The following is a 144,179-nucleotide window of genomic DNA, read 5'->3' as shown; positions in this document are numbered from 1 at the left end:
TCTCCATTTTCCAGCATTATCACCAAAATGGATGGGGGTAATTACGAGATGTGGGCCATGCAAGTAAAAAGAACCTTGATCGCTCATGAGAAGGAACATCTTATATTGGAGCCCGAGCCCGTACAGAAGGTAGGAAAATATACTACTTGGTTTAAAGATAATTCGTTGGTTATGGTATGGATTGTTGGTACTCTTACTCAAGACATTGCAAATGAAGTCCTGCATAAGGAAAGTGCAAAGGATATGTGGGATTCCCTTGCAGCCACCTATTCACAAGCAAGGAATGAAACAATAATTATGCAGCTTCATCATGATATTCATCACATGCGCCAAGATGGTCGACCTCTTCATACTTATTATTCTTGTCTCAAGTCCATGTTTGAGAGACTAAATAACTACTTTCCTGCATGTAAGTGTGAACAACAAAAGGCATACAGAGATATGCTTATGGTCGGAGTATTTTTGTCTGGATTAGACTCTGTTTATGAATCAGCAAAGAATCAGATGCTCACTAGTCCCTCGATTCCTCCTATTGATGAAGCTTATAGTAGGCTAAGCAGAATTCCAATCCCTTCATCGACTGTTCTTGATACCACTTCTGCTATGCTTGCTACTCGTGGCAGAGGTGGGTCCCTCTTTGCCAGAGGACGAGGATACCGTGGCCGTGGCAATACCCCTTCGCGCCCAGTATGTCAGTTTTGTCATCGCATTGGTCACACTGTGGATAAGTGTTGGCAGAAACATGGTCGTCCAGCTGTTGCCAATCAGACTGTATTTACTGATTCTCCAGAGCAGCCTAATACTCAGCATACTGTTTCCTCCAGTGAGTTACGTGCAGATGATATTATCTCTCAGTTGAGAAACTTGACTGGAGATAGACCTCAACAAGCTCCTGATCCGACCACCTCTACTATCACTACTGCTGCCAGTGCATCTTCATCTGGTATGTATTCTGACACTACAGATTGGCTCATTGATTCGGGTGCATCGACACATCTCTGTGGAGACAAGGCACAGTTTACTTCTTATGTCCCTACTCCACCTGGTCGCTCGGTTATTCTAGCAGATGGCAAATATTCTCCAGTTGTTGGACTTGGAGAGGTCCAACTTACTTCATCATTACCGTTGCAACATGTTCTTCATGCACCAGAATTCCCACATAGCCTACTATCTATCAGTCAGATTACCAGAGATTTAAACTGTCGTGCGATATTTGACTCCTCTTCTCTTGTGTTTCAGGATATACTGACGGGCAGGGTGATTGGCAGTGGTCGTGAACAGGGAGGTCTTTACAGGCTAGTGCATCCCTTTCCCTTTGCTGGGTCTACCTCTGCAGGGTCGTCCTCATCCTCGGCTTATACTTGGCATTTACGTTTTGGACATCTATTGTTTCAAAAACTGCTGCATGTTCTTCCTCAGCTGTCTCCTAAGTCTTCTTTTCAATGCGAGTCTTGTCAGTTGGGAAAACACCATCGGTCATCCTTTCCTCCGCGGCCCAGTAGAAGTAGCCATTCTGTGTTTGAGTTACTTCATTTTGATGTTTGGGGTCCGAGTCGTACACCTGATCTTCAAGGTCATCGATATTATCTTGTTGCTGTCGATGACCATAGTCGTGTTAGTTGGGTTTTTCTTATGAAGCATAAATCTGAAGTGGGTCATGTAATCAAAAATTTTATCAATGAAATTCTGACTCAGTTTGATACTTGTGTCAAAATTGTGCGCTCTGACAATGCTCTTGAGTTCTGTGCTTCCTCTTTAGAACAATTTTTCAGGGATAAGGGTATCATCCACCAAACCTCTTGTGCCTATACCTCCCAACAAAATGAGGTTGCTGAACGGAAACACCGTCATATTCTTGATGTTGCCAGAACCATTATCATACATAGCCATGTTCCCCATTCTTACTGGGGAGATGCTGTTCTCACAGCATGCTATCTTATTAATCGAATGCCGTCATCTGTGTTGGGAGACCTTATTCCTATCTCTGTCCTCTTTCCTGACAGAGACTTGTTTTCTGTTCCACCTTGTGTTTTTGGATGTGTTGCCTTTGTTCAGTTGCTTGGTCCTGGGCGAGATAAGTTGTCTCCTCGGGCCATCAAAACGATCTTTGTTGGTTATTCCCGCACTCAAAAGGGATATCGATGTTATGATCCTTCTAATCGTCGGTATTATGTGAGTGCTGATGTTACATTCTTTGAATCAACCTCTTTCTTCTCCTCAAATGGAACTCAATTAAGGGCGCCTGAATTGAATGATGAAGTCCATTTTCCTCTACCTCTCATGAGTTGTCCAAAACCAGTTGATCCACGCTTTGGGGCTGTCTACCAACGTCGTACTAAACCTGTTGCGCCTGTTCACTGTGCACCTGTGCCTTCACCCAGCACGCCCAAGGTAATTCCTGACACAAACTCAGCTGACAATTTTTTATGTAATGATGACATAGGAGAATGTCACGAGCATGTTCATGCTCCTAATGAACTTGATATGCCCATTGCTCAAAGGAAAGGCAAACGCAGTTGCACTTTGCATCCTATCTCTGGTCATTTATCCATGGATAGACTCACTCCTATGTACCGACAGTTTGTCAAGGGGCTGTCGGCTATTGCTCTTCCACAGAATCCCATGGATGCTCTCTCTGATCCCAAATGGGCCGCAGCTATGCAAGAAGAGATGGATGCTCTTCAGTCTAGAGGCACTTGGACACTTGTTACTCCTTCAGCTGATGCAGCCATTGTTGGTTGCAGATGGGTCTTTACTATCAAATACAGCGCGGATGGCAGCATTGACAGATATAAGGCTCGTCTGGTTGCAAAAGGTTATACTCAAACTTACGGGGTTGATTATTATGATACCTTCTCTCCTGTGGCACGACATGCTTCTTTACGGATTCTCCTTGCTGTGGCTGTCAGCAAGAATTGGTCCCTATCACAGCTTGATGTCAAAAATGCCTTTCTCTATGGTGACTTACATGAAGAAGTGTATATGCAGCAACCACCAGGGTTTGTTGCTGAGGGGGAGTGTCAGAAAGTGTGCAGATTGCGAAAGGCAATTTATGGTATGAAACAGAGTCCTCGAGCTTGGTTTCAGAAATTGTCAGAGAATATTGAGAATGAGGGCTTTAGACGTTCTTCGGCTGACCATTCCCTCTTTGTCAAGAAGACTTCTACAGGTACGGTGATAGTTCTTGTCTATGTTGATGATATCATTGTTACAGGGGATGATGATAAGGGGATTTCCAACATCAAGGATGTCCTTGGACAACACTTTGTCACCAAGGACCTTGGTGAACTACGTTATTTCCTCGGTATTGAGTTTGCCAGAAATCAAAAGGGCCTTATCATGTGCCAGAGGAAATACGTTACTGATGTTTTGCAAGAGACAGGGATGCTGGGGTGTCGACCTGCATCCACGCCTATGGATATCAATACCCGCTTGTATGATGATGATACTGAAGATGTTGATGCGAGACAGTATAGAGGGATTGTTGGGAAGCTCCTATACATCACTGTTACTCGACCTGACATTGCCTATGCTGTTAACAGAGTGAGTCAATTTATGGATAAGCCCAAGAAAGTTCATTGGGATGCTGCTATGATGATTCTTAGGTATCTAAAGAATTCACCAGGAACGAGACTCTTTTTTCAGAATGGTACCTCACTCACTATATCTGTGTATGTTGATGCCGACTATGTAGGATGCCCCTCGGACAGAAAATCCACTACTGGATTTTGTGTGTTTATTGGATCCAACTTGGTTACATGGAAGAGTAAGAAGCAAACTGTGGTTGCCAGATCAAGTGCAGAATCTGAATATAGAGCTATGGCTCAGGGTACTGCTGAAGTTATGTGGGTTAGATCCCTGATGTTGGATCTTACTGTCGAAGTGCCTCTTCCTATGCAACTGTTATGTGATAACAAAGCTGCACTGTTTATTGTTAATAATCCGGCTTTTCATGAAAGAACCAAGCATGTTGAAGTAGATTGTCACTATACCAGAGACATGATTCAAAAGGGGTTTGTAAGTACCTCACACATTTCAACTACAGGGCAAACGGCTGATATCTTTACTAAGGCTCTTGCAAGGGGACCATTCCAAAGCTGCTGTTCCAAGTTGAGCCTATTTGACATATACGCTCCAACTTGAGGGGGAGTGTTAAGATGTGTTTATATTCAGTTTTAGGTTTAAGAGGGTACTTTTGAAATAACTTTTCCTTTAGATGGTTCTCTTGTAACTTCTCTCTCTCCTCTAGTCTATATAAAGAGGAGTTAGGGCAGATTTCGAGGTTAATCAATATTATTCTTTCTAATCTTATCATTTATGAAAGCAAAAAACCATCAAGTTAGCCTCTAAAAACTCTCAATTAACCATGTCATATGCTTTTGACAGGTAACTTTTGATAGCAAAATTACTACTCATATTCTTATTCATGGCAACAGTAATCACATGAGCCATTAAGTAACATTATTGAATGCTTCTCCCAGACAAAAAGACTCCCAGATTTTCTGAAATCAAAGGATCTAGAATTCCTTTCATTCTTAAAATCACTCTAGAGATGAACTTAAGAACACTATTTCTAAAGAAAGAGGAATATAATCAGATATGTGTTTTGTATAATCTCTTTTTGGGATCAACACCAGGTGATTCTAGCCTAATTTTTTAATCCTTTTGCCCATAACAAAAAAAATCTCAATGGCAGCATAGATATCTTCTTTAACTAGATGCCAGTGTTTTGAAAAAACTAGTTAGGAAATCTATCTGGACTAGAAGAACTGCCCAAACGGGATTCGTTTAATGGCCCAAAAAAAATCTCATCATCAATTTTCGGTTGGAACAACAGGAGATTATCTTCATCAGTCACCAAATTTTCTGGCAAAATATCAATTGGAAAGGAGCTAGAAGAGGCATAGAGGAATATCTCCTAAAATGGTTAGCATAGGCAAAATTATGGATCTAGCATCTTCAAAGGTCCCCTCATCTATCTCAAACTTACTGATTTGTTTCTTGCCAGTTCTACCATGAGTTTGAGTATTAGACAACCTCTAGCATCATTGGACCAAATACTATGAATGATAGTTTTGTAGTCAAATTCAATTCCCAATACTTAAAGTGCCGAAAAGTTACCATGCCCATTGATCACCACTATTGTTGCAGGATTAATGCACAAAAATAAGTGCAACATGGTTTGAGGACGTTCTAGCTTTCACATAAAGGCTATCAACCCCCTACATATAATCATGCCAGAAGCTGCTCACAAAGTATTTGTCAATCTTTCTTTGAGCAAGAGCATGAGCATGAGCATGTTGGTGATTTGACCAAGTTAAAGGGTCTTTCTCATTTTAATTTCTCTTAGACCAAAAAAATGAATAAAAGTGTTGAAAGCTAAACATGCATGTAAAGAACAAGCTCTACCAGATTTTTCTGAACTATCTTGAACAAAATTGGGATCTCCCATAATTAGAACATTATTCTTGTTTGCTAGAATTTCAACCAAAAAAACCAATTGGCTCCTTCTGAGTCTGAAATAAGTATGCAAGTAGGTGTCGTAACATTAAAAACTTGACCTGAATTGATATTTCTAAAGCTGAAGTCCATCAAATATTGATTACATCTACAACTTAAGAGGAGAAAATCTTTTTTCTTCCATCCAAGTGAAATTCTTGCCCAGTTGCCCTCTACTGCTATGTTAGAATCAAAATTAAACTCTTGGTATTGATTACAGAATCTAACCAACCTCTCTTGAATTAACATGGTATCTAGTAAGGAGGAAGAGATCCAGACACTGATTATTGATCAAGCGAAAGCTGTCTTTATGAGCAATAGCACTTGTGAGACCTCTCACATTACAGCATATGACCTTCATGAAGAAAGGGGTTTAGCTGTGCCTCCTCCCAGATCAAGATTTTGTTATAGGATATTCTCTTTATTTTGCAAATCAAATCAACATAGTTTCACCGTTCACATTATCCTAACTTGCTTTGGGTTCAAGTATGAATTTACCTCCTTAGCTTCCTTTTGAGTGACCAAGGAGTCATGTTTCATTCCTTTCTTCTTGAACAAACTAACCTCTTTGCACTTAAGGATTCACTTTTACAACTAGTTTCATTAGACTTTTTCTCATTCTTGTTTGGTGGTATCTTGGTATCAGGCATTCCTAAATTACCTTAATTTCCTAAATTACATTGCTCTATTTTCATATGAGATCCTAGTGGGGTGTCCTGAGCAGCAATCTAATCCACATTATAAACTTCATGGAGAGGAATTGTCTGTACTTCCATATGATTAGCCTTGAAACCCATCAAGTCTTCAGTCAGATAGACATCTTGCATGGTTTTGGAAGAGGAAACTTGTTGGACTAAAGCTTGAGCAAATGGGTTGAGCGTTTCTTTATTATGGTCTTCAATTGGAGGATCTACATTTACATCTACATTATCTTCACCAAGAATAACAAAGGAGTTATTATGTCTTCCTAATCCCATCTCTTGTCATCTGTTAGGTACCGGCTTCCTTTTTGGAAGCTTGACCTAGGACCACCAATCAATTGTAGCTTCCATAGAAATAGAAGAGCTCAACTGATTAGGGCATGATGCCCCACGATCCACATCGAGTACAGAACCAATTCATTCTAGCGATTGTTCAATTGCAAGGTACCATCCATAAGGCAGATTGATAAAATGAGAACAAAATTTAAGGGGATAGAAATCAAGATTTGAGCATAACCATATAGAGAGCACAAATCGAGCATACAGCATCTACAAATAGGCCAACCATCATCTTTGCAATCCCAGTAAAAAATTTTTGGCTCCAAACATGCATCGATAGCTCTGGCAGTTGGATCCATAGTGAAACACAAGAAGTTGCTTCAATCTTAAAGGGTTTGCCTAGCTCCCATTTTCCAGACACCAAGAACTTCCTACATAGTCAACATCTACCTGGAGATAAAACTTCTTCCAAATCAACTTTTGATCCCATGCAAATGAGGAATAGGCCTTTCTATAAGACTATAAACTTGACTGACTTCATTGTTACCTAGAATGTTTGCAACTTCTGAAACACCACCACATAGTCAATCTTCACACTCAGGTTACCACCTGAGAAGGTAGGAATGGCCACCCATTTGAAAGGCTGGGCCAAACGCTCATGGGTCTCCATAGGAATGACAAAAGCCTTCTTGCCATTGACCTCATAAATGGCTAAATCAGGAACCTCCATCTGATCTTCCCAGTCTTGTGAGGAAATGTCACCTGTCTGATTCCTAAGAATGATGGTTCTCCTGAAATTTTCCTCCTACGTCACCATTAATGGTCGGATGATCTTGACCAATTTTTCTGATAGAAAAATCCCTTGTATCGGCACCATGATCACCAAGATCTGTAGCAGCCCAGAAGGTTTTCACCAAACCCCCACTAGAATATTCAAGGAACATAGTTTTCTTGTGATTCAAACACCACCAAAACTTGGCTTTGGAGGCAAAACCTGGTTTTAGGGGTGTCATCCAAACAAACCCTTATGGTTTTAACAAAAATTCTTTGAATCTCTGGTACCACCTAGGTGCTTTCTTCAATTCTTGTGCATGTAAATGTGTGATTTAAGTTTATTTCTTTTTTTTTGTTGGGATGTTAGAATAGGTTTTAAATGGGATGTACGTTTCAATTAGTGTTAAGGTCAGTCTTTAGTCTTTAATATTGTTCTTGTTCAAGGTCTTACAAGTTTGGGTATAATCATGTCTTAGGAGGGTCAACTTGTCAAGTCCTCAAATATGATACAAGAAAACAATAAAAAGGGGCAAAGAACCTGACTTGATAACGAACCAGTTACATGTATGTTTTGAAAATGAACTTTAAATACTTGCTGGTTCGATGCTACTGTTAGGTTTTAGAGATCCTTAAGAGTTGATCACAATGGTTTTCAGACATAATCACATGGGTAAATGCTGCAAAAATCAACATCTTTAAAGATTAGATAAGATTTTAAATTGTAGAACATTAGTACTTTTTCACTGATTATTGTATGAATTTTATGAAGCTTTTTTGGGAAAAAATTATATCATTCTCTTCATCCACATATCTTTTAAGTGGCAATCAAGTTTTAGCTCATAAGTTGATTAGGTCTTGTTTTTAACCACTTTTTTGAAAATCTATTTCCTGCAAAACCCAATTTAGGATAGAACATATTCAGATTTTACCCTGTCTACATCTTGTAGTATCTTTTTTTTTTTTGAAACTACAAATAAGTTTTGAATTCCACAAAAATGATTTGCTTCCCTATCATGTTATGCATGTAATGACATACATATTTGGATAAAACTAGCCCTTGTGAACACTCTTTTCTTGAGAAACCATCTTGAATGCTTATGCCAATGTACATCAAGGACATTTTGGGGATTTCACTTGGGATAAAGTCTAAGTGATGTAAGTTGAGACATATATTTCAATGTGCAATGAGTTTAAAGATGAGCAGGTTTTGTGTTAAGCTTCCTAACAAGGGACTATGTATCATTGGCTAGTTGAATGAAAGATCTTCTCACCTATAAGCACAAAAGTGAAAATCTAAAAAAAAAAAAAATTATAAAATTACCAATAAAATGTGGGAACATGTCTTCTCATGTTAACAACAAAACACGAAAAGCCTCCTCGGTTTACAGTCTTCATGAACACATCCTATGCGGGATTAGGCCCCAACCTTTAATGATAAGGAATAGTATATGCAAAACAAAATTAGTCTGATAACCAAACCAAAGTCAAAAACTAAAAACACTGAAACACCCTATGCCCTAAGGCATCTTTACAGTTTGCGTGACTCCTGTAAGGGGTTCCAATCCCCATTTACAGAAAACCATTCCTTCTATTCTCCCTTACCCTCAAGAACTGTAAGCAAATGACAGACTTCTTTGGCAGTGCATTCCCCACCACTGCTAACTCCAAACCATACCTTGAATGTAGAGGAAACCTAACGCAAAGCTCATTGCCCAGCTGGAACCTCCAAGTATCATTGTTCATTTGAATGCAAACCTTCCCCTGAACATTAAGCTGCAGCTCAGGCAGTTGAAGGCATCTACAAAGGACTTTCTCTAATCTCCCTTCAGCTTCCCCTACCATTCCACAATGCCAAAATGACATTCTCTGCCTGCCAGCCTAGTTAGACCTGCTAAGCCTAACAAGTTATGTTTTTTCCACCCCACCACATGAACGGGCAGCAACCTCCCCATCCATACTCCAATCACCCCAAATAATTTTTGTTACTAGCCAAGTCTTAATGGCTGAGTGATTGCTATCCTGCCAATCAAGCTTAAGGAACTGTTGCTGACAAATCGACCAAGCTTCAGAAGAACTATTGGAAACATTAGTGTTGCCACTGTGTTTGGCTACATTCCTGAGCTTCCAAAGGAACCATATGCAAATGTAGAACACATTTTTCTAGATTTACATAGATCCCTATTTTTAACTCCCCCTCCCCCTGATAAGCTTTTCCTTCACACTTCCCCTAAACCGAAGCTTTACTCCAAAATAGGAGCCAAACTTTGACCATAACTTTAGATAATTAAGGCACTTAAAGAAAATGTGGTCCATTGATTCCTCCTCTTTTTGACATAACCAGCATCGAGAAGCCAAGGATAGCCCAAGACGCTTTTGCCTATCATTAGTGGGAGCCTCTTCTCGTAGCCAATGTGAGGGTTCATAATGTGCGAGGCAGGCAATGACTAATCCACAAGCCAAATCACCATGTCTATGTAGTTCCCTTCAATCGAATGACATCTCAGATCATAGAACGATTGAGATCTTGAGCCGGTCCTTGCTTCCAAGTCAAGCAATCTGGCTTGTTATGCATCACCAAGTTACGCCTGTCATGAAGGATGTAATTTCCAGCCAGTGATTGAAGAGCAGCAGGGGCATTAGCCACAATGGAAGCAACCAAGCTCGAAAGCCACCTTTGCACAAAGTAGAAATCTTCAACAAAGATACACTCCACCAATGGCCAATCAAACCAGCAATCAGTCAAAACTTGACTGATTTCCATCTCCTAGCTCCCACTAAACCTTAGGCTCATTCAACTTCCAAGCACCAACTATAGCCTTCCAGCCGGCAGACAGCTTTCTAGACCTTGAATTCATCCACATCCCTCTTCGACAAAGGTACTTGCGTCTAATAAATTCAGCCCAAACAAAGTGTTATGATAGAGCTTTGCAGGCTAGGAAACTTAAGATTGCCAAATTCATTTTCTTAAGTATCCTTATCCCAATTGCCCCTTCTAGCTTAAGGCGGCAGATGTTGCTCCACTCAAGTAGATGAGCCCTATGGGTTTGATCAACTCCCCCCCACAAAAAGTGCGTACACAGCTTCTCTATATGCCTCACCATCTTATCTAGCTGCGTCCAAAACGTACTCCAATATTGTGTAACTCCTTCTATAACATGCTTGATTAAACTTGCCCAACCTGCAAAGGGCAAAACCCTCTATTTCCAAGAGAGGCCAGCTTACTTTGAATTTTCAGGACTAATTCATGCCCTTGGCTTTCCAATAAGAGTCCCACTTGGAGAGGCAATCCAAGGTGTCTGGTTGGGATGTTCCTAACCTAACGCTGCATCGTCACAGCAATTCTCCTTAGCTCTTGATCCTGAAGGTTGAAGCCAATGATGCCACTCTTGTCCCATTAACTTGGAAACCTGCACCATTTGTGAAACCAGCCACCATATTCCACAATTTGGTGATATTTATTTTTGTACCTGCAACAAATAACAAAATGTCATCTACATAAAAAATGGAGCTGGAGGTCACCAAGTTCTCTCTCCTCGTGGGCACTTTCAACACATGCCCTAGAAGATTAGCCTCCAAACTCCAAGACAGCATCTCTGTTACTATGATAAAGAGGTAGGGGAGAGAGGATCCCCTTGTCTTAACCCTCTCTTGGGCATTAGCCACTATCCTTCCCATCCATTGATAAGCATGGCAGTAGAACTGATGAGACACAAGTGATGATCTTCTCCATCCAAGTCTCTGCAAACCCCAAATGCCTCAAGGCATTGTGAAGGAAGGCCCAATTCACATGGTCATAGGCCTTGCTAAGATGAATTTTAAGGCAAGCAGATTTCGCCTGCTAAGATGAATCTTAAGGCAAGCAGACTTCGCTTTATGAGTGCTCAGATCATGGACAATCTCTCTAGCCAACAAGGAATTGTCCTAGATGCATAGAGTAGAGAGGAACGCATTCTGATTTTTAGAGATAATGCAAGAGAGAATGGGCTGCATGTGCTTGGCAATAATCCGACTGATAAACTTATAGATGTTGTTACATAGGGAAATAGGCCGATAATTAGAAATGGATGACTCTCCAGGCCTTTTGGGAATGAGCAAGATATGAGTACGATTGATTCTTTTGACAATCTTCCATGTGTTAATGAAATCACAAATAGCCATACTAATGTCATCCTTCACCAACGACCAATAGTCTTGAAAGAAAGCATCAGGAAACTCATCTGGACCCGACGCCAAGTCCCTATCAGACTGAAGTACTGCCCAATCTAACTTTGAGTCTTCAATCCATCCCAACAACCCCAAGTTTTCTTCTTGCAAGACCAAAGGTCCATTAGGTAGTGCATGAGACATGTCATAAGCTATCACACTGATAGCCTCAGGATCCCACATCACAAGGATTCTCGCCCATAAACTGTCACATTGATTGTTGGAAATGATCTTCTAACTACGAAATTTGAAAGCATACTTCACCATGTTTACCTATGAGAGGTTAGTGTCAATCATCATGGACACTTATGGCTTGTGCTCCACCAGGTACTAAGTTAAATCCCAATCTGCAGAAGGCCCAGCTAGCCCTCTGACATTTCATGTGAGCATGTGCATCATCACTCTTGGAAGTTCAAGGTTTTGGCTGACAAGGTGTCCCCCTCCAACCAACGGCTATTTGCTTTCTCTCAACCCAAACCTTCCTTACAACTAGGAGTGCCTCTGACCATCATAACCACATCCTTATCCTCATCTGCCATGGGAATGCCTCTTATGAGGTCCAGCACAGAGGCGACATATAACACTCTAATATCATACACAACAAAACATGAAAAGGAAATAGATGTAGAGTATTTATATATATATTTTTTTGTGTATAGCGAAAGTAGAACAATCACACACCTGCATAGTTGGTGTAGGCCCGATTTGTCTATTGCATATAGATAACTTTGCTGCATAATTAGCCATTGCATAATCTATCCTAACAGTTAATGTTGCTAAGGAAAAACACCTATTAATAAAAACATTACTTTATTCGTATGTTGAAGAGCCATGGCTCTCAAGTCTTAGTCTCAAACACCATAAAGTTGTAGAAGTATGTACAAACAAAAGTGCACAGAGAAAATGTATATGGCATTGTCGCATTACTTCCCAGCAATCCCCCATCCTTTCAGCTGCTTGATCAACAAGCATCATCTATTATATAGTGAGAACCTAATGGAAGCAGATTGTCACAGCATCAACATAACCGTTGAGTACAATGAAAATCATAACAAGGTCTCTGATATATCATTTGAGTGTAGAGTTTATGTATTGTATTGACTATTAAAATAAGAATGAGTAAGCATCATCACTAGAGACAAGCTCACCCCAGTACTGGTGATAGTACTCAAATTGTAATTCAAAGGTTCACTAAGCTTGGCTTGCCGATTTCTTCAGCATCCTAGCAAATCAAACTCAATCTGAGTCACACAAAAGCCAATCACGTTGGTGACAATAGAGAAAGCAGATAAATGAACGAATAGATAAACAAATAAGCAGACAATTCAGAATCTCATGAATTTTTATGATGCATACACACGCACCTGCCTGAGTAGGATCACATGATGTCACCCAGCTCATCGGTGTATTTAGGGTGGACCATTGCAGGACTCATGGTCTCAAACACTAAATCGTTGGGAATATTGGCATAGTTTGGGGTAACCATTATCCTGAGTCACATTTCATTGAGTTCAACTATGTTACTGCAGTAACTGCATCCCACTGCTGCCTCACATCGGGGATAGGCTTCGATAAGTAGCCCTGGGAAGAAGCACTTTATACATCAATCCCTGCATTCATGGAAGGTTCTCACACAGGTCCCCAGACCCCTATGCCACCCAACCTAGCCCCTTTTATGTTTTACAGTTAGGTTTGATTCTTTATAGTCGCAACATGTGCCAATCTTGAGCTTTCATTTCCAGTATACTGGGCCATACTCAGACTTTTTCCTCATACCAACAACCCGAATACCGATCCTGGACTTTCATGTTTGGTATACTGGGCAGCTTTCGGACTTTCTCTTGAACCATCAGCCTAGAAATATAAAACCAGCCCTAGGCCATTGCCACATCATAATGATAACTCAGGCCATGAGCAAGCATTACATAAAGTAAATAAATAACCATCACCCTTAGTCAATTCAATGCATGAGCATACTTTCACATCTATCATCACTACTCAGCTTTCATTATCAATTACACTCATCTCATAACCAAAGCACAGGTTTATCATTAAACAATTCACTCTGGAAACTTAATATTGAGCCTATATCATCAACACAGTTCAAGTTTCTCATTTGAGTGTTGCAACTATTTCTAAAATTAGATACAACTAAATAACATGCATGTACGCAAGAACATGTATTCAAAGAATAAAACTGAACTTAATTAACTTAAGTCATAAACTTGCAGAGTAGTTCAAGCCTGCTAAATCTCAACTTTGCTAGTCTAAGCACTCTGTAAACTACATGATTAATCTAATTATGTATTATTAACACTAAATCTAAACTAAAATTTTGTGTGGTCAATCGCTCACCCTGCTTCATCTCAACTATGGGTATGGCTAAGGCAGTCTAACTGAGGTTGGATCGTAGATGACCATGATTTACTATTAAATCTTAACTAAAACTTTGTCTGGTCAAGCACTCGCCCTGCTTCATCTCGACTATGGGTACAGCTAAGGCAGTCTAACCGAGGATGGATCGTAGCTGACCAAGATTTACTATTAATCAAGGCCGATTAAGGGTAGTTGGGTCTCGTGGCCTAGCCTAGCCAATTCTCAAGTTTCACGACACATCAAACCGATATGTGGTTCGATGCGAATTTCGATGCAGCCTAGACATTAAGCCACACGAACACTGTTGGCATAGTCTGTTTGTTGCTCATTTTGCTACATGCAAAATGAGGGGATTCAAGGTTTCTAACAAAAATGTGGTAGCATCTCATCTACCGATCTAATTGTTCTAGATTCCGATCCATTGAAATCGTGAAGAATAGCTACAGAATGCAGCCTAAAAGAAGCAATTAAAATCTCTATGATAAAAAATCTAAAATTTTACATGTAATCTAAAAAACTGTAATAACTTTCATTGTACATAATATTTTGGTAAAATCTCTGCTCCAAACAATTACAATGCGCGAGAGGAAAGATTCGGCAAAGTTTTATCACTCACTGACAATTTCTCTCCCCTATTTTCTCTATCTTCCCTTTCTTTCTCTCTCTCTACTTTCTCTCTCCTCTCTCCTTTCTCTCTCTTTCTCCTCTTCTCCCTCTCTCTCTTCTCTCTCTTTCTCCTCTTCTTTATTTTTCTCCTCTCTTCCCTCTTTCTCTTCTTTTCCTCCTCTCCTCCCTCTTTCTCCTCTCCTCTCTTCCTCTTTTCTCTCTTCCTTTTCTCTCTCATGTTGGATCCCAAGGGGGGTGGCAACCCTAATTATAGCCAAAATTTATTATTCTTTTATTGCTTATTATATTCTATTTTATATTATTCTATCTTGAGGAGGGTTTAGAAAAACAATAATATATTCTAGGAGCTTTGTTTAATTAATTGGATTTAAATGATTGGTTTTAGTTCCAGTTTAGCTTAGTATCTAAACTTAAAAGCTCTAATCCGCCATTAATTAGGTGCTTAAGCTCTTAAACTATCATTAGCTAAAACTTAATCATAATTACCATAATTTAATCTTAATTAGCCAATAAATCTACGTTGATCATGGCTAAAAATGACAAATTTGTCACTGACCAATTCATAAACTGTTTCTAATGCCAAGAAGCTGGATCTTACAATTCTCACCCCCTTAAGGAAATTTCATCCTCGAAATTTCTTGTGTATATGAAAAAAAAAATAGTTGGGGATAGTGTTTCTACATATTGCCTTTTAACTCCCAAGTATCGTCAGTAGCTCTATGGTGCTACCATCCTACCTTTATTACTGGTATCCTTGTTGTTCTCAATACCCGTTCATGTTCATCAACTATGCGAATTGGTCATTCTATATAAGTCAAATCTTCTCAAAGTTCTAAATCCTGGTAGTTGATAACATGGCTGGGATCTAGTACATACTTTTGCCTATAGTAATCTGCTTTCTATGACAGTCAATGATCGCATCATGCTCACTCATCCAGTCCATACTTAGGATTATATCAAATCCTTCTATATCAATGATTATCAGGTTTGCATGAAGTATTTCCTAAAATTTATATCCCACTACCAGACAAATACTGTGTACAACAATCATGAAATCCAATAGTACTAGACACTCTAAATTCATATGGTGCATGCAGTGTTGGCATATTTAAACATAGTGACAAAGGACTAGATATAAAGAAATGGGAGGCTCCCAAATCAAATAAAACATGTGCCAAGAATGAGTGTATAAGTAGGGTACCTTCAGCAAGCTCTAGATTCTGAAGGCTCTCGGTCGTTGTGGCATACACCCATCCTGATACTTCCTTGGTTAGAAGTCTATGTGTGTGGCTGAGCAGGTCGGGTCTGAGGGTGCCCTTTTGGAGGAAATCTTTGTTTCTTTGGACATTCTCTAATAAAATGTCCTTATTCACCACAATTTAAACATGCCCTTGTAAGCATAGGACCTAATCTTCCAGGGTGTAGTCAGTGGCAAGATGACAGCCTTCTGTATTAGGCATGTTTGGGAAAAAAGTTCTACGAACAGGAGTTGGTGGAAAAAGGCCCGTGTTGAGGCACAAAAGGTTTCATACTTGGGGCTTGAGGTGATGATTCAAACCCATAAAACTTTCTTTTTTCTTGTAGTTGAATTTGACTTAGAGTCTCTTGTTTCTGAGTCACTTTCTCAATTGCTTGTGTTAGGTCTACAAGACTTGTTCCCACCATTCTTAATCTCAAACTATCAATCAATCGCCTGATAAGTTTTTTTAGTTTGGCCTTGTCAGTAGTGTCTGCATTCAGGCAGTATTTTTTCAGATGATATAACTCACATATATACTCTTCAAGAGTTATGCCACACTGAGCTAGATTAAGAAATTGTTGCATCTACCTTTCCTTGATGTGATGAGGAATATATATTTTTGTGAAATTCTATCTAACTCATTCCCAAGTTATTGCCTGACTTTCAAATTTTATCTGTTTAATAGTTTTCCACTAGTTTTTGGGATCTGCGCCAAGCAATGTAGGTGCCAAACGTGGGTTTGAGGTTAGTCGGTACATCCGTCAATTCGAAAGCTTCTTCGATTTCATCTAGCTACCCTTTGGCATCCATTGTGTCTATGCCTCCTATAAATTTCAGTGGATTCAAGTTCATGAATTGCTTGTGTTGGTCGTCATTAACTGTTTGTTGTACCACAGTTGGCTCTAATGGTGAAGCCAAATCTACCAACTGGGCGCTTGCTTGGGCCAAGGTCCGCATAGACCCAGAAATTGTCCGTAGAATTTTCATGAGATCAACATGGTCTCCTGGCTAATGGCCGTTGTCTCTTTCCTAACCACCACCAATTCCTGCAGCATCTTGCCAAGACCTTTGTTTAGTATAATGAGACATTCTTTTGTGAATTAAGGCTTTACTCTCTGTAATGCACAAATTTAAGACCTTTGTTTAGTATAATGAGACATTCTTTCGTGAATTAAGGCTTTACTCTCTGTAATGCACAAATTTTTTATTTCTTAATTAGATAAATTTTCAACTTTTTTATTTAAAGTAATACATAATGAATTTCCGAGTAATGTAACAACTTTTATCTGGCACTCACCAACCCAAAGATGTTGTGATCGGTGGCTGATCTGAGAGAAGAATGGGGTTGCTCTGATACCATTAAATGTAACACTCCATTGTCATACACAACAAACACAAAAAGGAAACAGATGCAGAGTATTTTTTTTTTTTTGTGTGTGGAAGTTGAATAGTCACATGCCTACGTAGTTTGTGTAGGCCAAATTTGTCTATTGTGTACAGATAACTTGCCTCTGTAATTAGCGCACGGTACAATCTATTCTAAAAGTTAATATTGCTAAGGAAAACACTTATTAATAAAAACATTACTTTATACATATATTGGAGAGCCACGACTCTCAAGTCTTAGTCTCAAACACCATAAAGATGTACAAGTATGTACAAACAAAAGTGCATAGAGAAAATGTATATGACATTGTCGCATTACTTCCGAGTAATCCCCCATCCTTTCAATTACCCGATCAATGAGCATTATATGTTCTTTAGTGAGAACCTAATGAAGGCAGATAGTCATAGCATCAACATAACCACTGAGCACAATGAAAACCATAACAAGATCTCTGATATATCATTTAAGTGTAGAGTTTACGTATTATATTGACTGTTAAAATAAGAATAAGTGAGTATCATCACTTGAACCAAGCTCACTCTAGTACCGGTGATGGTACTCAAATTGTAATTCAAAGGTTCACAATGTTTGGCTTGTTGATTTCTTTGGCATCCCAATGAATCAAACTTAATATGAGTCACACAAAAACCAATCACATCGGTGACAATAAAGAAAGCATATAAATGAATGAATAAATAAACAAATAGACAAATAATTCAGAATCTCATGAATTTTTATGATGCAGAAAACATGAACTCATCTGAGTAAGATCACATGATGCCACCCAGGTCGTCAGTAATTCAGTATATTTAGGGTGGACCATTGTGTAGCTTATGGTCCCAAACACTGAGTCACTGGGAATATTGGCATAGTTTGCCGTAACCATTGTCGTGACTCTCATTTTGTTGAGGTCAACTGCGTTACTACAATAACCCTAAACCCTAAACCCTAAACCCTAAACTCTTTATAGTCACAACATGTGCCAATCTTGGACTTTTCACTGAAATGTACTTGAACTTTCCCATACCATCAACCTACCCGCTCTCAGGCTTTCCTTTATACCAACAACCCAGAAATATAAAACTGGCCCTAGGCTGCCCACGTCATAATGATAGCTTAGACCATGAGCAAGCATTACGTAAAGTAAATAAACAACCATCATGTTCAGTCAATTCAATGCATGAGCATACTTTCACATATATCATCATTACCTGGCTTTCATTATCAATTACGCTCATCTCAGAGCTAAAGCATAGGTTTATCATTATCAAGCATGTATCATCAGCATGTATTTCCAAAATTAGATACAACTAAATAACATGCATGTATGCAAGAACATGTATTAAAAAATAAAACTGAACTTAATTAACTTAAGTCGTAAACTTGCAACTTAGTTCAAGCCTGCAAAATCTCAACTTTGCAAGTCTAAGCACTTTGTAAACTGCATGATTAATATAATTATGTATTATTAACATGAAATCTTAACTAAAACTCTGTGTGGTCAATCGCTCGCCCAGCTTCATCTTGACTATGGGTATGGCTAAGGTAGTCTAACCAAAGATGGATCGTAGCTGACCAAGATTTACTATTAATCAAGGCCGATTAAGGTTAGCTGGGTCCCACAGCCTAGCCTAGCCCACTGTCAAATTTCACGATACATCAAACTAGTGTGTGGTTCGACACGAATTTCAATGAGGCCCAGACATTAAGCCACACGAATATTGTTGGCATAGTCTGTTTGTTGCTCATATGTTCTATATGCAAAACGAGGGGGTTCAAGGTTTCTAACAAAAATTTGGTAGCATCTCATCTATCGATCTAATTTTCCTAGATTCCAATTTGTCAGAAGAGTGAAGAATAGCTAGGGAGCACAGCCTAAAAGAAGCAACTAAAATCTCTATGATAAAAAATCAAAGATTTTACATAAAAAACTACAATAGCTTTAATTGTACATGATACTTTGGCAAAATCTTTGCTGATTACAATGCACGATAGGAAAGATTCGGCAAAGTTTTTTCGCCGATTGACAATTTCTCTCCCCCTATTTTCTCTATCTATTGTTTCTTTCTCTCTCCTCTCTTTCCTTTCTCTCTCTTCTCTGTCATTCTCCTTATCTCTCTCTTGCTCCTCTTCTCCCTTTTTCTCCTCTCTTCCCTTTTCCTCTTCCTTTCTCTCTTCCACCTCTTCTCCCTCTTTCTTTTCTCCTCTCTTTCTCTTCTCTCTCTTCATTTTCTCTCTCATGTTGGACCCAAAGGGGGTGGCAACCCTAATTATAGAAAAAAATTATTGTTCTTTTATTACTTATTATATTCTATTTTATATTATACTATCTTGGGGGGGTTTAGAAAAACAATGATATATTTTGAGAAGGTTTGTTCAATTAATTATATGTAAATGATTTGTTTCAATTATGGTTTAGCTTAGTATCTAATCTTATGATCTTAGCTTAAGAACTATAATGTGCCATTAATTGGGAGATTAAGATCTTAAACTATCATTAGATAAACTTAATCATAATTACCATAATTTAGTCTCGATTAGCCAATTACTAACTGTAATCACCCCAAATTTTTTCAAAAGACTACGCACTTTTATCCAAACACAAAACGCCATTTTTGGATCCAAATTAGATCCAAAACCCAAGTTCAGATCCAAATCGAGCATTTCAAACCCAAAATTCGAATCGCATTCAAAACGACAAAATTTGAGCATCGCGCGTGCATGAAAACTCATTTCTCATGCCAAAACATGTTTAAACTCAAGTCGCACGCTCAAACGAGTCGACAACCGATTAAACCAAAATCGGATTTGGAGCGAGTTTGGAGTCGCTCAAAATGGAGTTGACCACCCTTTTATAACAAAAAATTTATTTTATATGCCTTTTAGATAAATCAAACAAAGAAAAAAATGAATTTTTATACTTTTACTTGAAAAAACTTTTTACATTTTAAATAAAAAATATATTATGCTTCCTAAATAAATAGCATTTTTTTTATATTTTAATGAATTTCGTTTTTTTTTAAAAAAAAAAGGATTGCGTGTCCGCAACGCACAGTCGCGCGACCGCACGACGCGCTCGGGCGATCGCTTAGTGTCATGCGCTACAGCGACCGCATCACGTGGTCGCTGCAGTGATCGTTGCAGCACCTCTGCACGCTGCCGTGCGCGGTCTCCAAGCACAGGGCGATGTTGCGCCTAGCGCGTAACAGTGCCCAAGTAGGGGCCTGCTATTGCAGGCCCCCTTTCTTTTCCTTGCAAAAAACAGCCCCTTAGGGGGTGGATTTGATTTCTTTGGGTGGGCAATAGGCCTGCCCACACCTCAAATGGGTGTTTGCAGGGCTAGTGGCCAATCCCACTTAGTCAAAGCCTATTTTTTTAAAAAAAAAATTGAAAATAATTCAAAATTCTTTGAAATTCGGATGAAAATGAGGTGAGATTCAAAAAAATTCAAATTTTAGGTTTTGGCTCCAAAATTCTCTATAAATACCATCCACTTCCCCCTCTTGGGCAAGAGTGGCCCTTGGGAGAAACCCTAGAGTATTCTCACTTGAAGACTTAGGGTTTCTCTTGAGCTCTCTCTCTCTCCTTCTTCCTCTTTCCATTTCTATCTAACTTGGAGCTAGCTACAACTCTTCAAGAGAGTACCAAAGATCCCTTGGAGGACTCACCTTCATCATCTTGGAGCTTCATTCAAGGTGAGTTCAAGTTTATTTCAAGTATGATTGTTCATTTTCCCTAATTCATTTCCTCATTTTGAGGTACGTAATCATCATCCCTCTCATTTCTCTCCTATTTTATTTCCTCTCTTCCTCTTCTCCCTTGGCCAAAAGAGATAGTTCTCAACTCTATTTTAGAACCAAGAGGCTATGCTCAAGTGTACCGAAAGCATGAGAAGATGAGATGATCTTTCATTTTCATGTTTAAGTCATGTTATCTCATTTCTTAAATACATTCTTGTTATTCTTTTGCTTCCTTCTATCTTTCTCTCTTTTTCATTTCCTCATAACCATAAGAGATAGCTCTCAACTCTATTTTAGAGCCAAGAGGCTATGCTCAAGTGCACCGAGAACATGAGAATATGAGATAATATTTCATTTCATTGTTGAATCATGTTCTATTTCTTTCCTTGAATATTGCTTATATATTATCCATGCGTAGTTGCTTGATTTTTCATTTATATTTTGCTTCTCTCATTTTCTCTCTTCCTCACTTTCCCATGGCCATAGGAGGTAGCTTTCACTCTCTAGAGTCAAGAGGCTATGCTCGAGTGCACCGGAAACATGAGAAGATGAGATTTCTTTTCATAGTTGAACCATACTCTCCCTCTTAGTTGAATCTCTCTACCTTTTTTTCCTTCCTTGAATATTGTCTACATATTATCCATGCAAAGTTGCTTGGTTTTCTATTTATATGTGAATGTATGGCGAGAATGAGAGTATGGTTTGAGAATCTTTACATTTATATTAATTTTTGAGGTTGAAACTTGTTCAACCCTGGGAAAACCCTCACGAAATATGTATATTTTAATATGCATTTGCATGTCATTTTACTCGTTAGTTTCTTTTTAATCATCTGATTAGGAACCCTAATGAGCACCTTATCGTGTGGTTTGAGCTTCTTCCATACCCAATGGTGGAAGAAACATATTTCCTTGCAACCAATGGAATAACAATATTCTATGTTTATATAAATCATATTTTTCAAAATATTTTCGAAAGAAACCTTCTAATATGGCTTTGGAGACTTAGCTTAGACTATTGCATGAGTCCAAGTTCCCCTCCGGCCTATATCAAACTTGAAGTCAGATGTTTTAACTTATCTTTAGGCTCATTAAGACATACAGGTATATACATGTTATATACATATATATGCACATGATGATTTTTATCATTCTTTCTCTATGTTCACATATTTCATTTTACAAATTTCTGTATCAATATGAATGCATATATGAATCTCCTACTTTCTCTCTCTAAAATCTTTTTCTCTTTTCAAGTCAAATGCTTTCATCTACAAATTTCTTATATATATATATATATATATATATATATATATATATATATATATATATATATATATATATATATATATATATATCCATTTCTTTTCCTTTAAAAGTTTCTCTTTTCAAACTAAGGAAGTTTTTATGATCTTCCATATATGTATATGTGATAGTATATACACATGTATGTGCATCTTCCTTATCTTCATCCATTTCTCTCTTTCTTTTGAAAGTTCCATTTTTCTTCTCTACTTAAATTCAAACCTCATTTTCATAAACTTACGTTTATGTATCTATATGTATATAGATATACATATATATGTATGTCTGTATATGTATATGAATGCATATCTCTCTTTCTTTTAAATATATCTTCAAGATCTCTTTCTCTCTTTCCTTCCTTATATTTTCTTATGATCAAGTATCTCATTTTATGCATCTTTTCTGGACATTTTTTTTCTCCAAGATTATTTTCATTTACCGACTTTACTAAGACCATACATCAAGTAAAGACCCAATATTGAATTCATGCTTGATGGTATACAACACCAATCCATTTTCAAAAAATTTTACTTCTTATATAGAATATTTATCAAAACAAAAATCTTAGATGTATGCTATGGTAGGAATGTTTCTAGATGAATGTTGTGGTAGGAATGTTCTATTCTCTTTTAATCATATATGCTTCATTTTCTTTTAATCATATAGGATCAATGCATTCATGCATTCACAGTCACTTAATATCATTTATGATCACAATCACATCTCTAAAAGAACTTAAGCAAGATTCGATGGAGCTCTAACTAAGTGATAACCGAGTTAGAGCAAAATCTCAAACCTACTTAAAGTCTTAAGTGAACGCTAAAATGACTTCAAAATGAATTCTCAAGCTTTTCAAATGATATTTACAAAGATTTTTCACTTTTAGCTTTCGTTAAAATATTTCACATTCTCAAGTGATTCTTCAAGAACCTCCTCAAAAGTTTGAAACATCAAACTTTCAATATTTTTCTACACCGCATATAAAATAAAAAAGATGTTTAAAGTTAAAATGAAATGCATCAATGATAAATATAGCCCTTGGGTTGATTACCCCCGGTAAAGGTGCCGGGAAAGGTCGATCCTCGTACCGACGGGCGAGTCTGGCGAGCCTCTTTCTTCCCTATTTCAAAACAAAACCTCATTTTTCTGGAACACGCCAAAACCAATGAAAATTTGAGGATGCGAACACTAAGCTACCTTTGACCATAATACCCTAATCTCACTAGTTCTTGAACTATTTTAGTCTCCTAGTTTGACTGTGAAAACTCTGTAACCACGAGACATCTATTTTCCATCCGGTTTGAAACACAAGCAAGACTAGGTCGTATACTTTTTATATGTTTATTAGTTTTAAATTCTGAATTAATGACTTAGCAATACCCACACAGAAGGATAATAGAGTTCAGAAACTTCTAGCACTAAAACTGTAATTCATAAACTGTTTTTTATAACAAGAAGCTGGATGTTACAGGAAGACTCCTTCTGTAGTAATATCTATGGTGGAAGGGGTGTTGTTGTTGACAAGAGGTGATGATCGCTTCTTAGCTTCCCCTCATCTAGACTTTCTCCCCAATTTAATGTTCAATCTTGCTTTGCATTCCTCCACTACAAGCATCAGAATGGGAATCACCCACTCAGTCACAAGGCTTTCCTCCTGAGGCGATAGGAGGGTATCTTTCCCACCACTGGGCCTAATCACTATCTTACAGTTGCTTCCCTCCCCACCTAGGGACTCCCCTCCCAAAGCTTGAAATGTACCAAAGGTCTACCCTCCATCTCTACTAACCCATCATGAAGTTGCAAATAAATCTTTGCAATAGGGACATAGTCCAAAGGCATCTACACCATTACTTAGGCATAACCAAAGTTGTTGATACTTCTCGTAAAGCTGTCCATCCCAACAAATCTAGCCCCAATCAAGCAAGCAACCTGCCTGAAGATGCTAGCACGCCAGAGCAGAACCAACAGCTTTGATAGCCTTACCCACATATGCATCGTGCTCGTTGCATCCACCTTTAGTGGCTGACCCAGCTTCCATCAACTCATACTAGTGATTTGCCCCTCACCAACCATCTACCTAGCATGAGGATCCAATCTAACCCTTCCTCCATCTCAACCTGAATGAGAAAATTCCCTTTCCCAATAGCCAAGATTTTTTTCTAGGGAATCTCCTGCCATTGGGATTTAAGTGAAAAAAAAAATGAAGGCATAGTCAGGCCTCCCTTGACTCGCACCACCGGCCAGAACTGCAATGACCGAAAACTCGAAGGTTGACAACCTCTGGTAGGTAGCTTTTGGGATCAAAAGTCTGCGTTGTCCAACTGTTCATCAGTAACCTCTCTTCCTTGAATGAGGGATGCCCAAGAGCAGACTACCCTCTCTGAAGGGCCAGTAGATGCCCCACCTCTGTTGGCGACTGATTTCTCTCCCTCACCAGCCCTGCGCTGACCTCTAGCAACCACCATCTCCTCCATGGGAATCAGCCACTCGTTGTTGGGCACCATAACCACACCCACCAAGCCCCCCTTTGTTGCCATCTCCATGTCCCTCTCGCTACACGCTACCCAGCAAATCCACCATGACCAGCCTACCCCTCCCTGACAAGGGGGTTGGATCACCTCCCTTCGTCAAAACCCTAGCTCTTGCCTGCCAAAGTCAAAGACTTTCATCTGCCGCAAGAGGGTGCATCGCCTATGAAAATGTTCCAGTTCAGAGTCTTCATTCATCCCAAAGAAAATAATAATGGACTAGATACCCCAAACGAGAGAATTTGCAGTTTTGAAAGTAAAACACTGCCCTTTTCTTAATCAAAGTGATTCTTTAGGGTGGTAGTCGATCTCTTTATCCAACGGCAAACACAACCTTTACTGATGTTTTGCTTATTTTTATTGTCATTTTTGTAGCATTGGTAAAAACATCTTTTTTTTTGTAGTACCCAAATACTAAAGATGAACATGCCTTACATACTTTAACAATGAGCACATCCAGCGAAGGACTTGGATCAGCTAGCCAGCAGTGAAGGCCCTCACCTATCCAGCAATTTTTTATTTCTAAAAAATAATTGTGATTTTGAAGGACCATTTCATCATTTGGGCAATTATTTTAATGTTTTTTTTAATGAAGAATGATTGTTTTAGAAATAAAATAAAACTTCAAGTGCTTGTTCCAAAAAACATGAGCAGTGGCTGTTATTCACTCCTTTATTGAGCAGTTGTTTGTAATTTTTCCATATAGATATTTTATGGGCCCTACGGTCACCCTGAAGCTAGTTATATACGTACCTCCATGTATGTAATTTAGTGTGCCATTTTAAGTATGACAAAAAATGGCCACGATTAACACAAAAAGGAGCTTTTGTAGGGATAAAAATGAAAGCATAAAAAAAAGATTCAATAAAGGTAAAATTTGTCAATCCTTATATGCATATCATTAATGACCAATACATCCCTTTAAGAAGTAGAAGAACATATTTGTTTTTTATCCCACTTATAGTGTTATCTCATTATCTCATAATATACCCCTTTAAGCAGTAAAGAAGTGTTGATATTTTTTGCCTCTCTTATAATGTTATCTCATTATCTCATAATATACCCCTTTAAAGTGTCTTTTTTTTGTCCCTCTTATCTTATTATCTCATAAATATTTTATTATCTCATAAATATTATCTCATGTCTCGAACACTAATTTTAAAGCTGATTCAGCACCAAAGTGGGTCAAAGGTGAATCGATTGGTTCACTCAATAGACACTAATGCCCCTCAGTTGATGGCGGCAATGATCGAGTAGCCCGTATGTAAAGTTGTTATTCTCAAAAAATACCCTTTGGCATGGCAAACGGCTTTTTCAAAAAGAGCGTGACTCAAGGTGGATGGCAGGAATGATGCGAGAAGCCCGTATGTAAAAAAGTTCAAGAAAGTTTATTTGTCATCGAGAAGAGGCTTCTCCATAACACTTCGAACGTTCAGTAGAGGGATTTATCGCATTCAAACAGCGGTTATCATCCTTGTCAAAGTGATTCTTGTCGTTGGTCGAAGAGCATCAGTTGGAGCAACCTTAAGGACGTCTATTGGAAGGAGCGGAGGCTTCTACCAGGTTCACTTATTGCAAAAGGAGTTCTCATTCGTAGGGTGCAGTTATTGTCTATTTTTTGCTTGTTGTAGATCAATGATGTTTACTCCAGTCGTTACCAAAGAATACGACAGCAGAGCATATGTCACATGAGGTGGAGCATGTCTTGGAGAAGGAGAAGGAAGGTGTGAAAGAAAAGGAAGAGGAGGAGGTGGCAGAATTGAAGGGAAATGCCACAATGACAAAGAGACAGACCATGGAATCAGACAATGCATGAGAGGAGGAATTTGAGGAGGAGGAGATGGCAGAAACAAGGGTACAGGCCGGGGAAAAGGGGCTTGAGGAGGAGGTGGTGGCAGAAATCAAGGGAGATGCCACAGGAATGAAGGGACAGGCCATGGAGTTAGACAATGCAAGGGAGAAGGAACTTGAGGAGGACGAGGTGGCTGAAAGGAGGGTACAATCCGAGGAGACGAACAATGCAAAGGAGAAGGGGCTTGAACAGAAGGAGGTGGCGGAAATGAAGGGACAAGCTACCAAGACAGAGAAAGGATGGGAAATTGGATTTCAGCATGCAGAGGTGGTGGAAGGGGAGCGAGTCCCAGACGCAGAGAATACATGGGCAGAGGTATTAGCGTTAGATATGCGGACTGTACCTCCAGTAAAAATTAGAGGGTCTAGGTGGAGAAAACCTAATTTGGATGTAGAGGTGGGGGAGATAGTTGGGAAGAAAAGGAGGTGATTTAATCTATGTCGTTTATTCAGGTATTTGTAATTTTAAAAAGTTTATGTACAGGATAATGTCTTCGACACTACATTTTTGTTGTAGAAATATGGCCACTGCCAATACGTTTAGTTTTTTGATTGGTATGAAGTTCTGTCGAACTTCCAAAAGCATACATTGGTGAGAATACAATTCTTAGAGCTACTTTCCTGTGGTGCAATGGAACTCCAATGGGGGTCCCTGTATGCCCTGGCATAGAAGTGGAATTCTTTGACAAACACATTTGTGTTTGACAGATTCGAAATAACGATCACCTTAGAAGATGTTGCTAGGCTATTTGATTGGAGATGTCACAAAAAACCTATGGTCAAAACGTCCAGCTACAACTTGATAGGGAAGAGCTACGAATTCTAGGGTTGACAGATTTGGAGTTTAAGAAAGTTGTGGCCATTGGGGAAAAGTCAATGTCATTAGTTGTTTCAGAGCTACAGAATAAATGGCAGCATGTACAGCATGATGCACCTTCACAAGAAGCGAACTAAGCATTGAGGTCCTTTTTTGTATACTTACTATGCTTGTGTCCATTTACTAACAATTCTGACTCAAGAATAAGCTAGTGGTATGTCTAATTTTTTGGAAGATGTGGACAACATGCACAGCTATGCATGGGGGCAGTTGTGCTAGCGCATTTGTATAGCCAGTTGGAATGAATTAAGGACGGGGTTGCATCTGTTGAAGGATGCTAGTTGTTACTATAGGTATAGATAGTATCTTCATCATGCACATTTATTTGTTTTAGATGATTATCTATCATCTTGTAATGTTTGTATCAATGTTTTGTCGATAGTTTTGGTTGTGGGAGCACATACCTTCTACTAGACCCACTATCGAGTGTCCATTTTCAAATGCTCATACATTACATGCACAATGGAGAGGTATCAATCTCAGAGATTACAATGATGCAAAGTCATCTAGGTTGATCATATCGAATCTGCAGATAACTCATGTATGTATAGCAAATAGTGTTTCATACTGATGCTGCAATACTTGTGTATTGATGATTATTCCATTTTTATTTGTAGGTGTTCTTTGGACCATACATTGGTGTTGACACCAATGATTGGATTATCGAGAAAGCTAGCCAGTTGTCTTGTAGAGACCTATGGTTGTTCAGCATGAATGAAATAGAAATGCAGCACGAAAGCTGAGTCCTCTTGCCACCTCATCCCTACAAGAGATTAAGGAACAAGAGTGCTTTTAGGGCTGGAGTTGATTGGCAACTTTTGTTTCAAAAAGAGCTCCATAACTCGCATCGTGGTGGTGAAGTTTCCCAACTTGGATCACCATCCGCAACTGCAGCATCATCATCATCTCTAGTGGAGGATACTGCTCAAAGGGAGATCTACAGAAAATGACATTAAGATCATATGGGCAAGGAGATTAGAAGCAAAATATGTTAGGACCATGTGGAGGCTGCAACCAGCATCCTAACCACCCAGCGGAAGAGAGTTTGGTCATAGCAATAAACTTGCTAATCGATCATGTTGCCGATTTGACTCGAGAAATTTCTGAGTTGAAGAAGTTCTTGTCACATCATGATCGAGAATAATATTTTCTTTCTAAATCCTATTTTATTGATTGATTACAAACAATATTCTTTTGTTCATAAGAATGATCGATAAGAAGTTAATAATTTTTCATTCTTACATAAAACGTGTTGTTATTTTATTATCACAATTTGGTTTGTCTAACAGCTTATAGTGTCCTTGTAAACACGAATCTTTTAGTTGAGTTATAGCAATTTGTGTTGTCCGAGTGCTTATTACATCCTCTTAGTAAGCGTCTTTTTATCGTAAAACCAATCCATACAATGTCATTGTCACATTTAATTTTTATGATTGTTTGTTGCATCCTTGCAAACACAATTTTATTTGAGTGTCTTGTATAATGAATCTTGCATTTGCAGCATTACAATTTGTTTTATCTGAGTGCTTATTGCCTCCTAGTAAGCGCCTTTTTATTATTAAACAATTCCATACCAGTGTCGTTGCCGTATTTAATTTTTTTGAGTGCTTATCGCAACCTTATAAACACAATTTTAGTCGAGCATATCGTATAATGAATTCTGTAGTTGCATTATCCTAATTCATTTCATCTGAGTGCTTATCAACTTTTAGTAAGTGCCTTTTTATCATAAAACAAGTCCATATTAGTGTTGTTGTTACATTAAATTTTTTCAAGTGCTTATCGCATTCTCTTAGTAAGCGCCTTTTTATTGTAAAATTGGTTCATCCATTGTCGTTGTCGCATTTAATTTTTTAAGTGCTTATCATGAACATATAAATACCACTTTAGTTGAGTGTATTGTATAACGAATTCTGCAGTTGCATTATCGCAATTTGTTTCATCTGACTACTTATCACCTCTTAGTAAAAGCCTTTTTATCATAAAACAAGTCCACACCATTGTCATTGTCGAATTTAATTTTTTCAAGTGCTAATCGCATCCTTATAAACACGATTTTACTTGAGTGTATCGTATAACGAATCTTGTAGTTGCGTTATCATAATTTATTTTGTCTAAGTGCTTATCGCCTCTTAATAAGCAGTTTTTTGTCATAAAACAAGTCTATACCAATGTCATTGTTGCATTAACTTTTTTCGAGTTTTTATTGCATCCTCTTAGTATCACTTTTGATCATAAAACTTGTCCATCTATTTTCGTTGTCGTTTTTAATATTTTCAAGTACTTATCGCGTCCTTATAAACACGATTTTAATTGAGTGTATCGCATAATGAATCCTAAAGTTGTGTTATCGTAATTTGTCTTGTCCGAGTGCTTATGACCTCTTAGTAAAGCCGTTTTATGATAAAACAAATTCATACTATTGTCGTGGTCACATTTAAATTTTTCGAGTGCTCATCATGTCCTTATAAACACGATTTTACTTATTACCTCTCAAGAAAAGCCTAATCACGCAGTCCATAAAATTTCCAAGTATTCTCGAGTGCTTATCGTGTCCTTTTAAACACGATTTTATCCAAGTATTTCCTATTTGCTTATCACCTCTTAGAAAAAGCCTTATCATGCAGTCTATACAGTGTCCAAATATTTCCAATGCCTATTGTGTCTTTATATGCACGATTTTAGTTGAATGTATCATATAACGAATCCTGTTTGTCACAATTTGTCTCATCCAAGTGCTTATCACCTATTAGTAAAAGTCTTTTTATCTTAAAACAAGTTCATACCATTGTTGTTGTCGCATTTAATTTTTTCGAGTGCTTATCATGTCCTCTTAGTAAGCACCTTTTTTTCGTAAAACCAGTCTATATAATGTCATTGTCGCATTTAATTTTTTTTAAGTGCTTATCGTGTCTATATAAATACCATTTTAGTTTAGTGTATGTATAACGAATTCTGCAGTTGCGTTATCTTAATTTGTTTCGTCCGGCTTCTTATCACCTCTTAGTAAAAGCCTTTTTATTATAAAACAAGTCCATACCATTGTCGTTGTCGTATTTAATTTTTTCGATTGTTTATCACATCCTTATAAACATGATTTTACTTGAGTGTATCATCTAACGAATGTTGTAGTTGCATTATCACAATTTGTTTTGTCTAAGTGCTTATCGCCTCTTAATAAATACCTTTTTGTCATAAAACAACTCCAACCATTGTCATTGTTGTATTAAATTTTTTTGAGTGCTTATCACGTGCTCTTATTATTACTTTTTATTGTAAATTTGTCCATCTATTGTGATTGTCGTATTTAATTTTTTTGAGTACTTATCGCGTCCTTATAAACATGATTTTAGTTGACTGTATCGTATAATGAATCCTACAGTTGTGTTATCATAATTTGTCTTGTCTGAGTGCTTATGACCTCTTAGTAAAAGCCTTTTTATCATAAAATAAATCTATACTATTGTCGTGGTTGCATTTAAAATTTTTGAGTGCTTTTCACATCCTCATAAAATGATTTTACTTATCGCATGTAAGAAAAGCTTTATCACGCAGTCCATACAATGTCCAAGTATTTCCGAGTGCTTATCGTGTCCTTATAAACACAATTTTATCCAAGTATTTCTGATTTGCTTATCGCCTCTTAGAAAAAGCCTTATCAAGCAGTCTATACAGTGTCCAAATATTTCCAATGCTTATTGTGTCTTTATATGCACAATTTTAGTTGAGTGTATCATATAACAAATCCTGCAGTTGCATTGTCACAAGTTGTCTCGTCTTTGTGCTTATCGCCTCTTAGCAAAAACTTTTTTATCGTAAAGCAAGTTCATGCCATTGTTGTTGTCGCATTTAATTTTTTCCAGTGCTTATCGTGTCCTCTTAGTAAGCGCCTTTTTATCGTAAAACCAATCTATACAATGTCATTGTTGCATTTAATTTTTTTGAGTGCTCCTCGCATCTGTATAAACATGATTTTAGTCGAATGTATTATATAACAAATCTTGTGGTTGCATTATCACAATTTTTTTTCGTCCGAGTGCTTATCGACTTTTAATAAGTGCCTTTTAATCCTAAAATAAGTCCATACCAGTGCCATTGTCGCATTAAATTTTTTCGAGTGCTTTTTGCATCCACTGAGTAAACACATTTTTATTGTAAAACTAGTCCATCCATTGTCGTTGCATTTAATTTTTCCGAGTGCTTATCGCGTGCTTATAAACATGATTTTATTTGAGTGTATCGTAAAATAAAACGCGTAGTTGCATTATCGCACGAATTTCTCTCGTACAACAATCCTATCATTTATTATCACAATCTGTTTCTATTTTCTTCTTCTTCATCTGCTTTGGCCTTCTTAGTGTGGCCCGTGATTTAACAAAGTCCACCAAGTCATCATGTAGTTGTTTTTTGATACATGGTATACTATCTTGTGAGAAAGCAGGTTCGCGGTCATTGTAAATTGCTTCTGTGTATTTGATGATGAAAACACCGCAATCATAACAGCTGTTGTGGTAGGGAACTTCCTTCTTATGAAAAAAACGCCACTGAAGCATGTTCATTTTGCATTGACTCTTTAAAAATTATTTCATGAACCACAAATCATGCAGTACTGGTCCATGCATTTGCATTGACTTGTAGCATAAACAAGCTTTCTTCTGCATGTTGAGAACATATAATACCAAATGATGGCACTCTTCCCACAAAATTGGAAGCAGAACCACTTCGATGAGTTCAGCAAAAAGTCTAGAAGCATGCTTTTAGCATGCATAAAACCACAACCGAAGGGTTTTTGGCGAACTGCACGTTGTACAACATGATTGAAGAACATAAAGAATATCATAGGTCAAGCAAGCTATAAATCTATTTTAAAAAAACTAAACTACCGTGACAGTAGGATTGAGAATGTAGCTCTTTCTATTCGCAAATCTTTGTTGCATTAACTCCATTGCATCTGGAAAACCTATGAGGAGAAGACAAACTATACAAATGATACACCTATCATATTCCCTAACGCTACCGTTAATGAGATAGTACTTACGATATTGCGAATCCATTCCTTTGGGCTGAGCTCATGAACAATCCTATGTATATCATTATTGAACAAATTATGTTTCTCCTTCTTCATTGCCATCAACTTCTGAAAACGGATATTACCCATTGCCTCTCACGTATTTATGAATATGGGCCAAATTGTTCTTGCCATGACACATTTAATGCACCCTCATTCGACAGTACACATCGTAGTGGTAGGTTTCCATTTTTTGTGTTGTTGATGAACATATGATAGTGCAGAAGAATGTTACTTGGATATTGTGTGTTGTGCATTATCGACTGCATACATTAAATGCAGTTGCGACAATTGTCAGCTTTATTAAATGTAACTGAATGGGTATCAGAAATAGTAGGCGATAGTACATATCACGTGTTGTTCCCTCTTAGCCGAATGCATGTGAGAGAAGCAACTAATAAGCAGTAAAAAAGTGTTTTCGTTGTTATATCATTGTCTATTTCATTGTGTTAATTTTATCGCATATTTGGTGTCCATTTACTATCGCCTTCCGTTGTTATCTCCATCCTTCCTGTCGCTATTGCATTAATTTGTCTCTTAGGAAACATTGTTTTATCTTAAAATGAATACTACAGTTGCGATATGTATGTCACAGTCCACACTGTGTCCAAGTATTGATGAATATAGTCCATATTATTTGCGTCAGCATACGACAGTGCATATCACAGTGGTATAAATAACTCACTTCTTGGTCTCCGACCCCCTCAGTCACTACGAGCGCCCCCCGATCAGTGCAATGGGATGTGTCTATTTATCTATCTCTTGACTCGAGATGGGAGCAGGTTTGAAAAAGGATCTTAGAGTGTCTAGGGTTGGGCCAGGAGGGTCTCTTAACGCCTTTTTTTTTCTTCTCATCGGAGTTATTTCACAAAGACTTGCCATTCACATACACAGGGGTGGAGGGAGGGGGAGGGCCATCGCCCCACCCCAGCCAATTGAAACAAAAAATTACATTGAAATAATTAAAAATTTTTAGTAGCGCCATGTATTGTTTGGATTCAAATTCAGTTTGGCCCTACCTGGATCCAGAGTTTGGACTGTTCGGCCTGCCCCTAAAAAAAAACCTGGCTCTGCCCCTGTGCATACAAATGTTGTTTGGATGTTGTGTGTTGTGTGTTATCGACTATGTTCATTTAATAAAGCTGCAACAATTGATGGCTTAATTAAATGCAGTCGAATGAGTGTCAGAAATAGCAGCCAATAGTACGTATCACATGTTGTTCCCTCTCAGATAACAAACTAGGATAGTAGGCTCATTGTTATCTCATTCTCTTGTATTAGTTCCAGTCATTCCAGTCATTATCTCCTTTTATCATTATTGTATACTCGTTGTTATCTCATTGTTTTGTTACATTAATTTTTTGCATTTTTGGTGCCATTTACTTATCACCTTTTGTTGTTATTTCATTCGCACGACCCTTTCTGTTATTATCAAATTAATTCATCTTTGTTCTCTTATCATTTTCTTGGCAGATGCATTGTTATATCATCTCTCATATTCATTACAGTCGTTATCGCATTTTATCATTATGGTATAGTGGTTGTTATTTTTGGCATCGTGTGCCTTGTCGTATCTTTTCATGCACCAGGTTTGTGTATAGTTATTGCATTATTTCATCTTTGTTACAAAGGTTGTTACAAAATTATTTACTGTATGATACATTGAGAGAGCTGGATATGATTGGGATTGACAAACTGAATCCATGTGACACTATAATAATTAAACAAAACTGATTATCAAACTGTGCTTAAAGTTCAAACATACATAACATGTTTAATATAATAAACTTACCAGGAGTTCCGTAAAGCTGCCGCAATCATATACATCTTTCATACATTGGATGGCATGCATGTCTCAACTGTACCACTTGTATATGAAACATAATCAACTTTTTGACGATGATTTTCTTGCTTGATTGCTTGATTTGTCTTATACAACTCTTATTTGGCTTCCTCTTGAAAGCAAAGACTGGTAGACTAGTGCCCTCATATTTTACAACCTTCACCCTAGCACTATCGAACACCATATTAGCAGAACCATGGCTCTTCTTTTTCTCTGAGGGGTCTGGGCCTACTGGTTCGGGCTGGCTTTTCATTGCCACCTTGTTGTCACAACATAGATTTGAAACGTTCTCTATAGTTACGTTCGCCAAGTGCATCATGTATTAATAAGCTTGGTCGTTTCTTGTTGTCAAGTCTGCAATATATTAGTGTGGTATACAAATGCTGGTAACAGGACAAGAAGCGAGAGTTATGACCATCACATGAAGGAATTTCAGGAGAAATCTTCTTTAACTCCATCTTTAAATTTTTGGTCCATCTACCTAAGATGTATCTCTCTGGCAGTTCCTGAATGTTCTCTTGATCGAGAGTCTTTAGAGCATGGCAACACAAAATACCTTTAAATTCAAATTTCTTATAAGAGCATTTACCATCACCTATTTCCATGACATAGTACATAAACACATCATTGATCTTAGTTGAATCTCTCCTCCTTTTAATCACATGATATATATGGCAACTTGATTGATGTACATATAATTCTGTCATAGTTAGTCGCTTGAATGACTTCTTCCTCAAACCATTCAAATGCAGTTGGTGTACACAGTTGCTGCTCGCTCAAGGATATTCATACCCAGACTTTGAGGGCGATAAATAAATGCTTTGATGTCGTCTTCCAGCTCACAGTCTCTGAGTATCCAAAAATTTGTCGTAGCATTTCATGAAACGACATATTTATAAGCAAGAGTACAATCTCCATTTCAGTGATACGCGCATGGTCTCTACTCTGTGTGTGTTTATCATGTGTGCTAGAAGTATTGTTTTCCATATGCCAACTTCCACTTTTCTTTGTTCTTATACAATTTTTGAAGCTGCATATTTTCTTGTAGGTTATATGCTTCAATCATTTTTGTGAACATACATTCGAACGTCTCACCATCTTCACGCTCAATGACACAGTTTGCAAAATTTTCCTTAAAGCCAGTTTTCTTATTCATTACATGCCCTATGTTCTTAATTGCATTTTGGAATATATGTCACAAACACAAATGATGTGGTGCTTCTGGCCATGCGAGGGATGCTGCAACTATTATTGCATTGTTACCCTCTGTCAGTACAACTTTGGGGTGCTTCCCATTCATGACCTCAGTGAATACCTTGAACAACCAATCAAATGTTTTAGTAGTCTGATCAAAGCATAATATACCACCAAAAAATGCAGCTTTTGGAGTGATGGTTCACCCCCACCAATTGAGCAAAGGGCGACTCGTGTGTATTGACCTTCACAGTTGCATAAAAAATAAGCACATCATTGAAACATCTATAATCCAACCTAGACCTCAAATATGCTCAGAAGACATTTGTAGCATAACCATCCTCGTCCATCTGAATGGCACTGTTGAAACTTGTGTCTTTGCTTAATCTTTTCTGAATGAATTTGACCAATGCCATAATTTCTCCTCCTTTCATCGATGATGTCCTCTTTCTCCTTAAGTGGTTTCTATGATCCATGCATGTGAACACGACATTCTTATGACCACCTTCTACTTTAACAAATAAGTCATATGCCTTCCTTGGTGGTATACCTTCACCATCCGTCTGCTCGCTCATTTCAGCATGCGACAATGACAATTTGCAATGCAACCTCAACATGCAGCTCATGTGAGAAGGTGCCAATGGATGGTTATGTTCAATCATTAGAGCACGAATACAATATTTTTCATTTGAACACCTTCCCAGCTCCAAATTGACAGCACAACCACACCTTATATCTATCTTATGTTTGGTTAAACATGTTATTGATCTCTTTTGTCCTTGTTTCGAACAAACATATGACCTTCGCACAACCACGCCCTATGCGTTTCTCTGCGTCCTACACTTCCTTACATTGAACTCATGATTAAGTGCATAAAAATTGTAGAAACTGTATGTTGTGCCCTCCATATTGAACTCCAATCCTACAATAGGAAGATCTAATCCTACGGTAGGACCAAGTTCTCCAGTTTCCACGGCCTCAAACTCCATTCCTACAGAAGAAGCACGTTCTTTGAGATACTTCATTTCCTTGTAGGACTCAATCTCTTGTTCATCGCTATCTGATGATGTTGATATTTCATACACGTGTCATCTGCAATGCATAAAGTCGATAGAAAGTAAATAACATTTTAACATTATCTCACAAATTATTTGTATACACATAAATACCTTCCATCAAATAACATTCAATATTATCTCACCATAAAGTCCGTCGATCAAACCTGATTTACGTCATTTAGTGGTAACCTAATTGTTATCTCTTTCTCTCATTAGCATTCCCAGCCTTTGTGGTAGGCTTGTTGTTATCTCATTATTTCGTAACTATTCCTTTCTTTATGTGATTGCATTATCTTGTCTCTGTTTATTTATCGCCTATTTTGTACATGTGTTTTTCTCTCATTCCATGGATCAATAACGAGATGAATGGTTACAAAATATAATGACATAAACTGAGATGCATAAACTTATCCTCTAAAGTCATTATCTCATGCATTCATTATCTCAAACAAACTATCTCAAACCCATTACACTGTAACATTATCTACCACATGAACTGGGATGCACTTGTTACCTGTTGTGTCTATATTTTCTTCCTTTTTAAGCTCAGTCATCACCTTCGCCATCAGTTTCTCATGAAGTGCTCCTTCGATTTCTTTGAATGTCCAAACATCGAAAAAGCCTTACAGAAGCCATTGCCTTTGTCATTTAACGCATACAAACAAAAAACCATAGCGACATCGTTATGAACTCACTATCCTTTCCTTCTATTGTCATTACCAACATTTCTGCTTCAAAGCCAAGCTTTCCTCACTGGTAATCTCCACTCTTCTTCCTTCCTTTAGCAGGAACCTCTTTCTCCTGTTTTTCTTCTTCCTTACTGTCTTGTTTCCTTTGCGTGAAAGAATGCATGCAACATGATGGTTAAGTGCGTATATGTTGTGTCCGTTCAATGCAAAGTTCAAGTAAATGTACACATGTACCTTTTCTGGCACAATGGTCATTACTGAAACTTTACATATGCGTAGTGCGAACCACCTTATAAGGACATTCAATTAAATATGGAGATATACCTTTGCATTCACTAATGCTTTGTTTGGATGGAAGGAAAGGGAAGGAAAGGGAGGGGTGGAAAGAAAAAGAAAAGGAAAGGGAGGAAAAGAGTGCAAATGAACTTACAAAGAACATAGTGGAAAAGAACACATGATTTCAATATAGTTTCGTTACAAAGACGATACGTCCATTTGTAGAACCTAAAGATATGGGTTTCAAACAGAGGATCTCATACATACAGTGGTAGATATACTAGTCACATAAAGAACATGTATGGACGACATTTGTATATATACAATTAAGAAGCATATGTCAAACACTATTTTTACAGTTGGGCTAAAAGTCCCTAGTCTATCAATGAATAGGCATTCACTAGCCACCCCAGTTAGGCAACTAGCAATAAAAGTACTCTTTGGCAACTGTAACGCTAGGGACTAGTCACCAAAGCAATGACTAGTCCAACTAACCAACCAATCGGACTGATGGTTGCTGGTGGGAAATAGTAGCACATACCAGTTTGTGTTGCAGCAGAATGTTTCCTCTATCTCCAATAGTACTGTGGAGAATATAACTTGTTTAATGTAATAGTGCATCCTTCAGTGCTAGCCTATGATGACATCAATTGTGCCTTGAAAATGCTTGAATGAGACCTACTCTTGCTCAAAGATCAAAGGCCAACCATGTGAAGTTTCAAGCAATGCTGAAGACAACTTTGTATCGCTAGTAGAAATTACGTGCTCCAAAAAAGGTAAAAAATATCATTATTGGAGCCACACCCAATTGCTACACTTTATACTCTTTTGTACTTTCATTAAAGTTACATAGTGTAAAAATTGATCAATTCCAATATGAAAGTATGCTGGGAGTTATAGATCAATTGCTACCAAAAGGCTGAATTTGGTAAATGAACCAAAGATAAAAGAGGCTCCATAGAGTAATGAATGAAGGAAAGAATTCTATCGCACAACAAAAAATAAGGTGATCAAAGTAAACATCTTTGTAATAAATGCCGTTACTAAAATTTGATGCATGGAACTGCACCTTGCAAACTAAGAAAATAGTAACGAAGAAACCATGGTGACAAACCGCACAAAGAGCATGTTATCTGGAAATGTCCATCCTTTCATCAACAATCCGAGAACTTCCTATCAGTCTAAGAACGTGTCCCCTTGTCTAAAAAAGCTAGAGGCACATGTAAGATTTTAAACACATTATAACCTGCGAAGAAGGCTGTAGTCAGTTATTTAGTGTGTGTGTGAGTGAGATGATTTACATTCGTGTCAAGATACACAATAAAAAAAGGCAACCAAATACTTGACCAAGTGAATATGCAACCTCCTCCCTTTTCTTCTTGTTCTTCCCCCTCCTCTTCCTGATTCGACATATACAACTTAAAGAACTCCCTTCTTGCATCCTAAATCTCATATTCTAGAGCGCATTTGTTGTCATGTTCTATTGGGTCTTGAAGTACTGTATTTCACTCATTTGGAACTTAGTACCAGATGTCTACCAATGGCTAGAGTGATCGCTCCCAATGAGTACTGGCATAGGGACGCGAAGATAACAGGCCCAGCAAGAGACCACAGTTTTTCTTATTCGGCCCAAAATTTGGAAGAAAAATCAAAACATAAGGGAAAAGATGAAAGCATAGGAACAGAGAAACATAACAACACTACAACATATTTTTTTTCTCTTAATAGAAAAACTTTGTGGCCAACAAATGTTCAAGGTTGCACGCCATATGCTCGCCTCATTGCAATTGCAGATCATTACTGAACTTCTGAATGACAAGCATTCAACCATAACTGATCTAAGTCAGGGAACCAACTTGATTGAGCGAAGAATCCACAGTCGGCGGGTCATCATTATTATTGATGATGTTGATGACCATGAACAGCTCAAAGAATTGGTTGGTAGCAGAAGTTGGTTCTGCCATGGAAGCAGGATAATTATCACAACAAGGTACAAGCATGTACTGAATGTGCATGGCCTGAAAGAAGAGGAAATTTATGAGCTTCAGAGCTTGACTCCTAGAGAATCACTTGAACTCTTTAGCTTGCATGCTTTTGGAACGGCAACACCATTCAAGGAATATGCTTGAGATAGAGATAGAGCCGTTTGGAGCAGGGAAACATAGTGATTTGAAACGCGAACGTGCACTCCCACAAGAGAAAGAGCGAAAGATGGAATTGTCGGCGGCTAGTAGGAGTTTGGAGACAATAAAGAGAGAAAGAGGCCTGAGCTGCGAAATAGGAAACCTTCAATTCTACAGGTGTATTAATGGAGAGAGAGACAGACCCAGTGCCCGTCGAAGCCTGGATGGAAAAAGTATACACGATAGAAAGAGATAGAAATAGGCTTTTCATTTTCTTCTTAATCCTTTTAATTTTAGAGAAATTGGATTTACACATCCTTTCTATTCCCTCCATTTTCTTTTCTTTTTTTTGCAGCTAAACAAAATTTTTACTTCTTTTTTTTTTTTTTAATTAATCAACGAAACAAAGAACTGATTTTTTTCCCCCTTTTTTCTTCCTTTCTTATTATCCAATAAAGAGTCTCCAATCACCCTGTGCAGTACTTTTCGTACGTGGGGTCGGGGTGGCGCACCTTACTCGGTCTCGGTTTGACCCCGGCGGTATTTTTCGTACGTAAGGGTCGTGCGCCAAAACTCGGAACAGGCGACGTCGCGCATAAGATATCTATTCAATTAGAAACAGTGTTCTGGTTCTGCTGCCGGAAGCAGAAGAGAAAGAAGCGGCGGAACTCGGGTGGAGACAGAGGATGGCGTTCGGTGACTCGGATGTGGACATACTGAAGCCTCGTACTGACAAGAGGGCGTATCGCAGGGTTGTCCTTCCCAACGCCCTCGAGGTCCTCCTCATCAGCGACCCCGACACCGATAAGGTATCCCTTTCCCTCTCCGGAAATTATATTATTCTCCATTGATTTTTGGTCTACATAATTATCTTTGTTGTATTTCTTCACAAGCTGCATTTGATTGATTCATAACTTTCGAAACCGTGGTTCGGTAGGGAATTCGAGGAGTTTCATCCCAAAATCAGATGAATGGCATGCTTTGCCTCGACTGATTTGCAGTTTTTTGTTGATTTCTCCTTATTGATCGTTATATCTTGTGATGTATGAGCCGTCGAACTAGTTCAGCATGTTGGTCAGTGTAACAGAACTTTGATCTCATATGGGATCTACCATAACCTGTAGGCACTAATTTAATCTGGTTTGTGAACCATTTGATGCCTATTCTATTAAACTTGCATTTTAAATGGATACGAGTTCAGACTTTTCTTTCATCATTTTACCTTTTTATCAGTTATTCATTATTCATCTCTCATATGTATCACTCATTTGGTTTGCTGGTTGATATATTGGTGCTTCAGTGTGCTGCTTCGATGAATGTTAGTGTGGGTTCGTTCAGCGACCCTGATGGTCTTGAAGGTCTGGCCCATTTTCTCGGTAAGTGTTTTTCTCTTCCCGACATATAGGTTTATGTTATAGACGCTCTTACCTGGTTGTTTGGGTAACTTGGAAATCTAATTCCATGGTTGTATGCATTTCAATTGCCTCATGCTTCACGCTCTTAAAATTCTGCACGCACCAACACTGTACAAGTTATTGCTTTCAACTTTGATGCTTTGGTGGTTGGTCCAGTTAGAATGATAACTGTCACCCTATCTTCCTAGCTTCAGCGTTTTATCTTTAATTCTTTAAGCCTTAGTAACAGGTTGTTCATAGATGTTGGCTTCTTCTGATTTGAACACTTGAACACATCTGAACTCTAACAAAAGGTTGTCATCGTTGCCGTTGCCTTCGTTGTTTAAAAGATGAAAAAATTTGGCAAAGTGGGTAATGTGCTGCCTTTGCAGGCACATGATATTGCAATTGTGTCCATTACCTAGCTTTGTCAGCTTGGGTGAACCTTGTTCTATTTGATTAGTATGCTTGATGTCCTGTAACAGCCATAATTACATCTGTGCAGATGTTGATATCTTCAGTTTTTAAACTAGCTCTTTTGCATATTTAGGAGGATTGTTGTAACTCATAGTTTTGTATTTTCCTTTCTATGCAAATTGATCTCATGTTTTGATATTCTTGCAGAACACATGCTCTTTTATGCTAGTGTAAAGTACCCAGAGGAAGATAGTTATTCAAAGTACATATCAGAGGTAATGTTATGTTTTCAAGGTACTCACCAATATCTGCAATCTATGTGACATGGAATCGTTTGTGAGGTTTTGCACCCATAACAGCTGCTGTGTTGCATGAACTGTTACTAATCTGACTCACCAATTTCAGACATCAGCCAGAATGAGTACTGTCAGCCTATGCACATTGGATTCAATTCGACTCAAGTTTGGTGTTTTTAAATGATGCCTAAACTCTGACATTCATTATTTTAGGCTCATAACCAATTTATACTTTTTGCTTTTGCTATGTTTAGTTTCTAAGTTTTATTTTCTTTAATATTAAAATATGTATGTTGACAATCCCACCTATGTGGTATTACATATATGTTTACTAAGACCAGGATTACTGTGAAAATCAGGGTTGCAAAGGGTTAATAATGATATTGTGAAAACCAGGACCAGAACAGTTCAGAAAATCTGGGGGTTTATGTGATTATGATAATTCTAGCCTGGAATTAGATAGGGCATCCTTTGTATTGCCTTTCCTGATACTAATGTTATCATTGGATGTTTTTTAGCAATTCCTCTGTAGTTGAGAATAACATATAAACATTTTGCATGAAGGAATTCATGTCTATGCATTCTTTGTGTTTTTACTGATGAACTGTTTTTCTTTATCCTGTGTTGTGCATGCTTTATAGATTCGTTTTTGCATTCCTTCTGTTGACCTGTTTCAGCATAGAGGCACCTCAAATGCCTTTATCACTTCTAAATATGTGTAGTGTTGCCCATGTCTTATAGATCCAGAAAGTTTCCAATCTTTCTACTGGCTATGTTTCAGCATGGAGGCAGCACAAATGCATATACTGCTTCTGAACATACAAATTTTTACTTTGAGGTGAATTGTGACTGTTTTGACGAAGCATTGGACAGGTAAAGTTATGTTCTTGTGCATCTGGCTACATAATTCATTTCTTCATCGGATTATCCTTTGTTTGCTTTTCTGTTTCTATAGTAACTTTCTGTTTCTCTATATTAAAATCTAGGTTCGCTCAGTTTTTCATCCAGCCTTTGATGTCTCCTGATGCTACATTGAGGGAAATAAAAGCTGTTGATTCTGGTAAAAGTTCACAAGATCCATCTTTTGGTGACACTAGTTCAGATCCATACATAATTTATGCATTCTAATAATCTGTTTCTGTTGATCTTGATTTTCAGAAAACCAAAAGAACCTGTTATCTGATGGCTGGAGAATGAATCAGGTACTTCTGCACTTTGAATCTTCGCTCCAGAGTTTACTCCTAACAATGCTAAAATATTGGTTGTGTAATTGAGATCATATTTTAGAAGTTTTGAGTTGTATTTTAGAAGTTTTGAGTTCTCTCTTCCAGGTTTTGAATAAAGGCCATTTACAAAATTGTCTCTTTGTTTTCATTTGTTAATCTTCAGTTTTCTTCTCTTGATGAGATGGTTACACATTATGCAATCAAAATTGCCAAGCTGAGACATACTAGTGGAGCCTAGATGACCTCTAGGTTGCCTCGTGCAAAGTGAGCCAGTGTGGTTAGGCAGTAAAAAAGATGACAAAACAGAGAAAACATGGATAAATATTTATAGAAAAACTTTTGAAAGCCTCACAAATAATTGCAAGCATGTGTAATATGCATAAGAACACAGGATACTTTTTGTTTTCTTAATGAGAAAACCCAGCTAGCATCTCAAAAGAGTGAAAACATACAATAAATGTGGAAAAAGCACACAAGTTTCTGGAAACCATGTATGTGATTGAGAACACATATATGTGTATTTTGTATAAAAAATGACATACATTATCCACTTGGAAAAATTTCTCAGGTAGGGCGAGAAAATTAACAACAGGCAAAGCTTACAGAAATACAAAAATGTTAACTTATATATATATATATATATATATATATATATATATATATATATATATATATATATATATATATATATATTTGTATTTTGTATAATAAATGACATGCACTATTCACTTTGAAAAAAAAATTCAGAACATGCTAGAGAATTAGCAACAAAAAATGCTGGTAGAAGTTCAAAAGTGTAAATCTATGTGCTTTTGTGTGTCTGTATGCATGTATGCATATGGAGTGTATGTGTGAGTGAGTATATGTATTTATGTATGTGTGAATGTGCATATGTATGAATGAATGAATGTCTGTGTGTGTGTGTGTGTATGTATATATACATACATACATACATATCAGTGTGAAATATCGTTCTTGGGTTTTTATTGGGCAAGATTTTCCTCGGGTATTTTTCGACAAAGTTGCCTTTTATGGAAGAAACTCAGCAATTTAAAGAAAAATCCTAAAAATTAGGTGAAGATAAGATAAATGGGAAACTAATAAGAAAACATCAGACAATAACTAGATAATTCATAAAATTCAGAATATTTAAATGCTTAAGCCTTAAAAAGCAATGCTGAGATGACAAGTTTTGTACCTTGAGGCTTGAGGACAAGGTGCTATTGAGGAGGAGAAAAGAGGGGCGGGGGGGAGGTGCTGATGGTGTTGATGTTAGGAGTCGGAACTCGGAACAGAGTCAGATCCATAATCTTTTAGTGTCTTGACATGGTGCTCGAGTCACATAGTTGGGTCCAAGGGCCTAAGTATAGGACAAGAAATCATGTAGCTGGGCTGGATGTAATAGCAAGGAATGTAATAAATCCAACCCATAGTTGGATTGTGTATAAGCTGGAAGGGATTAAACCCTAAGTATGACACTTTAGTGGGGAGCTGGGCTTCTTTGTGTAGCTGTGCGCTTGTGTTAGTGGAGAACTTTCATTATTAAAATGGAAGTTGCCATTGTTAGCAGGAGGGTCTAACAAAACATTTACGATTTCTTTTAATTATGGTAATTTGGCTATGTTACTTCTCATTCGATGAAGCGACTAATATCACTTCAATTTTCTCATGCTACAAGATGAACACAAGAAAGAAAACCTTATCATCTTAGCCTCTGTAATTTCTTTTCATGTGTCTTTTAGTTTCACATGTATAAAGAACCATTTCTTGAATATTACCAAATAATATGATTTTCGAAGTTTCCCCCTTCTGCATCATATTGATCATCTTCATCATCATATGCTGAAGATGGAAACAATTTTTTTTTCTGCATTGTTCCATTGTGATTGTTTTTAGGACATACTGGTTATATTCAACTATTGAATCTTGACATGTCAGGACTCAGGAGGCACTATTTAACCAAATGATTTATCCTATCACATATGTCTGGGTTGAAAATCATTATCACAAATATCATGTCTTTTTTGAAAAGGACACAATATTTATGTAAAAAATGGTTGAAAACAAATAAAACTGGAAAAGACCTATTTTTTTGAAAAAACAAAAAATGAATTTAACGTGTTTTTTTGCATTTTTATTATTGTTTTCATTTTTTTTTTCACGTTATATTTGCTTTAAAGTTCAAAAGTTAAGTTAAACTATTTATCTTCATTTCTATCATTAGTCATTACTAAAACATCATTTTTATCATTTATCTAGTTTATGCTTTATGTTTTCATATTAGTTTCTCATTTATTATTTTTACCTATTTTTTAAGATTTTTTATTTTTTTAAAAAATTGCACAGATTTCCCAATAAAAACAACTTTTAAATACCTGAGAAAAACCTTACCATTTAAAGCCCGAGAATGATATTTGTGACAAATGTTGACATAACATTTGTATGTCTGCTTTCAAGTTGTAATACATAAATTCTGATAAAATTTAGGTCTACAAAGTTACCAAATAGGCAAATACAATGATATTTAGAACTTTTTATCTTCTATTCCCGTATCAGTTTATTTACATGTTTATTGAAAACGTGTTTTTTTAGAATCTCCGTTCTACCCAAAATCATAGAGCAATGACATATTTTTTTCATGTTGATGACCATTGTCTTTACTTTCATATTTTATTTTATTGCAGCTTCAGAAGTATCTCAGCTCAAAAGGTCATCCGTACCACAAATTTGGAACAGGTAAATGTAATTATGCTTAATTTTCTAGGGATTTTCCGGTTACTGAAGATGACAATAATTAGCAAGCTTTATTAATTAATATTGTTGAAATTAGAAAGTTTATGTTTAAGTTTGGTAGTTTTCTGATTATTTAAAAGTTAGTCTTCTTTAGTCATTTTACATCTTTATGTGTCTCTCTTATGTAAGATAATGAGTGAATGAGATTGTTCATCTCTCTCCTCTCTCTCTCTCTCTCTCTCACGTTTCTTCCTTCATCAAACAACATGGTATCAGAGCGTGGGAACTTCTGATCTGCTAGGGCGTAGGGTTCTTCTCATCACAGCTCTCTACTCTCACTTCTGGTCTGCCCTGTTTGGGAGCACGTCTGAACACTTTGAGCAGACACGTCTGATCAAGTTTTATCTTTCATTGGCCAACCTAGGGTTTCTTAAAACCCTAGGTCGATGCACTCTTGAAGTCGTGTGGTGGAGCCTCACGTTTGAAGGCATGTCGTGTAAAACAGTTGAAGGTATGTCGTGTTGATCAGGTTTGAAACTCTAAGTAGATGCATTCTTGAGATAGTATGGTGGAGCAGCATAGTTGAAGTCGAGTGGAGCAGGCAGGTTTGAGTTCTTTATTGTCGTTAATTTTGTACAATGAAGCATCGTTGAAGTTTGATGTCACGTTGAAATGAACTTGAAGTTGAGATGCTATGTCTGAAAATAGTTGGCTGTCGTTATCTACGTCTGAAAATAGTTGGCTGTCGTTGTAACTGTGCACCTTTGCTGCTCTTTCTGCTCAAGTCTGCTTGAAGAAGGTCTTGGTTATCTTTTTGTGTGATGTCTTGGTTCTTCCTTGTGTGATGTTGCTGTGAGTTGGTGATATAAGGATGTGGAACTGGCTATGATATAGCCGATCCTTGCTGTGATCATCAGCCCCTTCCATTACTGATTAATTGCAAATAGGACTGTCTTTTTTTGTGTTCGAGCTGCTGCACAATTTTTTCTGTGGTCTCCTTGTTCTATTACACTATTTCCTATTGTGGTTCATTATGGCTGAGATTAACAAACCAGATGATGTAACGCCAGCTTCTGCTCTTGCAGTGGGGGGTGGTTGTGGTCAGGGTATCACCTACAGTGCTAGAGGAAGAGGTATAGGTCGTGAAACTGGTGGTCGTAAGAGGTTCCAATGCACCTATTGTGGGAAGATGGGACACTTAGAGGATCGTTGCTGGGATAAACATGGTCGTCCATCTACTATGTCTCAGGGTAGGGGTATTGGGACCAAATAGGGCAAGGGCCCTACTGATCCTCCTATGGGTTCTGCACAGGTAGCCACTCCTATTGTGGACGACTCTTCTAGATCAACACTAAAGACAGTTACAGTCAACATTGACAGATCTGAGTATGAGTAATTTTTGGCACACAAAGCCTCACAAGCTTCAGCCTCCACAACTTTGATTGATAGAGCACTCTTTGTGGGTACATCCACAACTAATTCAAGTTTCTTTTGGATTATTGACTCAGCTGCATTGAGACATTTCTGCAGTAGACCTGGTTCTTTCACCACTTTGCATAGATTCTCTCAGCCACGTCATGTCAAAATTACAGATGGTAGAATGTCTCTGATATTGGGTTATGGAGATGTGAAGTTTTCTCAATCCATGACCATTCCACATGTCTTATACGCTCCTGAGTTCCCATCCAATTTGCTTTTTGTTAAACAGTGGACTACCGATTTACATTGTCGCATTATCTTTGATCCTGGTGTGCTCATTTCAGGACTTACAAACTTGGAAGACGATTGGTAGCGGCTATGAGAAAGGGGGCGTTTACATCATGTCAGCTCCTATGGGTCTTGTTTCTACCTCTTCTACATCAGAGTCTACATTTTTCTAGTGGCATCTCAGGCTCGGTCATCCTTTAGGGCCTAAGCTACGTTCCATCCTACCTCGTCTTTTAGTCCCAGAGTCATTTTAGTGTGAGGCTTGTCAACTTGGCAAGCACACTCATAGTAGTTTTCCTTCGAGTCTCAGTCCATCGAGTCAAAGGTTGTTTGATCTTCTTCATGTTGATGTGTGGGGGCCTAGCAGGGTTGCTAGCCGATTTAATCTTAGGTATTTTTTGGTCGTTGTTGATGATTATTCTCGAGTTAGTTGGGTATATCTTTTGAAAGAAAGGTCTGAAGTGGTTTGTATTCTCAAAAACCTGATTATTGAAATAAAAACTTAGTTTGGTTCTCTGGTTAAGTGTATTCACACTGATAATGCTCTCGAGTTCAAATCATCTATCTTAATGACCTTTTATGCTGAAAATGATATCTCTCTCCAATTTACATGCCCCTCATACCTCACAACAGAATGAGGTTGCTGAATGAAAACATAGACAACTTCTAACTGTTGCGTACCCTAATACTTCATAATCATGTACCTGCATACTTGTGGGGTGATGTCATACTCATGGCATGTTACTTGACAAATCGTTTACTATCATATCATCCTCCATTGACAACAAAGTACCAATTAAACTTGTTTATCTCAATCGAAGCTTATTTCTTATTGCACCTAAAGTTTTTGGTTGTACCTATTTTGTTTACATTATTGGGCCTAAACGTGATAAAGTTTCTGTTCAAGCCATTAAGTGTGTGTTCATTGGCTATCCTTGAAACCAAAAAGCGGTATAAGTGCTTTGATCCGGTAACTCAAAAAGAGTATATCAGTGCGGATGTCACTTTCTTCGAGTCTCAATCCTACTTTAGTCCTACTTTTGTGTTATCTGAGATGCCATATCCTATTCCTGTACCTATTCCTCTAGTCTCGTTGCAATCTTTTCCATCTCCTACTCCAACTATGAATAGATTTTAGGATCCTCCATTGGTCTACACTCGTCGACAAGATTCCTCTCATGGTTGACCATCAGAATCTTCTCAAGATGTGAGCTCAATTGAAGTAAGTACACTTGACATTGATCCTTTTTAGGACTTGCCTATAGCCCTGCGCAAAGGCAAGAGACAGTGTACCATGCATCCTATTTTACAATTTGTTTCCACTGACCATCTTGTTGACAACTTACAACAGTTCCTTAAGGCTATGTCAGTCCATACTGTACCAACTAGTCATCAACAGACATTATAGATTGTAAATGGTAGAAAGCTATGCAAGAAGAGATGGATGCTCTGTTACAACGTGGTACCTGAGAATTGGTTGATCCACCTAAAAATTATGATATTGTTGGCTCCAAATGGATATTTACAATCAAGTACTATTTAGATGGGTCTGTAGAGAGATATAAGGCTCGATTAGTGGCTACGGTTACACTCATGGAGTTGACTTTTTTGAGACGTTCTTTCCTATGGTCAGGTTGAGTACTATGCGGTTGCGATACACTTTGATGTGACAAATGTCTTTCTCTATGGAGATCTTGAGGAGACTGTATATATGCAGCAACCCCCAGGGTTCGAGCGACAGGGGGAGTGTAGTAAAGTGTGTCGTCTTAAAAGGGCAATTTATGTACTCAAACAGAATCCTAGGGCGTGGTTCCACAAATTATCTGGGGTGGTTTCACAGTATGGATTTAAAAGATCTCCTTTGGATCATTCTCTATTCATCAAGAAGACCTCCAAAGGTATAGTTGTTATGGTAGTGTATGTTGATGATATTATCTTGACAGGTGATTATGATCAAGAGATCTCGGCTACAAAGACTTCAAATGAAGCACCTTGTCATGAAAGATCTTGGTCACTTGCGATATTTTCTTGAGATTGAGGTTGCGCATAACAAAGAAGGTGTAGTGTTGTCGTGGAGGAAGTATGTACTTGACGTACTGCAGGATACATGGATGTTAAGAACCAAGCCGGCTAATCTTCCTCTGAATCCACGTCTTCATTTTATGATAATCAATCGGAGCTAGTGGATGTAAATCTGGCCCAAAACTTGACAATCCAAATGCTTCAAGAGATACACTCTTGAAGATCCCAGCAACTCCAATAAGTAACACAAAACAAACCTCAAACTTGAGGAGAAGAATACTTCTATTAATCTCAAATAGATGCACAAGAAGAGGCCTAAAAGCCTTGACAAAACAAGGGTTCCAACTTCCAAGTCCCTTATTTATAGAACAAAGAAAGAAGGGAGTAGCTGTTGGCTGCTCCCAACGGCTAGAAATCTAGCTGTTGGAGCTGCCCAATAGCTACTTCCAAGTCCTCCTTTAGAAAAAACAGAAAAAGAAAAGGGTAAAAATGGAAGACAGAAAAAAACAGAAAAAGGAAAAATACATAAAGAAAGGAAAAGTTACATAAGTATCCTAAGTACCCAAATATATATATATATATATATATATATATATATATATATAAATTAGATAACTAATATATGTAATATACACATATATAGATAAATATATAGATTGGGATGCGTACATTTTAACATCGCCCCTCAAACTTACGTGTGATATCCGAAAGTTTGCCAAGAAGAAATTGAAACCTGGTTGTAGCAAGAGCCTTGGTGAAGAAATCACTTTGTTGATATTCGGATGAAACATATGAGAGATCAATATTCTTCTGAAGAAATTCTTCACGAATATAATGGCAGTCCATCTCTATATGTTTTGTTCTTTCGTGAAATGTGTGATTGCTAGCAATATAGATTGCACCTTCGTTGTCACAACAAAGTTTGAATGTGAATTCCCATATCTTTCAACAAACTTTTGAGCCACACAATTTTCATTGTTGTAGATGCCATGACTCGATATTCAACTTTTGTTGATGATAGAGACACCTTATTCCATTTCTTGCATCGCCAGGAAATTAAGGGATTACCTAAAAGCACACAAAAACCAGTGGTAGAGTGCCTATTATTAGGATCTCCACCCCAATCAGCATCTGTATAAGCAACTAATTCTAGTATAGAAGATGAAGACAAAAAAAGTCCTTTGTTGATTGTGTTTTTCACATAACGCACAATTCACATTGCCACTCTCATATGTACTGAAGTGGGTCTTTGTTGGAATTGACTTATAATATGAACGACATGAGCAATATTTGGTCTAGTGATAGAGAGATAAGAGAGAGCACCAATAATTTGTTGAAAAGTAGTAGGATTCTCTAATATCTCTCCATCAATCTTCATTTTTACTCCTAGTGCTTCTGGAGTATCTACAATTTTGTTGTCTGAAATACTTGCTCTGTCAATTAATTCACCAGCAAACTTCATTTGTGAAAGCAAATAACTCCGTTTGCTATAGGCAACTTCAATTACAAGAAAATATGTTAGTCTTCCTAAATCAGTCATTTGAAAGCAATTCTTAAGAAATTGTTTTATCTCTATGATTCCTTTATCATTACTGCCAGTAATTACCATATCATCAACATACAACAACAAAACAATTATACCTACTGAAGTGTTTTTCACAAACATGGCAGTATCTGAATAGCAAGATTGAAAACCTTGATCAAACATAACATTACTAAATTTGTCAAACCAAGCCTTAGGAACTTGTTTTAAACCATAAAGAGCTTTATTAAGTCGTAATGCTTTGTTCCAAGGTAGATTAAGTTCATAAGGGGCACTCATGAAAACTTCTTCATTTAACTTATCATTTAGAAAAATATTTTTAACATCCATTTAAAAAATCGACCATTGTTTAGTTGAAGCAAGGACAATAAGAGTTCTAACAGAGGTCATACGGGCAACAAGAGCAAAAGTTTCTTCATAATCAATCTCATATTCTTGAACATAACCTTTAGCAACAAGTCTAGCCTTATACCTTTCTCATGTCCCATCACTTCTAGTTTTGGCTTTATAAACCCAACGACATCCTATGGTCTTTTTTTCTATTGGTAGAGAAACAATATCCCAAGTCTCATTACTTTCGAGGGCTTTAAGCTCATGATTCATGGCTTTAATCTAATTTGGATCTTCCTTAACCTCAAGATAAGATGACAGCTCACACAAAGAATGATGTGCCATGAGATAAACTCGATATTTAGGAGAAAAAGACTTATATGAAATAAATCTTTGAGGAGGCCTAATATGTCTTTGGGATCTTCTAGGATTTGATTGATTAGTTTCTTGGGTTGCATGACCTCTTCTCCTATAAACAATAATGTCTCTTGGAGGATTGAGAATAGTAGGACTATCTTCTTTAACTTCGTCAACTTGTTCCTCATCATCGGAATCATCATCATCATCATAATCAGTTCATAGAAAAACATAATCTTCCAGTTGCTTGGGCTCATTTTTAAAACCATTTTTATTTTCTAAAAAGATCACATTTCTAGTAACATATACTTTTTTTTCAATATCGTAACATCTATAACCCTTTTGTGTTTCCGAATAGTCAACGAACACACAATTAATAGCTTTGAAGGAAAGCTTGTCATCTTTGTTACTTAAGACAAAACATTTGCAACCAAAGACCTCAAGTCTATTGTAATTAGGTCTAATATTGTGTAACTTTTCAAATGAAGAAATATGTTTCAAAAGTTTGGTAGACATTCTATTAATCAAATAGGTTGATGTCAAAACAACCTTAGCCCAAAAGTTTTTGGGAACATTTTTTGGATAAAAGAAGAGCTCTTGTGGTTTCAATAATGTGTCTTTGTTTTTGTTCAACCACTCCATTTTGTTGTGGAGTGTTTGGGCAAGACTTTTTTTTATGTATAATGCTTTATCTTTTAGAAATTGTTGAAATTCATTTGAATAAATTCTCCTCCCGACTAACTTCTAAAGATTTTACTGTTAGAGTTGAATTGGGTTTTGATCATGTTATAGAAATTTTTGATGTTTGCAAATACCTCTGATTTGTGTTTGAGAAAATAAAGCCAAGTATGTCTAGAGAAATCATCAATAAAGATCACATAATACATTAATCTTCCTTTTGACATAATAGGAGTGGGTCCCCACACATCCGAATGCACCAATTCAAAAGGCATTTGGACAACGAATTTTCTATTATCAAAAGGTAACACTTTCATTTTTGCCTTAATACAATCATTACAACAAAAGTTTTTTTCACAATGCTTTTCCAAGAATGGAAGATGAGACATTTTTTCTAGATTTGAATGTCACATTCTTTGATGATATTGCATGAGGGTCTTGAAAGGTCCAAAAATTCCATGTAGTAGAGATCATTTGTTCTAAAGCCTTCCCCAATCGTCTTCTTGAATAAACGGTCCTGTATCAAACATTTATATTGTGAGAAAATGATATTAAAACCAAGGTCAGCTATTTGTGAAACAAACAATAAATTTAAGTTTAATTTAGGAAGACATCTTACTTGGGGTACTTTTAAAATTTTGGATTCAAATGTTTGATCAAGATTTCCAATAAAATCAATTTCAAGAGGAGTTCCATTAGCCGTTTTCACAAAGTGATATGAACCATTTTTAGTGCATTTGGTGAGAAGGGATCCACAAGGAGTCATATGAAAAGATGTAGCCGAATCAATAATCCAAGAATACTTACTTGAAGACAGCTAAAACCCGTTTCACGTCACTACTCTGATACCATGTTGCAGCCGTGAGACACTGGAGAGAGAAAGATTAATTCATTTACTAACCCTAATCTCTATAATAAAGAGATTAGGATAGAAGAAAGATTTACAAATTACATCAACCAAAAATAAAGAAATGTTTAAAGAGATCTCATAACTATTTAATATTACAAAGAGCTATCTAGAAACATAAACTCTTCTAATTCAATACACTTCATATGGCCATTCAGACTTTCCTTGCTTTATGAGCTTTTGAATATCGTAAGTATGTTTTAGACCATGTCAGCCGCCCACCTTCTTTTGCAACCATTTCAGGTGAGCGGGGTTTTACCTTTTGCAGCCATTTCAGTTACGAATTTGGACCCCAATCTCTTGTACTAGGAGGTTAGGCATGATTTTTTTTTTTTTGGTCTCAAAATTGAATGGGTTTGAAAGTCTTTTCACCCAAGCCACCATAGTGGACTTTTCAGCAGCCCACTATTTTGACTTTTTGGCCTCTTTTTGCCATACAAACTAGTGTTCTCATATAAGCTCCACACCTATGCATCTGCATGGCCTGAGTCCATCATTCCCCTCCTTAGTATTACGTGTAGTGGGGAGTTGCTTTTGGCTTCCTTTCTTCATGTCCACTATTCTCATGGGCTTAATGTAGCTTTATGTGAATTGATACACTTATAAAATAAACGCCATCTTGATTTGCAAAAATATCATCATTGAAACATGCTCTATTTTGATGCCAACTCCCCCATCTTGATTTGTGCACATGGTGTATGTTAAACTCACTAGTCTGGTGTTTGTAGAGAAGCTCATACAAGTCTGTTTCTTTCATCAGTGTGAAGATGACTTGATCTATTTTCATCTCTATTGGGCTTAATGAGGTTGGCCTAGCCTGGCCAAACCAGGGGACCATAGGTAGGTTCACATCATTGAGGGAATTGAAAAAGATGCTGGAATGGGATGATAAATGCATGGTAAGATACAGATAAAAAAAAAAAAGAAACAAGGACAATATAGAACATGTAAAATGCTTGAATGCAGTTGGGGCATGACAGTAACAAGGTAGCACAATGAGGCAGTGTTTTGGGCAAGTTAAAGCTTAAAAGTCTGCTAGCAATAACAAAAGTGAAGGCATCCTCCTTTAGGTGCCTTATGATACAAGTGATGTAAACTCCAAGCAGTCCAGGCAGGCTTCAGGAGGTGGGCGAAGGATTCAAGTGAAAATCTAGCCAATCAGATTCAACTTTTTAGAGGTCGTCTAGCTCACTTCAAGAGGAAGTTGAAGTGGTCAGTCGCACGCAACTATTCAGGAGAAACAAGAAACCTCTAATTTGCTTCATCTCCTCTGCATGGAAGAGGATTTCTAGAGGCAGATATCTATGATGAAGTGGTCGAAACAAGGTGACGCGAATACCAGATTTTTCCATGATTCAGTTAAGGTTCGGCAGCGATGAAACAACATCCACTCCAACGCAATAGGTCAAAGAACCATCGAGGGGCCGAAAGATGTTGTGGAAGCACTTATGGATCGCTTTAGGCTTTTGACCAAGCCACTGGCAGAATATGCGTTAATGTCGAAAATGTACATATAATTAGTAATAGACCATATTACACAGTGGACAAAAATATACAAGAGGACATCAGAAAATCATAAAGTTGCCACAACATCCATGTGACAGTACGAAACAAACAATAAACTGGTGGCTAGATCAAATTCAATCCAGATCAATCCAATATGTCTTTCCACAGCTAAAATTCTTCCTCGATCAACTTACACATCCATGTTTTGTATAGATGTGTAGTATTGTATAAATGTGTGCAACTTTTTAATCAACATGTGCTTCAATGCTCAAGAGGTAATGCGTTGATAAATTCCATAAATTTCTGTAATCTTGTGGCTTTTTTCTTTTCTTTGTCTGCATTTCTCCGTGTTATTGGCTTTAAGTATTCCAAAGGAAATTTTTGGTTGCTAGAGAGCTTCATTATTTAACAAGCTGTGTTTGTTTGTCTTGTAACATGACAATCACCTCTTTGATTTATGCAACAGGGAACTGGGAGACTTTACACGTGAAACCAAACGAAAACGAGATTGATACAAGGGAGCAGCTAGTGAAGTTTTACTTGGAGAATTATTCTGCAAATATAATGCATCTTGTAATTTATGGAAAAAGTAACTTGTCACTCGATGCAGATAATGTGGCTTTAGATGAATTTGAAGATAAGGTTTCAACTTTTCCTAATGACAAAGTATTTGTCAAATACTTGCAGAAAGTCTTGATGAGATCCAAGCTATGGCAGAAGAGAAATTTCAAGGTGTTTCTAATAACATGCTGAAGTGTGTTTCTTTTCATGGTCAGCCATGTGCTTCTGAGCACCTTCAGGTATATGTTCATTCCTAACTAAACGTTTAGGTTGTCTTTGGGACTTATGTACATCATGGCCCTCTTTCTGGTGAACCTCATTTTTTCTCTGTTATTTGGGCCCAACTATTTGGGATCGAATCCCATTTTATACCTTCTGGTCCTCTGAAATAACTTTGTTATAATATATCTCACATTGCAGATCCTGGTCAAAGCCGTCCCTGTAAAGCAAGGCCATGTGTTAAATTTCGTTTGGCCTATAACTCCGGAGATAAGATATTATGAGAAGGGTCCTTGTACATATATTGGTCACCTTATTGGGCATGAAGGCGAGGGATCTCTTTTTTTTCTTCTGAAAAAGCTGGGTGGGTTCATGCATAAACTTATACTTTGTGCAGTGAGATGCCATTTGCAGTATCTATTGTTTCTTTGGTTTTCATGCACATTTCATAGTGTACCTGCAGAAGATTTTTTTTTTTTTTTTTTTTTGTGTTTTAGTTTGTTCTATTTTTACCTCAAAGGCCTGAAATTTGTGTTTTTTCTCCTTAAAATCGTTCAGTATGAGCTTTTCATAGAAATCAGCTAAATAATAAGATATAGTTTTTTTAATGCTATGATACTTTCCACAGCTTTCAAGATTTTGTTGTCCTTTTTTCACATTCATTAATAGCATCTAAACATAAATTCAAATTTGTCCTTTTCTTTGTAAAAAGATATGATCTTCCTTCTCCAGAATATTTGTGTCTTACAAATTTATGGATCCAATTTGAGCTCATGAAGTATAGAAATTGTCATAACATGTTACATGTACTGTTGTAGGGTGGGCTACCAGTCTTGCTGCTGGTGAAGGGGATTGGAGTTGTGAATATTCCTTCTTTGTTGTGGCTATTGATCTTACTGATGCAGGTCATGGTATGTATTGCTTGTCAATGGATGTTGCACTTTTTTTTATGGCTTCTAGTCAGTAATGCTGGTGATTTTTTACAGTAAGAATTTCTATTGTCAGGGCTATGATTCCTTTGCTACTCTCCACTCCTAATCACTATGTCCTTTTGCTACAGAGCACATGGAAGATATAGTTGGGTTGTTGTTTAAATACATCAATCTTCTGAAAAGTTCTGGGGTGAAAGAATGGATATTTGATGAGGTAGAAAACCTTTTATTTCAATGTTTAATGCTTTTTCAAGCTTTGAAGGGCTTCATTCTTAGCCTCATTTAGGATTTAGAATGAATAATTCAGCAGATTCTAGCTATAAAGGTGTCTTTGAATGAACGGCAGTGAGAACCATTGTGCAAAGCTCTGCCTCGCACCAGTTGTTGTACAAGACAACAGTTTGCCACACTGGTTTTCTATCATGATGCCAGGATGCAATAGAAAACATGGAGAGGCCATACATTTTTGTGAAAAAGGTGAAGAGTGTAGAAATACTCTTTGTCATGTTTGAGTATAGAGAATATGGATGGAAACATATTTCTCATTTTCTTCTATAGGATGGTACTTCCTACTTCCAACGTTCTCAAAAGCACCAAGTGCAGCCTAGGCAGTGACTTGAGAATAGGCCTAGATCAGATTAGGTGTGTTAAACAGTCCTAGTAGGGAAAGGAAATAAGTAAAATATTAATTGTTAAATTAACTGCAATAAATGAAGCATTTCTCAAAGAAAAGCATATCAAACTATCACAAAAAGTCAATAAAAATGCAAGTCTGTAGCATGGTAATAAACATAATTAAAAGTTTGAAGATTGAAGTTGATGAAAGTTTTAACAATTAAAGTTAAAAGTTTATATTACACAAAAGAATAAATTTTCAATCTAAGGAAAATGCTTTTCTATGTTGTAAGGCCTGCAGAATGTTCTGTAGTCCTAAACACCAAATGGTAAATCTCTGATTCTAATTTCTAGTGATAGAAGTTTAAAATAAAACTGATCTAACTAAAAATAGAAGAATGATAAATCCTCAACATGATCACTGCTTATTGGAAAACCCCTCTATTAGAATATGAATAAGTATGAAAATGGTATTACGAAAAGCAATGCATGGATATGGGCTAGGCACATTCACATCACAGGTTATCTAGGAAAAACCAGCCCAGGTGACCAGCCCAACCCTAGGCTGGCCAACATAGATTACCTACTGGAAATTTTTATATATGGACCTTTTCCTTTTTTGCTTTTCCCTTTAGTGGCCATGCATTTTCTCACATTCTTCTTTGACAATGTGGTATGGAAATTACTGGATCTGATGCTGTTTTCATTCTTAAAGATCAGGGCGATTCGTGAGACTGAGTTTCATTTCAAAGACAAAGTCCGTCCAATTGATTATGTGTCTAGACTTGCTTCTAACATGCATGTAAGTGATCAATCAAATTGAGTCTTAACTTAGATATTTTCTTTCTTTTTATCACATCTTCCTACTAGAACATTCATCAGTTACTTGTTCTTTTGCTTTATTTTTTTAAGCTTCCTTAGCTTTATAGCATACTTGCAATGATTCTTTTTACATTATCCATGACTGCGAGGTCATTATGCATGATTCAGAGGTTACAAGTGAAATTTTTCTTTAGTTTCTCCAACAATGGTGGGGTTGGCAAGAAAAGTTAAATAAGTCAAAAATTTGCCAAGTATACTGGATAATGTCTTGTGAAATCTATTGCATCACTTCCAGGTATTTAGTTAGCATCTGCAGGCTGGCTTGCCTATTTCCGCTAAGATATGGGAGAGTAAGACACATTTTTACTCTGAATAGAAAAATATTATGACAATTCACCACAAGTGATAAACAAAGAGGTAGAGTGTTAGAATATTTGTAAATACCTGTGTGTGTGTGTTTATATATATATATATATCTGAGATATGTATGCCTGTATATACGAATTTGTCTTTTTTATTTTCTGGTCTTATACTATTTTTCCTGTACTTATAGGTTGAAGCTCAGCTTGGTCAACATTGCTTTTAACCAAGCTGGCGCTAGCCATTGGCTAGCTCTCTTCTAGCTTTTAGCTATATCCCTTTGTACTCTCTATTGACGTGTATATATAGGACAGTATTCTTTGTAGATATGTATGTTGTTTTACTCATTCTTGAGGTGTTTAATAATAAAGCCTTCTTATTCAGTTTTCTGCTATTTGTCAGACCTTAATGCCTCTGTGAGACCTGTTTCCTAGTACAGCCTATTGTTTCACACGTATCAGAGCTTGGTCTCTGAAATTCCTTGTTATCTTTCCTTTCCTGTGTTTCTGTTAAAGATCAATTTTTGAAGACTGTTATTGTTGCTGCTTTCTATGCCATTTCAAAGGGCCTGTTTTTGAAGCTTCTTTCCAGATTTAATTGCTGGCATTCTCATCTACAACATACTTTTGTTATTTTTCTGCTGAAAATCATTGGATGTCAATGGAAAACTCTTAGTTCTCCACAAACAAAATGGAAATTACTTTGCTTCTTTCAAGTTGGATGGGTTGAACCACACTCTACAGGCAAAATGTCTTCAAATGCATATTAAACGCAAGCACGTTTGGGGCTCTACAGGAGTTGCTTTTATTCAACCTTCTCTTACATTGACAAAGTTGCAAATGCCATCAAAACAGTTGGAAGGAGTTGAAAGACAAAATGCCATGAATAAGTATTATGGAAAATTAGATGATTGGAAGGCCAAAAATGCAAAAATTATGTAGTAATTATATAGCAGTATCAAACCTCGACTTGCACAAAATCTCATGTAGTATGAGGAGGCAAGCGAGACATGAGAATATCACAAGGGGATGTATACCCAAAAAGATATGACTCAGAAATGTCTCCTAATTCAAAAGGCCTAAAATGTTAAGCATGGAGATAAAAATATGAGGGACCATGGCATGGAAATTTATAGTGCTTGAGATGATCTAGATCAATTGAATCCAAAGCATAACAGATTGCAAGTGTCATATAATTATGAGAGTAGATTGTCAATTTTTGCAAGGGTTTAAGGGCTGATTTTGACCAAATTAGGGCTATTGTTTTGTCTCTTGCTTTTCCTTTGACTAGCCATAAAACTATCACGAAGTTTAAGCATGGAAGAAACAGTGTTGACTATGACAAGAAGATAGTGTTCTTTCCATCAAGCAAGACAAAGAAAGCTCTCTTACGGCCTCTAGACTTGGCAATCTATATAAATCCCTACAAGTTCCAGGATTTCTACAAGAAAAACCAAAAGAAGGGATAATATATGGCTGTTTGTCACTTTTGCCATGAGTCACGAGACATACAGCCGCAATATCTAAAACTCAAAGGAAACAAGGGAGGACAATCCTGCCAAGCTGCCATAATAGTGGCTTTTTTCTCATGGTGTAACATTCAACTCAAATAAGGCGAGAAACCCAATAACAATGGATGACAATTTGGTCATGGAGGTAACTCTAAAAGGATTGTCAAATATAGAAGATGAATGATATAGCCTTGTTACCCAATCTTTTACATTGAACCAACTAATGCGGCTCCTCAAGCTATTCTCAAGGAGACCAATCCAGGAGCTCCAGCATCATCTGCATCCATTTTTAATGGTCCGGGTAGGTGCTGTTGGACTTTAGGTTTAGTGCTTGATTTGATATGACCCTTAACATAACTCTTTCAACAAAAGGTGAACAAGTTCAAAGGTCATTTAATGTTTCTATTGCTGATGGAACATCTTTATAACTTGAAGATATAGAAAATTTGAAAAATGTTTTTGATGAAAAACAAAAGTTTTGTATTCTAAAAATTAGCTATATGCCAAAGATCAACGTCCACTTTTGGTTTCACAGATTTTGGACCATGGTTATGATATTGTGTTCTCTTCAAATAAATGTTAGGGGCTCGGATCATTGGTCCTGTAAATTGAATGGAGAAGGTTATAGAAAGGATATTTGTACTACATGAAGAACTTATGTATTCCCAATGAAGTTTTTTGTAATACTGCCAAAAAAGTTGATATCAATATTTGACATAAAAAAATTGAACATCCCAATGTAAAGATAAAAAACTAGAACATCTGAACGTAAATAAACTATCCTTGATTTCTCCTACGATTAAATTTTGTATTGACATCTTTAAACATAATGATTGTTTACATGAAAAAATGAAATCTCACCATTGGGGAATATATATATATATATATATATATATATATTTATTTATATTTGTATATACACACTGCCATCATGTAGAAAGGAGGACTCTCTTATTATATGATTTCTGTTGATGATTTATTGGAACCTTTTTTAGATCTAAATCTGAAGCTTTTAATCCCTTTGAATTTTTTCTTAACTTGATAAGAAACCAATTCAATGCTAAAACAAACATTTTAAGAACTGATTGCTGATGTGAACCTATGTCACCAGGGTGTGGGTGAGATGCGGGTGTCGATGCCGCACATCTCAAAAAAATTAGGTGCGGCGTTGCGGCGAGGGTATTTATTATTATTATTATTTTATTATTATTATAATATTATATATATATATATATGACAAAAAATTGTAAACATTATATATAATAATATATTATATCAGATCCAAACAAATATATGATAAGATAATTAATTATTATGTGAACTTAGATATCTAGCTTCAATAAGTAATATCTGATCCGATGCAGAGTTTATATTTGACTCTGTCAAGTAATATCAAAACTGATCCGTAGTTTATGTATCGGACAAGTAATGTCCGATATTGAGTCGTCCATATTGAAGTTGAATCCTACCACAATGTCGGGTTTTTTTTTAACTTTAATGTGTTGTTAACAAAAGAATCTAAATTTCATATAAAAGTTCACAACCAAATGGCTAGTTCTACACTACAAAACATCTTATCTGATGCTTAATTAGAATATGAATCAAACATAGGTCAACAAAATTTAACTTATTTAAAAACAAACGTTATTTGCTCGAGAGAGAAAGAGAGAGCTAACAGGAAACACAGGAAACAATCTCCAACCCTCCCTCTCTCTCTCTCTCAAAAGCCATCTATGCACACAGGAAACACAAAAGCAGAGCATCACCTGATTTTAGAGAGAGAGCAGCGGACGGAGAGAGAGAAATTGCCGTCGGTGGAGGAGAAAGAGCAGCGACCGCCGGTGGAGGTATAATACGGAGAGAGAGCAGCGGATGCCGGATGGAGAGGATGCCGCTGGTGGAGGAGAGAACGCAGCGGAAGGAGACGTTGGAGAGAGAGCAGTGGGAGGGCACAATATTGTGCCCTAAATTGATTTTTAGGTACATAAAAAAAAAATTGAAAATGGACCAAAATGTCTACAATGCGGGTTGACCGTACCGGACTCGCGTTTGACTCGAGTCGAGTGTGCGTCAAAAGTTGACGAAAATAGTCGGGTGCGGTCAACCGCACCCAGCTCACGTTGACCGACTTTGGGTGTGAATCCGGGTCGCATCCGCACTTGCATCGCGTCGACGCGGGTGCGGCTGCAAAAATAACGCACCCCAGTCACATAGACGTGAACAACTCTTTAGAAAATTATGGGATAATCCATTAAAGGTCAAGCTCAAGAACTCTTAGGAAAATGGACTATATGAAAGGAGGCATAGTCATATTAGAGAAAAAACTAGTGCTTTTTTAATTACTAAAAATGTGCAAAAAATTGTTTTTGGCTGAAGCCTCTTTGATAAAATGTCTTCAAAGTTGCCTAAGCCGACCCATATTGAAAACTTGTACAGATATGAACTGGATTATGAAAGATTTCAGATTTTCGAATGCAAATGTTATGTACTTAATGATGATTGATAAATTAAATTGAAAAACTATAGAGGTGTACTTTTATTGGCTATTCCCAAAAAGGCTGCAAATGTTATGATTTAGCAAATAATATGGTAATTGTTTTAAGAAATGTGAGTTTATTTAAGATAAAAGTGGCTTTGAAAGAAGTGGAAATGCTTTTTGTTTAAATGCCTTTCAACTGATGATGAGGAAGTTCTGAATGATATTGGCAACAGTGATGAATGTGCAGCACCCAAAGAATCCATAATATACCACAGAAGATTTAAACAGCCAGCTCAACTTGATGACGTCCATGTTGACACAAACAATTCTATTCCAATTGAGACAACCCACAGAAAATCTACAAGGGTACCGAAGATTCCTAATACGTTTGTTTCATGAGTCCTTTCCTCCTAGGTATACACCATATCTTAACACTATTTACTCATATCTTGAGCCATCTATTCTTAATTAAGCCAAAGATAATAAAGAATGGCAATATGTCATAATAGTGAATTATATGCCCTCAGCCAATACATGAAATGTATTGGATTTATCTTTAGAAAAGAAAACCATTGGATATGGATGATTTTAGAAAGTCAAAGCTAAGAGTGATGGATCTTTCGAAAGGTATAAGTCTAGATAAGTAGCTAAAGGATATACCGAAGAATATATGGTAGATTATGAAGAATGTTTTGCCTTAATTGCAAGGATGACAGCAGTTAGAACCCTTATTCCTCTTGCATCTATTAAAAGGTAGAATATCTACCAAATGGCTGTCGAGATGTTTTCTTAAATGGTGAACGAGAACAAATTTATATGGATGCTTCACCTGGTTTGCACATCCCACATGAAAAGTTTTGAGGTTAAGGAAGGGTTTGTATGAACGCAAACAAGCTCCCAAACGCTTGTTTGATTGCTTCGTACTGTTATGACAATGTGAATTTGAATCTTGTTTACGGGCATTGCATTGTTTGTTAAGAATAGTTCTATAGGTATTATAGTACTATTATTGTATGTTGATGATATGTTGATTATAGGAGAAAGGGCTAGTAAACAGCTAAAAACAAAAATATAAGAATGCAACAAGGCCTGAAATACTGGAACACTCTTGAAGAGTACTTGGAATTTTAATAATAAACAAAAACACTACAAAAAACCAGCTTATTTACATTAATAAACAGCATACCTAGTTTGACAAAATGAGAGCAGCAGAATGAACATAAGGGCTGGACAAAACCTGGATCTATGAAGCAAAGACGTCTTTATACCTTCAAACTCGGGCCTGAAACCAATTATGAATTTGTAAAGTTTTCCCTTTGAATTTGTTTTTCCTTCAATGCTATATCTCTAGCATCAAATGAGTTGGGCTAAAAAATAGCTAATTCATCCCAAAGTAGATAAACTTCTCCAACATATTCCTTGATAGCTTTATATCCTTGTTGGAGATTAGCGATCTTAACTTGAGTATTGCATTATATTTGCAACATCCTTCGTGGTGTGTGTCTTGTTCAAAAACTGCCAGCCCTCATGTGCATGCATAGTTGTGCTTCATAATTTGGCCCATTTTTGTGGTGTCGACACGTAAGGATCTAAGTCATGATTTTATTATGACCTACTTTCATTCCTCCCATTTTTTTCTCACATCCAACTCTAACTTTATCCTCTCGAGAACCTTCCAGTTCATATGCTTTCTATCAATAATTTTGATACAACTTATTGAGGTTCCTTTTTTGAGCCATCAACAAGTCTCCACAACCCTTTGCTTCTAATAAAGTGTTGCATAGTTCTAGACCATGGAACATAGTTGGTTGTAGAAGGCTTAGGGAGAGGAATGGAAGAATTTTTGTTATCCATGGAGAATGCCTCTAGGTGATAAAAAATGAGCACTTCTTTAATTCAGCACACTGACGAAAGAGCACAAAAAATATATAGAAGCTTCAAAAAAAGTACCTTTGCAGTCTTAGTAATTTCACCAAACAGTTCATGATCAGTCCAGTCATCAACCAGCAAGAAGACAGCCTTAGAATGATTCTGAACTCTCGTTGAAAATGATGCACCATGATGATGCAGCAACAGATCTTAAAAAAAAAAAATCATTCAGCATGAAAAAACAGAGTCACTTGTAGGAAATTCACCAAACAGTTTGTGAGCAGAACCTTCAAGGCAGCAAAAACACATCCTCTAAGTCACCCATAACTTGGAAAATCAAGCAACAATCAGGATACACAAGGCCTAGCTTTGATAATATAGATTGAAAATATACATCAAGAAATCTAGAAGCACAAGTCGGAAGTCTCCAAATAAAAAAGTGCACTAAGGCACTATAAGCACAACAAAAGTTAGTGCACTAAGGCACAAGACAAGGCTGAGAAAACTTACAAGAAGCATAAATTAATGAGGGCCAAGAAACCCTTTACATAGGCATACATATAGCAATTGTATAATATAACAAGAATATATATTTGTGTACTTACGTAATGTCACACCCCAACTTTTGATCCCCCAATTTTTTTTTCATTCAACATAACTCGTTATGGTGCGGCGACACAACAATCAAAATGGAGTTATGCAAATCAAATAGCAAGGGGGCGAATAATTCATTTCTGTATCAGAATCATTTCATACAAAATGACATAACATTTATCAATGACACTCATGACAGAAATACCCCCACAACAAAACATTGATGTCTAAACAAAAACAAGACATCAATGAAACAAAACATGACGTGCCAGCATTGCTATACATCTAAAATCTCCCTAGTAGTATGTAAGCAGAGCCATGTGATCAACTTGCTGCCCTGGGTACACACTTATTAGTCATATTCAATTCAAGCACATTCACTTCATTCACATGTGTTTTATTTACATTCATTTCATTTACATTTGATTCAGTGAATCGACAGCTCATATCAGTGCAAAACACAAGTGCGTGCACACCACAGGCGACTTATAGTTGGGTGACAACTCCCGTGGGGGCCTGAAATAATACAGATCTGTTCACGTTGCAACGGTAGAACAATCAACCAAGGATGTGTGAATTCCAAAGAGAGTCGTTCAGCCTTCCCTAGGACACCCAGGTTGGGAAGGTGGGAACCTAACGCTTCAAGCACATCACACAACGATATCTTAGGGCTTTGCACAGCCTGCACTTCGAGCAGGCGAGACCAGTGGCAAGGGCCAGATGTATTCCAAACGTATTGTCATGACCTGTTGTAATTAGAGAGAGAGAGTCGTTTCTATTATTGATCACGTAACCCTAATCTCAAGTTGAAAGAGATTAGGGTAAAGACTATAAGTCCCTAGTCCACTTTCTAATATTACAGAAAACCTCAAATTGACTCTAAAAAGAACTTTAACATAACCCACTGGCCCCCAATCAATTATTCTTTCTTAATTTATCATTATGAAAAAATCATTGACAATAGGATTGGCTAGGACCCAAGGCTGGTTCACTTCACGAGTACAGCTAGAACCCAAACCGCCTTCCTAAGAAGGTCACACATTCAATCAATACTCTTGGCTAGCCAAACCACACTCTATGGGGACTTCTACTGGTTAAGTCCATTCAATCAACTCATTGCGCAATAGCAATGTTAGCAAAGCTCTCATAATGATATCAAATCATAACAAGTAGTTCATATGAAAACTTAGCCGAACCCACGGAGAGTAATCTCGATCCGTGGTTAGTTTGTAGCTGTCCTAAGCAAATATCATGCTACGATGCTCACTAATGCACAATCGGGGTCGAGAAGATACTCGACTTGTTACCCTGCCTAATTTGTCCTAAGCAGTTATAATTTTTAGCATGCATATGCCATCGTAGAATATTTTTAAGATGATTAAGCCACATAGTCAATCAATTTCATACATACATTCATTCAAGAAGCACGCAGATACACCCATCATTCGAACATAAACACATTCGTGGACCCAATGGCCCTAGAAAGCCACACTTAAGCATGCTACACACAATCCATATTTGGCCCATGGCAGAGATTTGCCTGAAATGTCACCATACTTGTCGCGCGACTCCACAAAACCCGAAATCGCCTCAAGCTACGGATCCTATTGCTCAAGGTCTGCTCGATGTACTCGGTCCAGCTGTAAAAATTCAAAGCAATAAGTTTTTCTATTCATTCCATTCTAAAATCTATTTAGGTAAGAAGTAGGACCATCAAGTCATAGGTTATCGTCTCAAGAAGGTGTCAAAAGGTAGAATCGGTCTGTAAAACCCTCCAACAAGTTTTTCACATCTTTTCGAGGTTGTGACCAAATGATTGAAACTCCAAGACCTCGATTGAACCTATCTATAGTATGTTTCTCAACTTGCTTCCTTAGTTGAGGCGTCATCCCAACAATCATGTTTCACCTTCGTCAATTTGATGACAATGACATTAGCTCACTAGTAAGAGCATAAAATTAATCAAATCAACATGAACAAGCATTTTCATCGCACCTAAGCATATGTCCGAACCCTCATAACTTACATGTTCCGTCATTCCCTTCCAATTGTAATTCCGCATGCAAACCAACATAAGTACCCTCTTCCCACGTGCATCGCAAATTCCAACAAAAATATAACATAGATCAACGCCCCTCCAAGACAGTCATAGACCTCCTTCAAAGTAATAAAATCTCTATTGATTGCCCTAAATCATTAAATCTTGAATGTAACATGCTCAAATAATTATTCATGCTCTTAAGGAAAACATTAGACAAAATAGGCTCAGTTAGGGCTCGCCCACTACTCTTATAGAGCCCCAACTGCTGTAGGTCCCGGCAGCCATCACAAACGCTTGACCAATCGCCAAACGTCGAAGACTATCTGCTGCCGTTGCCACCAACACCCCCTATTTGCTGGTATGAGGGGAAAGACGTATTCCCCAAGCTGCAGTCCAACCCACACCTTACTAAGGAAGGTGAGCATGAGCAAAAGATATTGTGAGAGAGAGAAATCTGACGAGGGAGAGCATTCGGTTGAGAGGGAGAGCCAAGACAGAGAGATGGCTCGGCTGGGCAGAGAGATAGAGTTCGAGAGTAAGGGAGCAGATGTGTGAGAGAGAAAAAACTGAGACGGACAAAGGTGCGTGCGTCTGGGAGAGGGAGATTGACGACGAGAGAGAACAACGAGAGCGTGTGAGCGAGAGAGACAACATATGGGAGGGGGAGTGTGAGCAGAGAACGAGGGAGTAAGGGCGAAAGAAGGAGAGAGTGCGGGAGACCAGGGGGAGCCAGTGAGAGAAGGCTCGGTTAAAGGAGACACATGAAAGAGAAACAAAATAGTCACTTTGACATACCATTAATGCAAGGGATATTTATGTTGTAACCCATAAGCCAATGATAATTTGGAAAACCTTTTTTTTTTTTCCTCTCTCAAGTTCGAACTAATTACAAGGTGCTAATGATGCTATATCCTTTACATGAACACGCTCAGATATGAAATTGTTTTTACACATCATTGACATTTGTTTGTACTTCATTTATTAGATATCATCCTCTTCTAATAACTAGCACCAATTTTGCCTTTGCTTGTATAAGCTTTATCCATTCTTTTCTAATTAGTAAATATTTTTCTTTTTCAGCTTTATCCGCCACATGATTGGCTTGTAGGCTCATCACTTCCTTCTAAGTTCTGTTCAGACACTATCTACATGATACTAAATGATCTCACTCCAAATAATCTCAGGTAACCATAAATTACCGTTTGCTGACTTTATAAAAATAATTGCTGATGTGTTTGGCTAAGTTAGCTCTTGAATTCAGTTTTACTTGTACCTAAATGGCCATCCTGTCTTCCAGTTTCTGATTCTGATGGCTGCTTTGTGGAATACGAGGCATTGCATAATAATGTTCAAATTAAGTTGGAGAGGCATCATATATGAAATACTTTTCTTTGTTGATGTTCGTGAGATATGCTCAAAGTATTTAGTTATAACTTATAAGCTAGAGATCATTACTAATAACTCTGACAATTTTGTGACTATTTGTTGAGTGTTGTCGAGTCTGTTACATTGCCTAAGTTTGTGTTAATTGTGCATATTAAAGAAACAAATAGTGAAAATTTGGCATGTGACGTGCCTTGACAACAAAATATATATGTCACCAGAAATCATACATTTCATGAGAGAACCCAACATTGAAATTGACTATCATTTTGTAAAAAACAAAATTTCTGAAGAACGCCCTGGAGCAATATTATGTTTTGTCCAAATGTATTGAGATGGACAGTCACTCTGTTTCAAAAGAATATTTGAAGAATGTAACTAGTCTTCCATATGTTGCTTTTGGAAACTAAATGGCAGACTTTTCTACCATAGCATTGTTATCTCCAAGCTCAATTTTCTTCTCACTAAATTTTCGAGAGAGGATGCTGGAATACGTGTATGTACGTAACTTCTATGTATGTATGTATGATTATACACATGCACGTACATTTTTGTATATGTATAAGTATGTTGCTACATATTTAGGTATAGGGTAAAATGTATTTTCCGCTTCTTATGTAAATTTTATACTTTTTTGTAATTTTCTATTTTTATCTTGGTCTTTGGTCTGATGCAAGCTTTGATCAAGGTCGAACTGGCCATTAGCTAGCTTCACTCCCACTTGGTGAATATCTAAGATTTTTAAGGGATTGTTGTCGAGAATCAAGACCTTTCCATTGAAGCAGGGTTCTGAAAGCTAGGTATTCATTAATCCTTGCTTTATATTTTGGAGTTAGGATTATTTGAGCCTTAAGTTTTCACAACCTAGCTTAGTAGATTATTTTCTTGTTATTTCCATAATTACATTATCCTAATCTATCATCATGTTATCTAATCTTGCATTAGGACCCCCATTACACCAATGGCCTTAACCTTGCATGGTTAGGGATTGGCTTAACAGAGGGGAATGACCAAAATACCCAGCCTATTCCACCTTCACCTATGTACACATAGAAATATGTCACCATCATTAGAACATAAAGCTAGGTAATTTAAGCATCATACAAAGAGCATATAATCTAGGATATTGCTAAGTCATGAATATAATATTAATCCTTAGCATGCTACTCTCAGTAATGGTGTCGAATCCGACTGAACCTCAAATACAAAGCTATGTATAGCCCGTATCATATGATACAAGCTATGTATCACACATATGATACACCACCCATTTGCGGTATGGGTGGTGTATTGTATCGTACAATAAAAAAACGACGATACGTATCATACGATACGGCCTTGTATCATACGATATGTATAACACTAGTTTGAGGTGGTACTCACCCTTGCTGATCCAAATCTTTAAGGTGATGACGATTACGGGTGAGGGCACAATTGTTTGTCATGTCTTGGTCCAATGGAATCAAGAAGAAGTGGGTCAAACTTGGGAGGATGAGGATGATTTGTTTCTGATACGTGCCTGTCTAGGAGTCCGTCGAGACAGGACGTGGGCGAGGCCACTGCTACTGCCGTTGAGCCCGTCGGGGGCGAAGGAGGCAACAGAGTGCCGTCCAGGACCGGCCAGACCTACACCGAGGGCCGCCGACGTTGGCCACCTAGTGCCGAAGGTAGTGCCGATAGACGCGGGACAGCTAGCGTCGTCGGGTCTACGACCAGGGCAGACACCGTCCACACCCGTCGAGCAAGGAAAGAGCCGATGACCGACCCGTGTTTCGAATTTTATATGGCTAACCCTTCGTGTGACAGGGACGATGACGCACCCGGACCCAGCGGGACCAAGGAACTAGTTGGCACACGGCGCGATGGACGGATGCTGAAGGAGGACGGTTCAGACGCTGCCATGCTCGTGATGAAGACCACCCTTCCTGAGTCAGGGTGGAGTGGGTTCACACCCAGCTCGAGCGTCTCGACTAACCCCGCCCTTGGAACGGGCGTTGATGGACTTGGGTGACCGTGCGAAACGGTTTCCCTTTCGTGTTGTACATATTTTTACTTATTTTTACTTAAATCTTTTATTGTTGTAACCTATTGGACTGTGAATCGGTTCGGCCAGATGCAACCGGTTCGGCTGAGCGAACCGGCTCACTCATGCGTTAAAACGCATGAACCTCACTGTACAGGATATACATGTTTTATGAAGAACCTGGTTTCTCTCTCCTCTCTCGCGATTTTCTCTCTCCTCCCACCCGAGGGCTCACGCTCGCCATGGCGAGGGTTGTCTCCCCCGCTTCTCTCTCTCGCGTCCCTACCTCCTGACGCCTCTTCCTCTCCTCGATCCTCAGCTTCTTCTATCTTTCCCACGCATCCCTTACCTCCGATGCTTTCTTCTGATTTCCCCCGTGAGGTCCAAGCTTCTCCTGTCGCCCTCCACTGCAGCTAAATGCTGCTGCTTCACCCGCAGCCTCCACCGCATCACCTCCTCCTAACCAGCCTGCAGATCTGCTCAGCGTCACCAAGGGACAACGCCGTGGCTTCTGCCCCTCTTGGCGACGCCGTGGATCATCCCTGAGAAGGATCTGGCTGCCCTCAGCTGCCAACGAAACCCCAATGAAGTCAGACGCACGCGGGCTGCTGTCCGCCCCTGTTCATGCCTCATCTTCCTATCCAGCCTGCTGAATCCCTTCCATCTGAACCAGGGAGCATCGCCGTTGGCTTCTGCTCCTCTGGGCGACGCTATGGCTCACCTCTAAGCAGGACCCGACAGCTCAAAGAGGCTGAAAACCCCACCCGACGGATTTCTGATCTCTCAGGCTGCTGTCCGCCCCTTTCAACGCCTCCTCCACCCGAACAGGCAGCTGATGCTCTTCCATCTGAACCAAAGGACCTCGCCATTGCCTTCCTCACCTCTGGGCGATGCCGTGGGACCTCACTGAAGAAGATCCGACAGCTCCAAGCGACTGAGAAGCCTCCTGCCGGAATTCTTAGATCACTGGCGGATGTCCGCCCCTTTCAGCGTCTCCTCCACCCGAACAGATAGCTGAGGCGTTCCCATCTGATCCAGGGGACCACGCCGTTGCCTTCTTCAGCCCTGGGCGACACCATGAATCAATTCTGGGGAGGATTCGATCATCCACCGCTGCCAAGAGACCCTCCGACGGAAACGAGACCTCGCTGGTGGCGCTCCCTGTGAACTCCGCCTGATTCCCAGCTGGTTCCCCTGTTTGCGATAGCTATTTGGGGGAAAACCCCAAATCGGGTGAAGGATCTTCTCCTTCCTCTTTCTCTGGTTGCTGATCCTCGTTTCTGCCCGTGGACTGCACGAACTGAAGGCTGGAACTGGTGGCTGGGTTGGGCCGTGAGGAAGAAGAAGCTCAGTGCTCTGTCGTGAGCTCTGTTTTATGTAACAGGCCAGATCCTAATCCTTCCAACGACTGGGTCTTGGGGTGGGCTGTTGCCCCCCATACTCTGGGCGTCCCAACGTAATGGTCATGGCCTCCTGCCCACCAAGTTTCAGCCTCATCCGCCACCGGATTGAGCTGCTGTGAATTTCTGAAGGTCGCTCCCCTGTTCTGCCGTCTCTCCCCTGTTTCGGGTATCAGTCCAGCAGCTTGAGGAAGCAACGACTGGACCTTAGGGTGGGCTTTTGCCCCCCATCTTTTGGGCGTCTACAGATAGGTATCCCAGGCAGCCGCACACCAAATTTCAGCTCAACCCGAGCTTCGAGCGATTTTTGGTGAATTTTGCAAGGTTGAGCTCCCCTGTCCTGCGCCTGAAGTTGAACTGAGCCTCTGCCGCCTGTAACAGTTCCGAACTTAAATCCTTCAACGACCCTGCCTTGGGGTGGGCATTTGCCCCCCAAACTTGGGGCGTCCCTTTGTATCCATCCTGGCGACCTTCCTACCAAGTTTCACCCCCATCCGACGCCGGGGTGAATTTCTGGGAATTTTCGAAGGTCTGCTGCCCTGTTCAATGACAGAGGGTCTTCCAGCAGCCTGTCGCCTGTGACAGACCAGGGGCTTCTCCAGGAGCTTGAACTCGCATGCTGGGTTCTTTCCAGCTCCACCTTGGCCCATCCTCGGATAACTATCCGACAGAGCTGCTGTCCAAAACTCGGCTCAATCGGACAGTTCTATGATTTATGGTGTCCTTCGGAAGCGGCTAGACCCCTGTCTACGCCTTTGAACCTGAGCATACCAGTCTCGACCGTGGGAAGCTGGAGCACTTGCTGCCCTGCAGCGCGCCTGCGCCGGCGTTAAACGGCGCTTGCCTCACCCCACTGACGTCTGCTCCCGGGGTTTATCTTCGCACACGGTGACGCTTCTCTATTCCTTGGGACTATTCTTGCTTGTTTGATTACGCATTGACTGCTTGGCTTTCTATTGTGAGGGCTGCTCGACGAGCCGCTAGGTACCAGCCGTGAGGAGCTAGGAGCAAAGGCTGCTTGGCAGCGCGCGTGCACCGGCGTTAATCGGTGCCTGCCTCACCCCTTACGTTCGCTCCTGGGGTCCCTATTGCCGTCTGGTGAAGCTCCTCTACTCTCGCCTCCTTTATTCCTGTAAATTGTGTTCTTGGTAATTGCCCTGCTGCTTGTGTTTGAGGGCGTTTCCAAGGAGCGACAGGGGGCGTGAAGGAAGCTGGTAACCGCCTGATTCGCCGTCCGTTGCTGGATACCGAGGGCCTTGGTCTTCTGCCCTTGGTCGTGCCGCTGGGCTAGCCCCAGCGAGGTTTGCCTCACTCTCCCCCTATAGAACGGGGTGGGTTTACTCGCTTTCAGCCTTAACTGTGATCCAACCTATGGGCTGGGGAATGGTTTGTACGCATAGACATGAATGAATGGTTTGTTGAGTGAGGCTGAGGGCATTCTTGTACGCAACGGTTGTAAGGCCTTGAACCCATCTGTGTAGTAGGTTCAGACCTAGAATAGGCGGGAAAAGCCCTCCTTGTACCCTTACCCTGGGGGATTCACTGGGTTTGTCCCAGTGGGGTAGAAACTGAATTGTAATCTTGGTATCTCCGGAACCGAAAGCATTCCCGAAGAGATCTTGGGAGGTCAGGACGGCAGCGCAGTCTGGGTTTTCTGGACAGCTACAGTGCCCGCAGCTTGCGTCCTACCAGTTTCATAGGCATCCATTTATTCAGTCTAAGGGACAAGACCAATTCTAGGGGGGAGGAGCTGAGGGGACCCCAGTAAGGGCCCTTGCTCTTCACGATCCTCAGCTCATATCTTGCAGCAACAGCCACCAACCATGCCTCCGAATGAGGCTGCCCTAGCATTTGACACCACTGACAGTAGCCTAGCCACACCCTTAGCCAATGTTTTATCCAGCTTGCACAGCCCGATAGTGCTTGATAGCTCTCAAATAACATCGCCATAGTCTTCGGAGGAGCTTGGGCCCAACCCAAGCAGCCCACCTGGATGTGAGCCACCTCGAGCCCAGCCCCAATCAGGCGTGTTTGTTCTTGCATCGGGCGTACTTCAGCACACGCCTACTTCGGGCCAATGGGTGCCTGACTTGAGCTCTCACATGCCAGCCTTTAGCCGTTGTTTGCATGGCTTCACACGTTTGCATCCACTCACAACATGCCATAAGGTAGGCCCCCGTCCAAGACGTGCTCAAAGAGGCACGAGTTCTATTTTGGGCAGACGCCACCTTCGTAGCCACCTAGAGAGCTCAAGCCCGATTCTCCTAAGTTTTTGCCTCCTAGCTCATGCCAGCCACTGTCACAAAAAACGCGTCTTATTGGAAAAAGGCGCATATCTCCTAAGTTTTTGCCTCCTAGCTCATGCCAGCCACTGTCACAAAAAACGCGTCTTATTGGAAAAAGGCGCGTATAATATGGCAAAACATAGTCAGCCATATAATACCCGCACAAAATGTGTCTTTTTTAAAAAAACGTTAAAAAGTAAAAAACGTGAAAAAAAGGCGTATTATACCCGTTCTCGTTTTATTCCGAGATATACAACTTTGCCATATTATACCCGTACACGTTTTTTGTGACAATGATGCCAGCCAATAGCATTGCTTTATTCGAATTTGCATTCATTTGATTGGATGATGTTACCTTGTTTTGAGGGTGCATTATCTTAAAGCCCTAGACTTTTCATTTTTGGTAATTTTGGAATGGATTTGATTTGACTTTTTAAGAGTCTCTCTCTCTTCGGATCAGTGGCCAGTCTAGCCATTACTCCCTTGGCCTTCATTGGTTATCTTTTGGCAGAGCTGTCCAGGCGCACCCACAACCGAAGCCTTCGACCATGACTTCTTGTTGTTGGAAGGATGATGACCACAAACTTATCTAATGCCCACCATCGGCAGCCACTCCTGCTATGACCAAGTCTCTTTTGCTGTGATATGTATATGAGGTAGGGCCTGATCCTGTGCCATCCAATCTCACTCCATGGAGGCCCCAACTCTCAACCACTCTCACCACGGAGTTCGAGTCCCTCGGCAACCTTTTGGGCAAGCATAGTCACCACACATTGCTTTGCTTGAGTTCTCCTCATGCGTGCCAACAAGCTATGAGAGACTCAACTTCAACCCCCGTCGTGGCCTCGTCCCCTCTCAGCTACTGCCAAGAGACTCTTCTCATGGAGGAAGGCCTTAGGACATGTGTGTCATAGGAGAAAAAGTTTTACCCACCACTAGCTGGATAGGTGAATCCCGGTTGCAACTACTGGCGATCTATTCCCTGGCCAAGGTGAGAGTCTCCAACTCGGTCATTTCATCGAGCATGTCACACGTTTTTCTGAATCCATGTACTTTGCACTGTAGATATACTTTTGTAGTTTGTACACTGTGTTTCCCCACCAGCAACTAGCTCTAAACCTCTGGTCACGAGCACTTAGTAGCAGCCAGCTGCAGCACCACGACAGCCTCGACCAAGTGCCAGGTTGTGCCTACCATGACCAAGAGCAGCCACCCAAGCCTCGGTCACAACTGAGTCTAGTGTGGCCGTGGCATATCGAGTGCTTCCCACACTCACCCGAGCCTTGGTCCTCAGCCATGACTCGTGTCACTGCCAACAGGCCCTCGGCAGCCTGCCGACTAACCTCGGTCAACCTTTCCAAGCTTAGCCAGGTGACTCGCCTGGCAAACTTGGCATCACTGGCCAGCCTGGCCTTGCACTACTCAGCAGCCTTTAGCATACCTTGCCCAATAGACCAGTTAATCTCAGCACTGCGTGCCAAGCCCGGCCGTAGCCTACCCCAAAGGCCTTTGCCCCCACTATTAGCCAAGTGCTGGCTAGACATAGCATCTATGGGCCACCTCGGCCCTGTCGCTCTCGGCTGCTCCTTGGCTACTCTCAGCCATAGCCGAGCAGGCCATATGCAACTACACTCAGACAGCCTTGCTGTTGGAGCCCATAGGGTCGTGCACTGGCTATTTCCCACAAATCCAGGCACCATAAGAGAACCAGTTCGAGGCTAACCCTTTGGGAACTGTCTGTGACCCCAGTGCACTATTACTAAGCCTGGGCTTTCTCTACCCAGCTGCGGCAACAGCCACCCTTCTTGGCCATGTGTCTCCCTCTTCTCCACCTTTTCTACCCTCCTCTCTCTTGTGTGGTTTGGCTGCCTATCCTTGATCTTCATGCACTTGGCACAAGTTCACTCTAGCTAAAGAGAGATTTATTTTTGTATGGTGAGCATTAGCATAGTCGGATGGGCTCTTGTACTGTTTAGTCAGGCGATCATTGTATTTATTTTCATGAGAAACCAGGCACATCCTAGGAATCCTAGGGCTGGGCAGGTAGAGCCGCATCACTAAGTCGACAAAATAACACTGACGAATGAGAGGTGACGACATCCCTTGCTCAATGGCAAGGGTCCACCTTGCTATCAAGCAACAAGGGTCATGAGGGTGGATCCTCGCTGTTGAGTAAGGGTCACCATTGAGTTTGATGGGATCTAGGTGGACGGCCCGACACCATTGAGCGGAAGCCATGGCGGCCAAAACATATATTATCATCCTTCATGATTCAACGATAATATCTCCCCAAATCGTTGAATCCTCGGTTATTTTTTATGAAAATGGGCAAAAATCTCTCCCTCCCACGTCTCTTGGAGTCTTTAAAAACAAGAAGAAAGAGAGGGATCAGTGTTTAAACTTTAAAAATTAAAGAATTTTGTGTTTTCCCCCATATCGTACGATACACGCTCGTGTATCGTAAGCGTATTTTATAGGTTTTTTAGACCTATACGATACATATCTTACGATACAGATAACATTGTTTGTAAAAATTCTTGTTGAACCTATAAAATTTTGCTGATAATCTTGTCTTGAGAGTACGTCTGTCGGAGAGAATTCCACATATCTTTGGCTGTATTATAATAACAAAGCCTTGCTGCAATGTGGGGCTGAGTGCTATTCATAAGCCAAACACTAATTATGTTGTTTTCTTCCTTCCACTGTGCGTATTTACCAATCTTTTCAACTGGTTTATCTTCTTCCAATATATATTTCTTTTCATGTCCAATGACTGACAACATGAAGGCTCTAGCCCATACAGCATAGTTGGCTCCCTCAGGTTTGATAGTAGATCCAAAGGAAAATGGACTTGAGAAAGCTTTGTAATCAACACTAGCCTCTGTTTGCTGATTTCCAGATTCAGTTCTATCATGTTGTATAGGTTTATTGGCAGCCATGCTAGAACCTCAAAAATAGGAGAATATAAAAGCCCACGGCAGACTGAATATAGACTAACATACACAGATTTACTGCAGCCAGATTTCAACACAAACCTACGGCAGACTGAATATAGACTAACATGCACAGATTTACTGCAACCAGAGTTCAACACAAACCTGCCTGCTTCACTCAACTTCGATGATGCTTTAACTGTGAGAATCAACCAAGCACCACACGGCCAAGCAGATCAGAATTTCTCTGGTCTGAATTTCTTCAACAGCATCAACTGAGTCAGATCTGATACACTGCCACATTCAGATCTGAACGACGATAACAACTTGTCAACGACATCAGATTTGGTTCTTCAGCAACATCACGACTTTGACCGCAACATAAGGGTGCAAATCACGTCTCTACTTGAACGTGATTAGCCCTTCCACCAAACAATCTAATTGTTTCTTTTGTAAGCAGCAGAAACTTTAGACGTGTAACCTTAGCTTGAATGAAGAGATGAGAAATGAGGGAAAGAGGGAAGCAGCGTGAAACCCTAGATGGCACAGTCCTAGGTCCGTTGCTCTAATACCATGTTACTTAGAGAGGTAGATAAGAAGGAGAAGAAGAGAACTTGAGGAAGAAAGAGAGAGTAGGTAGCAGTCTAGAATCTGTCGGCTGCTCCTTTTCCTTTAGACTAAATAATGATTAGGGTTATGTTTGACCCTTTACATAAAGAGTTTAACAGAACTTTAAAATTCAGAAAGTTACCTAATACTAAAATTCCAAAATACAAAGAACCTCAAATCCCAAACCAGTACGTTTCCTCAACGACATACTTTAAAGGAAGCAAAACAAAAATGGGGGCCAGATAACTACACGAGAGTGCCGGTTCACTTTTACGTGGAAAACGACTGAGAGGAGAGAGACTGAGAAAAAGGGAAAAGGGCTAGAAAATGAGAAGTCGAGCTTTGAAACCACTAGTTAGGAGTGAATATCGAAGGGTTCAGAGAATTTAGAGGATGGTTTTTACAGATTCAGAGGTGGCCTGATATAGTAGGCACCAGGCTTCAAACAAACTTATAATTTGGAAAAGGAATCACATGCCTTCCCGACGATGTAAAGCGTAAAGAAACAAATTGGCAAAAGGGAATAGATTCCCTCTAATAGAAAGTTCTAACTTATTACAAAGGACAAAGAGAAAGAGAACCCGAGGCTGGATGGGTAGCGTGTGCCAGATGGAATTGTAGTCGTACGTGTTTCGTTGAGCTCGAAAGTCAAAAGTGCTGCAATACTGAATAGTGTCCGCTGTGCTGCTACAACGAAAACTACAATACTTGCTACAGCAATATCGCCTTTTGGTTTTCCAAAAGTAGAAATCGTTGACTTTTTTACTGCTTGCTTTTGATGTGTATAAGATTCCTTCGTCTTCTTCCTTTGGCTACACACGGCGTGGCGTTGCTTTATTTCACAAAATTTTGTCGGCAACATTTGTCAATCTTCTAGAGGCTCTTCGAATGACTTGCCTCAGGGGTTACCAAAAGTTTATCCTGTGGGGTATTCATAGGGTAAATTTTTATGTCGAAAAATTTACAAGCATACAAGCTCATATTTTATCGAAGAGTTTTTTTCAGGGTAGATTTTGAGGCGACTATCTACAACGCAAATCCATATTTGACTTGGCTGATTTTATAAAGGAGAAGTTTGTCACGCAGCTCCTCAAATGGATGATACTTGAATTTTACATAGAAAGTACTGTACCCATGAAAAGTTTAACCAAAACTTACATTGGTCAAGTTTTACCGATCTTGACAAACGTTAAGCTACAGGGTGTATGAGTCAACAACTTCTTCGACTAATTATCCACGGTGTTGTTTATGTTGGTCATGACTTCTTCATCATACTCATATTTATCATCTTCACCATCTTCAGCTTGCAAAATTGTTGTGATTCGTTGAGTATTGCCTGATTGTACTGCTTTCTAGTGGGCTGAAATTTGATAAAAGTGTTCACATTACCCTGAATTTATCCGAATATTGCTTTGGTAGGGGATACAAAAAATTGCAGAAAACCTATATTCTGAATTATAAATTCTAGTATTTCTGTCTTCTATGATGATAGGATATTTGTTTTGTGGCCATGGTGAAAGTCTCCATTGTTTGAGATCTGTGTAAATATCTGTGTCTGTGAAGGCTTCTTCGAGGGCATCTGCTGATACCTTTGTCTGCACAGGAAAGGCTCCATTCAAAATCATGATTAAGAGTTCCTATCTAACTGAAGAATAGGAATATTCGTGGGACAGAGGAATGACTTCAATATCAATATTGACAAATCCATACAATTCTACCCAATTTTCTTTAAACAAGTGTTTCACTATATAAGCCAGTCACCAATTGAATTCTAGCTCCTTTGTTTGTTCTTCTTTTGTGACTATAGGCCTTCTCAAAAAGCCATGATCTAATAATTGTTTGGGAGAAAGTCGTATCCTATGACACACAGACACAGCTAAACTGCCCATGTACCCGTGTCGACACGCGGATCCGGACACGGGACACGTCTGGGACACGCCAAAAAATAAAAGTTATTAATTTAATGTTTTTTTTCATTTTATCATTTTTTTGTGATGCATCCAATTATTTCCATGAACAATCCTTTCAAATATTCAGCACTCTTGTGATAAAACAAACTTTCTTACGAGATTGTAAGAGTGAGCTATTAATTTAATGTTTTTTTTTCATTTTATCATTTTCGAGAATATAAAATTTTCCGTGTCCGCATGTCCAAAAATTTTGAAAATTGTTGTGTCCCCGTACCCATACCTATATCGTACCTGCACCCATGTGACATAGGTCGTATCCCTTGTATCTCTTGATTATGTCAGAGCTTAAGGATTGGCTTGTAGAATAGAAAATCCTTGCTTGCATTCGCAGAAGGAATTTTCATTATGGTGCACATCATGGTACTTTATTAAAAAAACCTAAGCTTGATCGTTTTAGAACTAGACTACTCACAATTGTTCTCAACAAGTCTTGCATGTTGATCTGCCCTTTCCTTTTATCCTGTAAGACCATGCTATAGATCTTGTCTTTCACTATTATAAGTTGTGGGGGTAAAGTTTCTCCTTTTTCTCGCAGCTTCTGCACTTCTTCTTCCAAATATTCCTTTAGAACTTTAACTTCTTCTAATTTGTCTATTTGTTCCTTTCATCTCTATTTGTTCCTTTTTTCTCTAAATAATTTCTGCCTGTGCTGCTTTGAAGTTTTTTTCAAGAGTGAGATTGGCATCAAGACTCCGTGGTCTGAGAGAAACTTGTTCCATGGAGATGTGTGAGAGGGATTTAAATTGAATCTATCTATTGTTTAGGTTTAAATGGGTTGCCATAAGTGAAAGGATTTTGGCAAAAGTAGGATTTCTCTTATTTTGCCAAAGGTTGTCTGATAAGATATGATCCTTTAGATCGAGGATGGCCATTCCTATGCTTATCATCGAAGTCTGATGACCAAGGTACTTGGTCAATATGGAGGGAATAAAGGCCAGACGTAGCAATGACGCATCCAGAGGTGTTTTCTAATATAAAGTTTAATCCTATAATACATTTAGTACTATGTCGAATGAACGTTTTGGGTCCAGGTTGATAGCTGGTATGTTCTACTTCTAAGGTCTTAAAGGTTATCTTATACCTACAGATTTCTTCAGTATATCTATGTAGTGATCCATCCATTTGTTCCGCTAGCATCTCAGTGGTGGGATCTAGTTGTCTATAGTACTTTGGGGGCACAAGTGCTTTATCCAACACTGAAATACTGCATCCTGTATCTATTAATGCTTCTACTTCTAATACCCAGTCATCTATCTTAAGTACACATGCTATTTTTGTAGCAGTTTTTCTTATGTTACGTTTTTTAGAAATATACTCTATTCCAGGAAGATTATTGGTAATGAATACTATTTCACCTTTTTCTATACTTATTACTTTGCCTTTATTTAAACTGCTATAAAAGAAACATCATCAATGCCCTTAGTCGATCTGGGTAGCAGTTGGTCAGTGCCTCAATCCAACTGCAACCAGGGAAGGAGAGAGAGAAAGAGAGAGAGAGAGAGAGAGAGAGAGAGAGAGAGAGAGAGAGAGGAAGAGGGATACCACTTACGAAGAAGCTGCTATACCATCAGCGAGATGGTTCCACACACATGCACAGTGAAAGAGAGAGAGAGAGAGAGGGTGGAGAAGTTTCAGTTTGCACACAAAAACCTAATTCCTATGGGATCGAACCAATGACATGGCCTTCACCTGCCAATCAACCCGTATTACAGAAACTAATAAATTCACAGAAATTTAAGCCAACTTCCCACAAAAGCCTATATTTTTTTATATTACTAAAGTAAACTCAAACTTTTAGAAACTTATAGATCATAAGGAACAACTCATATTTCTTTAAACTTTTTGAAAAGAGGCAAAAGTTAGTTAAAAAGTTGTCATTGTTTAAACTTAGTTTAAATTATTCATTGTTATTGTTATCATCACTAAAAATTGCTTTCACCATTTTTTAGATTTTTTTACTTTAAAAATACCAAGTTTTTCCTATTTTTTCTCATGAAACCAACTTTGTCAAAAAATACCCGGTAAAAACCTTGTCGTTTGACACATGAAAACCAAAATTACTAATTTTGGGAAAGAATGCAGTAGATATAGGTGGGATTTAACGGTCTGAAGCCAGAGCAGGCTACCAGAGGAAATCCTAACCCTTCTAGCTGGGAGGAGACACATGAGAAGTGTGAGGGAAATCAAAGAGGAAAGGACATGAAAACACAGAGTAATGGTAGGGGTAGTGCATTTTGGAAGTGAGCAGCACTTGCCTTCTGAAGCAAAATACTAGGGAAGTTAAACTCCTTTCCTGTCCTAAAACTTCAGCCATCCCTGTGCAGTTTAGGTTTAAGATAAATATGCTCAGTATCATTCCTTCACTAATAACCTAAGTCAGCATTTGATTTATTTTATTCATCGTTGTTCACTGTGCTATGGATCAAGTACTCTTTGTTTTGCAGAATCTTCTGGGAATCAAAGAGTTTTAAAGGCCACACAGATATGGTGGAGCCGTGGTACCAAACTGAATTTTCTGTTGACAAAATAACTGATGCCATTGTACAGGTTTGTCTTCTCTTCCTCTTTAACATAACTTTGTAATCTTTGCATCCCATAACCAGGTTAGCATTTATGGTTTTAATCTCCATATCTTTGCCTCATTGTGGGTTTCAATTTGCTTTTGTATCTTGCAGAAATGGATAGATGCATCCCCTAATGATGAACTTCATTTGCCCGCACCAAATTTATTCATTCCCACTGATTTAGCAATTAAAGAAGTGCAACAAGTATCCAAGTCATGACCTTATGCTTTTATTCCTCCTTACAATCTTTACTTCTAGAAGTTATAGCTAAATTCTAATTGCAATTTATGACTGAAGCAGGCCAAATATCCATTTTTGCTACGAAAAACTTCTTTTTCAAGATTGTGGTACAAGCCAGATAACTTGTTCTTCACTCCGAAGGCTTTTATCGAGATAGATTTCAGCTGTCCTGAGTCACGCCATTCTCCTGATGCTGAAGTCCTCACTGATATTTTCACACGTTTACTGATGGATTATTTGAATGATTATGGCAAGTCTAGCAACCCTTCTTGGTATTAACATATGCATGCATTAGCCACTATGAATCCCAATTTTTGAATTAAAAAGCTTCCATGCTTTTGAAAATTGGTTGTATGCCATTTTCAGTTATTCATTTGTTGGAGACCTGACTGCAATAATCATAATGAAATTTATATGTTCCAATAGTTGGTTATATGTTTCCTTTTCGGGTGAACTTTATCATGTTCTAATGCTGCCATATTATGCTGCTTATAGTTGTGGTAAACATTGTGAACTGTATCAGTTGAGTGCTAAATGCAGTATGTGTTGTATAAGTATGTCAACCACATACTAAACTTTTGTGGAACTTATTAGTCACTAAAAGCATGTCATACTTTCTATGGTTTTTCTTGCTGTTTGATTCTTTAATACCATTAGTTATTAGCAGATGCCTTATCTCTTGCTCCCAATTAGCTGCTTTGCTGTTGCATGATGTTTTTCCTTCATTTCATGATGTTTAATGTCCTGTTTCTCCTCTAATGTCTTATTGTGCTTCCCTATTTCAGCTTATGATGCACAAGTTGCTGGTTTGAGATACAAGATATCTCAATCTGATTTTGGTTTCCAGGTGTTTTTATCATTCCCTCTTTTATGACTTTTTCCTTAAAGTCATTTTCCCATGAATACTTGTGCTATGTTTTTCTTTTTGAATATTGTCAGTCTTTGTCCAATTTATTACATAATTACGTGGATTTTGTTTGCAAACTAATAATTAATTGTATTTTTAGGATGATATTTTATTTGATAGGAGAGCATAATTGAGTATTGGTTGGCATACCATGAAATGGTTAGAGATATGGAGAAAACGTATGGTTTTATGATTTGTTATAAACCGTTGCATGTCTTGGATGGAATCCATTGTCGAAAATTTCTTATATTCTTTTGTTGCCAAATTTAGTACAATACCATTGATTTTTTTGCCTCTATAAATAGCATGCTCGAGCACTTGAAATGCCTAAAATACTATTCTTTGTACCATAGTCACAAAAAACATTCACACATTTTAAACGACGAGGTTTTTCTTAGGTATAATACAGCGAGCTTGTAAAAAAAAAGAAAAATATGCGAAAATGTGTCTAACTTTTAAAAAATTTTAAAAATCCTTACAATTAGTTGAAAACAAAGTGAGGAATAAATAGGCAACATATAAAAATTAGAAAACAAACAGTTCTGCATTAAAGAAATATAAAAATGCTTAAAATGAAAAAACCTGAAAAATGTGAAAATGTGAAAAAAACACTTTTTTTTTTTGCATATTTTCGTTTTGACATTTTTTCAACAAACGATGATTTTTTTTTTTTAATTGAAACAGCTGACTTATTTATCACATTTTATACACTTTTTTGTTACCATTCTTTGTGCTAAAATACACAAGTTGTATCTCCTTTTCTAGTCAAGGTCTCTTTTCCTCCTCTTTATTGTAATTTGTTATAACTTATTTTACTGTTTTAACCCTCATATGTGAGTCATAAGCATGGCCAGTGATGTGCATTTCATTTACATGTTTTCCTTTTTCTTACATCCATAGCATCTTTCAAGTCTGAACAGGTTTGCTTTCATTAGTTTTCTTTTTCTGTGCACAAGTTTACCTGCTGTAGATTTATTAGATTTTAAGCTTTCATAGGGTTAAAATTAGTTAACTTTTTGTATTTCATTTTGAAACTAATACCGTGATTAGGTTTCCATGACAAATCCTATTTCCTTGTTCAGGAAAATTTTTAAGTCTAACTTGGTCTGACTGATTCCTTGATCTTCCACAGTTGACTGTGTTTGGATACAACCACAAAATGAAGCTATTGCTGGATGCCATAATTGAAAAAGTTGCTCAATTTGAAGTAAAACTGGAAAGGTTTTCTGTAATCAAGGTATGGATGGTAGTGCACTGATGTTCATTAAGGAATAGTGCACTGATGTTCATTAAGGAAAAGAAGTTCAGGCTACCACTTGAATGGTGGTACATATGGGGGTTCACCAATGGAATCCTCATTTTGACTTCACATTCATGTTAAGGTCTTAAAAATGTATGACTTGTTAAAGCTATTAAGTTTCATAACTGATCTTCATGGTGATTGGACTGCAGATCTTGTCAAAAGCATTTTTTATCCTTGCTGTTTTAAACTTGATCCGGGTTGTTCATTGGCTATTACTGCATGTTTTGTTGCACACATGTCTTTCGTAGCTTCCAAATCTAGTGGGTGTTCTATCATGTCAAGAGTCTTAGAGAGTGTCAGAGTGCTTATCCATATAAAATGTGAGTTGATGTTACGTGCCCATTTACTTCATTTTGTCTCCTAGAGTAGTGCTATGAATGACCTGCCTAGGTGAAAGGATTGTGCAGCCTCACATTTTCCTTTCCATCTCATAATCCCTCACCTGATGCTGTTGTTCATGTTAAAAAAGACGCGTCTAATTGCCGTTTTATACGGCTGACTTATTTTTCACGTATTATATGTGTTTTTCGATTAATACGTGTTTTCTGTGACAATGGCTTGGATCTTGGTCCAGACCCAAACCCATCAAGAATAGGTGTTGTTTCATTTCTGTTTTCACGTGCCTTTATGTTTCATTAATGGCATATAAAGTAATTTGTTGTACCCTTTTGGTTTATTATTCTGGCCTTGTATCTAACGTGAGATAATAAAATTTTATGGTGGAGACTGCGTGCTGTTATCGCAGTCATCTCCCTTCTCTCTTGTCTTTTTCTTCCTTATTTTCTGCAAGACTGAACTGCGGTGAATATCAAGACTGATATAGCTAGGATCTTTGTATATTCTAGGTAAAGCAAAACATCATATTTTTTCATCAAGAAAACATGCTTCATGGGTGTAGTCTTGGAAAATTCTGTGAAGAACGTAGAGGACATGCATATGGATTAGATTTTTGGAAAATTATTCAGAAACTTCATAAATTTCAAATACAATGGTATAAACTAGTTATGGCATACATATATTCTTGGTGGTGAAGCAAAAGCCCCATTGGAGACCCAATAGGCCATGTTCACCTCAGGAAGTCATATGGAGCAGCAGACCTTCGAATATGTTTGGCCAAGGTTCCATAGGAAGGTCCCAACATGGAGAAAAGGTCCACATGGAAGCTAAGGATTGTCAACATAGCACCAGCGGAGAGCCTATGTCACACAGGTATGTGTGAAAGAAGGCTCAAGTACCTCTGTCAGCACATGGGTACACTGACATGAGTACATGGTACAGCTCGATATGGCTATATTTTAGAACTTAAGTTTTATGTTTTTAAACTTTTTTTTCTTTAGTTTTGGTTTTTCCCTTCTATTTTATGTCCCTTCCATTAGCTTTTGTATTTTCCTCCATTTTTTGCTTTCATATTGTTTCTTTTATGGATTATTATATATTATGTATATATATGCATACCCTGCCATTCCCCTGTACGCAAATGTCAAAAGCGGCATGCCTGCACCCGCACTGCTGTACCCTTTTCACACACTCGTACCCATACCAATGTGACAGCTAGGAGCCCTCCCAATCACTTGATGCTGTAGTAGGAGACGTGGTTGCAGAAAGACATGAAAAGGGGATGATGCAGTTAATTATAGGAGCGTCAGTGAAACTAGCATGAGTAGTCGGCCACTTGGGCCAGTGCTCGGTGCATTTAGGTGATTGATCTGGCCAATGCCTGATTCTTATTTACCTGTGACCTATGCACTGCTGCCTCTCAATAATGGTCCAAAACTATATGTAGCCAGTAACACCCCCTTGCAGGGTCCATAAATTTGTCACACTTGTATTTTTTTTGCTCCCCATTGAACAGAAGTAGTTCCTTTTGCCCCTCTTAAATTGTTTATGTTGAGAGAAATATTTATTAGTTTGGGGTAGTTAGTTGCAATTTATTAAGATCTTTTTATTATTTATGTAATAAGTTGTAACAAGAAGGACCTTAATTTACTATTATTTTTTACTAATCTCTAATTAAACAGAGATTAGGGTTTATGAGAAATAGATTTTCAGTTTTTCCTCCCATCATTCTCCAAAGTGTATCAGAGCATGTTCGAACCAAGGACACCTGGAATGCTTTTCACTCCAATCAGAACGCACCCTATCTTACCTTATCGCAGCAAAAACTTCTTGGAGCTGGTGCTGTCTGAAAACTCAGAGATATGAGATTTGGACTCTGCTGCAAAAAAAAAAAAAAGAGTGCAGTAGAGCCCTCTTCTCATGATCGCCCATCTTGAACTAGGGTTTCTTATGGTTGTTGCATAGAAGAATGTTGATCAGCAGTTGTATTGGGCGTGTAGGTAGCTGAAGACCATCAACCATGAATCTGGTCATAGACTAATCAGATTGGGACCAAAAGAATATATATATATATGTATGTATATATATAAGGTTTTTTTAGCTTACTTCATTTCAGATCTGATATTTTTCTGTTGTCATGGAGTTTTTTTCCAGAACATATTTGTCCTTTCATCATGTGATTGAGTTCAGTCAGTTGCCTGAGGTGTTGGATGCTTGAAACTTGACTGCTGTGGAATTAGTTTAGGTCTGAGCTAATACTGATTGTCATGGACAAGGGGTATATTTGTTATTCTGTAAGTTGCTCCTGTATTCTTTTAATGAGATTAGAACATGCCAAGAGAAATCCCTTTTCTCCTGTTTTCCGTCTTCGTTGCATGTAGCAATTTTTGATATTCAGATCTAACATGGTATCAAAGTCAGGCTTTCGATCTTGGAACCTGTGGCTTGTGGGCCCACCATGTCTTTTTATTCAAATCTAACAACAATATCCTAGTCAATGACCTAGGCATTCAGGTCATGTAAGGAAACACTGCCTAGGCAGGCCTAGGCAGCCCACCAAGCTTTGGGGCCTAGGCACAAACCTAGGTGTGCCTGTGACATAGACAACTTTCGTGTCTTATGACCTCTAAAGTCATTTTTTAATCAGATATAATCAACTGCAAATTGACAATGTTCATTCATTCATATGATCTAACATCATCTATGAAGCTTTGGACATGGTTTGTCCTTTGGCCATCTGAGTTTAAATTTGTCTACTCATGCAATAACATGTATTTCATCTGGAAACCTTAATTCACAACTTTACATTTTCTCTTGGCTATTTTTTTGCTAATATATCATATGAAGTTGCACAATTTAATTTCTAGTTCTAAATTCTATTGACTATTCTTGAGTTCAGGAAAGCATGGTAAAGGAGTATGAGAACTTCAAGTTTAGACAGCCATATCAGCAGGCAATGTACTATTCGGCTCTAATATTAGAGGACAATTCATGGCCTTGGAATGAGAAACTTGAGGCTCTTGTTCATCTTGAAGCTGAAGACCTCTCAAAATTTTCTCATCTCTTGCTCTCCAGGACATTTTTTGAGTGTTATGCTGCAGGTCAAATGGTTTCCATATTATCATATGTTATGAGTTCGTTATGATGCTTGCAATTCATTTTGCTGTTTTGCCTTTTCTTATTGCTGTTTTCCAGGTAACATCGGACCTAGTGAAGCAGAGACCTTGGTTATTGATATTGAAAAGATATTGTTTCATAGTCCAAAACATATGTGCAAACCTTTGTTCTCTTCACAGTTCTTGACAAATAGAATTGTCAAGCTTCAGACTGCAAGAAGCCATTTCTACCCTGTTCAATGCCTTAACCAAGATAATGAGAATTCTGCACTACTATTCTATGTTCAGGTTATCTACATGCCCTTTTACTCTTAATGTCTTATGTGTTTCATTCAGTAATCAAGTACGCATTGCTTTGTGTCTTATGTGTGGAGCTCGGTCGTTTAATGTGCTCCCTGAAAACCAGGCACCAAACTTGGAGATAAAATTACTTCGAGAGATACACTCTTGAAGATTCCAGCTGCTTCAATAAATCACACAAACTGAACCTCAAACTAGAAGAGAAATAAACATATATTGATCTCAAATGGATACACAAAGGCAGGCCAAAAAGCCTTACTTCATAAGAGAGCTACCCTATTTATAGAGGAGAATACACAAGGAGGAGAAAGTTCTAGTCGTTGGACTAGTTCCAACGGCTAGAAATCTAGCCGTTGGGGCTAGTCCTCCTCTAGACAATAAGATAAAACTAAGAGGGTAAAAGCGAAAATCAGAAAATACAGAAATAGAAAAATACATAAAGAAAGGAAAAATTAGATAAACAACCTAAGTACCCTAATATATATATATATATATATATATATATATATAAGACATATATTAGTTGACTAATATATGTAATATACATACATATAGATATATATAGATCGGGATACATACATTCTAACACCCCCTCTCAAACTTATGGTATGATGACCGAAAGTTTGCCAATAAGAAATTGAAACCTGGTAGCCGCAAGAGCCTTGGTAAAGAAATCTCCTAGTTGATATTCAGATTGAACATAGGAAAGATCAATGTTTTTCTGAAGAAACTCTTCATGAACATAATGACAGTCCATCTCTATATGCTTTCTTGTGTGATCGCTAGCAATATAGATTGCACTCTTGTTGTCACAACAAAGCTTGACAGGATTCACGAGATGAATTCCAATATCTTTTAATGAGTTTTTGACCCACACAATTTCCATTGTTGTAGATGTCATGGCTCGATATTCAGCTTCAGTTGATGATAGAGACACTTTGTTTTGTTTTTTTGCATCGCCAGGAAATTAACGAATTACCTAAAAACACACAAAAACTAGTGGTGGAGTGCCTATTATTGGGATCTCCACCCCAATCAGCATCTGTATAAGCAACTAATTCTAATGTAGAAGAGGAAGATAAGAAAAGTCATTTGTTAATTGTGTTCTTTACATAACGCATAATTCGCATTGTCGCTCCCATGTATGTTGAAGTGGGTCTTTGTTGAAATTGACTTATAACATGAACCGCATGAGCAATATCTGGTCTGGTGATAAAGAGATACGAAAGAGCACCAACAATTTGTCGAAAAGGAGTAGGGTTCTCTAATATCTCTCCATCATCAATCTTCATTTTTACTCCTAAAGCTTTTGGAGTGTCTACAATTTTTTTGTCTGAAATATCTGCTCTATCAATTAATTCACTAGCAAACTTCATTTACAAAAGCAAATTGCTTCTTTTGCTATAAGCAACATCAATTCCAAGGAAATATGTTAATCTTTCCAAATTAGCCATTTGAAAGCAATTCTTAAGAAATTGTTTTATCTTTGTGATTCCTTTATCATCACTTACAATAATTACTATATCATCAACATACAACAACAAGACGATTATACCTACAAAAGTGGTTTTCACAAACATGGCAGTATCTGAATAGCAAGATTGAAAACCTTGATCAAACATAATACTACTAAATTTGTCAAACCAAGCTTTAGGAGCTTGTTTTGAACCATAAAGAGTTTTCTTAAGTCGTAACACTTTGTCTTGAGGTAGTTCAAGTCCAGTTGGGGCGCTCATGAAAACTTCTTCATTTAACTTGCCATTTAAAAAAACATTTTTAACATCCATTTGAAAAATAGGCCATTGTTTAGTTGAAACAAAGACAATAAGAGTTCTAACATAGGTCATACGAGCAACTGGAGCAAAAGTTTCTTCATAATCAATTCCATATTTTTGGGCATAACCTTTAGCGATAAGTCTAGCCTTATACCTTTCTAATGTCCCATCACTCCTAGTTTTGACTTTATAAATCCATCTACATCCTATGGTCTTTTTCCCTACAGGTAGAGAAACAATTTTTCAAGTCTCATTACTTTTGAATGCTTTAAGCTCATGATTCATAGCTTCAATCCAATTTGGATCTTCTTTAGTCTCAAAGTAAGATGAAGGCTCATAAAAGAATGATGTGCCATAAGGCAAGCTCAATATTTATGAGAAAAAGACTCATATGAAATAAATTTTTGGAGAGGCCTAATATTCCTTTGGAACCTTCTAGGATTGGATTGATTAGTTTCTTGAGTTGCATGACTTCTCCTATAAACAATAATATCTCTTGGAGAATTGATATTCGTAGAACTATCTTATTCAATTTCTTTAGCTTGTTCCTCATCATTGGAATCATCATCATCGTTGAAATTAGTCCATAGAAATTAACATAGACTTTATCTCTTTCAATATCATAACATCTATAACTTTTTGGTGTTTACTAGTATCCAATGAACACACAATTAATTGCTTTGGAGGAAAGTTTATCATCTTTGTTACTTAAAACAAAACATTTATGGCCCAAAACTTTAAGTTTATTGTAATTTGGCTTTAGTATTGTATACTTTTTCAAATGGAGAAATATGTTTCAAAATTTTGGTAGACATTCTATTAATCAAGTAGCTTGATGTCAAAACAACTTTAGCCCAAGAGTTTTTAGGAACATTTTTTGGATAAAAGAAGTGCTCTTGTGTTTCAATAATGTGCCTATGTTTTCGTTCAATCACTTCATTTTGTTGAGGAGTATTTGGGCAACATTTTTTATGTACAATATCTTTATCTTTTAGAAATTGTTCAAATTCATTTGAAATAAATTCTCCTCCCGAATCACTTCTAAAAATTTTAATGTTGATGTTGAATTGGGTTTTAATCATGTTATAGAAATTATTGAAGTTTGCAAATACCTCTGATTTGTGTTTGAGAAGGTAAGCCCAAGTATGTCTAGAGAAATCATCAATGAAGATCACATAATATAATAATCCTCCTTTAGACATAATAGGAGCGGGTCCCCACACATCCGAATGCACCAATTCAAAAGGCATTTGGGCAGCTAAATTTCTATTATCAAATGGTAAGGCCTTCATTTTTGTCTTGATACAATCATTACAACAAAAATTCTTTTGACAATGTTTTTCCAGGAAGGGAAGATGAGACATTTTCTCTAAATTTGAATGTCCAAGTTTTTTGTTGGCACGAGGGTCTTGAAAGGTCCAAAAATTCAATGGAGTAGAGATCATTTGTTCTAAAACATTTCCCAATCGTCTTCTTGGATAACGGTCTTATATCAAGCATTTATGTTGTGAGAAAACTATATCAAAACGAAGGTCAGCTATTTGCGAAATAGACAACAAATTCAAGTTCAATTTAGGAATACATCTTACTTGGAGTACTTTTAAAATTTTGGATTCAAATGTTGATCAAGATTTCCAATAAAGTCAATTTCTATTGGAGTTCCATCAGCTGTTTTCACAAAGGAATATGAATCAATTTTAGTGCATTCAGTGAGAAGGGATCCACAATAAGTTATATGAAAACATGCACCGGAATCAATAATCCAAGAATACTTACTTGAAGAAGTAGACGCAACAATAGCTCCCAATGTTGAAAGTGTGCCTCCTCCCTTAAGCAAAGGTTGAATGGTTTCAATGAGTTTTGGTTGGAGAGCGTTTATAAGTTGATCAAGTTGAAAGGAACTTGACTCTTTCTTTTCTTCCTGGATGGGAGCCGCCACATCACTTCTCTTGTCAAAACTTCTTAGCTTTGGACATTTGGGTTTCATATGTCCTTCTTCTTGACAAAGGTAACAAATAATTCTTCTTTTTCTTCTTTCATTTGTTCGGTGGAAATGGGAAGGTCAATAAGGCCTTAAGTAGGCTCCCGGCCTAGATGTAGCAAGAATATTGTTTGCTCTTTCTCTATCAAGACGAAGTCAATTCTCTTCCATTTGAAGTTCAACAATAGCATCATTCATAGATAGTGTTTTAGAATGGTGGAGCTAGAAAGTCTTAACACCATTAAATTCGGGTCTTAAACCAATGACAAACTTAGAAAATTTATCATGTTGGATTTGCTTCTCCCGAAGAATAAGATCTTGGTGCATCAACCCAATGTGATTCAAAAATGTTCAACTGATCATACAATTGATCCATTTCAGCCACATAGTCTTTAATGGATCTATCTCTTGTTGGAGGTTGTGAATCTTGATTTGAATATTATGCATATAAGCAACATCTCTCATTGTATGAGTTTTCTTTAGGAATCCCCATCTCTGTTGGGCCAAATTTAATTTTGGAATCTGCTCACTAGTAGCATTGTCAACACAAGTTAATATCTATGTAATAATCTTGTGATGACCTACATTTCATTCTTCTCACTTCTTATTGTACTCAGCCATAACTTTTTTTTTTTCCGTTCCATCTAATTCCACAGCTCTTCCATCAACAACTTTGGTCAAAACTGTTAAGAAATATGATTTCTTATTGTTGTTATCTCTTAATTAGGTATTATCTTAGTTAAGAGTTAGTTTAGGATTAGTTAGGAATTAGTTTAGGATTTAGTTTATTTCTTTCTTTTCTCTTTATTTTTTATTATTTCTGCCAAACTAGCCGTTGGCAGTTCCAACAGCTCTATTAAGAGCTGTTGGAACTAGCCCAACGGCTAGTTCAGCTCATCTCTTCTTATTCTCTCTTATAAATATCCTTGTAACAGTCTTTGTAAATAATGAGCTGTGTTTTACAGCCTTCACATTGTTTATTGAATGAGTATTCCTCTTCTTCACTTGGCCTTAGTGCCTTTTTGGTATTATATGTATTCTTTGTGACTGATATAGTCACTTTTCACATGGTATCAGAGCCATTGGGCTGATTCTCAAAGCTTGTTAAAGGCTGCTGCTAAGATTTTATGTTGCTGGTTTGATTGAAGAGATTTTTTGCTGGAGGATATAATTTCTTGAAGGCCTTTTGCTGCGGCTGCTCACCAACTGTTTGGTGAAATTCCTAGAAGAGTTTTTTCTTGACTTCCTTGGGGATTATTGTTTCAACTTTCAAGTATTGCTCTCATGGAAGACTCCAAAGTTTCAATCGAAGGAGGAAGCTATTATGCTCCATACAAGCTTGACGGAACCAATTATACACTATGGGCAAAATGTTTGGAAATGCATATCAAAGGAAAATATTTATGGGGCTTCATAAGAGGTACGTCTATCCCTCCCACTCTCAAGTTGACCAAAATAGAAAATGGGATTGAAAAACAACTAGATGGAGTGGAAAGACAAAATGCTATGAATGAATATTACAAAAAATTAGACGATTGGGAAGCTAAAAATTCTAGGATTAAAGAATGGATTTATGGAAGTATTGAACCTAGAATTGCCCAAAATCTTATGTATTATGAAAAGGCTAGTGAAGTTTGGGAATATCTTAAGGGAATGTTCACCCAAAAAGATATGGCCCGAAAGTATCTTTTGATTCAAAAGGCCCAAAGTATCAAGCAAGGAGAGAAAAATGTTAGAGAATTTTTCATGGAAATCTCTAGTGTATGGAATGAGTTAGATCAACTAAGTCCCAAACTAGGGTTGGACTGCAAATGCCATGAGATTAGAAGAAATGAAATAGATGAATTTCGGTTTTTTCAATTCCTTCAAGGGCTACGGCCCGAATTTGAACAAATAAGGTCAGCCCTTCTTTGTTCATCCTCTCCTCCACTCATTCATGAACTTCTTACAAAGCTAAGTGGAGAGGAAACTAGAATGAAACTATCCAAAGAAATGGATAAAGATAGTGTTCTTGTCTCAAAACAAGAAGAAGAAAGAGCCTTAGCCGCCTCTAGACCTGGAAACAACATCAAGTCCTTTAGACCTCCTCACTTTAAGAATCAAATTAGAGGAGAATATAAAGTTATTTGCCACTTTTGTCATGAACCGGGTCACATAAGACCTAGTTGCCCAAAGTTGAACAACAATGAGGGACAATCGCGGAATCTTGGAGGAAATTTTCTCAAAGGAGAAACTTCATATCCTCAAGGAGGGCAACACATCCGAGGAATTTCATATCCTCAAGGTGGACATTACAACATTAGACAATTTGATCAAAGAAAGGCCGCAAATGTCGCAAATGAAGGATGTGATCTCTCATCTATATCTACAACGTTGAATCAAATCATGACGGCCCTTCAACCCATGATCAAGGAGTCAAATTCCGGAGTACTAGCAACAACGGCATCCATCTCCAACACTCCTACTATGTTTTCTTGGCTTTTAGATTCCGATGCATCTTTTCATATGACACCAAATATATCATCTTTGACCAATTTTGAAAGAACAAGAAAAGAATCAAATGTTGTTACCGCCGATGGAACTTCTTTGAGTGTTAAAGGGATTGGGAATTTTGAAAAAGAATTTGGAAAACAAAAATTTTTTGTTCCAAAAGTTAGTTATGTTCCTAAACTTAATCTTAACTTACTTTCTGTGTCACAAATCTCAGATCTTTGATTTGATGTTGTTTTCTCATCAAATAAATGTTTGGTGCAGGATCACCAAACAGGGAGATTGATTGGGGAAGGTTTTAGAAAAGGAGACCTTTACTACATGGACAATTTATGCATCCCCAAAGAAAAGTTTTGTCACTATGTTGAAAATGTGGACATCAATGTTTGGCACCAAAGATTACGTCATCCAAATGTTAGAAAATTGTCTATGATGAACCCTACCAAGAATATTTGTATTGAAAATTTTAAATGTAATGATTGTATACATGGAAAAATGAAATCTTTATCTTTTGGAGAAAGGAACTTCTTCTCTTCTTTGCCTTTTGAGCTTGTTCATTCTGATGTATGGGGACCCTCTCCTATCATGTCAAAAGGAAGGCTATCATATTATGTGATCTTTGTTGATGACTTCACTAGGTATTGTTGGATATATTTCCTAAAATATAAATCCGAAGTTTTTGAGATATTCAAAAATTTTCACATGTTAGTACAAACACAATTCAATGCTAAATTAAAAATTTTAAGGACTGATTCCGGAGGTGAATACATTTCAAATGAGTTCGAAAGATATTTGAAAAACTATGGGATAATCCACCAAAAATCTTGTCCAAGAACACCTCAACAAAATGGACTTTCAGAAAGAAAACATAGGCACATAATTGAAACAACAAGAACCCTTCTTATTTCCAAAAATGTGCCTAAAAACTTTTGGGCTGAAACCGCCCTTGCCTCTGTTTATCTTATAAACAGAATGCCTTCAAAAGTCTTAAATAACACCACTCCGTTTGAAAAATTATTCAAGTATGAACCCGATTTCAATAGACTTTGTATTTTTGGATGCAAATGTTTTATTCTTAATGACAAGGCTGATAAGCTAAGTTCAAAAGTTATTGAATGTGCTTTTATTGGTTATTCTGAAACCCAAAAAGGCTACAAATGTTATGACTCAATTAAAGACAAGATCATTGTCTCAAGGAATGTAAGGTTTTGTGAAGATGAAAGTGGTTTTAAAAATTATGGGGAGTCACAACACAATAATGATTATTCCTTTTTATTTAAGTTCCTTTCTCAATGTGATGATGAAATGCATGATGGTGATGATAGCAACGCTGGTGGTAATGATAGTAGAATGGCCAAGGATATAATCACTTATCATAGAAGAAACCGGCAACAAGAAGTTGGTGAAGAAGAACATCATGAGACCATTGATCTCCAACCAACTCAAAGTGGAGAAAACCTTAGGAGATCCACTAGAAATGTAAGACAACCCAATAGATTTGTTTCTTATGAAACTTTTACTCCATCTCATAGAGCTAGAATTAATGTCATTCACTCTCACTTTGAACCTTCTACTTTTAATGAAGCATCCAAATATATTGAGTGGAAGAATGCTATGTTAGAAGAATTGGATGCCTTGAGAAAAGCCCAAACTTGGCAAATACAAAATTTACCTATAAGGAAAAAGACTATTGGATGCAAGTGGGTATACAAGGTGAAAACTAAAAGTGATGGATCCCTAGAAAGGTATAAAGCAAGGCTTGTTGCCAAAGGTTACACTCAAGAATATGGTATTGACTATGAGGAAACCTTTGCCCCTGTAGATAGAATGACTACTGTTAGGACCCTTATTGCTTTAGCATCTATTAAAAACTGAAATATCTATCAAATGGATGTTAAAAATGCCTTTTTAAATGGAGATCTTATGGAAGAGGTTTATATGGAAGTACCACCAGGGTTGTCTGTTCCTCAAAGGAAAGTTCTTAGACTTAAGAAGGCTCTTTATGGCCTCAAACAAGCTCCTAAAGCTTGGTTTGACCGTTTTAATTCTGTTATTTCTGATTATGGGTTTCATTCTTGTTTTAACTGACACTGCCTTGTTTGTTAAGTATACTACTGCAGGTATCATAATTCTTCTACTGTATGTTGATGATATGATCATTACAGGTAGTGATAAGGAAGGTATTAGAGAATGTAAGAAATTACTACAAGAAACTTTTGAAATGAAAGATTTAGGTTTTCTAACGTACTTCTTGGGTATTGAGGTTGCATATTCTACTAGAGGATATTTTTTGTCACAAACTAAGTTTGCTGCAGAGATCATTGCTAAATCAGGCATAACAGATAATAAGGTCACAGAAACTCCTGAAGCAGTAGGAAGCAAGATGAAAATTGATGATGGAGTTCCACTTGCCAATCCCACTCCTTACCGACAACTTGTGGGATCCTTGATGTACCTTAGTATCACTCGGTATGACATTGCTCATGCAGTTCATACTGTGAGTCAATTTCAACATGCTCCATCAACCGTTCATATGGGAGCTGTTCTTCGTATCATCAGATATATTAAGGGAACAATAAACAAGGGAGTATTTATGTCTTCCTCTTCCTCCTTGAACTTGATTGCTTATACTGATGCTGATTAGGGAGGAAATCCTAATGATAGACATTCAACTACTGGATTTTGTGTTTTTCTAGGGGAATCACTCATCTCATGGAAATGCAAAAAGCAACAGAAAGTCTCACTATCCTCTACTGAAGCTGAATATCGAGCCATGGCTTGTACAACTATGGAATTTGTCTGGCTTTGCCAAATGCTCCTTGATATGGGAACAAAGATAGAAGAGCCCACTGATTTATGCTGCGACAACAAGAGTTCTATCTACATTGCCAAGAATCAAACATTCCATGAACGAACAAAGCATATAGAAATGGACTGTCACTATGTTCGTGAAGAATTTTTGAAGAAGACTATCAAGCTTCCATATATCTCTTCCGAGTTCCAGTTGGCTGATTTCTTCACAAAGCCTCTATGTTCTCCCAGATTCAACTTTCTTTTAGATAAACTTTCGGTGATAGCACCGTAAGTTTAAGGGGGGGGTGTTAAGAAATATGATTTATTATTGTTGTTATCTCTTAATTAGGTATTATCTTAGTTAAGAGTTAGTTTAGGATTAGTTAGGAATTAGTTTAGGATTTAGTTTATTTCTTTCTTTTCTCTTTATTTTTTATTTTTTATTTTTTATTATTTCTGCCAAAATAGCTGTTGGCAGTTCCAACAGCTCTATTAAGAGCTGTTGGAACTAGCCCAACGTCTAGTTCAGCTCATCTCTTCTTATTCTCTCTTATAAATATCAGTCTTTGTAAATAATGAGTTGTGTTTTACAGCCTTCACATTGTTTATTGAATGAGTATTCCTCTTCTTCACTTGGCCTTAGTGCCTTTTTGATATTATATGTATTCTTTGTGACTGATATAGTCACTTTTCACAAAAACTTGTCACACCTCAACCCTTTGACCCTCAAATAATTTTTTTGTTAAAACATAAATGTTGAAGTGCGACGACACAATAATTCAAAAGGAAGTGAGCTATGCAATTCAAAACAATGGGGCAAACTTTCCATTATATTCGTTCATACAAAATTACTTCACATTTCTCAATAACACGTATGATAGAAATGCCCCCAAATCACAACATTAATGCCCACAAAAACAAGACATCAATATGACCTAAAACAAGACACGCCGGCACTACAAAAGACTCAAAACCTCCCCAGTAGGATGTGAGTTCAGCCATCTAATCAACCTGCTGCCCCGGGTCCGCCAAAACTTGAAAAAGTAAAACAACTGAAGGCTTAGCCTTCGCAGTATGGCAACAAGCCAGACAAAACTCTAACCCTCTAAGATAAGGGCTTAAATATGAAATATAACAAATATGAAAGCAAATCACTATCATGTCGTGATAGGGCATGCAGTCGTACGACTTGACAAGAAGGCCCCTCACATATAACACGACATGCAAAAGCCACTTAATGGCCACAACACATTCACAAATCACATGCAACTCATGCATAAACATATCATTTTCATTCACTTCATTCACATTCTTTTTATTTACATTAACTTTAGTGAATTGACAGTTCCTGTGGGTGCAAACATAGGCACGTGCACACCGTGGGGGCCTACAGCCGGGAGACAACCCCCGTGGTGGCCCGAAACAATATGTATCCATTCACGCTGCAGCGGAAGAGCACTCGTCCATGGATGTGTGAATTTCAAGGAGAGATACTCAGTCTTCCCTAAGACACCCATTTGGGAATGTGGGAGCTCAACGCTCCAAGTACATCACACAACAATACCCTAGGGCCTTGCACCGCCTGCGCTCCGAACAGGCGAGACCAGTGGCGAAGGCGGGACAACTCCTGAACAGATTGCCACAATCCACTGGCCTTTCATCTCTTATTCTTTCTTTCTTATCATTATGATTGCACATTCACAACATGACTGGCTAGTTCATGAGGTTGGTTCACTTCCCGAGTGCACCCACACCTTCAAATGCCTCCACACGAGGGCTACATATCATTAACATTCTTAGCTAGCCGTCATACAATACGGGTACAACTATCATTCAATTGCATTATTGTCCACGGCAATGCATATACAACATACCACAACATTCATATTAATCAAATACATCAATTACATCTTTCAAAACTTAGCCAAACCACGATGAGTAGTCTCGATCTGTGATAGGCTCGTAGTTGTCTTATGCAGTTATCATTCTAGGATGTTTTCTAATGCACAATCAGGGTCGAGGAGACACTCGACTCGATACCCCACCTCATCTATCCTGACTCGATACCCCACCTCATCTATCCTAAGCTATGTCACACGGATACGGGTACGGGTATCCTATGGATACGGGTACGGGTACGGGGACACGGCATTTTCAAAATTTTAGGGTACGCGGATACGGCGAATATTATATTCAAAAAAATTAAAAATGATAATAAATAAAGTCTCAAACAAAACATTGTTCATCACCAATCTCAAAAGTGATAACTGCTAAGACATAAGCAAGAAAGTCTCAAAGAAAGTTACAAAACATTGTTCATCAATCATCACAAAACATTGTTCATCATCATTCTAGTCATCATCAATGCCCAAATCATCGTTCTCCCCAATCTCCTCTTCTTCCACAATAGAAGATGTTGAGGGAATACAAGGTTCTTCGAATCTTGAATTAACAACTTCAAGTTCATTCTCTTGTTCTAAGTTAAAGTCGTCAACATTCACGTCCCAATATTTAGTTTCTCCTTCCCTACAAGACAAAAAAATTGTAATTATTATGATGTTAGCGAATAAGAAGAGAAACATCTAAATCAATAAATCATATACTTAATTTACCTATATTCTTCTTTGTTCCGTGATAGAAGCCGAAGGTTAGAATGCACATAAACCAGATTTTCTGCACGTTTGCTTGTGAGATTATTTCGTTTTATAGTGTGGATTTGTGAATATGTACTCCAATTTCTCTCACTGCATGAAGATGTAGCAGGTTGAACTAGCAATCTGAAAGCAAGGTATTGAAGAGTAGGATAAGCAGTTCCATGTTTAATCCACCAAGATAAAGATGGATAATTATCTTTGTCTACAGTTGCACCTACATCTTCTCCAATTCCAGTAGAAAACCTTTCAAACTCATCATTAGCTTGGCGATTTTGATGTACATCAATGAAAATCCTATTAATACATGCTACTCTGTTTGTTGATAATTCTAGATCCAGATGTGGTGGGGTTCTTCCAACACCCCCTGTAAGCCACTTTTTTCCATAATATTTAGGATTTAATGTATGTGCCATGCATTGAAGAGGATTGCTACTTTTATCCCATCTTGCAATCAATATTCTATGCACATGATCAAAAAATGCTGAATCTTCAAGTGCAATACTTTTTTTTTCATGCTTAAAAATAACCTCTTGGATTTTTTCAATCATAGTGTCCCACATCTCATACACACAGTGCAACGTTGAATTATCACAATCAAGAACTCTCAACATCTCCCAGATCGGCTCTGTGAATGCAAGAAAATAAAAGATTTGATCCCACCACTTGTCTTTAAGAATCATTCCTTTGATTGCTTGAGCTTTGTCATCATCATCAGCATGGTAGAAACTCCAATCATCATCAGTCACCATACTGATCAATGCACTTTTCACCCTTTTTATCCTTTTGACCATAACAATTAGAGATGCAAAACATGTCTCTGCAACTCTTAATAATTTTAGATCAGAATGCTTGTTATAAATGGAAAGTGCATGTTGATGATTTACTATGAAATTTCTGATGTTCCTCACATCCTTTTCCAAGTCTTCAATCCACGAACATAATTCATAAGCATGAGGATCTTGCTCTTTACTTGGTGGATTGCATATACTCTTTAGAGCCAAATTTAAGCTATGAACTGCACAAGAAGTCCAAAAGATATGAGGGTACTCCTTTTCTATCGCAATACCAGCTGCTCTACATACAGGTGCATTGTCTGTAATTAGCTGAACAACGTTTTCTTTTCCCACTTCTTCAATTATTTCCATAAACAATCCTTTCAGATACTCAGCACTTTTGTATTCACCAGATGCATCTATTGCTTTCAAGAAAATTGGTCCATTTGCTGAAGTTGCAATGAAATTAATAAGAGGGCGTCGTTGCAAATCTGTCCAGCCATCAGAAACAATAGAAACTCCGTGTTGATCCCAAGTGAACTTTTGAGACTCTAACAATTTGTTCACTCGAGTCATCTGTTGTTCTAGTAGTACAGTGCGAAGCCTTTCAGAACTAGGGGGAACATACCCAGTCAAGTTAGAATTTGCAATAGTTGTAACTAAGTCTCTCCAATATGGACTTCTAGCTACATTAAATGGTATGCAATTAGCATAGAAAAATGTCGCCACTTTTAGATCTAATTCTCGCCGTCCTTGTAAACTAAATGAATCCTTAATTGATTTCTGATGAACATCAACAACTTTTCTTTTTTTGGTAGGATTCTGAATATCATCATGTAAAATTGAAGCAATGTCAATGAAACCAGATCCAGATGATGTGCTTTTCTTATTCTCAAAGGCTTTTTGTTCTTTCTTCAACTGAGCCAAAGTCTCCTTAGTGATTTTCTTACATGGTTGAATTCCTTTTTGACTGATTTTTAATAGATGTGCTTTCACTCTTGTATATGATCCATTGAACTGTCCCTCACAAAAATTACACCTAAAAAAAGCATTTCCACCGCCTCCAGGAGGTTTCCCCATTAGATTCACGTATGACCATAATGGTGGCTGAGGTGTAGCTGATCCAGAACCACAACTTGTAGGTTGAGAGTCTTGAGACTCAGACACTGTTTTTCCTTTGCTCGCCATACTAGATTAAACATAATAAAAAAATGGAAAAAACGTATAATGAACATAAAATTTATGAAATAAATCAATACAACAAACTGACAAAGTATAAACATGCACTGCAGTCACAAAACTTCAGATATTCAGAAGCAGAACGAAGGCTGAATAGTGAACAGGAACATTCAGGAATTGTAAATGATAGTACTGCCAGACTGAATAGTGAACAGGAACAGAAGCAGTTCGTTAAAGCCTAAAACTAAAAGAAACATGAACAATAGCGAAGGCTGAAGTGAATAGTGAACAGTGAACAGGAACATTCACGAATGGTAAATTATATGTTAATGCCATCTAGATATCACGTATTCATCATTGTCTAGCATCATGAACAACAGCGAAGGCAAAATCCCCAAATCGGTTATACACCCAAAACGGCAAAATCCCCAAATCCCAAAATCAAACAAAAAAAATAAAACATCGCACATAGCATTGAAGAATATGATTCTAAACCGTCCAATCTTCAAACCAAAACATCCCCAAATCAGATTTTAATACCCAATGTAAAAAATCCCCAAATAAAAGTTGAAACCCTAACTTCTATTATCGAAAATAATCGACAAAACACTTACCTGTCTGTCGCTGGCTGCCGCCGGACGCCACCGGAAGTCGCCGTCGATCGCCGGAGCTCGCCGTCGCCCGCCATTGCCTTACTGTGCTGCCAGCCTGCTGCGGAAGCCATGGAGGGTAAACGAAGGTCGAGCGTCGAGGGTAGATGTTAGTGCGTAAAACAAAACGCGGGTTAAAAAATCGGTTATACAAGTGGTTTGGATCGGGTCTGACCTAGACCCGATCCAAAACGTATCCAGCCGTATCGCCGTGTCGGGATCCCCGTGTCCGCGTGTCGACACCGGTACTCGACCCAGTCTGCCGTATCCGTGTGACATAGATCCTAAGCAGTTATCAATTCTAGCATGCACATGCAATTGCGTAGTAATTTTCAAAACAAAACTTATCACATAAGCATTCAATTCCCATGTTTACGTTCTTTCAATTACGTCACAATCATTCAATCACATCACTATCATTCAATCACATCACAATCACGGGATCCAACGATCCTGGAAACACACATTCAAAAGTTGGCCCCAGGCAAGGATTTGCCTGGAATGCCTCCATACATGTCGCACGTCGTCAAAAATATCCAAAATTCCTCAAGCTTCAAATATGGTCGCTCAAGGTCTACTGGACGTGCCCGGTGTACCTGCAACTGCAATCAAGCGATGAGTTCTCTACTAGCTTCGCTTACAATTTATACAAATATGAAACATAATCATTGAGTCATGTCATCGCCTCACAAGAGGGTGTCGACGGGTAGTGTCGACCCGCAAAGTCTTCCAATAGGTCGCTTTCCAACTGTTTGAGGTTGTGACAAAACGTCTAAACTCAAAGCTTCGATTAATCTATCACTAACACATTTCTCACTTGCTTTCTTTAGTTGAGGCGTCTACCCTGCAATTAAGATTCTCAAAATAATGCATATGCACAACAATAGAAGCACATTTCCCAAGCTTGTTAAAAACGGTTCTAAACCTTCTCAACATTGTCAAAGTCTCCATCATGTTTCCAAATCGCTTCGAAAATTAACTTATCATGGTAAAAAGACAATTATACACATAGATCCTCGTCTTTCTCAAAATAGTCCTAAACTTTTCCCAAAATTGCAACATTGCTAATATGCATTCCAAATCATCGAATCATGAGTCTAGCATGCTCAATCATTAATTATACATGCCCTAATAGATAATGTTAGTCGATTTAGGCTCGGTTAAGCGTCGCTCACCCCAATCTTAGTGTCCAAACTGCTGCAATGTAACAATGTTCCCGGTAGCCACCTTAAAGGTTCGATTGAGTGCCAATGCCAAATATTGCTCGTTGCCTTCACCACCAACGCCTTCACTTCGTTGTTATGAGGGAGAAGACGTGTCTCCAAGCTACAAACCGACCAAACAGCCACAAAAGAGTCAAAAACGACGAAAAGGGAGTTCAAGAGAGGGGTCTGTCATCAAAAAAAGGCAGTCGGCCGTGAGAATGAGGTTCGGCTGAGGGTGAGAGACGTTGTGAGAGTACACGAGAGGATGGGGAGTGAGAGAGACAGCACACGGAAAGGGGGAAACAGCCAAGGACAACCAAAAAGAGGGAAATGGAGGGTTCGGACGAGGGAGAAGGGACTGGCACAAGAGAGAGAATGCAGAGAGTGTTCGGTTGAGGGAGAGGGTTCGAGCAGAGAGAGAGCGTGGCCAAGGAGAGAGTGAGGGAGTGTAGACAAAGGGAGAAGGGACGGACATTGAGAGAGAGCGAGAGGCAAGCAGGGAGAGAGAGAACGTGTGGGAGAGGGGGAGAAGACTCGGGTCGAAGGGGAGAAGAGTAGGAAATGGGGAGAGGGAGGTCGAGCTAGAGAGGGCGTGTGAGGAGCGTGGGAGGAAGAGGGGGACCCGACAGGGAGAAACGAAATAGAGGGAGAGGCATCAAAAGAAAAGAAAACACAGTGAGAGAGGGGGGAGGAGAAGAAGAAGGAAGGAAGAGGAAGGAGGTGTAAATCAGGCCTGATCTTGAGAATGCAAATGCTTCAAGAGATACACTCTTGAAGATCCCAACAACTTCAATAGGTAATACAAAGCCAAACCTCAAACTTGAGGAGAAGATACCAAATATGTTAATCTCAAGAGAAGAATACACAAGAGAGGCCTAAAAGCCTTTTAAACAAAAACAAGGGACAACAGTCCCTTATTTATAGAGCAAAGAAATGAGGAAAGAAGGGAGGAGTTGGCTGTTGGGCCAGCTCCAACGGCTAGATTTCTAGCCGTTGAAAGCTGGTCCAACAGCTAGTTCCTCTTTTACAATAAAAAAGGTAAAAAACAGAAAAAGGGAAAAAGAAATAAAAAAGGGTACACAAAAATAAAATAAACTACATAAACACCTATGCATATATATATATATATATATATATATACAAATCATACATGAAATCAAATGTATGACAGTACATATGAAATATATATATGTATACTTACATGTCTAGTCCTTAATTTTTAACACCCCCCTCAAACTTATGGTGTGATCACCGAAAGTTTGCCAAGAAGAAACTGAAAAACGTGCTGAAGCAAGTGCCTTGGTGAAGAAATCTACAAGTTGATATTCGGAAGCGACAAAGGATATATCGATTGTTCGGCTAAGATATTCTTCTCTCACATAGTGACAATCCATTTCAATATGCTTTGTCCTTTCATGAAAAGTGTGATTGCTAGCAATGTAGATAGCACTTTTATTGTCGCAGCAGAGCTTGGTGGCTTCATTTAAGTCAATTTCAATGTCCTTCAATAAGCTTTTTAACCATACAATCTCCATGCTGGTGGTGGCCATGGCACGATACTCTGCTTCGGTTGAAGATAGAGAGACTTTATTTTGTTTTTTGCATCTCCACGAAATAAGAGAGTCACCTAGAAAAATACAAAAACCAGTGGTGGAATGCCTATTATTAGGATCTCCACCCCAATCAGTATCAGTATAGGCAATCATATTCAAGTTTGGTGAGGAGGATAGAAAAAGTCCCTTAGTGATAGTGTGTTTGACATATCGAACAATTCTCAATGCAGCTCCCATGTGTACAGAAGTGGGTCTTTGTTGAAACTGACTTATGACATGTACAGCATGTCATATGTCAGGCCTTGTGATGGATAAATATGTGAGAGCTGCAACCAATTGACGAAATGGAGTGGGATTGTCTAAAAGTTCTCTATCATCAATCTTCATCTTTATTCCTAAGGCTTCAGGAGTGTCAACCACCTTGTCATTAATGATTCCTGATCTGTTTATAATGTCATTGGCAAACTTCATTTGTGAGAGTAAATATCCTCTCCTACTATAAGCTACTTCAATACCAAGGAAATATGTTAGTTTACCCAAATCAATCATTTCAAATTCATTCTTTAGAAAATCCTTTACCTGCATAATTCCGTTGGCATCATCACCTGTAATAATCATATCATCCACATATAAAAGTAACACAATTATACCTATAGCAGTATTTTTAACAAGCATAGCAGTGTCGGAATAACATGATTTAAAACCTTGTTTAAACATAACATTGCTAAACATGTCGAACCAAGCTTTTGGAGCTTGTTTCAAGCCATATAGTGCCTTTCTAAGATAAAGAACTTTTCCTTGAGGTAAATCAAGCCCAGGGGATGAGTCCATGTATACCTCCTCAGTTAAGTAACCATTCAAAAAAGCATTTTTGACATCCAATTGATATATGGACCATTGTTTAATTGAAGCAACAGCAATAAGAGCTCTAACAGAGGTCATACGAGCAACAGGGGCAAAAGTTTCTTCGTAATCAATCTGATATTCTCGGGCATATCCTTTGACAACTAGTCTAGCTTTATACCTTTCAAGTGATCCGTCACTTCTAGTCTTGATTTTGTAAACTCACCTACATCCTATTGTCCTTTTCCCGATAGGAAGAGACACAATGTCCCAAGTTTTATTGTTTTCAAGAGCTTTAAGTTCATTCTTCATGGCTTCAACCCAATGAGGGTTAGCTTTAGCTTCAAGATAGGATGAAGGTTTATCAGGAGAGTGAATAGCTAATAAGCAAGCTCTATGTTTTGGGGAAAAAGACTCGTAGGAGACAAATTTTTGAGGTGGATGAATATCTCTTTGAGACCTCCTAAGAGTAGGTTGAGACTCTTGGATGTTTTGTTGAGACCTTCTCTTGTAAACTATAACTTCTCTTGGTGGTCTATTAAAAGAAGTGTTATCAACCTCATTTAGAGCACCATCATATGAAGAATGCAAAACATCATCATCATCATTATCATCATCATCATCATTTATCCGTAAAAAGGAATAGTCATCTTCATGCTTGGGTTTATTTTCATTAAAGCTATTTTCTTCTTCTAAAAATATCACATTTCTTGAAACATACACCTTATCTTTTTCAATATCATAGCATCTATATCCTTTTTGAGTTTCGGAATAGCCAATAAAGACACATTGAATAGCCCTAGATGAAAGTTTGTCATTTTTGTCATTTAGAATGTAACATTTGCAACCAAAAACTTTGAATCTTTTATAAATTAGCTCCAAATTAAAAAGTTTTTGAAAAGGTGAAATGTTTTCTAAAACTTTAGAGGGCATTCTATTAATCAAGTAAATGGATGTTAGAATCGCTTCAGCCCAAAAATTTTTTGGAACATTTTTTGATATAAGAAGAGCTCTTGTTGTTTCAAGAATATGTCTATGTCTATGTTTTCTTTCGGCGATTCCGTTTTGTTGGGGGTTCTTGGGACAAGACTTTTGGTGTAAAACTCCTTTTTCCTTTAGATATTCTTCAAATTCATTGGAAATAAATTCTCCCCCGAAATCACTTCTAAAGATTTTAAGGTTTGCATCAAATTGTGTTTTGATCATGTTGTAAAAGTTTTTGAAATTCATAAAGACTTCCGATTTGTGTTTAAGAAAGTAAACTCAAGCATATCGAGAGTAATCATCCATAAAAATGACATAATAGAGCAAACCACCTTTAGACATAATAGGAGCGGGACCCCATACATCCGAATGCACTAATTCAAAAGGTGCTTTTGCAACAAAATTTCTATTTCCAAAAGATAAAGCCTTAATTTTGGCTTTAATACAATGATCACAAGAGATCATTTTTTTACATTTCTCTTCCAAAAAAGGGATACAAGACATTTTTCCTAAACTTGAATGCCCAAGTCTTTGATGCCAAATTTGAATGTCACTTTTCTAGACTACATTGCAAGTAGGGTTGGAAAGATCCAAATAATCAACATAGTAGAGATCATTTTTCCTAGAACCTTCCCCAATCATCTTCTTGGAAACATGGTCCTGTATCAAAAATTTATTTTGTGAGAAGACAATATCACATCCATGATTTGTTATTTGAGAAACCGACAAGAGATTTAAGTTAAGTTTGGGAATAAATCTAACTTTTGGTATTTTAAAAACTTTTGAATTAAAAATTTGATCAATATTCCCAACACATTTGATTTCAAGAGGAGTTCCATCGGCGGTTTTAACAAATGGGCACGATTCTTCCTTAGTGCATTCGGTAAGTAAAGAACTACAAGGGGTCATATGAAATGAAGCTCCGGAATCAAGAATCCAAGAGTACTTACTTGATGATGTAGATGTCACCGTTGCTCCGGAGATTGGAGAAGTCTCTCCTCCTTTGAAAAGTGGTTGAAGAGCATCAATAAGCTTTGGTTGGAGGCCACTTACAAGCTTGTCTAGGTCAAATCGATTGCTTTCTTCATACATTGTCCCAGCCACACTTGTCTTTTTATCAAATCTCCTCAATTTAGGACATCTAAGTTTAGTATGTCCTTCTTGACAATGGAAGCATATGATCTTTTTGTTGCCATTATTGTTATTCTCATAGTTTCGATTAAAGTGAGGAGGTCTATAAGTTCTCATATGAACACCGGGTCTTGAGATAGCAAGAACACTCTCATCTCACTCTTTTCTTTGGAAAAATTGAGTCTATTCTCCTCCATTTGAAGTTCTGCTATGGCTTCATTCATAGATGGTACTTTATGCCTATGGAGCAAGGAAGTTTTGACTCCATCATATTCCGATCTAAGACCAAGAATGAATTTATAAATTTCTCCCTTTGGATTTGTTTTTCTCTAACTCCAATGTCTCTTGGATCATACCACTCGGGTTCAAATAGAGCAAGTTCGTCCCATAATTGCTCCATTTCTCCAACGTATTCTTTAATGGACATATCCCCTTGTTGGAGACTTACAATCTTCATTTGAAGATTGCACATGTAAGCCACATCCTTCATAGTATGGGTTTTTTTGAGGAATTCCCAAGCTTCATGAGCAAAATTATGTTTTGCTTTTTGCTCAATGGTTGTAGTATCAACACAAGCAATAATCTAAGTGATAATCTTGTGGTGTCTTATCTTCCACTCTTCCCATTTTCTCTCATACTCATTCATAACCTTGTCTTTTTCAACTCCATCTAGTTCTTGGGCTTTACCATCTATGGTTTTGGTGAGGACTAATTGAGGTTCACTTTTAGACCCATGAACAAGTCCTCATAGGCCTTTACTTCTAATAAAATGTTCCATAGTTTTTGCCCAAGAAACATAATTTGATGTAGTAAGTTTAGGGAGAGGAGTAGAAGTTCTTTCATCCATAATGTGTACCTTGTAGAAGAGACATTGAGGTAGTGCTAGGATGAAAAAACAGCTACAAAAATAGAAGCTTTTGACGTGCTAAAAACTGCCACAATCTTCACCACCAAGGAGGCTTTATCCCGTCGCCAATATCACCAAAAGCGGCCAGCAAAATAACAGCACCTTCTTGTGTCAAATCTCAGCCAACAATTATATCGAACACTTGGAGTGCTTCACAGCTCCAAAGGAAGAGTAATAACTGGCTCTTCAAGCTTGAAAGACAACAAGACAAAGAACCAAAACCTGCTTTGATACCATGTAAATCAGGCCTGATTTTGAGAATGCAAATGCTTTAAGAGATACACTCTTGAAGATCCCAACAACTTCAATAGGTAATACAAAGCCTAACCTCAAACTTGAGGAGAAGATACCAAATATATTAATCTCAAGAGAAGAATACACAAGAGAGGCCTAAAAGCCTTTTAAACAAAAACAAGGGACAACAGTTCCTTATTTATAGAGCAAAGAAAGGAGGAAAGAAGGGAGGAGTTGGCTGTTGGGCCAGCTCCAACGGCTAGAAATCTAGCCGTTGGAAGCTGGTCCAACAGCTAGTTCCTCTTTTACAATAAAAAAAGGTAAAAAACAGAAAAAGGGAAAAAGAAATAAAAAAGGGTACACAAAAATAAAATAAACTACATAAACACCTATGCATACACACACACACACACACACACATATATATATATATATATATATATTTATACAAATCATACATGAAATCAAATGTATGACAGTACATATGAAATATATATATGTATACTTACATGATGTCTAGTCCTTAATTTCTAACAGGAGGAGGCAGAGAGAAGTCGGGAGGTCACCTGAGCGCCACCACCGCCGCCCTTCACCTCTGTCGCCGCTGCCCTTCTTCCGCTGCCTGCTTCTCTGTCGCAAGAATCGGCGAGAGACGAGAGAACGAAGAAGAGGGAGGTTCTGCGGAAGGTGAGGGAGAAGAGTGAAAGACGAGGGAGAAGAGGCGTCGGGCTCCCACGCGGGTGGGTTCGGATCTGGGTCTGGACCTGATCCGACCCACCTGCAAAAGACGAGCATTACATCCTACCCTCCTTAAATAAAATTTCGTCCTTGAAATTAATATCATACCTCAATGCAAGAACAGGTGTGGATACTTCTTTTTCATATCCTCCTCAAGTTCCTATGTTTTTTCCTTCAACCCATGGTTTTGTCATTCCACTCTTACTAGAGGAATTCTCTTGGTGTGAAGCACTTGCTCTATTTGATCTACAATCCTAATAGTTTTTTTTTCCATCAACAAATCGTCTTGCGCTAGAATACCTTGAAAGTCAATCACATGTATAAGATCCGGTACGTACTTTCGAAACATGGAAACATGAAAAATGTCACGAACATGACTCAAATTGGATGGTAGTACCAATCTGTATGCTACTTCTCCGATCTTCTCTAATATCTCAAAAGGTCCAATGAACCTCGGGTTCAATTTTCCCTTAATACCAAATCGAAAAATGCTTTTAGTAGGTGAAATTTTCAAGAACACATGATCACCAACATCATAAGCCAACTCTCTACGTCGAATGTCGGCATAACTTTTCTGTCTACTCTGTGCAGTCTACAACCTTTTCCTTATCAATTGTACTTGGTCGGTGTAATGTTGCAATACCAAATGGTTTTCCATCTTGCCATCACCCAATTCAATCCAACAAGCATCAGCCATAGCATGTCTGCTCAAAGCATCAACCATCACCGAGTCAACATACTGCACATTGTTGCCTTAGCATGTCTGCTCAAAGCATCAGCCACCACATTCACTTTTTCGGGATGATATGATATTTTGAAATCATAATTCTTTAAGTATTCAATTCATCATCTTTGTCTCAGATTGAGATCCTTTTGAGAGAATAGGTGAATGAGCTCATCATGTACTATTAAGCTGCCAATTCCAGCAAATAGATGGAAGCCATAAATGATGAAATAGAAGGCCTGCATGAATGTGGCACTTGGGAGATAGTGTCCTGACTGTTCGATAGGAGTGTGGTGGGAAGAAAATGGGTATACCAAATTATGTATAAGCCATATGGAAGTATTGAAAGATGGTTCATTGCCCAAGGGCTCACCCCATAGGCGGGATAAGATTATGATGAGACTTTCAGCCTATGTCACATAGGTACGGGTACAGGTTCAGACTATTTTAAAAAAACTTGGGGTGTGGGAGTACGGCTTTATATATATATATATATATATATATATATATATACATACATATAAAATAAATAATCAAACAAAATAACACATTCGTGATTCAAAATTTATAGATTCTAAAGAAAAAACTATTGAACAAAATATGAGAATGCGGCTTTGGAAGTTGTGCCCTTATGTTTACATTTTATTTGTGATTATTTGTGAGATGGTTGTGGGTTTATCAAATCATTTTTGGATTTTATTCTTACGAATATTGAAGACATGTTTACACGTCTGTTCTTCTATATGGAAAAGTTATCATGGCTAAGGCAACTATTGTAATGAAATATTAAGGTTTGTTTTCATTTTTCAGATGCATTGCACCTGTCAACATTTCCTTATAGGTTCTCTTCTTTATTTGTCTTTTATTAATCATGGTTGATTTCCTTTCTTGAACATCTTTTTGTTTGTGCTTATGTCAATATTGTTTGAACTTCCAAGGTTTATAAAGCACCCCACTTCTTTTTACTATTTTCTTTTGTTCTGATGGTATAACTACTATAGCTTGTAAATGTAGGTTGATCTGGATGATTTGGTACTAAATATAAAGCTTCAGCTCTTTGTTCTTGTTGCAAAGCAGCCAGCATTCCATCAGCTCCGTACAGTTGAGCAGCTTGGTTACATTGCGATACTGATGCAGAGGTTTGCTACAACTTTAATCCACCCCTTATGATTTCCTTGTATCATATACCTGACCTGTTTTATGCAGAAACGACTCTGGAATTCGTGGATTGCAGTTTATTGTTCAGTCCACTGTGAAGGTAGAATACGATCATATAGTTTGTGGAGATCAATTGTAAGTTGCGTCCCCATGATGCCATTGTTTTTCCTATAGGACCCTGGACAGCTTGATGAGAGGGTGGAGGCATTTTTGAAGATGTTTGAAGACAAACTTTGTGCACTGTCTATTGAGGAATTTGAGGTGAAATGTTACGATGCAAATTGCCTGTTTATGAACTGAATGACTTGGCAAGTAATTTGTGACTTTTTCTTGGCTTGCTTGGTTTTGCCCCTAAACGAGTAAAAATTTAAGGTGATGAGTTGGGGTCAAACTTGGCCAACTCAAGTCAGTTCAACTAAATTCTATAATCATCCTGGATAGTTGCATTAACCATTATTTTTGAGGTTATAGGATGATAATCAGAAGTTAATGACTAATGTAAATGCGAACATATATAGCTAATTACTGCATAATATGCTTAAAATTTAATATATGTGCAGCTAATTTTGTAGATATGTTCCTTTTTAAGCTTATGTATCGTAAATTATATTATTTATTATTTATTTTCTGTAAATCTAGAGAAAATTTTGTAACATGTAAGTTGACTAGTCTGTGTCATGTAGATGACTGGCTGATCCTGTACTGACTTTTGAGAAAGCAAACAGCGCTCCAACTTCTTGTAATTTTGATTTTCATTTCTGGCAAACTTTTCACAAATCTGAACTATATTGGCAGATTTTACTTGTCCAAGAACGTAGGAATTATATTCTATGATATTCTTAAAATATAGATTGGATTCCATAAGATGAAAGGTTCATAGTTGGTATCATGTTTCTGTCTCTATACGTATTCCCCAATCCATACAAAAGAAATGTTATATACATCCATGGGTCCTCTTTATTACTTCAACACAGATACCCCAGTTTCTCCAAGCTGCTAATTGGAAAGAAATAAAGGAAATTGAGTCATTTCATAATACCACTTAATGCTAATAACCCTTGACTTCTTTAACAATCTCCCTCTCGTTCAGAGGCACCTTGTCCTCAAGGTGAAGAAAGAAACCTGGGCTCTACATCAGCAGCATCTTCCCAGGTAGCATTATCAATATCAGTTCCTCGCCATTTGGAAAGCCACTCTGAGATCAGTCATCATTCTTTTTCTTTTGGATGCTCTCTGAAACTTGACATGGCCTATGACCAAATTGATTGGTGGTGAGATTAATGAAGGCTGTTGCTGAATAGTTGGGTCACCAGTGAATGGATTTAGCCTTTCAGGTACTGGATGATTGGTCACCAGTGGTAACGGCAGTTGGTAGGTAACCTTTTGGTAGCCTTTTAGGGCCTTCAAATTTTGGGAAACAGATACCCTGCTGCTCGTCAAGGAAGCTGCCTGGGAGTGAGTTGGACCCCATTCCTAACTTTGAATCCTGATCTCTGTGTTGCTTGTTGCACTGTTTTGTCACTTGAGACCGTGGTATATGTAAAGTATCCTTGGAATTTTAAGTACCTTATACCTGCTTCCCCTTTGCGCATCAAACCCACTAAGGCTTGTGACATCTCCTGTGGTTAGGCGGAGGTCGACTTCAAACTACTTCAAACGTTGTCATCTGAGTGCTGGTCTAGGATGCTGTATCATAGAAAAGTTCCACTAGGCCAAGTATGTAACCTAGTTATAGGGCGGCCTACTCCCAAGTCAGCACATGTAGTATTTGATCCATGGGGTATAACATAGTAGGAAGATATATTGTGGACATAGGTTTACTTCACATATATTTCTTCTTTTTTTTCTGCTTGTGCTGTTTTTATTTTTCTGTTTCCTTTTTTTGGTTAACTTTGGACATTGATCAGAGTTAAACTAGCCATAGGTTAGGTCCAAGCACCACGATTAGGATTATCTCTATCCCTTGTGCATATATTGGATAGTCGAAGACCCAAAAGCATACAGACATTATGATGTTAGTGACAAACTATTTATTTCAAGTAGGTTTATGGAAAATGATAGTGACTTTGGTGTATACAAAAAATAAAGATGTTGACTATTCCTTCCTGATCAATTTATTTTATAGCTATGGTAATGTTCCTTACATTGATATGGATAATGGCAACTGTTATATGGTCAATAAAGAAACTTGGAAACAAGTAGTGGTGAAAAGCTATTGTATACACTAGGATGAATAGCAACGTCTGGAAATTCAAGATTACCTTAGGAATCATCCTTCTGAGGTTCAGCATCGACTATCCAATCTTCATTGATTAGAAAGAATATCAAGGGTTTTACACTAATAGGAAGCAACTTCTAGAAATTCACGACTAACATTGGCATTAATCTTCACAGTTTAAAGGTTAGCAATCCAATCTTGTGTAGATAGAAAATAGTAGCAAGAATTCTGAATAGATTTCTTATGACTCTTTTTTCCCCTTAGACATAGAGTTTTTTGCTTACTTTAAACTCTTGATATGAACCATCTAGTTATAATAAAGCTCCCTAGGGCACCATGACTGTGATGAAACCATGAAACTTGAACTAGAAGAGACAGTAATTCTAAAATACAAGATTCTGCCGTGGGGTAAAAAAATCAGTTTCAGGTGAAAATCAAGAGTAATGGGTACTTATGCATACAGAAAGCTAGATAATTGGAGAAACATTATCCTCAATAATATAGAATCGCCTATGAGTAAATTATTGCTTCTATGTAGCTAGATCATTGGTGGACTACAATTGAAACCTTTATAGCTATTGTCTGAAAAAAGTGAAATAGTTATCAAATGAATGTGAAAAATAACCTGTTGAGTGATGATTGTTCACCCTATTTGGATATTTCAAAAGGAAATATGATTCAATTGAGAAAAGCCTTATGTCGACTTAAGCAAACACCTAAAGTTGGGTTTGGAAGATGTAAACAGTATTGTTGAAATGACACTGAGTCAGTCAGAAACAGCTGATGTCGACCTTTTCAATTCGAAGGAGGGGCTGATTTGAAATTGCTTAAAATCAACAAATTTTAGGTTGAATCGCTTGAATTGGACTTAAGTTAGCTGCTTCAAACTGAACCGCTGATTTTGGCATAGGACATTGGCCTTCCTGATCACGAATAAAACCCAGTCCATGTAAGTGTGGTTTTACAAACCAGCCTTCTCCTTTCGTGTCCCACCACCTCCACCCTTCCTTTAGATATAGGACTAAATTTTCTAACACCCTATCATTAATTGCTTATCACCTTTGTTTTAGAAATGTACTGTTGAATAAATTACATTTTTCCCATCAACATTTTGATAAATTGCTTTGAAAATGTGAGAAATCACGAATGCATATATAGTTTACGAAAAAAATAAAATAAGAGAGTACTAACTAATAGAGAGGTACACTTCATCTATTTACTATTTTTTAAAGCATAATATAAGGCATTTGAACAATTAATAAAATTGCTTTTGTAGCAGTTTAAGCTCAACATCAATTTCTTACCAATTTTCTATTACTTTGATAATTGTGTAAGGGGTATTTAGGTTATCAGATACGTGAGGACATGATGAAATATATATATATATATATATATATATATATAGAGAGAGAGAGAGAGAGATGTGTGTGTGTGTGTGTGTGTGTGTGTGTGTGTGATTTGTTATATAAGTAATTTTATTTGTCTATATTTTTATTCAAGATTACCTTGAATCGATATATCAATGAAAACTTGGCCAAAACATTTTTCAGAATGGCCAAAACTCATTTGATGTCGTGTCGGGCCGCACCAACATCTGCACCGTTGCGGGTGTGGGTGCGGGTGCACCACCACAGTTGTGACACCCGTGTCACTTAAAAGATGTGGTTTTGCTAAAAAATTAAAAGTCAAGGAGAGTGATTAAAAACAGGAAAAACTAAACTGCCAAAATTCATAAGACCTTAGAACAAACAAAAGATAATAAAAAAATGAAGAACAAAAAAAAAGCAGAGAAGATGATCTACTATGTACTAACATCTTGACTTTTGATGTATCTTATCTGTCATCGGATTTTAGCATACATTTTTCACATATGTACATTTTTTCACGCCACATTTTAACATGCATTTTATGTGTGAGCAATCATATTTTGACAAACAACTTAACCCTCATTATTCATGAATTAGAATTCCCTGTTTCCTCAACAACTCGTATCTTACTTTAAGACAGGAAAACAATACAAGGTGAACATAGTTAATAGTACCACAACAACAATAATAGGAGTAACTGAAGAAGAAGATCCAGAAGAAAAGCTACACATTTCACCATGTTTCAGCAATGCCATAACATTAGAAATATGGCAGGAAGAGTTCCATATGAAGAAGAAAAGAAACCCACATCCAGTGTTCTCCTATGCAGAGAAAAGCAGATCTGGGAAGCAAATCTAACAATATGGAAGAGATAGATCAGATCTAACCTAGTGCAGCAATAAAAATGATTGAGGACCAAGTACCTGTCTAAAACATGAAAATGAAACAAGAAAATCACCTACTTGCTGGATTGTTGTAGATGAGATAAAAAAGGTGAAGAGCTTTGCCCTTCGCCCAATTCAGACTTGGTTGAGAGGAAAAGCCACAAACTGTTCTGATTTATTTCAAGGGCTGCACCACTTAGAGGAGGCATCTATACCTGAAGAGATGATCATCACACTTTGTCACACCAGAGGAGATCAGCAGCAAGCATCATCAATGGAATCTCCAAGAAAGGGATGGTCAGATCATGGAGGAAATGAAAATGATAAGATATATTAGGGACACTTTTATTTTATCTCAAGATATGCTCTCCCAGCTCTATCAGTCAGCATCTGATCCAATGTTAACTCCACTACTGCTGCAGCCATACACCTATATTCAGCTTCAGTATTCATCTTGGCAAGAGCTCTTTGCTTTGTACTGCACTGTGATGCTTAATTTTCCGTGAAGAATATATAATTACCTGAAACTAAACTTCATTCATTAGTATCACCTGCCCAATCTACATTTATATAAATTACCACTTCATGTGCTTTTACCATATTGAGTTTCCTGTTGAAGTAGTCCAACTCCAACTGTCTCTTTCAAATATCTTAGGATTGTCTTCACGGCATCCATATGACCAAATTCTGCTTCATTTATGAACTGGCATGCTTTATTTATGGAATAATCTTTGCCTTGGTGAAGTAGATGTTGAAGCATACCTATTGTGCTAGGTATAGTTTGGGGTCATTATATAAGTCTCCATTAAGAGTGCTGGTTTTATGATGTATGTGTGTACTCCATGTGTTTGTGCATATGATATATTATTGGTGAACTGAAGAAGGGGGAAAGACAAATTCAACTGGATTAGCTTTTCCAATGATTTTGTACTAAATCTTGCCTGAATTTTTCCTCTGTTGTTTTCTTTTGTCTCATTATTTTGTTTGCAGAACAATGTAAATGCATTGATTGAGATGAAACTGGAGAAACACAAGAACCTGAGAGAGGAATCTCTATTTTATTGGCAAGAGATTGTAGATGGCACATTCATATTTGACAGGAAGGAAGCTGAGGTTTGATCTTGAAACTTGCAGATGTGTATCTTGTGTGCACCCTTGTCCTGAAGAACTTTAGTGACTTGACATAGATTTTCCTGTTAGCATTTTTACTTCCAAAATTGCAACAATTATACACCATTGAGGTGTAATTTTGTATAATGTTACATTGCATTCTTGTGCAACTAAAACTAATTTAAGTACTGCTATGATATTTCAATTTCTTATTAGGCTTGAAGTTTGATAAATAGTTCCCTGAGATTTCTTATAGTTTGTCACTCTTTAACATGTTGTGTTGTAGTATTGTTGTGACCAAGGGCATTGCATTTTTCTATTGTCTAAGTGAGAGCTCTCCTGCCATGTGAACAAGTAATAAACATATAGATTATCTAGTAAGAAAATCGCTTCTGGGTGAAGAGACAAGCATATTATTGAAAATTTGCTACTGAAAAATGTTTCTGATGTATCAATAACACTAGGAGATGGAACAGAATGTCCGGACATTTTGGGAGTAATGAAAAAAATAAATTCTGTTTGCAGGTTGCTGCTTTAAGGAAACTCACGCGGGAAGACTTGATTGAATTCTTTGATACCTACATTAAAGTTGGATCTCCTCAAAGAAAAAAGCTCAGTGTGCAGGTTTTTGGGGGTCGACATTCATCTGAATATAATGGTGCAGTCTGCAATGAGCATGATTCATCTGTCTATTGCATTGATGATATATTCTCCTTCAGAAAGTCGCAAGCTCTATATGGCTCTGTCAGAGGAGGTATTGGCCTTGTGAGGTTATAGTTGTAACTTTGTCTTGATTGTAGTTTAGTCAGTCAGAAAATTGTACTCTCTCTCTCGATTGTGTATGATCAACATTCGTTCTTATTTGGCATTAACAACATTTGTAGCATGGACATTGCCTTCTCTTGAAATTGCCCACACGAGAGGACACAACTTAATAGAAATTTGTTAATACATTGCAGTGAATTTGTCCACTAAAGCAGAGAAATGTAAGAACTTTTAACTGCGGTGTAGAAATATGAGTGTTACCCCAAGTAATTTCAGATCCACTTAGTAATAGGTTGCAGATATAGTCTAGGATCTTTCTCATCAAATTCAGTAACGATCTGCTTCTCATAGACATCTGATTCCAATTGCATGTAGGAAGTTCGATTTGGTTTTATATTTTTTACATAATTACATTTGAATCTGAATCTGATTTTTCGAGCCAAATATGGTGATGCCCGTGCTCAACCTGTATCTGCTTTCGATTAGTGATAGGATGTTGGTATACTTTAGGATCTTTCTTATTAAATCCAATAAGGATCTGCTTCTCATAGACATTTGATTCCAATTGTATGTAGAAGGTTAGGTATGGTCTTGTGTTTTTAACATTTGATTCTGAATCTGTTTTCGTGGTAAACACGGTGATGTCCATGTTCAATGCGTATCTGATATCTTGACATCTATACCGATCCAATGGCATGATGAACTTAACAAAATCTTCTGTGACGTTTAATGCATTTGCAAGAAGCTGCCTGACACTTGAACGATTACTAGTTACCACTTGAGTTGATATACTAACTTACAAAGAAGTGCCCGTCCATGTTGACTGGGAAAAAGTGTTGTTTGGAGGTTTTCCCAAGCCTTCAAAAGGAATAACCAAGAGGTCCTTTGAAGAAGAAAAAACCTTAATGCTCTCTCTCTCTCTCTCTCTGAGATGTGACTTTTTCTTCTAGAGGTGAAAAACTCTTCTTAACTTCACCTTCATGTTCTCCGTAGGCTAATAATCGGATGTCTGTTGGCAAATTCTTTTATGAAAGTGGATTATTTGTGTAATTTTTCAAACATCTAGGCAATGCATGGACAGAAGATTACATTAGAATAGGACCTAACTTGTAGGTACCAAAGATGATATAGTAAAATTGGTAAAAGTAAACACGAGTGTGATTTCATTCATGAAACATGATTACATGTGGCACACTTTATATGATAAGTCAATATAAATACCTAGATGGAATTTTAATTAAAGGCATGGGCATTTGGCCACTCTTTAACCTGCTTCTTAGTGGTTGTTCCATCTCAAAACTGCTAATTCAATAACATTTTTAACTAATATATTGTACACTCGAAGATGCAAAGGACTTGGGCTATGCATGAAAAATTGAGTTGTTTGGTTGGAGTGAGAAGTTAAAACCACATGTATTGTAATGCATTGCAATCTCTTTAATCCAAGGACAACACAAATAATTGGAGCAATTATGCATGGCTCATCACATCTCCATTTGGTGACTCATTGAATTGCTTCATAAACAATCCTTCCTCTTGGGTTCTGATAGCCTGAGATCTTAAATGTTTTTTGTTATCTCTCATAATCTTCCAAAATGAAGGAAAAGCTAGAGAGAAAAAAGTTGACCAAACAAGTGTCTAAACCTGCAATGGATGCAAGGTTCTCTCCTACCAGGAATTTATGAACAAGGATTTGGTGAAGGATCAAAGCAGGGATTTGTCGTGAAACATAATGGTGTGAAAATGAGAGTTATGAATCGATGTACTGCCAGAGTTTGAGGGGATTTATGATGAACTGTAGAATGAGTGAAAATGAGGGGACTTTACGAACAAAGTTTTCGTGGAAGTTGGAAATTGTCTGCAATATAACCACAAACATTATTGATTATGGTGCATATGTTGAGAGTAAATAATCATCAAATTAAGGTAAAACATTTCATTTGTTACAAGTCCCAAACTTGATGAAAATTTTCATTTTTGACATGTACTAGTCAACCACTTATTGTATGTAAATCGTGTTGTTTTGTAAATGGTGCAAGAAGATGCGTGACTTAAACCAAGTGAGATAATTTCTTGAAAACTCTTAATGTCTATTGGCAAGGGTATGAATCATGGTCAACGGCGATATATTCTCGATGATGCATGAGAATAGCGAAAATTAGAATGAGAAAACAAAATTCTAATGAGCAAAACCTGCAAGATTACTCACCATGATCAACAGAAAGTGATGCATAGATAGATACTCGTCTGCTATCAGCAATCATCAATGGGATTGTTCACTCAATCTAGCAATGCATGAAAAAGCAAATTGTTAATATCTAATGACAAGTGTATGGGTGATGCTAGATGGAATTGTGCACTTGATGATGCATGAGAACAATCAAGAGACGCATGAGAAACCGAATCTTTTTATTTTACCAAACATGCATGTTGAACATGATCGATCACCAAGAGTTAATCCATGGATAGAAACACGCAATACTAGTTTGATGTGACCAACAATTGACTGATCTATTCACTTAGAGATGAATGCGAACTACCCAACAATATATGAGTCAATAAATGTTGAAAGCCTTTTGGCAATAGTATGAGCAATAATCAATGGAACACTCGATAATGCATGAGAATGATTGGGTGCATGACAAAACAAACTTTTAAGGAACATGAATGATTACTCATCACGATCATCACAAAGTAATGCATGGATAGAAGCACGATTACTAGTTTGTCATGAGCAACGAATGATGGAACTGTTCACTCGACGATGAAGGTGAACGACCTAGCAATGCATGAAAGAACGAACGGTTAATGTTGATTGATAAGTGTACAGCTGGTGCATGAAATGGACAAAGGGAAATTCATGTGAACTGAACGAGTGAATACTGAATGGCCATACTAATTTACACAGCAAAGAGCTCGTATAAGAGGACTTAACTTGTAGATACATACAATAAAACAATAGAATTTTATGAGTAAACAATGATGTAATTTCTGGTAAGAAGTTAGTCATAAATAACACATTTTATATATATGCAAGTCGAATGGAATTCCGGTTGGAGTGAGATGTGAATAGGTTGGGGCATATCACTATGTGTTCGAAGTCCTGTGTACTCAAGGTTAGCACATATGAATGAATGAGGCAAGGTTTATTTGACAACCCATTGAACTACTCATCAACTGATCATTGCTCCTTCAAGCTTATAGTCATCTAAAAGGATGACTTTTTTTCTTTGTGTCATCGAACATATCTACATTCATAACTCATTGAACTGCTCTATAAGTACCCATTGTTTTTTCAAACTTATTTCTCGTAGACGTTGATTATAGTCACTAGTTATTACCAGATCAAACATCAGTCTGCGTTCAACAGTCCCATTATTCAGGTCAGCCATTTCTTGGCAACCAAGCTTTTCCTTTAAGTCGCGTATCGTTCTTTAGCCACGTCTAGCTGCTCAGGACTAGTAGTCCTGATGCTGTGGCCATTTACTGTTTTTCCTAATAAGCTGTGTTCAACTGTCCCTCTACTAGCAGCCTAGCCATCACAGCCCGCAAATTGGTGACTTATCGGCTATCGCTGCATCTGAGCCGGATCTCTTGCTGTGTTTGATCTTGCGATCCCCTTATTGCTGCCCCTCAAGCCGCAGGTATCTATGATCGCTTCTTAGCCACATGACATCCTCACAAGGAGGATTCTTTACTGCTTCTTATTGGCAGTAGTTTACTGCTTCTCAAAATGAGCGGCATTGACACGCGTTATCATGATTTCAAGCTGCCTCACTTGAATTGGACAGCAGAAAATGTTGCTATCTTGAACCCGTAACCTCATGGCTTCCTAATCTAACCACGTTCATCTCAAGAAATGCTCTATTTACTTCATTCGTCAAAGGCAAGCAGTTCCGTTGAGTCTCTTGCGATTTCCTGCACGAAATAAAGGGGAGCCATCCAACGCGTGGGGTGGGATTTTAAAACTTAGAAATGATGTCCAGTTGGGATACGATGCAAAGTTGTACATGTTAAAATGCACATGCATCCCCGCTATACTTACAAGTCTCCAAAGCCAAAACCTTTGTTTTAGACATCAGAAAACAGGCTTCAAAACCTGCTTATTCTCTCTCTAAGTCACCTAGACTCTTTTATTTTACTGCCGCACCAGGAGTTGCATCGAGTCGGGTGCGTACTGGACATGGGTGCAGCTCCAACTCACACATTACTAAATTACTTATATAATACATGTTGTTTACATTAATAACTAAATTGTAATAATAATATATACATGTTTATTTTATTATATATATAATAAATTAATAATAATAATAATAAAATACCCTCGCCGCACCGCCGCACCTAAATTTTTTGAGCCTCTCCGGCACCCGCACTCAGGTGACATAGCCTATTCTATGGATTAAAGATCTGAGTTAAAATTAGATTAATCCGTGTGAAATCCTGGTGATAGGATCCTCAAAACTTGAGTAGAAATCTGTTTGTTCGTCTATACCTTGGACGATTTTCTATGCTAAACAAGAAGAGTGAGCGAAGGATGGATGATGTACTCTATATCCAACGAACATAGGACATACTATCGCACCCGTTCCTACGAGGGTGGGACTCATTTGAACCATGAATGCAGTTTTTATTACCCCAAATTTTTTTAAGAAACTGTACTCAATTTATTAGAACAGATTTCAATAATTTCAATCATTTTTCAGTTTGTTTGTTGATTTGGATCTAATTTCAGACCTTGGGCCCATGCTCACCCCAAAACAGACTTCTAGATCTACTTCCAAATCCAAAACTGACTTTTAGATCCACATCCAAATCCAAATCTTAACCCTACATCCAAATTAAAAACTAACTTCTAGATCCATATCCAAATCCAAATCTCGACCCTAGATCGAAAACTAACCTCTAAACCCATATCGAAAATCTAAATTTCGACCATAGATTCAAAACAGACCTTTAGATCCATATCGAAAGTCAAATTCCCACCCTAGATCCAAAATGAAACTTTAGATGCATATCCAAATCCAAATGCAATGTATGTATCCAAAATCCAACCTTAGATCAGATTTAGATCCGAGTTCGAGATTCAAAATTCATACCCTGATCTGAAATACAAAGCCAAAGTCCGTAATTGAACTCAAGAAGCCAAATCAAGTCCAAATTAGGAAAATTGATCCATAAAGCTGCTGTCGAGTCCAAATTAGATTCAAAACCAAAGCTTGAATCCACAACAAGAATTTCAACTCAAAATCCAAAGTCAAAACCAAAATAGCAATTTCCAACACTATTTAGCACCACATGTGCGTGTGCACACTCCTCTTTTGTTTTTGGTCTCAACATGGAACCGAAAATTTTAAAATATGTTTTAAGCTTAAAACACTTGTGTAACTCTTGATCTGAGCCGTGGGAATCAATTGGAATGCTAACGTGACCGAGTGAACACAATCCGGATCTAAAACAAGCTTGAAACCACCCAAAAAAAAAGGCGGACTCATTTTTACAAGAAAGCCATTTTGCCTTTCAAAAATATGCATCTTAAAATATATTTTTTACAATTTATTTTTTATGTGGAACCTCCCCTGAAGGCTAGGGAGGCGAAAGCCACCCTTATTGGCCCAAGCTGGGCCAATGAAGGTGCTGCCAGGCACCCTAGCCGAGCAGCGCATGGCTGTGGCCAGCACAGCAGCACCGTGGCGCGCCAAGGCAAGCGTGTGCCTGCAGCAGAGTGCATGCTGCCAATCACGACCACACTTGCCGATCCAGGGCATGTGCCCTGTGTGTAGGCCTCTTTGGGGGTTAAAAATGAGCAATTCTGGCTTGGGCCACCCCAACACCCTCCAAAGAGTGTTTACATAGCTAAGGGTCAATTCTCTTTCGTTAATACCTATTTAAGAAAAATGAAAATAATTCAAAAAATTTGAAGCAAGAAACATTGTCAAATTCAAATTATGAGTTTTAGCTCCAAAACTCTATAAATAACCAACCAAATCTTCATTCTTGGGTATGAGCTAACCCTTGAGAAACCTCTAAAGCTTTCTTGAAATTTTATAGTTTTTTTTTAGCTTTCTTTCACTTTCTCCTCTTCTCTTTATCTTCTTGTCTTCTCATTCTCCAAGTTTGAGAGACAGCCTCTTTCTCAACTTTCACTCTCCAAGGAGGACGAGAAGGATTCTTGGTGAACATCATCAATGCCAATCAATGCCAATGCCCTGAAGTCTCACTTGAAAGGCTTGAGGATCATCTAGGGAAGAAGATTAGTTTTTTCAATCGTTCTATTTAGAGGCATTTTTTTATATTCTCATACATTTCTTTTCTTTCTCATTTGTCATCTCCTCATGGCATACTCTTGAGTGCATTGAAAGCATGAGTAAGGTAAAATAAAATTTAATTTTTTCTTCTAAACTCAAAATATATTTTTTTTCTTTCTTTTTTCATTGAATGTATGCATAGTCTATGCTTGTGATGATATTCATGCATATTTGGTTGATTTCAATTAATATGTGAATGATAAGTAAGAACTAAGTGATTGTGATGGGATTTTCTTGTTATCATATTAATTTTGAGGTTAAGATTTCTCTAACTCAAAAAATCCCTACAAATATGTACATGTTAAAATACATCTTCATGACATTCTATTGTAACACCCCAAAAGTTTAATCTCATATCGAAGAATGTGAGGAATCTTCAAGGGCTTATAAAGGGAGACCATATGAGATGATTGTCATGGTTCCTAACCTTTTTCAGGTTAGGACCGAAACTGCTAGGGGGCGGGTTGAGATTCGTCGAACCAGGGGCCCGAGCCTGGGAGTGGGTCGGGTTGTTATAGTGGTATCACAGCAGTTTCAACACTCGGACCTGAGGTCCCACATGCACGGACGCGTGTGCCTTAAGGAGGGTGGATTGTAACACCCCAAAAGTTTAGTCCTGTATCAAAGATTGTGAGGGATTTTCAAGAGCTTATAAAAGGAAGTCATTAATGAGATGATTGTCCTGGTTTCTATCCTTTTTCAGGTTAAGGCCAAAACTACAAGGGGGCGGGTTGGGATCCGTCGAACCATGAGCCTGAGGTCGGATTGTTCTAGTGATTATGTTTTTTAATCACCCAATTATAGACTCTAAAGTTATTAACTTTCTAGCTCATCTATATTTTATTTTCTCTCATATTCAACAGTGAGAAAAATAAGTTTCCTTTGTAATAAATGAAAACAAGTAAAATCATTGTTGTTTTGACACGCTTATATAAATATATCTGGAATTTAGTTTTTGAAAGAATTTCAAAAGCAAGCACCCTCTTTGTAGAGACCATGGATATTTAGCATAAACTCTTGCATGAACTCAAGTTTCTCTCTGACCAACATAAAAAAAATTGAGGTAAAAAATACTCAATGTTATCTCTTGATCATATATATATATATGTGTATCTTTGTTTTTAAAATTCTCTCTTTTTCTTTGATTTAAAATTATATATATATATGTTATGTATCTTGTTCTCTCTCTCTCTCTCTATTTAAAATCTTCTTTCATATATATATATATATCATTTTCTCTAAAGTCAATCCTTCGCCTTCTTTCTTCTTCTCTCTTTTACTTTTTCAAATGCCTATTGTCTAAGGCCTAAAAATTTGTTGATTTTCACTTACCAACTTCAGTAGGACCAAAATTCAAGTAATGCATTTAATGTTGAAGCTGTGCTTGATGGTCTATAATCTCACTTCACTTTTAAAAACTTTTTCTTTTACAATAGTATTTTGATAAAATGACAATAGATATATAAGTAAGTCTAAATTTTTGTGATGGTTTAAAGGTTTTTAAATTATTGTTATTGTAGGATTTTAACAATTTATTTTCAGGCATATAAAATCAATGCACTCATACATGTACAATAACTTATGAAAGATGAGATAGAATTCTACCTAAGTAGTAACCTAATATCTCAAACCAACTTAAGATTTCAAGAGAACACTAAATGGATTTTAAAAGAAATCTTCAAAATATCAACATTGGCTTCAAAGATTTTCAAGTACTGCTTGCAAAGGTTTCTTGATTCCAAAATCTCTCAAATCGAAATGGTTTATTTTCTCAAATAGTACTATAAAATTTTCTCGTCCAAAAGTCTTTGAGATATCAATCTTCAAAAGTTTTTCCCAAGCACCACACCGCATTTAAGATGAATAAGATATTTAAGGGGCCATTTAATGGCATGGAATTATGGAATTGAAAATATATTTTTGAAAATATATTTCCTGGAAAAAGGGAATGGGAAAAATATTTCTGATTCACATTTTGATGAGTATGTGATAACTGAGAAATATATTTCCAAAAACATATTTCTGTGTTTGATTTTTAAGAAACATATTTCCATATTTCCAAAAAATACTTTTCTTATTAGATGTTTTTACTAAGTAGTTGATACCTGCCTGCCAACAACACAAATAAAACGAAGCTACAACCAACCAAAAAACACGAATACTAATATACTCACTCAAAAACCAAGCACAGAAAACGAAGAATGCCACCAAGAAAGGTTTTGCGAACTCAGTAGCATACAAAACTTCTGAGTTCTTGATTATGATTACTGAATAACGCACGAGCTCCTTTGCAAGAGAGAGAAAGATTGAACTTTGTGGCCTCCTGCTGCCATCCAATTTAAGGCAGTAACTTTGTGCAGTTCATGTAGAAAGACCTAACCTAATTGATTGTAGAAGGCACTAAATAGCCTCTTCAAAAAATTATCACTCATTACAAACGGAACGCCAACCATTCATCTCGCACTTCTTGACCTGTTGCAAAGAAGAAAGTATGGAGAAAAAAACGTATATGTGATCACAAAAGAACTGAAATGCAAAATCAGAAACAAAAAACAGACACCTGACATGCAGCTTTCTTTAAAAAACTAGATCATTTTCTTGAAGTTTATTATGTTAATTTGACTTGGTGAAACTCCTATATGTAAACCAATTCTGCTGCAATTTATAGAAGAGTAAATCTTCAAGTCATAAATCCTTTCAACAAGCCACATGACAACAACCATTTATCATGGCATCCTCTTGTTGAACATAAATTGTTCATCCTTGGTCTATTAGTTTGTGCAAGACTGACTCAAACAAATAAATCTGACACAAATGTTTTTGAATAAGGCAACTAAGATAATGAAGAAATGGGTGGACAAGCACCAAGTTCAACATTGAGGATCAAGTATTGGTAAAACTCTACCGAAATCTACCCTACTAACTACTTACTATAAGCACATGATACAGAACATAGATCAGCAAATACAGAGAACCATTCACTGTGATCAAAAGGTCCGCAACTTGGCCTACGAGATTGTTCTCCTACTAGTCTTTAAGGTGCATCTGATAATTCAAGTTATTGTATGCAAATGAAGAAGACGTTGTCAAAGTGTGTCTTGACATGCTCTGATCCTACAAAGGGCTCTATTGATGAAATGAGCTGATTGCAGTATGAGGGATTGAAATTTGATTCCAATCTCGTAGCCTCAAGTTTTCTCTATGCGGAGGAAATGACCTGCTCTGGCTATTGATCCAGGAAAACCCCACACAGACAGTGAAAAAGGGAGAGGGACAGATGACCCCGACCAGAAAAAAAAACAAGACGATACTCTCAAAAAAAATCTCGCAAGGAAAAAACAGAGGAAACAGAAAATTATCAAAGAAGGAGGAAAAAGAGGGCGCCCACGTTACAGAGACAGATTAGGGCCTGAAAGATGAGAAGCAAAGCTTAGGAAGCGGCCGCGCAGTTGCAGTAGCTTCGCACGGGCAGTAGGGACCCTGTTGAGGAGGTGCATCCGGGTGAAAAGGAGAAGGGAGAGGCGGAGAAGCAGGTGGAGCAGTAGGGAACCCTGCTCCGGCTCGAGATCAAAACCCGTGGTGAACTAGGTGGGTGAAACCCTATCGGGAAAAGGATCCGGCGGCGGTCAACGAACCCCAGGCCCAGGCGGCTACTGCTCCAGCGATTCCGACGGGTTGGAGCTGGACTTCCGGATGCCGGAAGGTGATTTTGGGTGACAGGAACCCTTATTCTTCTCAGGAGGAGGAGGACTTCATAGGGACAAGAATCGGAGTCGCAGAGGGGAATCGGAAGAGACGAAGCCATCCCCTCCTTGCTATTTAGCGCGTGGGGAATGCGAAGGGCGTTCCTCTTTCCCCTTCTTTCTTCCTCCCTCTCGAGAGGGAGCTGCTGGAGTGATGGTGTCTCCTCTTTCTTCCTCTTGCACGAGACGCAAGCCCAACCGGCATTTTTTAAACATTTAAAAATTTGAATTTTTTTTCGTCGTTGTTAACCCCAGAGAATGACCAATCCTCATCACCGAGAGGCAAGTCTCTTTCTTTCTATAAAACTTTTATTTTTCTCTAAATTTTGAGATGCAAACAGCTAGCTACCATGATGGGTCATGTCATCAATTTGGCTATGTTTATCATTGATGCATGTAACCACTCAAATTTTTCAAAATTTTATATTTAGCATTTTTCGAACATTTTGTGATAACTTTATAATAGCTTTCAAGGATTTTTGGCGTCAAACACTTCAATTTCTCTTAACTATGGGTCGATTTTTTCTTTTATTTGACTATCAATGACACTTGGGACTTATTTGGATCTAATTTCAGACTTTGGACGCAACTCAATTTCCATTTAGACTTATTCTATAATTCAAACTGTGATCCAGTTCAAAAACTCATAGACGCCTAAAACAAGTCCCTACATCCAACTGGATCCAAAGCCCAGCCTCAAATCTAAAACAGAGCCCTAGATCTAAATACTTGCCTTAGACCCAAAATAGATCCTTAGATCCAAATCACAAACAAAATGGAACCACATCCAAATTCAGATCTAAACCATTATCCAAATCTCAATTCTAGACTGATTTGATTCCAATTTGTGTCTTCATTTCAATTCAAACCCGATCCGAACCCAAGAACCAAAGTATAGATCCATATCCTTGTTTGGTTCCAAATTCTTGATCTAGATCCAAATTTAGATCCAATTCTATGTTTTTACCTTAATCCATATCTAAATTTGAGATTCAAAACCAAATATGAGTTTTAGATCAAAATTCAAGATCCAAATCCAAATATATTATTTTTTATCCATTCTAAGCTTTTGATCCGGCTCCAAATCCAAGAGCTATATCCATTTTCAGATCCAAATACAAGTCCCAGATCATTTCTAGTCCATGTATCGAGACATTATGATCATTTCCCAAATACCAATAATTTTTAATTCAAGATTCCCAACATACCCTTGATTTGAGGTGTTTACAAATCACAAGTCATGGAAGTATATATTCTCTTTAAGGGATCTAAATCTGAGGCAAAGAAGATGGATTGAATACTTAAAACATTATGATTTCACGATATCTTATCATCCAGGCAAGGCGAATGTGGTGCCTGATGTTTTGAGCAGAGCAACGTTGTGCAGTATGTTGACTCGTTCATGTACATTATTGCAAGATGTGATAGCATGGCAGCCTTACCTTTGTGGTGAGGACAAAACAACAATGACGGCTTTGATACCACATCCTTTGTTGGATGAGTTTAAATTGAAGCAAAAGGAAGATTCCAATTTTGCTAAGAACATGGAAGAATGTAAGAAGGTAGATTCTCTTTGGCATCAAGATAAAGATGGTTCATTGTGGTTTCGACGAAAATTGTGGGTTCCTAGAGACGAAGGGGTTAAGCGCCAGTTGCTTGATGAAGCTCACAAATCTAAGTTTTCTATACACCCTGGCAGCACAAAGATGTTTCAGGATATTAAAAGAAATTTTGGTGGCCCGCAATGAAGTGTGAAATTGTAGAATATGTAGCAAAGTGCTTAGTTTGCCAGTGAGTCAAAGCAGAGCATCAACGGCCAGGAGACTTGTTGCAAAGAATTGATATCCCAGTGTGAAAATGGGAAGACATTACGATGGATTTTGTGGTTGGTTTGCCTCACACCAGAAGTCAACATGATGCCACATGGGTGATTGTGGATCGACTTACGAAATCCGCTCATTTTCTGTCAATAAGAATCAGTCAGTCCTTAGAAAGTCTCGCAAATTTATATATTGGCGAGATAGTGAGATTGCATGGAGTGCCAAAGTCCATCATCGCGGATCGAGATCCACGTTTTACCTCTAGGTTTTGAGGGCAATTACAAAAGACATTGGGTACCAAGCTTAAGCTGAGCATAGCGTTCCACACCCAAACTGATGGGCAATCTGAGAGGACCATTTAAACCTTAGAGGGTATGTTGCGTGCATGTGTCTTAGAGTAGAAAGGAAAATGGGACAAACATGTGAAATTGGCAGAATTTGCGTATAATAACAGTTACCCTTTTAGTATTGGGATGGCACCTTTTGAGGCTTTGTATGGAAGGCCGTGCAGATCGCCAGCTTGTTGGTCTGATTTGAGCGATGGCAACATTGAAAACCCTTTAGCATTACAACACTACACCAACCAAGTGCAATTGATAAGGAAAAAGTTGTTGACTGCTCAGAGTAGACAGAAAAGATATGCCGACATTCGACGTAGAGAGTTGGCTTCTGAGGTTGGTGATCATGTGTTCTTGAAGATTTCTCCTACTAAAGGTGTTTTTCGATTTGATGTTAAGGGAAAGTTGAGCCCGAGGTTCATTAGACCTTTTGAAATCTTAGAGAAGATTGAAAAGGTGGCATACAGATTGGCACTACCACCTGACTTCAGTCATGTTCATGATGTTTTCCATGTCTCCCTGCTTCGAAAGTATGTACCAGATCCTACACATGTGATTGATTTTCAAGGTATTCAGGTGCAAGATGATTTGACAATGGAAGAAAAACATATTAGAATTATGGATCAAAAAGAGCAAGTGCTTCGTACAAAGAGAATTCCTTTAGCACGTGGGAACTTGAGGAGGATATGCGGAAGAAGTACCCACATCTGTTTTTGCATTGAGGTAAGATCTAAATTTCAAGGACGAAATTTTATTTAAGGAGGGTAGGATGTAACACTCGTTTCATGTTTCAGGTCAGGTTAGAGCGGGTCCAAACCCGGACCCGATCTCCACGCACAAGAGGGTCCCGATGTCGCCCTCTCCTCCCTCGTCTTTCCCTCTTCTCCCTCGTTTCCCCTCTTCGACTCTACTTGAGCTATGACCACAACACAGAGAAGAAGAAGGCGGAGGTTTGAGCAGTGGCGACGGCAGTGACAGCGGTGGCTGCGGTGGCGGAGCTTGGGTAAACACTCTCTCTCTCTCGTGCTATTTCCCTTCTCCGCCACTCGGCCCACTCCCATGCTCCCTTGCCCTCTCTGCCGCATGTTCTCTCTTTCTCACTCTCGTCACTCTCTCCTTCCCCTTCCTGCCAGCTCTCACCCGCACATTCCCTATCCTTTGTTGCCCTCTCTTGTCTCTCCCCTTTTGTCCGACCCCTCTCTCTCAGTCTCTCCTCTCTGTCAGCGCCCTCTCCCACTTGTTTTCAGCCTCCCACACAACTAGCATGGGCTTCTTCTAACGACAGACCCCTCTCTTAAACCACATTTCTGTTGATTTTGACTGTTGGTGGCTGTTGTATTGAATTTGCAGCTAGGGGACGCATCTTTCCCCTCATACCAGTGACCAGAATACTTTGGTGGTGGAGGCAGCGATCAATCGTTGACGTTGAAGCTCAATCGAACTCTTGAAGTGGCTGTGGGAGCACTATGACAGTTTGAATTTTAAGATTTGGGTGAAAAAGGCCTAATCGAGCTTAGATTGTTATAAATTTTTTATTGGAATACATATAATTATTGTTTGAGCATGCTAGAATTAAAAATTGATGATTTAGAAGACATCCTAGAGATGTCATTATTTTGGGAAAGTTTATGACCATTTTGAGATGGACAAGGATCTATGTGTATAAGTGTTTTTCTAGCATGATGTGTTGATCTTCGAGGCAATAGGGAAGCATGGTAGAGATTGTGATGTTGTGGTGAAAGTTTAGAACAGTTTTAGCAAGCTTGGGAAATAGGCTTTTATTGATGTATGTATGTATTGTATGTTGAGAATCTTAATGGTGGGGAAGACGCATCAACTAAGGAAAACAAGTGAGAATCGCACATGTGATAAGTCGAATATAAGTTTGAGTTCTAATCATTGGTGGCAACCTCGAGGGTTGGGAAGAGACCTTTTTCGGAGGGCTTCGTGGGTCGACACCCATTTGAGGCGAAGACATGCCTCGATGATGGTATTTTTAGATTTGTATCGATTGTAAGTGAAACGAGTAGAGAACTTACTATTTGGTTATGTTTGCAGGTACACCGGCCACGTCAGGTAGGCCTTGAGCAACGTGGGTCGTAGTTCGAGGTGTTTAGCGGATGAGCGACAGGTATGGTGGCATTCCAGGCAAATCCCTGCCTAGGCAATTGTGTGAATGTGTGTTCCTAGGATCGTGGGATCATAAGATTGTGATGTGATTAATGGATTGTTTTGTGAATGAATGTGTGTATGCATGCAAATTGTTTGATATATGATATGATTTGTTTTGAAAGGTTATGAGAAGCATGTTTTGAAAATGTTATGCATTTGCATATGCATGCTAGAATTGATAATTGTTTAAGACAGATGAGGTGGGGTATCCGAGTCGAGTATCTCCTCGACCCCAATTATGCATTAGAAAGAATCCTAGAATGATAATTGTCTAGGACAGATACGAGCCAATCACGGATCCAGACTACTCTTCGTGGTTTGGCTAAGTTTTGAAAGGTGTGACTGATGTGTGTGATTGTGAATGATTTGTCACGTGACAAGTTCTGTTTTGGAAAGCTATTAGAAGCATGTTTTGAAAACTGTTACGCATTTGCATGTGCATGCTAGAATTGATAACTGCTTAGGACAGATGAGGTGGGGTATCGAGTCAAGTGTCTCCTCGACCCCGATTATGCAGTAGAGGGCATCATAGAATGATAATTGCATAGGACAGCTACGAGCCATCACGGATCAAGACTACTCTCCGGGATTTGGCCAAGTTTTGAAAGATCTGATTGATGTGTTTGATAAAATGTGAATGTTGTAATTTGTTGCATATGTATTGTCGTGGGCAATAATGCAATCGATTGAAATTGGAGGGTAGTTGTACCCATATTGTGTGACGGCTAGCTATGAATGTTAATGTTATGTGTAGACCTCGTGTGGAGGCAATTGGAGGTGTGGCTGCACTCGTGAAGTGTACCAACCTCATGAGCTAGTCAGTCATTTTGTGATTGTGCTATTATAATGATAATAATGAAAGAATAAGAGATGAGAAGTCAGTGGGATGTGGCTATGTGTTTGGGAGACGTCCCGTTTTTCACCACTGGTCTCGCCTGTTCAGAGCACAGGCAGTGCAAGGCCCCAGGGTACTGTTGTGTGATGTGCTTAGAGCGTTGGGCTCCCGCCTTTCCAACCTGGGTGTCCTAGGGAAGGCTGAGTATCTCTCCTTGGAATTCACACATCCATGGATAAGTACTCTACCGCTGCAGCGGATGAATGGATCCATACTGTTATGGGCTACCATGGGGGTTGTCTCTCGGCTATAGGCCGCCCATGGTGTGTACGTGTCTGTGTTTGCACCCACCGAAACTGTCAATTCACTAAAGCTAATGAAAATAAATGTATGTGAATGAAATGTGTGTGAACGAATGTATATGATTGATGGGCATATAAATGCTATGACTGAAATGATAAGCATGCCTTGCAAGTGATTGAGATTGTGTTACTGTGGCCTTTGAGTGGCATTTTCATGTCGTGGTCTATGTTAGGGGTTTTCTTGGCAAATGATGTGCCTACGCCCTGACACGACATGACAATAGAATGTTTTTATGATTGTTCTCACATTTGAGCCCTAGCTAAGAGGGTTTGAGATTTTCTTGGTTTGTTGTCATATTGCGAAGGCTAAGCCTTCAGTTATTTCTTTTTCAGGTTTTGGCGGACCAGAGGCAGCAGGTTGATCAGATGGCTTCACTCACATCCTACTGGGGAGGTTTTGGGTCTTTGGTAGTGCCGGCGTGTCATAGTTTGGTCTTTTTGATGTCTTATTTTTGTTAGGCATCAAAGTTGTAGTTTGGGGCATTTTTGTCATAAACATAGATGTGATTTTGTATGAATTGAAATTGTTATATAAATAAAAGTTTGCCACATGGTTTCAAATGATATAGCTCCCTCTTTTTTTGAATTGTTGTGTAGTCGCACCTCAATGCTTTATGTTTAGAAAAAAAATTTGTTTGAGGGTCAAAAGGTTGGGGTGTGACAGTTAGGCACGACCCTAGCCGGCTTAGTGCAGTCATGCTAGGCCTGCAACTGGCTAGCACAAGCCAGAATAGGCATGTGGCTGGCCAGCTCTGCCTGCCTAGGCCTAGTAGTGGGCCAGGCCTAGGCTGGGCAAGCCTTGGGTGGTAAGCTGCCACCTAACATGTTCAACTACCCAGTCAATATATTTTTGGACAGATTTGACCCTCTTGGTGTTTTTAAGTTATTTTAAGCTAATAATGACTAATTAGTGGCTAATTTTATTTTTTTTAAAAAGACCACAATGCCTTTGAGTCTTCTTTCTCTATAAATACCTTCTTTTCTCTCATTTAACACGGAAATCCATCATCTTTTCATGTCTTTGAATTCTCTCTCTTCTCTTCTAGTTTTCTTCTTGTTTTCTTCTTTCTTTTCTTTTTGTTCAATGTTTCTTGTTTGGCTCTCCTAATGCTCAACTCCAAACCTTCATTTCCAACAAGAGGAAACCTTGAAGGATCTTGTGATAGACTCTTGAAGTGCTTCTCCAACCCGTTCTAGCTACCATCAATGAGTAATCTTTGCCCGGAAGAGCTAAGGAGTCGCGTTTACACCAAATCATTTTTTCAAAAGTATTTATAAATTTTCTTTCTACCATTTTCTTGTCTCTTTTCTTAATAACAAGCCGATGAAGGTCTAGAATCTCTCTGGAGCTAAGGATTTTTTTTTGAAGCTTTGGAGAGTGTGACTAAGGCAAACATGTTCCTAAAGATCATTTTCCTTCTTTTTTAACTTATCTTTTTGTCATTTTAACTAGCTTCTTCATTTCTTTTAACTAGTTTATCTCTTTTAAACTAGTTTTAACTTTTCTCTCTTTCATTTTAATTTATTTTTCTCTCATTCTTTACTCCTCTCATTTTCATTTTAATGTTTATTTCTCACATTCTAAACTTTTCTCTATCATTTTAACTTATATTTCTCTCATTTTAATTTATTATTTCTCTCACATTTAATTCTTTCTCTTTCAAATATCTCACTTTTTCTCTCCTTCTTTTATCTTTATTTCTCTCTATGTATTTTCATTTTTCTCTCTCTCTTTTAATTTTTCTCTACTTATTATTGCGCCCTCATCGTATATCTTCCTTTTCATTTCTCTATTTTGATGACTTGATTGTATGTGGAACTATATTATGATGTGAGGATTTGGGGTGGGTTATTTTTCTATTTTTATCATTTTGAGGTTAAGATATGTCCAACCGGAGAAACACCCAAACACTCTTGATGTACATGTTAATTTGCATTAAGTATGTCACTTTCGATTTTTCAAATTGCAAATCCATCTTTTATATTTTTCTCAATCATTCTTCTAATCTTCCATTGGCCCACCTATATTTCCAATACACCCTTGAGTGACTCGCTTGATGAAATCTTACTACTATCAATTTATATCAAATTTTTCCTCTACATTGCTTCATAGATGAACCAAGTTTCTTGCAAGATCAAAAACAGCATTTATTTTTTAGTTGATTTCCACATAAGAATTCATGAACAAGCTCTGGTCTAAGTAAAAAATTGAACGAAATTTGGTCAACCAAGAATGTGGAAGTGGGCAAACAATCACCCCAAAATGCAAAGACATTAGTCTTCTTGAGGCATATTAATTAAAGGGTGTTTGGTGACATAAATGTTGCATTCTTTGAAAGGCAGTGCTCTATGAATGGTAGGTTTTATCGGAATATATTCATCAAACACTGCACTCAAGAGAACACAAACTGAATGCCTCGTAAAGGTCTCTTGCAATGCCCCCAAACTGAATTGTCAGATTCTTCATGCTTCTTCTGCTCCTCCTCTTGCTTGTTCGGATCCTTGGATATTCTATTCATATTCTACTATTTTTTTGCCTAAGGTTGTATTGCATCTACTTTGCTGCAATTCACAAGTACTTTGATATCATATATATGGTGTTATATGGTTTAAGTCTTATATATCTAACTAGTTATTAGATGTCGATGACGAACAATGGTTGAATGAGATAAAAAAATATGTTGAGCTCAACAACAACCATCTTAAAATAAGAAGCAATTGGGCTGTGCAAACACCCCTCATCGCGAACACATGAAGAAAAAAAAAGATTGGATCTCGAGCTGTCCCAAACTTTTGCATGAGGTTGTTAGTATTGATCTTCGCTTTGGATATTTCATATACCATTCTAGTCTGCATGGGATCCTGATCTTTATTGTATGAGTGAAGAGCACAGACCATCCTATCGTCCGTTAGACTTCACCTGCATATTCAATGGCATTAAATTTTTTTTTGTTATTCCTGCCAATTTCTATCTCAATGTCTCTCGTCTTAGCAAAGAAGTTGGTTTTGCTTTTCTACATCAGAGATGGAATTCATATATGTATATTTAATTATTCCATTGGACCACCATTCATTCTCCCTTAGTAATTTCTGTTGTCAACCCTATACCCCTCTTTCCTAATTTTATTAGTTGTTTCCATCTTTAATAAGTTAATGTTTTCCTTCAGATGTAATCTTTAAACTCTTAATACAATACGAATCTTCATTTTGTCATCATTGCCCTCCAATTACTATTCATTTTCTTATCTCATAAGGTGAATATTTAAAACCAACAAGATGGTTAAAATATGAGCATAAGCTAAGCAAGCCCCTCAAAACAAAGCCTCATCTTTTAGTATTTAGCCAGAAATAAGTGGCTTCCTAACAATTGAACCAGAAGGTTACTAAATGTTTTGATTGTTTATAGAACAATTCATGAGAGAGCAAGAAGATCAAAAAGTTTTGATAGTTACTCCAAAACCAACTAATGAAAAGTCTACCAAGCAAAAAAAAAACAAAAACAAAAATAACAACAAGTCTTCTCCTACAGACCAGGATAAGGACAATCTAGATTGTAACTCAACAACCAATAAAAAAAAGAAAAAACTGAATTTCTCCTACCAAAAAAAGAAGACAGTGGAAAAGAGCAAGAAAGGAAAAGAACTCATGAAATAAAGCAGTTCACCTAATCACATATGAAGTGAATGTTTGGAGGATAAACATAAAAGAAAAGAAAACATGTAAAGATGAGGGAAAATGTAAGGAAATATACCCCAAGTAATAGTTCGGACAACAAAAGCTTTGCAAAAAGGCAAAAAGAAAAGGACAAAATCAGGTGAATCATGTAATGACTAAAGTCCACTCCAATGCAAGTTTTATCAAATGGAGAAAAGAATGAATAATGTTGAACTTAAAGGAAAGGGAAATGCTTGTACTCATGTGAAAACTACTACCTAGGCATTGAAGGAAATGAGGATGTGAAGGGTTTGCCTTAAAAATTTATCAAATATGATGGAACCACCTGCCCGCATATTCATCTCTCAAGATTTATCAATGATTGCTACAAGATCTGAACTAAAAATAGAATATTGTTTCATTACTTACTAAGAAGTCTTGAAGGCATCGTTGCACAATGGTACAAAGAAAACATCAATATAGTCAAATTAAAAATATTTGATAGATTGGTTGACATGTTCATTGAGAGATTTGAGTACAATGTCACCATTGCTCCAACTCTCAGTACCCTTTGCAACCTTCATTAGAAAAAAAGAGAAAATGCTCAAGAATTTACTCAAAGGTGGAGAATCCAATGCAACAACATGAAAATGCCTATCTCTAAAACACAGGTTCTGTGACTCATCAAGAAAAATCTTATTCAACCATTGAAAAATTTCATCCACAATACTCCAATTAAGACCTTTGCCGATTTGATCGAACAAAAAGATTCAATGGAAGAATGAATTGAAGAATGCAATTTTGATGGAATCATTGCACCCAAATACAATGAAGATGTTAAGACATTAGGTAAAATTTAGCTCTCCACCCACTTCATAGCAAATACAAGTGCTCAAGAAGTCAGCAGCAACAATTATAAGCTTGACTAAGAAGTAAACCATAAGAAGAACACACAACCACCCAAGGAAAACGATGAAGGAAAGAATAAGCATCCAGGCTGGAGCTATGGTCAGAAGTTCACTCCCCTTAGTCAACCTCGTGAGGAGATACAAGTTTTATCGTACCCATGGTTATGGCACTGAGGATTGATTTGTCTTCAAGAATATCATTAAAGAATTCATCAACAAAAATCTCAAGATTGATAATGGTAGCATTCCTGAAGTCCAAAAAAATTATTTTTTAATCAGGGAAAGGCCACAACCACTGTAGTTACTCTGCTCCCCTGTCATCCAAAAGAGCATATCTGACCTTGTGATGAAGGTGGCTCACACCAAGTCATGGTACCAAATGGGGTAAGCGACCTCTATATTTCAGAGGTATGATGAATAACATGTAAGAATTCATCCTCAAATCTCACCATAATTCCAAAGATCTTTCTTTTGCAAGGTAATGATGAGTCATAGATAACTCTTCAAATATTATATAGGAAATCATCCCGTTATAAGAATGTCTTATTGAAGAAGACTGGATTTAGGCCTCTAAAGACCAATCCATCACCTTTATAGAAAAGGATCTTTCGAAATAGGTTATCACAAAGACTATATATCATCATCCAAATTAATAAGATGATTGTACCACATATATTGATCGACAAAGGAAGTGGCTTAAATATTTGTTCTAATGTCACAATCAAGGGTTTGGGCTTATATAAAGACAAGTATCACCCCAACCAAACCATGTTCTATGGATACGATGGCCGAAGTATGAGCAGCAAATGAACCCTCATCATGGACATAATCATTGAACGCCCCAACTATTGCATTTCTTTCCATATTGCGGACATACCCCCCTCGTACAACTTGCTCTTGGTATCTCGACCAATGTATCAAGTGGAATTATGGCTCATCCATCGTTACCGTGTGTGCAGAGGACCTCTTTCAGAGATTGGTACAGCTAATGCTCCCTAGGCTAATTGGTTTTGTGGATGCACCCAACATCAAGACAAACAAAAGAAGCATCTTCAGAAGCAGTTTTGATTTTTTTCACATGGCTCAGCCACCACTTTGTTTTAGGATTTTATTTTATTTTTGATTATCAAGTGTAATGGTGTAATAGCATAAATTTTCTTTAAATGTAAGGTCATATTTTTTGAGAACATTTTGTAGACGAAAAGTGTCCACACAACACTACTGAACTCATTGTTATATTTGAATACAAAGCAATAGATGTATTTTTCTTTTGAGTACTATATTTTTATTCTATCATGGTTTTACTTGAATTCACCAAGTATTGATTCTACATATTTACATTCACCAGTTGTCCCCAGAGTTGGACCCAAAACTCACTGCTTGTACGGGTAAATATAATTGGCATGTGTTTTGGATTGTATTACAACATGTTAATTTAATATATGTTAACAAAAATTAAAATAAATTATAAATTATATCCAAAACTGCATCAATGATAATAGCATTGCCACCAAGTGATTTGTAGTACTAAAGCTCAACAAATCAATTTTAATCTGTTTTTATTATGCAGTAAAGAACAATTTGATTATAGGCAAAAATAGATTAAAAATTAGACCAAAAAAAGAAATTATGTGGAAGCAAAATGGATATGAGGTTTAAGCCATATGTTACTTCGAAGAAACAAAAAATATAAGCTATTTTCCACAAAAAAAAAAGTTGTACAATTTCATTTATTGGATGGTTGTTTTATTAATTTTTAGGTAAAACTAATGTCCATTTAAATTATGTGTTGTGAAATTTTGTTATTGTTAGCTATATAAACAATGTACAATTTGCTTTTGAGATGTGTGATTTCTTTCCAAGATATGTGATTTGGTTGCAAGTTGCAACTAGTGTGAGAATTGATTATAACGTCCATCTATTTGCTGGCCAAGTTTTGACAGGTGAAACCAATTGAGCAAGGTTCATCCTTGTATAATGATATAAGTGTATCACACGCTATTTAGAATAAAAGTTTGATGAATTGGAGACCTACTCACCTCTTTTACAGCCTCATGACTTTCTACTTTTGTTTCTCTATTTGCAACCTCTAATAACTTTTTGCAACGCTATTCTCTTCTACTTCATTTCAGCTTTTTGCCATTGTGCTGGTCAAATATGAAGATGATAACATGCATCCTTTGATGTTTTCTTTAAAACTCATGAAAGTTGAGGCTCGCTTTCCACAAAAGCAGTGGATAGGCTTCTTCATCAAGGCAAGGCAGCACAAGTAGATGGTAAACATAAAAAAAGGGAGGTTTTTATCAACGTGAGAAAAACATCAATAACAATAAGCAAAATGTTAATAAAGTTTTTACTAATGTTTTCTTATGAACGATGATAAAAGTAGTGTGGCTAATATTTTTCACTGACGTTTCCGCACTATGTCAATAAACTGAACACTCACTAACGTGAAAGATTAAATGTCATTGAAAACTGTTTTTGACATTTTATTTTGTTCCTTTTACTAAGGCGAAAGTAATGTCACTAAAGTTGTAACACTTTTAATGATGCAAAATAATATGTTTACTGATGTGAAAAAGTACCATTACTTATACTAGCGAACTTTTTACTGCTATAGGTATCTTGAATATAAAAAATGTCCATTGAATAGTTAGTATATCATGCCATATTGTTGCAGGATGGAGAAGCCTATGCTTTTCTTCTAAATGTCCTTGCACTACAGCACTGCAATGCACCTGCACTGGAAGCCACAATGATATTCCAATGCTTGCCTATCAGTCTTAAAAGTTAAGACCATATCTATGGGATGTGGATTGATTTTAGTGTTGCCAACTTGCCTCCACTCACATGAGAAACTAAAGTTGGCTTAATGATTTTTTTATGTAAAATTAGTGATATAATTTTTTAAAGTCTATGAATCACTAAATTTTGGTTGTTGTATCTGATTTTATGGTGTATAATCTTGAGCTCTTGAGCATACTTCATAAGGGCACATTTGATTTCAAAAACTGTGTATTTATTTTGGTAATGCTAGTCTTCACATAACATGTAAAAGATCAAGCTAATTCACCCTTAATTACCCTTTCTTATTTTCTTTCTTCTTACATCTTATTGATATGTATCTTATGTATCTGAAGTCTATTTATTTCTTTGATTTGTTACTAAAAACATTCTTTTTTAATATGCTTTTGGGGTACTTGTTGAATGTCCTATGCATGTACATCTTATTTTCCTTTTTAGGCATGGAATACTAGATTTGTGATTCTTGCTTATATGTACCAAGTCATTAGATTTTCTTTGATCCACTCATTCTTTCAAAAATTTCAAATTGTCTTATCTGCTGGTTCTCTATGCACATTTATATCAGCTATTTTTTTCTTGTTGTCATTTTCTTACTAATTCTGTTTGGGAACTGACGTTTTGTAGATTTGGGCTATCAGTTGACACAACATTTCTTTTCTTCTAATAGTGCGGTCTCTACCCAAATATATGTATAGTTATAACTAATTAACTAATGAACTGTAAGTCAACTGAAATCAGTTTGTAAAAACCCATTTTTTGGTCATCCAAACAAAAACCAAGTTTTCAATAGTGAAAACCTAGTTTTGTGGCAGTAGCGGAGCCAGCGTGGGGCAGGTGTGGGCGCCTGCCCACGCCAGCCCAAGATAGCTCCATGTGGAATGGAGCTTCACGCCCCTGTTGACGCCGGGTTGCCCATGCCAGAAATGGATTGGGTCCCAGTAGCGATGAGCGATTCAGCTACACCAAGAAACTTAAAACAGTCGCCCAAATTCACCGAAACTCAGAAAGGGGAAGGTCGAAGTGGTGAATCGCCGAAGCCATGAAACGGCGAAGGGCAAGGCTGCAAGGGCCACCGGCCAAGGCCCAAGGACGGCAGGCCAGCAGCCGGCAGGGCTGCTGCTAGTGCCCTATAGCCAAAAATTTCTGGCTCCGCCACTGTTTTGTGGTATGCTATCCAAATAGTAAAACCAGGTTTCAAAAGCACATCAAAAAAACTTGTTTTCTCAAAACTAGTTTTTCTAGCGTTGCATCCAAACAAGGCCTAAATAAATTTAATAAAAATAAGAAAAATAATAAATAAGAAAGATTACAAAAATAAAAAAGGAACTCATGACAATTGACAAATTGTAGCATCTATAGTTGAATTGGCAACTGGCATACTCTTTTGGCAATACAATCTAAAATCAATGTAGCAAAAAAAAAAAATTGCCATATGAAATGCGTAAGGAAAGATAGAGAGAGAGTCGGAGAGAGAAAAAGAAAGGGATGAAATTGAATGAGGAAATGAGGAAGAGAGCATGAAAAGAAGGAGGGTACATCTATTTTTATAAGGCAGACATATTGACATGAATTTTTTGTGTCACCAAAAGATTAAATCAAATATGGATGGGAAAGGGGAGACAGGAATTTAAACGCCATTGAAGACAAATGAAAATAAGTTCTCCACTGACGTTTCGTGGAAAAACATCACTAAAGACTTTCAATATGTGAATTTTCTATATGTATTTAGCGTCGTTTTATGGACCAATCAGTAATGATTGACTTTACTGACATTTACTTTGCAGTGCTGAGAGTTTTCACTGCCGTAGACATATACCAGTGAAGTGCCACACCGCTGTAGGCTTCTTCACATAAACCACAAAAGAACAACAAACTTTCAATGATGTGGGTCCACGCTCATCAAACTCAAACCTTTACTGACATCTGGCTAGTGTGTCAGTAACAACTAATCTTCACTGATGATTATAACGCGTCGATAAAAGTTTTCACCGTAATAAACCTATATAAGTAAGCGATTTCATCGTTATAGGTTTCTTCATATGAACGATAAAAAAAGGAACAAGTTTGAGCGACGGGGATCCACCACATGCCAATAATGGTTCTCCTTCATTGACGTTCAGTTGAAACGTTAATAAAGATGAATCCTAGTAACACAACTTCTCCCGCATGTCATAAATACGTATTTGTTTGTAGTGTAAACGTGTTTGAAAGCAACATTTAAATAAATAAAAATGTATGCAACTAATTGGAGATTACAATAGACAATTGACAACAACCACTATCACAATGTGAAGAAGTGTACGCCTGCTTGCAACTACCCAAGAAAAAAGCTCTCAAAAGGCATTAAGGAAAAAGAGCAGGCACATCCGCAACTGACCCATTTCTTTAATTTGATGTAACGAAATATTTAATGGAGCCCGACAGTGCCAGAGCTTAGTTGTAGCTGGTGGGGCAATTGCCTACGTCAGCCCACAAAATTTATTTTATTTATATATAAAAACTTAATTAATTTCCAGTTTTTTACTTATGAGTGTTCCTTAGAGTTCGAATGTCAACAAATTTCACTTTATTTGCATATAGAAACTTAATTATTTTCTACACATGAGTACCCCTTAAGATTCAAAATTTAAGCTGAGAGTGCCGATTAACTAGAAATTTGTAGTTCTGCTACTGAAGCCGTAATAAAAAAGAGGATCGGTCTTTCCAGGGGCGGAGGGAGGGGGGGCCGCTTAGGCCATGGCCCCACCCCGGCTAATGAAAAAAAAAATTACATTGAAAAAAATAAAATTTTTGAATTACGCAATGTATTTTTTAGATTTGAATTCAGTTGGCCCTACCTGAATTCAGAGGTTGGACTGTCGGCTCACCCCTGAAGAAAATCCTGGCTCCACCCCTAGGTCTTTCATGTTATTAAATGTAAATTTTACCTGGATGCCCATGTCTCTCTACTTGTTTGGTGTTCTGAGTTCCAGTGAAACTTGTGGTTCTACCTAC

General features: G+C 37.8%; 3 protein-coding genes and 1 long non-coding RNA gene across 6 annotated transcripts; 2 read left to right on the top strand and 2 right to left on the bottom strand.

Annotated features, from left to right (window-relative positions):
• The first annotated feature begins 39,054 nt into the window (after positions 1-39,054).
• Positions 39,055-39,643, top strand: LOC116256588 (disease resistance protein Roq1-like). The gene is made up of 2 exons (XM_031632988.1): positions 39,055-39,127; positions 39,243-39,643. The coding sequence occupies exons 1-2, from the start codon at positions 39,055-39,057 to the stop codon at positions 39,641-39,643; spliced, it is 474 nt and encodes a 157-aa protein (XP_031488848.1).
• Positions 39,644-40,193: 550 nt separating this feature from the next.
• Positions 40,194-118,451, top strand: LOC116256933 (insulin-degrading enzyme-like 1, peroxisomal). Of its 3 annotated transcripts, none has more exons than XM_031633512.2 (26): positions 40,199-40,446; positions 40,938-41,013; positions 41,656-41,723; positions 42,526-42,617; positions 42,731-42,804; positions 42,903-42,946; positions 45,655-45,706; positions 55,220-55,342; positions 55,441-55,553; positions 55,735-55,897; positions 56,352-56,444; positions 56,594-56,679; positions 57,796-57,882; positions 67,836-67,939; positions 81,803-81,905; positions 82,034-82,126; positions 82,220-82,412; positions 82,948-83,009; positions 84,202-84,306; positions 87,608-87,809; positions 87,904-88,112; positions 111,753-111,877; positions 111,945-111,996; positions 112,071-112,157; positions 117,356-117,478; positions 118,001-118,451. In XM_031633512.2, the coding sequence occupies exons 1-26, from the start codon at positions 40,324-40,326 to the stop codon at positions 118,250-118,252; spliced, it is 2,904 nt and encodes a 967-aa protein (XP_031489372.1). In that variant the 5' UTR covers positions 40,199-40,323; the 3' UTR covers positions 118,253-118,451. The 3 variants fall into 3 exon arrangements, with proteins under 3 accessions (XP_031489374.1, XP_031489372.1, XP_031489373.1); XM_031633513.2 differs by having other exon boundaries at positions 40,201-40,446; positions 82,223-82,412; XM_031633514.2 differs by lacking the exons at positions 111,753-111,877; positions 111,945-111,996; positions 112,071-112,157; positions 117,356-117,478; positions 118,001-118,451 and adding an exon at positions 92,958-93,778 and having other exon boundaries at positions 40,194-40,446.
• On the bottom strand, positions 99,431-101,880 carry LOC126410126 (uncharacterized). Its single transcript, XM_050078188.1, has 2 exons — positions 99,776-101,880; positions 99,431-99,689 (listed from the first exon to the last, which is right to left on the bottom strand). The coding sequence occupies exons 1-2, from the start codon at positions 101,776-101,778 to the stop codon at positions 99,515-99,517; spliced, it is 2,178 nt and encodes a 725-aa protein (XP_049934145.1). The 5' UTR covers positions 101,779-101,880; the 3' UTR covers positions 99,431-99,514.
• An 8,245-nt stretch (positions 118,452-126,696) lies between the features above and the next one.
• Positions 126,697-128,478, bottom strand: LOC116256327 (uncharacterized). The gene is made up of 2 exons (XR_004173091.2): positions 127,937-128,478; positions 126,697-127,020 (listed from the first exon to the last, which is right to left on the bottom strand). It is a non-coding gene; the product is annotated as an uncharacterized LOC116256327 (long non-coding RNA).
• Between the last annotated feature and the right edge of the window lie 15,701 nt (positions 128,479-144,179).

The sequence above is a fragment of the Nymphaea colorata genome, chromosome 6 (assembly GCF_008831285.2).
Source record: "Nymphaea colorata isolate Beijing-Zhang1983 chromosome 6, ASM883128v2, whole genome shotgun sequence".
Classification (NCBI taxonomy): domain Eukaryota; kingdom Viridiplantae; phylum Streptophyta; class Magnoliopsida; order Nymphaeales; family Nymphaeaceae; genus Nymphaea; species Nymphaea colorata.
Note: the sequence above shows the minus strand (reverse complement) of the source record. Positions and strands in the feature narration are given on the sequence as shown.

What these genes read in the sequence shown, in the direction of transcription:
- LOC116256933 (XM_031633512.2), top strand. Translation starts at nt 40,324, where the DNA reads ATGGCGTTCGGTGACTCGGATGTGGACATACTGAAGCCTCGTACTGAC. An exon ending in GTACCACAAATTTGGAACAG is followed by an intron (nt 45,707 to 55,219) that starts GTAAATGTAATT and finishes TTTATGCAACAG; the next exon opens with GGAACTGGGAGACTTTACAC. An exon ending in TTGACAGGAAGGAAGCTGAG is followed by an intron (nt 117,479 to 118,000) that starts GTTTGATCTTGA and finishes TTCTGTTTGCAG; the next exon opens with GTTGCTGCTTTAAGGAAACT.
- LOC116256588 (XM_031632988.1), top strand. Translation starts at nt 39,055, where the DNA reads ATGGCTAGAGTGATCGCTCCCAATGAGTACTGGCATAGGGACGCGAAG. An exon ending in AGGCCCAGCAAGAGACCACA is followed by an intron (nt 39,128 to 39,242) that starts GTTTTTCTTATT and finishes TTCTCTTAATAG; the next exon opens with AAAAACTTTGTGGCCAACAA.
- LOC126410126 (XM_050078188.1), bottom strand. Translation starts at nt 101,778, where the DNA reads ATGGCGAGCAAAGGAAAAACAGTGTCTGAGTCTCAAGACTCTCAACCT. An exon ending in CGGAACAAAGAAGAATATAG is followed by an intron (nt 99,690 to 99,775) that starts GTAAATTAAGTA and finishes TTTGTCTTGTAG; the next exon opens with GGAAGGAGAAACTAAATATT.